At 40.9% G+C, this 144179-nt stretch overlaps 5 protein-coding genes across 15 annotated transcripts; 3 read left to right on the top strand and 2 right to left on the bottom strand.

Moving 5' to 3' along the window:
- Window positions 1-75: 75 nt before the first annotated feature.
- TFAM (transcription factor A, mitochondrial) lies at window positions 76-16713 on the top strand. Its single transcript, XM_032609026.1, has 7 exons — window positions 76-488; window positions 1060-1178; window positions 2454-2524; window positions 2943-3092; window positions 6556-6651; window positions 12276-12332; window positions 13773-16713. The coding sequence occupies exons 1-7, from the start codon at window positions 388-390 to the stop codon at window positions 13899-13901; spliced, it is 723 nt and encodes a 240-aa protein (XP_032464917.1). The 5' UTR covers window positions 76-387; the 3' UTR covers window positions 13902-16713.
- Window positions 16714-33123: 16410 nt separating this feature from the next.
- LOC116741300 (putative zinc finger protein 487) lies at window positions 33124-38988 on the top strand. The gene is given in 4 exon segments (XM_032607588.1): window positions 33124-33256; window positions 38429-38711; window positions 38713-38906; window positions 38960-38988. Coding segments are annotated over 4 exon segments (561 nt in total). The 5' UTR covers window positions 33124-33201.
- Window positions 38989-39030: 42 nt separating this feature from the next.
- Window positions 39031-95082, top strand: ZNF485 (zinc finger protein 485). The gene is given in 12 exon segments (XM_032607587.1): window positions 39031-39661; window positions 39663-40129; window positions 48484-48618; window positions 62638-63185; window positions 77277-77363; window positions 88411-88451; window positions 88927-89017; window positions 93748-94077; window positions 94079-94160; window positions 94163-94416; window positions 94418-94502; window positions 94505-95082. Coding segments are annotated over 12 exon segments (3075 nt in total). The 5' UTR covers window positions 39031-39044; the 3' UTR covers window positions 94843-95082.
- On the bottom strand, window positions 46692-63161 carry ZNF239 (zinc finger protein 239). Of its 6 annotated transcripts, XM_032607643.1 has the most exons (5): window positions 63089-63156; window positions 62158-62198; window positions 56359-56484; window positions 51852-51985; window positions 46692-49618 (listed from the first exon to the last, which is right to left on the bottom strand). In XM_032607643.1, exon 5 carries the CDS (start codon window positions 49359-49361, stop codon window positions 48144-48146), a length of 1218 nt encoding a protein of 405 aa, XP_032463534.1. In that variant the 5' UTR covers window positions 49362-49618; window positions 51852-51985; window positions 56359-56484; window positions 62158-62198; window positions 63089-63156; the 3' UTR covers window positions 46692-48143. The 6 variants fall into 6 exon arrangements, with proteins under 6 accessions (XP_032463534.1, XP_032463537.1, XP_032463538.1 ...); XM_032607646.1 differs by lacking the exon at window positions 51852-51985 and having other exon boundaries at window positions 63089-63161; XM_032607647.1 differs by lacking the exon at window positions 51852-51985 and having other exon boundaries at window positions 62315-63097.
- A 25762-nt stretch (window positions 95083-120844) lies between the features above and the next one.
- On the bottom strand, window positions 120845-125594 carry ZNF32 (zinc finger protein 32). 6 transcript variants are annotated; one of them, XM_032607655.1, is made up of 4 exons: window positions 125526-125552; window positions 124529-124730; window positions 123032-123171; window positions 120845-121787 (listed from the first exon to the last, which is right to left on the bottom strand). In XM_032607655.1, the coding sequence occupies exons 3-4, from the start codon at window positions 123099-123101 to the stop codon at window positions 121036-121038; spliced, it is 822 nt and encodes a 273-aa protein (XP_032463546.1). In that variant the 5' UTR covers window positions 123102-123171; window positions 124529-124730; window positions 125526-125552; the 3' UTR covers window positions 120845-121035. The 6 variants fall into 6 exon arrangements, with proteins under 6 accessions (XP_032463546.1, XP_032463541.1, XP_032463544.1 ...); XM_032607650.1 differs by lacking the exon at window positions 124529-124730 and having other exon boundaries at window positions 120845-121829; window positions 125526-125594; XM_032607653.1 differs by lacking the exon at window positions 124529-124730 and having other exon boundaries at window positions 125526-125594.
- Between the last annotated feature and the right edge of the window lie 18585 nt (window positions 125595-144179).

Here is a 144179-nt window from a genome sequence, read left to right as displayed (position 1 = left end):
CTGCCGTGCCTCCTTCAGCCTCCTGGGCCAGCGGCTGAACTGGCTGCGGAGGGCGGGCTGCGGATGGGGGCAGAGGCGACTCAGCAGCGTCCCCTCGAGGAACTGCTGAGCCGTGCGGCGGTTTCCCTTCTCCGCCCCCGAGTTCCGCCTACTTCTTCGTAGTCCCGCCCACCAAGGAACCCACTACGGCGCCCGCGCCTTCTTCCTTGCCCCGCCCGCATCTAAACCGGATGTTAACCGACGTCCCATAGTGCCTTGCGAGTGGCGGGCCTGATAGCAAGTTTGGGGGTTAGCTCGCGGGTTCAAGTCGTCCTTGTTGGAGTTGTTTTATTGTGCCCGGGCGCTGTACGAGACTGGCGCCTGGTCAGTGCTTCGTCTGCGGATGCAATGGCGCTTCTCCGGGGCGTGTGGGGCGTGCTGATTGCTCTGGGAAAGTCAGGAGCGGACCTCTGTGCGGGATGTGGCAGTCGACTGCGCTCTCCTCTCAGGTAGGACTGCTCGCCTGCGCCTCCGGAGGCGGCAGGGCTCAGGACCCCCTGGGGTTGGAATGTAGACGCTTTTCTCCGTTTTCTGCCCCTTCTAAAAAGTCAGGGCCGAGTTGGCCCTGTGATTCAGACCTCGACCTTACCACGGGGATGGTGGCTTTGAGACCAGGCCTTACTGCATCAGTACCCCGTGCCTTGCTTCCGGCTACCTTTCCCCTCCTCCCCGCCCCTTTTTATTGTCTAACCTTGGAGCACCCGGTTCGGCGTCCCCTCTGAAGTCGCTCCAAGAGTCTCCTGCCTTCATCTAGGCATTAAGGAGGCGGGGCCCAGGAGCTGGGGTGTACACGCTTTCCTCCACTGTCTTACCTTCCTAGGAGGTAAGGGCTTTGAGATTTAAGTTTTGCAAGCTTTTGCCTCTGGATAGGACAGGATTTTAAATGTCATTATATTTCTTGTCGAAGGTGTCAGATATATAGCATCTTGATGACATCTTGTTTGGCATCTGTGTTCAGATCCTTACGAATATGGGCACTTAAATGCTTAACAATGGTATTTTCTTTTTATTTGTATGTAGTTTTGCGAATGTACCAAGATGGTTTTCATCTAACTTCATTGGTTATCCAAAGAAACCTATGACTTCATACGTTCGCTTTTCTAAAGAACAGCTACCCATATTTAAAGCTCAGAACCCAGGTGAGGAGTTTGGGCTATATACTCTTCTTTGATGTAATAAAGAGGCCACTAAGCAGTTAAATTGGAAACTTGATTTTCTCTACCAAAGCATCCAGTGAATGCAGAAACATAACCATTCTGTTTGATGTTCTGTAAAATAGGTATAACATATTTTTTACCAAATAAAAATGCTTTAAATGTAATTGAGAACTAGTGAAAGTTATTTTTAAAATAGCATGCAGAGTGGAAAACACCCAGGAAAGAGGATGAAAAAGCTGAATTTTGGGCCTTTTTGCCATTGGCCCAGAGGACCATTGATGAATCATTTTACCTTTTGCTTAGCTCCTGCTTCTGCCACTGGGAATTATTTATAAAGTTGCAATGAAATAACTTATGTGGACATGTTATGTAAACTTTAAAGCTCTACACAAATTACTGTTAATTTCAGGAGCTTTTTCACTGAAAGTCAGTTCTTGAGTTCCTGAAAGATTTCCAGTTAGGAGGTTTGTTGACTCCCTAGAAAGGGTGTGGGTCTTTATTTAGGTTACAGTGTAAAGATAATGACTAAATTAGTAATTGCTGACCTTTGCTTATGACTTCTAAAGCCTTTTCACATGCAGTACATCACAGGGCACTTGTGAAAATCAAATGAGCTGTTAATAGTCTTACCTTATAAAGAACTGGTTTAAGAGACATGCTTCAGTACTCACATCTTTTAAAATGTAGGAGTTGAAACTAACAAGTGGTTTGTTAAATCATTTTTACCCTGTCATTCCAGTTAAGATGAGGAAGGCAATGGGGAATAATGAATTGGTTTTAGTATAATTTAGTTTGTTTGCAAATGGTATTTCTGTAATTGATATACAAGGTGGTGTTACATGAATCAAGACTATATTTTGTTGTTTAGTCAGGTTTAATGAACTTAATAATTCCTGAAAGACTTGGAAAAAATGAAAAATGTTTTGATTGAAATGTGAAGTAAAAAGCTTGTAGACACTGATTATGCAATGACTTAAACTAGTAATCAATTTCTGAAGACCATTTTGGTGGTAAGTGATAATCCCTAATTATTAGATAACAGACTTTAACAATGTTAGAAAATACTAAATTATTTATCGTATTTAAATTAGTTGGTTAGAAAAAAGCTAAATCATTGTATTAAGTTGTGTGGTATAGAGGTATCTGTAAAAATACTTAATTTTAGAGCTAATGGATTATGCTTTCCTGGAAGTCTTTAGAAATTGATCCTGAGACATAAAATTGTGACATCAATTTTTACTTTATTTCATTTCATAGATGCGAAAAATTCAGAGCTAATTAAAAAAATCGCTGAGCTATGGAGGGAACTTCCTGATGCAGAGAAAAAGGTAAGCATATAAGTTTTCAACATTGCTGACCAGTTATTCTGTAGTTAAGAACAACTGTCATGTCCTTTAAGTTACCAGATGACCCAGAGTTTTTTTTTTTAACATCCATTATCTACAAAGGAACTTCATACGTTCTGATCCACATAAATGATGAGAATATGGATGTATGGGAGTGGCGATGAAGGGTTGGCAGCAACTTGAGGTTGAAGGCTAATTACTGGACTCTCACCTCAGTAATCATGTATATGAAAAATATGTGACTTATAAATGTGATCCAAGAGCACATTTTTCACTTGGTGGTTAAGGCTGTCTTTAACCACCAACTGAAGTCATGCAGTTGTCTTTCTCTGACAGGTGTGCTATGTTTAATTAGTCAACAACAGTTTATTGACTTCTTATATGAGTTTTCTATTTATAGACGTATGAAGATGCTTACAGGACAGACTGGCAGGCATACAAAGAAGAGATAAACAGAATTAAAGAACAACTAACTCCAAGTCAGCTGGTGTCTTTGGAAAAAGAAATCATGCAGAAACGTTTAAAAAAGAAAGCGTTAATAAAAAAGAGAGTGAGTATCATTGAAATATTCTTTTCCTTTGGCAAATAACAAATATATATATCTATGAGTATAGGTGTTTTTGTCTTATTTTGATGACATGGCAGAATGTCATCAAGTGTACTCTAGTTAGGAAAAAATAGGATAGTTCCCTTCTGCCACTAGGACCACTTGCCTTTGAGTCTGTTTTGGAAACCCTTTATGCTACTTCTGGGTGCATCTGAATTTAAGATATATAGTTAGGACTGGCATGAAAGCTGTAGGAACAGAGTTGTGAAACAGCCAAATCAGGAATAGCAAGAATCTTGCTTCTGGGTCTTGTCTAGAATAACCTACTGATTTGAATTGTTCTATAGGTAATGGTGAATTTTATTCTGAATATTGCTGAATAGACTGAATTAACTCAACAATTTTTAAAAGTGCCTATTGTATCTAATCAAATAAGTACCTTTAGGATGAAATCCTGTTTTTCCTCATTAAAAAAAACCCCACATGTTTCAAAATTAGTGGTTTCCAGCTTAAGGTATTAATCCATTATAAATTCCACTGTTCGATAGTTAGACTACATCTTTCTGTAGTATTAGGTGTGAGGTGGAGAACTTGCTGGTCCAGTACGTATACAATAGAAAAGGGTCATCAGAGTTAAAACTATTTCTCTGGAAAAGTAGATTCTAGCCTTTAATGTGAGGTGCTAGGATCTTTCTCCCTAACCCTAATGTCTTAAGCCCTCCTAGCACTCGGGTTGAGGACTCACCCAATTTCATGTCAATGATAGTAATCTGAGACTGCTGATCCAATTAGTAAAAGGAAGCCAGAAAAGATACTAAGAGTGAGAAATAACAGTCTCCGCATAGGGATGGTATTTGGAGGATTGAGAACTAGGGTTTACTCTCCCTTTTTTGCTCTCCCTTTCTCCTTAGTGCACCCAAACCAGTATTTAGAGTGGGGAGGACCAGAAATGAGGATTGGGCAGATATAAGGGGTTTCCTAGTCAAATATTTCTTCTGTTCCTTTCTCTGTTCTCCTCATATTCCCATTACATGTGTGTTATACCTATTGTAGTTGTCCCATGGTTGTTGGATATTCTGTTATGTTTTCTTTTCAGTCTTTGTTCTCTTTGCTTTTGGGTTTTCGAGGATCCTTTTTTTTTTTTGGCTGCGCCATGCAGCTTGCACCCTGACCAGGGATCAAACCCGTGCCCCCTGAAGTGGAAGCTCAGAGTCCTAACCACTGGACTGCCAGGGAATTCCCTCTGTTAGTGTTTTTTTTTATCTCTGGCACTTCTTTTTTTTTTAAAAAAATGATTGTGCACTTATTTAATTTATTTATTTAGTTTTGGTTGGGTTGGGTCTTCGTTGCTGTGCACAGGCTTTCTCTAGTTGTGGCGAGTGGGGGGCTACTCTTCGTTGTGGTGCGCGGGCTTCTCGCTGTGGTGGCTTCTCTTGTTGCAGAGCACAGGCTCTAGGTGCGTGGGCTTCAGTAGTTGTGGCACGCGGCTCTAGAGTGCAGGCTCAGTAGTTGTGGCTCACGGGCTTAGTTGCTCCGCAGCATTTGGGATCTTCCTGGACCAGGGATCGAACCCGTGTCTCCTGCATTGGCAGGTGGATTCTTAACCACTGCGCCACCAGGGAAGTCCCTCTAGCACTTCTTTTTGGTTCTTATGATTTCCATCTCTGCTTACAATGCCCATCTGTTCTTGCAAGCTGAAGAGAATCCTTAGCATATTAATCACAGTTGTTTTAAAATTCTGGTCTGATAATTACAGCATCCCTGCCATGTCTAGTTCTGAGGATTGCTTTGTCTCTTCAAATTAGGTTTTTTGCCTTTTAGTATGCCTTGAAATTTTTTCTTGATAGCTCGACATGATGTGCTGGGTAAAAAGAAATGCTGTATGTAGGCCTTAGTAATGTGGTGAGGCATGGGGACAAGGGAAGCATTCTACAGTCCTGTGATTAGGTCTTGGTCTTTTAATGAGCCTATGGCTTGGCACTGTGAAGTTCACAAGTGTTTCTCAGTTTTTTCTCCCCTTTGTAGGTGGTGCAGGATGGCTAGAATAAGCTGTAGTCAGGTATTTCCTTTCATTGAAGTCAGTTAGGCTCTGATAGTATACCAGCAGGTTAGGTTCTGATTAACTAGTTTCCCCTGAGGGCAGGCCTTGTTAAGAATAATAAAATGCTCAGGCATTTCAAAATGTTTCCTTTTCCTCTCATCCTGCTGAAAGCAAGAGGGGATTTTTCTTGATATTTACTGTTGGAATCTGGTCAAGTTCCTGGGGATAAACCTCACAATGTGAGGTCCTTCCTATGACTGGGTAACTCTCAGAGTTGTCCGCATGGAGCCTCCAGCAGTTTGTTAACTGCAGTTCAGTTTCCTCCCCGGCACTGGTTTCCATTCCTGAGTCTCTGCAGTCGAAGACCCAGTCGAGGCAGTAAGCCTGGACTCCCTGTGTTCACCCCTCTGTCTGTCTCTTCAATCTTGGGGGCAGCAGTTTGCCATGTGTCTTCTCTTCTGTGCATCCAAGAGGAGTTGTTGATTTTCCAGTCTGTTCAGCTTTATACTTGCTAGGATGGAGTGGTGACTTCCAAACTCCTTATGTGTGGAACCGGAAACCTGAAGTCTGAGTGTTTTCTTTCTCTCTGTTGGAATTTTTCTTTCCATTAGATTCCCAGTTCCAACTAGTTAGAGAGTAGGTGAGACGTGTGGGAATCAGGAAGTTGCAGGTGAAGCACCTAGGAGAGAAATCCCTACCAGTAGCTCTAGAAACAAAAGGGGAAATGCATAGTTAAGTTGTAAAATGCCTAGTTTTCTGACTGAGAGGTTCAGGGCCAAGAAAGTGATCTCTACATGTAAATCAGAGAAGCCCTACTTTTACTTATGAATGAAAGTTGGGTTTGTTATTGACTGTAACCAAATTGCCATTAAAAGCTCCATCATTTTACAAATTACTATCAAATTCAGCAACTAAATAAGTTAAGATGATGCAATATCTTTCATTAGATAATGCATCCCCCTGACCCCTTTTGATACCTAGTAAAAAGAATTGAAATTAACATATCTGTTGAGGGTTAAAGGTTGAGAGACATGCAGGGAAGGAAATGAAATGAGAGATTATTAAACATACTCTAATGTTCTTGAGTTGTGGTGGAGACATGTAGTGCTTTGGCCAAGGAGATGGTGGTGTACAAAAAGATTTTGTACATATGTGCTCAGTTATTCAGTTCACAGAGACCATGAAAATAATATGTAAAGGAAATGTTTTTGTATGAAACATAACTCACAAAATCTATTAGAATTTTCAAAACATTACTATAAAAATTCTGACCCCAAGAGGGAACAATCACATACTTTATATAAGAATCATAATGTTCACTTTATAGAACATTCTTTAATGCATAGTAGTGAATAAAGTTTTTCTGTAGGTGAAATTAAGTCTCAGGTTAAAACTTTATCTCACTCTTCCATTTTTATTACTTAGGAGTTAACGATGCTTGGAAAACCGAAAAGACCTCGCTCAGCTTATAATATTTTTATAGCCGAACGTTTTCAGGAAGCTAAGGATGGTACATCACAGGTAAAACAGAACTGTTTATTTTTAAAATTTTTGTTTATTCTAATTTTTAAAATACCTAGACAGGAAATTTTAGGGGTGCCACATGTCAAATGGTGAAGAAAAGTGGTAAATTACTATAAACAAATACTATATACAAATAAGGCCCTCTTTCTTGTATCTCTTTTAAAGAAGAATCCTTTTTCTTACCACATACAAGTAATTTGAATATGTAGTTGCCTATATATATATATAGAGAGAGAGAGAGTCAACTTTTAAAATTCAAAAAACATAAAATTTTCAGCTTTATAGGGTTGTTAAAGTTCTGGAGACTTCTTATCCAGCAGTTCTTTTTTTTTTTTTTTTTTTTTTTTGCTGTACGCGGGCCTCTCACTGTTGTGGCCTCTCCCGTTGCGGAGCACAGGCTCCAGACGCGCAGGCTCAGCGGCCATGGCTCACGGGCCCAGCCGCTCCGAGGCATGTGGGATCTTCCCAGACCGGGGCACGAACCCGTGTCCCCTGCATCAGCAGGCGGACTCTCAACCACTGCGCCACCAGGGAAGCCCTATCCAGCAATTCTTAACTGTGTTACAGTCACTGGGAAAGTAGGGTTGAGGTGTAATATTTTGTACTGGGATTTGAGTGTAACCTATGGCTTCATGTTACATCCTTTAATAAAATTTTAATTTTGCCCACAGGAATGTATTACACATGTGAATGTCATATGAATGTGCAGGAAAAAAAAAAGCTTGTTGTTCCTGCTGTGGCTTAGTGTTGCATTTATTTCCTTCTTAGAGGCTCCAAATTGACAATTGTATTTTTCCTTTTATAATAAGCCATGGTAAGAGAAATCGGTTCAGATTCCTAATTCTTGTCAATCTGAGATGAAGGTTTTTTGCCACTCTGCCTCTTTGGGTTACTTAGATCATCTTACAAATCCTGTTGAACATATGATTAAATAATGTATATGTGTGATGTACTTTTTCCTGGCTATATACTTTTACTGATTTATTCCCGTTGGGATTTTAAATTTAGTTTCCATGGCCCTGCATTACTAAAAAAGCAAGCCTATTTATTTTTTTAGTTGGAATTTGCTCAGTCACTAACTTACCTTGGATTTATTGATAGTCTTCTTATTAGTATAAGAAGGTTATATGCTTGAGAATCCTGAATCAGTGGTTCTCAACTCTGACTGCATCTTGGAATCACTTCAGAAGCTTCATGGCTGGGCCTTATCCCTGGAAATTAAAATTAACTCAATTATATCATTTTTATTCATGTAAAAAATACATCCATATAGTTTAAAGAATCAAAATAAGACTTCTTATGAAAGATACTAGTTTAACCTGCTGTCGTATTCCTTACTCTACTCTGTCTATTCCTTACTCCTTACGACTAATACATTCTCTTTTAGTCGATTCTTGTGGTATTTACCTCCATATCTCTAAATAATGTTCTGTATTGTTACTTCCTGATTTTTTAAAAAAATTCTAAGCATTACATATATTTTAGGCATTACCTCTCACTATTTGATGAACATTTAATTCTTTCTTATTCCGCTGTTCACATTTCCATCATCCTACCCCCCAATATAGTTATCATAATTTTGTTTAGATCAATATAGAGTACTTAACATTATTATGATAATGTAAACCATATTCATAGCTGAGGTGTTCCATTTGCTATGATTATTTTTCCTTTCTTGCAAAACTTTCCCTGAAATTGATTGTCTTTTTTTTGGCGGTACGCGGGCCTCTCACTGTTGTGGGCTCTCCCGTTGCGGAGCACAGGCTCTGGACGCGCAGGCTCAGCAGCCATGGCTCACGGGCCCAGCTGCTCCGCGGCATGTGGGATCTTCCCAGATCGGGGCACGAATCCGTGTCCCCTGCATTGGCAGGTGGACTCTCAACCACTGTGCCACCAAGGAAGCCCCATGTCTTGTTTTTGTATTTGCTTAGTTTTTTATGTACTATCCATAATTCCACCCAAATTCTTCAATATTCACTAGCTTTGAGTACATTTAGATGCATTAAATATTCTGTCAGTTTCAATCCGGAACCTCTGATTTGTTCCAGTTTGGTTGTTGCCTTCTGTGCTTAGTGCATAGCTGACATCCTGGATCTTCATCATCATCCTTGTGGTGCTTTTGCTTCTTCTGTTGTCTTTCTTGGTTTACTGATTCTATTACAGCATCTCCCCCAGTAAGAGTACATGGGAGATTAATTTTTTGAGTTCTTACATGTCTAAAAATGTCTACATTTGTTTGATAGTTTGACTTGACATAGAATTCTAGGAAATCATGTTCTTTGAAAAATTAAAAAATATTGCTCCTTTCTCTGGTAGCTTTTTAAATTGTTTTCGAGAAGTATAAAGCTGTTTTGATTGTTGGTCTTTTGACTGTGATCTGTTTTCTTTTTTCTCCCCTTCTCTTTTTTCTTTGTTCTGACTCTCTGGAACTCTTATTATTTGTTTATGCATCTTCTGAACTGGTCCTCTAGTTTTCTTAGCTTTTCTGTATTGTTTTCTCTTGGCCTTTTTTGCATTTCTTTCTGGGATATACATTTTCACTTAATCTCCCTGTTTCCAGCATGTTACCGTTGCCCCAACTGTACTGGGCATCCACAGAGTAACTATTTTACCCTTTTAAGAGGATGAGTATCATAGAATCTGCCCATGGTGGGGATTTAACCTCTTTTTTAAACAGACTTTCAGTCGATCTCATGTTTTAGCCTGACCTTCACCTCTATTTTATACCTGTCTGGTGCTGCCAAATTCCTGAGCTACTTGAGAATTCTGCATTGTAAAGCAATTTGCCTTTTACTTTTTTGGGTTTAGGTATCATTTCTCCACCTGCTTTTCAGCTTCCAAAATGCTGTGTTGGTACTGCCCTCTCCTGTTGTCTTTGTCCATGTGGTTTTTATGCCTTAAGAAATTTTAGTTTAATTTTAAAAACTATATAAACCACAGAACTTTATTGCTTACAGTTCTGGAGGTTAGGAAATCCAAGATCAAGGCACCATCATGGTGAGGGCCCTTTTCTGGTTCATAGCTGGCACCTCTCACTGTGTCCTCACATGGTGGAAGGGCTCATTTAATGGGGTTTTAGGAAGCAACAAAAGTACATGTCTTTCCATCCCTTTAATTTTTTTCATGATTTATTTTTTTTGGTGAAAGATTATTCATGCAACTTCATAAATTATTGTTTAATGCATTGAGTGTGAAACTTTATGGATTAAATATATTTTTTGAATTTATTTATTTTATTATTTATTTTTGACTATGTTGGGTCTTCGTTGCTGCACACGGACTTTCTCTAGATGTGGCGAGTGGGGGTTACTCTTTGTTGCAGTGTGCTGGCTTCTCATTGCAGTGACTTCTCTTGTGAGCACAGGCTCTAGGCGCACGGGCTTCAGTAGTGGAGCATGGGCTTAGTTGCTCTGCGGCATTTGGGATCTTCCCGGAGCAGGGATCAAACCTGTGTCTCCTGCATTGGCAGGCGGATTCTTAACCACTGTGTCACCAGGGAAGTCCCTATGGATTAAATATAAGGAAAAAGATATGTTATGAAAGAATTGAGAACATTAAAGCAATTCTTTCCGAAGCTAAGAGAACAGTTATTTAGTAACCGTCCCTGAATATACTAAATGTGTTTATAAAGGTAAGTTTAAAATATTCAAAACATAGGCTCGGTTACTATCTGGTACCTCATTTTTTCTTAATAGGAAAATAAAATTCAGTCAAAGTTCTGGTCAGAATAGTAAAGTTCATTGTTTTAACTCTACTTCTCCTTAAAATCACTAATGATATTCTCCTAGCTTTAAACAGGTACTTTTCAAACCATATCCCTCTTTCTCTCACATTCTCCTTCTCCTATCCCTCTGTCTCTTCTCTGCCCCTTATTCTCCACCCACCCATTTTTCCCTTCAGTCTTTGCTCTCTGGTAGCAACAGCACAAGCTGTGTGAAGCATACTCACTCTCCTCTCTGCCTCTCCTCCCGCTATGGGATCCCTGCATCCCTTTAATTTTATAGATGAAGAACCAAGCCTAAGGGAGGTAATATGACTTTGTCCAAGTCACATAGTTAAGTTCAGCTAAGTAGAATAAGAACTGGTGTTGTATTTTTCCTATGACTACACCTAAACATGTTGGCACAAATTTTAGAAGAAAACTTTAAGCTACAGAGAGGAAATAGAACACTTAGTCTTTGAAGTTAGTCTATGACAGAATGTAGTTTATACTTGAATATTAATGTTTCTGAATCCAAAAAGATAAATATCTGCACAGGAAAAGCAACCATCAACAAAATGAAAAGTCATTCTACCAAATGGGAGAAGATATTTGCAAATGATTTAAAGAATTCATACAATTCAGCAAAAAAAAAAAAAAAAAACTGATTAAAAAATGGGCAAAGGGGCTTCCCTGGTAGCGCAGTGGTTGAGAGTCCGCCTGCCGTTGCAGGGGACACAGGTTCGTGCCCTGGTCTGGGAGGATCCCACATGCTGCGGAGCGGCTGGGCCTGTGAGCCATGGCCGCTGAGCCTGCGTGTCCAGAGCCTGTGCTCCTCAACGGGAGAGGCCACAGCAGTGAGAGGCCCGTGTACCACAAAAAAAAAAAGGGCAAAGGATCTGAATAGACATTTTTCCAAAGAAAGACATAGAGATGGCTAGCAAGTACCTGAAAAGGTGCTCAACATCACTAACAGGGAAATGTAAATCAGAACTACAATGAGATATCAGCTCATAGCTGTTAGAATGGCTATTATCAAAAAAACCCAGGAAATAACGTGTTGATAAGGACGCGGTAAAACGGGAACCCTTGTGCTAAAACACTAACTCAAAAAGATATATACACCCCCATGTTCACTGAAGTATTATTTACAGTAGCCAAGACATGGGAGCAATCTAAGTGTCCATTGATGGATGAATGGATAAAGAAAATGTGTATATGCAGTAGAATATTATTCAGCCATCATAAATAAGGGAGTCTTGCCATCTGTGACAACATGAATGGTCCTTGAGAGTATTATGCTAAGTGAAAAAAAATCAGAGAAAGACAACGTATAATCTCATTTATATGTGGAATCTTATAAAAAGAGCTCATAGACACAGATAAGAGATTGGTGTTTGCTAGAGTTGGCAGGTGGGGATGGGGGTCAAAATGGGTGAAGGAGATCAAAAGGTACAAACTTCCAGTTGTAAATAAATAAGTCCTGGCAATGTAAGGTACAGTATGGTGACTGTAGTAGATACTGTACTACACATTTAAAAGTTGCTAAGAGAGTAGATCCTAAAAGTTCTCATCACACACAAAAATTTGTAACCATGTAAGGTGATGGATGTTAACTAGACTTACTCTGATCATTCTGCAATATACACAAAAACCTAATCGTTATGTTGTACACCTGAAACTAATGTTATATGTCAATTATATCTCAGATTTTAAAAAGATACCTTTTTAAATACCTTCATATCATTAATATTTGTACATTTTAACAGTTTAATAATTTTTACTTAGAAAAAATGTTAAGAATTGATGAATCTTTGTGATTCTTGATATCTGAGTGTTTGTTATTGGAATGAATAATAAATATTTTTCTTTAATCATTGAAATCCCTATATCTGGTACTTAAAAATATGTTGTTTTACAGGTAAAGCTGAAAACTATAAATGAAAGCTGGAAAAATCTCTCTAGTTCTCAAAAGCAAGTAAGTAGTGTGGTTTTAGTCTCAAGTGTCTAGTTAGAATATCTATGAGAATATGTTAGAGCAAGGCTTGATTCATGTGAAAACAATGTTATATTACACAAAGTATTTTAAAATTATTTTCATGTTCTTGGAACCAATTTGGCTTTTCTCTTTTGGTAGTTTTTTTTTTAATTGGCTTCATTTTATTTTATTTTTAAAAATATTTATTTGTTATTTTTGGCTGCGTTGTGGCACACAGGATCTTTCGTTGCAGCATGGGCTCTTCATTGCAGTGCACAGGCTTCTCTCTACTTGTGGCGCGCTGGCTTCTCTCTAGTTGTGGCACGTAGGCTTAGTTGCCCCATGGCAGGCATGTGGGATCTTAGTTCCCTGACCACGGATTGAACCCATGTCCCCTGCATTGGAAGGCAGATTCTTTTATTTATTTATATAGAAATAATAAATACATACATACATACATACATAAATTGAGGCTGCATTGGGTCTTCGTTGCTGCTCATGGGCTTTCTCTAGTTGTGGTGAGCAGGGGCTACTCTCTGTTGCAGTGCGCAGGTGTCTTATTGCGGTGGCTTCTCGTTGCAGAGCACGGGCTCTAGGCACGTGGGCTTCAGTAGTTGTGGTGCACAGGCTCAGTAGTTACGGCTCATGGGCTCTAGAGCACAGACTCAGTAGTTGTGGCGCATGGGCTTAGTTGCTCCGTGGCATGTGGGATCTTCCTGGCCCACGGCTCAAACCTGTGTCCCCTGCATTGGCAGGCGGGTTCTTAACCACTGCGCCACCAGGGAAGTCCCTGGTAGGTTTTTTTTTTTTTTTTAATTTGTTTATTTTTGGCTGTGTTGGGTCTTCGTTGCTGTGCAGGCTTTCTCTAGTTGCGGCGAGTAGGGGCTACTCTCTGTTGCAGTGCGCGGGTGTCTCATTGCGGTGGCCTCTCGTTGCAGAGCAGGGGCTCTAGGGCATGGGCTTCAGTAGTTGTGGCGCATGGGCTCAGTAGTTGTGGCACACAGGCTTAGTTGCTCCGCAGCATGTGGGATCTTCCCGGACTAGGGATCGAACCCTTGTCCCCTGCATTGGCAGGTGGATTCTTAACCATTGTGCCACCAGGGAAGCCCCCTGGTAGTTTTTTACTGCAAATAAAATTGGTATTTAAAACAGTGTCACTCATAACTTAGTGTCACTGTATCCAGTGGTGGTCACACCTGGCCCCAGTTCCTTTTCCATACTCCAAGCCCTGAAATTGTAACAACTTCATTAATATTTAAAATCTTTATCTCTTACCTTTTTTCATCTAATTTTTATCTCACAAAAACATTCGTTTCCAATCCTCCCTTATACATGTAGAATAGTAAGGTAATTTCTAGAGTATGTATAGGAAGGCATTCCAGAAATTAATTGCAAAGATTCCTCTAAAGAAATCATTTTAATGATTATACTTTTTCTCAGGTATATATTCAACTTGCTAAAGATGATAAAGTTCGTTATTATAACGAAATGAAATCTTGGGAAGAACAAATGGTTGAAGTTGGACGAGATGATCTTGTACGACGGTCAGTGAAATACACAGCAAAATAGTGACCCTGAGAAGTATTAAAATAGAAGATTGAATTATGTTCATAATGGATAGACACAAGAAACCAATTAGGTCTCAATACCCAAAGCTGTTGTAAAATTAAAATGGATAAAAGTTGGTAAACATTTATATTTAATTTCTTTTCTTTAGCCCGTTGACTTCTGCCAGCCAATTCAATACATTTTATATTGGTGTCTTGCTTTGGAAAACCCAAACAGATAAGAGTTCATGCGGAATGTATTTTGTGTTTAGGAACCACTGAGCATCAAAATAATCCATGAAATGTAACCGTGAATTATTTTACCTTTGATAAAGGTAAATCAGACTGTGAAGTTTTTTTATACTCTATGACTATGGAAAGAATATTCTTGTTTCCTTATATTATGGAGGCAGGAGCTTCCTTTTCAAAAGTGTCTCAATGCTTGTAGAACCCATAATGTTCTGTGATATAATTGTTCGTTTTTAATAGAGCGTCCAGAACTCATGTTGGCAAATTTCAAATCCTAGGTATAATTCATATTGTAGTCAGAGTTGACGGTTGTACATGCAAGAGATTTCTGGTGTCAGTTGCAACTTTTATAAAAGGGATAGAGAAATTTATAAACCTTTTCCTCATTATCTTTTTTCCTAAATTAAAAACTAAAAAATTATGTACCATATCTATGCATATTGTTTTATATTGCATAGAGTAAAAATTTAAGTGTTTCCTAATTATATGTTTTAAGGTGAGACATTCATTTTACAGCTTTCTGGGGTTTTTGTTTTTTTGTTTTTTTAAAGTAGGAATTTGTATTCTGAATTATTTTTTCTCTTATATGATTATATTTATCCAGAAAGTAGAGAACTTATTTGGTATAAGTTTTAAAATGAGAGATCTAAAAAACATAAGTCTCCTGTCTCTAGATTTGGAGCCTGTAATTTTTAAACATTTTGCATAACATACAAAAACCTATGTACGGGACCCAGCTCTGGCCTGTTGGTGAAATCCAGCCCACTGCCTGCTTTTCATGGCCTTGTGAGGTAAGAATTGTGTTTACAATTTTAAATGGTTAAAAAAAAAGAATATTTCAAGGCACATGAAAATTAATATGAAGTTCAGTGTCCATAAATAATGTTTTATTGGAACACAGCCATACTCATTGTTTATGGCTGCTTTTGTGCAACAGTGACAGAGTTGACTAGTTGTTACAGAGATGGATAGCCTGCAAAGACTGACCCGTACAGTGTGGAATGAGATGCTCTTAAATTATTTGCTATGGCTCAGTAAAATAATCCTTAAGAATTTTCCAGTTAGCATATAAACCTTACCATCCTTTAGCCTTTGTTTATCCTCTTAAGAGAGTCAAGCAAAGGTTTTCAAAATCCTCACCAGCTTTTTGAGCAAAATATTCTGTCATCATCAGTCCACAAGAATAAGAATTCAAAATTTATATTATACAAAATATTATGCCAAAAAATTGTGTGTTCTAGATCTCCAGAAACAAAGGGAGATTTTTGTAGTTTGTGGATAGAAAATAAGTTAAAAGTCATGAAAAAATGACTTTTTACATACCGAATTTGGCAAAGGTAGGGACTGTAGAGAAAAATATAGCTTAAGAGAAGCCTAAGATTTAAATATATGAAGCTGAGTGTATTCAGACAACTTTCCCCTGTGGATAGGAATACAGGACAAAGTCTGCCATTAGGTAGATAGGCACCTTGGGTCTGAGGCTAGAGTATTTTGGGGAGTAAGGGTTAGGGAAGAAAAGGACGTGTGCTAGTGTCTATCACAGGCTTTTCTCAATTAGGTTTCCAGGAGAGAATTAAGCCCTAATTCCCTATGGCATCTAGAATGGTACTGATTTTGTATCATCCTCAGGAGAATGGAGAAAATAATCACTCAAATAATTTACTGTGTTCTGTGCGTCAGATGAGCCTAGGGAGCAGATAGGAGTCAGTGTTTGTAATGAATATTATAGAATGGGTGAGGTAGAGAAATTAGTTATGTAAACACCTGCAGGACAAGTGTAGTATAAAACACATCTTTGTAATTACTTTCTGAGCTCTTTTAGCATTTACCTGTAACATTTTATACCAAACACATTCAAATCTTATCTTCCCGAATATACTGGGAAGTTCAGTGTCTGGTAAGTTCTTAAATATTTACATCTTAATATAGGGAAAAAAAGTATGAAACAGTGAAAGGAGCTAGAGCAAAACCATTTTATGATATCATTTTATTTGTTTTTGTTTCTAAAAGAATGTCATCATTAATACTTTAAATATTAGGATAATCTGATTTCACACCTTTCTTAATAAACTTCAGTACCTGTTGAAGACTGGCATGCCATATATCAAATGCCATCCAGTTTAACAATATACACAAATATTCTATTGTTATAAAGAATAAGAGCTTATATCAGTAACCAGTGACCAGTCATATAACACCTTACTTTTTAGACTTCTCTTAAATTGACCCAACAAAGTAATTGCTGTAAGAGCTAAAGAATAGTGCCAGGGAAAAGATGCTGAGGAAATGAAAGCAGTGTTTATGCTTTTCTGAGCAGTTGGTCATAAAGAGATGTTTATACTTTTGTTCATTAGAGTACCAGTATTAAATTTTTTGAAATAAATTGATGATGGGTATGTGTGTAATTATTTTACTTTCTGATGTTTAAGGGATATTATGATACAGATTCAGCCTACTGTAATCATATAATTTTGCTGTTGCTTTTGGCTAACTCCTTTTTTGGAAATCCCACTTTCTTTTTTTAAATAGTTGGCTATGAATGTGTATATTTAAATTTCTGAATTAAAATGATATTACTACAAGTAGAGTTAAAGTAACTAGAAAACTTTATTGATTTTTCTGACATTTACTATACCTAAAATTAATCACCACCAGGTTGTGCTAAAGCAGCAAGAAGTTCTTATATAGTTAAGTAATAAGTGTCCATTATTTCTCGTAATTTTATCAATCTTTTTACTATAAGAATTCTCTCAAGAATACTCTCGTAACTTTCCTCTCCTCACAGCCCCTCTCCCTTCTTCTTTTCAAAGCTCCAACCTCTTACAGACAAATTTGAAAATGTTATAAGCACAGACTGTATGTTTTGAAATTTTAAAGCAGTAATACTTTTGTTTTTTAAATACTTTTTTTAAAAATTGAACCTTTGGGAAGAATAAGAAATGAACATATTTATTACTTTGAATTTGTAAAACTTTCCAAACAGTAAGTAAAACTATACAAAGCTAGTATCAGTCTCTCACATTGTTCACAAATAAAGTACTTTTGGTAATTGATTAAATCATTGATTATATTTAATGGAAAATACATGAAACAAACTATTTTCTAGCACATTAAAAAATACTTAAAAAAATTTTTTTTTTACTGGCTAAGAAGCTACATACTTAAAATTGACCCTAAACAAGAATTTTTAATAAGCTAAACATTTAAAAATCACCCTAGGGCTTCCCTGGTGGCACAGTGGTTGAGAGTCCGCCTGCCGACGCAGGGGACACGGGTTCGTGCCCCGGTCCGGTAAGATCCCACATGCTGCGGAGTGGTTGGGCCCACGAGCCATGGCTGCTGAGCCTGCGCGTCCAGAGCATGTGCTCCGCAACGGGAGAGGCCACAACAGTGAGAGGCCTGCGTACTGCCAAAAGAACCCCAAAACACCCTAATTTCATTTAAATCATCATTACATAATGGTGTCTGATTTACATGTGATGTGCAAGAAAATAATTGAATTTACTTTTTTGCCCGTATTAATTTTAGATTTATCCAATTTCATTTCTCCACCCCCACAAGTCATGTATAAGAGGAGAATAAGGAAGGCAGTATAGTTGACCTTTGAACAGTGCAGGAGTTAGGGATGTGGTCAAAAATCCATGTATAACTTATAGTTGGCCCTCTGTATACACGGTTCCTCTACATACGCAGTTCTGCATCTGTGGATTCAACCAACCGTTGATTATGTAGTACTGTAGTATTTACTGTTGAAAAAAATCTGCATATAAGTTAGACTCACAGAGTTCAAACCCATTATGTTCAGGGTCAATTATACAGTTCTGACACAGTGACTTTTTACTATAGAGACTACCAACCATCAGCCTTCACATTAAAAAGTTGATTGGTTATACCCAACTCTAAGATTCTATTTAAATTATCTGTTTGATCTGGAGACAGGGTGGGATCAAGATGGAGTAGGAAGACCTTGAACTCACCTAGCCCAATGAACACATCAAAAATACAACTATGTATAGAGCAATTCTTCGTGAAGGAGACCTGAAGACTAGCAGAACAGCTCTTGTACAACCAAGGCTGTTGTACACAGAGTCTGGTAGGGAGGAGAAGCATCCTAGCCAGGATCCGCATCCATAGCTGGTGATCCAGAAGATTGGGATGTCACAGGCTTGGGATCGTTTCTAAGGAGCAAGGAATTCACACCCCATATGAAGCATCCCAGTCCTGGGGTCTGGCACTAGGAAGACAGCCCTCTTAGTTGGTTTGAAAACCACTGGGGCTTACTGGAGGGCTGTAAGAAACTGAGACTCCACTCTTGAAGAGCACACACAGATTGGCTCCCAGTCGCAGCACAGGCCGGCAGATTGAAAACTGTCTGGTGCTCTGGCCAGCCTGCCAGGACACCCCAGGGTACACTCCAGTCTGCACCAGGATCCCACTCCAGTCCCGCCTGAACTGGCACCATTCCCCATTAAGGTGGAGACTGCCATTGCCAACACACATGTATGCACTGGGAAAAAAGGATAGCCAGCTCAGAAGTGAAACTCCACCTTGGCCGCAACCTCACCTCTGACCAAAGCAAAGACTGCCACCACAATTGCACGTGTGCGAATGTACTAGGGAAAGAGCAAGCCAGCCTAGAGGTGGGGTTCCAACCCCTTGGGCCCTGACCCCACCTCTGACCAAGGTGGAGTCTGCCATTGCCATCACGCATGTGTGCGTGCACTGGAGAAAAAGCAAAGCCAGCTCAGAAGTGCTGTTCCAACCCCTCAGCCCCAACACCACCCCTAACCAAGGCAGAGACTGCCATCATACCAGGAAGAAACTTAACTTCCTTAGGGCTCCTGCTCAAGCCCCTTGGACTTGGTCCCACTTCCCAATAGGGTGACAACCACCACTAAGCCTGGGACAAGTCCCAGCTCACATCTGACTCCTGCTCTATTCCCTTGGACACTAGCCATACCTCCCATCAAAGCAGCTGCCATCAGCACACCCCAGGAGAAGACTGCTCCCACCAAAGCCACTGGGCTAACACAGACTGCATAAGGAGGCTCCCACAGAAGGACATGCCTACAAGACCATAATAGGTAACAGTTTCACCTAATTTCGTAGAGACAAATAGAGAAAGTCAAAATGAGAAGACAGAGTTATATATTTCAAATGAACGGGGGGGGGGGGGGGGAAAACCCCGGGGCAGGGGAATGAAACATAATTTACCTGATAAAGAGTTCAAAGCAATAGTAAAACAAAAAACAACAACAAAACACACACACACACGAAACAGAAAACACACACACACACAAAAAACTTGGGAAAAGAATAGAGGAACACAGTGAGAAATTCAAAGAACTATGAAACATGAAAAAGAACCAGTCAGAACTGAAGAATAACTGAAACAAAAATACATTAGAAGGAATTAACAGGAGATTAAGTGATAAAGAATAATGCATAAGCAATCTGGAAGATAGAATACAGGAAATCAAATCAGAACAGCAAAAAGAAAAACTTTTTAAAATGATTTTTCAAGAGACCTCTGGGACAACATCAAGAATACAAACATTCACATTATAGGGGTTGCAGAAGGAGAAGAGAAAGAGGTTGAAAATATATTTGATGAAATTATGGCTGAAAACTTCCCAAACCTGAAGAAGGAAAAAATGTCCAGGTACAGGAATTACAGAGTCCCAAACAAGTTGAATCCAAAGAGATCCACACCAAGACATCATAATTGAAATGTTGAAAGTTAGAGAATCCTAAAGACAGCGAGAGTAAAACAAAGATGCTTTTTTTTATTTTTGCTGCATTGGGTCTTTATTGCTGCGTGCAGGCTTTCTCTAGTTGTGGCGAGCGGGGTCTACTCTTCATTGTGGTGCACGGGCTTCTCATTGTGGTGGCTTCTCTTGTTGCAGAGCATGGGCTCTAGGTGCATGGCCTTCAGTAGTTGTGGCATGTTTGCTCAGTAGTTGCAGCACATGGGCTCAGTAGTTGTGGTGCACAGGCTCTAGGGTGCGCAGGCTTCAGTAGTTGTGGCTCATGGGCTTAGTTGCTCCGCGGCATGTGGATCTTCCCAAACCAGGGCTCGTGTCCCTTGCATTGGCAGGCAGATTCTTAACCACTGTGCCACCAGGGAAGTCCATGGACTTGAATATTAGATGCTTTTTATGGTTAAATTTTATAGATGTGATAATGGTATTGTGATTACGTAGGAGAATGTCCTTACTCTTAGAAGATACATGATGACACACTCAGGGCTGAAGTTTCATCACAAGTAAAGACATCTAGATAAAGCAAATATGGCAAAATCAGCTATTGACTCTAGATATGTCTGCTCACTGAATCTTTCAAATTTTCTATTTGTTTGAAATTTTTGATAAGGAAGAACTGGGAAATATATTGACCAAGAAAATGTTTATATCGTTTACTGAAATATTGCTTGAATATCCCATTTGTGTAAAACGTCAAATAGTTGTGTATGTTATCTAAGGTAGATGAGGCTGTGTGTGATAACCAGTTTTTTTCAGTTTGTATTTTTACTCATCTAACAATTTTGTGTATTGCAAGTGTCAACTGAAAAAGAATGCACAACCTAAAAGTTGAGAGTTATGTTTTATGAGGCTGACATTCTTAGGACTTCAAGCCGGAGAGGCAAGCATCTCAAGTAACCCTGAGAAAACTGCTCTGAGGAGGCGAGGGGCAAGCCAGGATATATAGGAGTTTTGCAACAAAGGGCAGGTAGTCGGAACAAAAGATTATCGTTAATAATAATAATAATTTTAAAAACTAGGTATCTCAAGTTAAGGAATTTAGCGCTTTTCTACGTATGGGAAGATGCAAGAGTCTGGGCTCACTGAAACCATTCCTTTGATACGCACCTCAGCGATCTGGGGCCAGTATCCTGTGTTTTCGAGTTTCCTCAGGTCTCACTGTGGGGAGTGGCTGCAGCCGATGGCTGCTACATGGCAGGTATTGTTTCCTTTCTAAGTTCCCTCAGGGCTCACCGGCTCACCCTCGGAGGTGGCTGCAATCGTTGATGACTATGACCGTTGATGACTATGACCTCCTTTGTTTACTGACATGGCAGGCAATATTCCATTTCTCACAAGTAATTTTGAGAAGCTGGCATCATCACACTTTATCATGATTACTACTACCGCCAATGCCACCAGCACTGGGCTGCTGTGCCTTCCTGGGAGAAGCCCTGCTACCACCAGGTTTGTTTTCAAAGTTTGCACTGCGGGTCTCTTCTCTGGTCTTCCCTTCCATCCGCGTCACCGTCTGGACTAGCGCAGCAACCGCCTCACACCGGCTCCCAGGCTGCGATCAAGGTGGCTCAGGTCCCACCCCCAGCTCCGGGGCGGGGCTCCAGCCGCAAGGCCGGTCGGGGGTAACACCTTCAGGGTCGACAGGCCCTCTGGCGCATGCGCCGCCCTGTGCGCAGCCTCAGTCGGGGTGCGGCGGGCACTGGAGCGCGGTTGGCGCTGGGCCGGTGCGACAGGCGGCAGAGCTTGAGGGAGGGGCGGGGTTCAGGCCCCTATCCCGGCCAGCGGCAGCTGCTGCTGTAGTGGCTTGTTCGAGTCCGGTCCTTGTACGCTTACCCGCGCCTGCGGGTCCCCAGAGAGGGCGCCGTAGTGTTGGCGGCCACTGTTCTGAGGCCGCAGCGCACTCGGTGAGGATGGCAGGGACTCCTCGCCCTCCCACTGTATTAGGCACGGAAACTGACTCAGTGGCTAGCGAGTGCCTCAAGACCTCAGAGCCGGCGGAGGAGGCACATTCACATCTGCTTCCTCCCTAAAAAAACAATTCTGCCTAAACGTTGTGCCCGTCCCTGCACTGAGCCGAAGGACATCTCTGTCAAGTATAATGTGGACTCTTTTCTCATGGGGCACTTGTATTTCTGGGATTCTTGGTGTCTCTTCGGGGGTCTGGGATCATAGTTCATAATGGTTAGTTCTGGGGCTGGTATGAACTGTCCAGCCTGTGTGTTTTCAATGGTTCTGATTTGAGTTTACTGAAGGACCCACCCAAGATTTGGGGGCACAGGGTGTTCCAAGATTTGGGGCGCTCATATAGGTTCCAACTAAAATGATTTTGTCCCTTAGGTTCAGGTCCTGATTCCTAGGAACAAAGCCGATCTTGTGAGGTAAAGAGGCATCCCACCTGGAAGATGGCTCATATGAGTGGAGACCTTCCACCAGGGCTGCAGAACAGAGGAGGATCAAGGCCAAGAAAGAGCAGACCCTAGATTTGCACAGCCGCTTGCACCATGCACCATGTGATCCTTGTGCTCTGCAAGCCACCCGTCAGACTGTGAGAACCTGAGGTGTGAGCCAGGTTTCAGGAGAGGGAGCTGGGCTAAGGCAAGGGGCAAGTCTGCCCAGGAAATTATATAGTCTGGGGGAGAGAAATACCACCTACCACTAAGAAAACTTATCTCAGACCTTCCTAACAGCCTTTGACTTCTTTCAGATTCTCTATTCTTTCCAGTGCCTGAGGGGGCCTCACCCTATGCCCTTTATCACCTGTGACATTGAGAGACATGGATGCTTCCTCCATCCTGACTTCACAGACACAGGAAGTAGTGAAGGAAAGAGCTTCCTGGACTACTTGTTTCTGCCTAGGATGAAAGATGAAAACCACTGAGCCCAAGAGGATGAATGACCAGGTCATCCCATTCGTAGCAACCTAGCCAATAGTCAGATTTTCCAACATAGTTAAGTCAAACCCAGTTTCTATTAAAAGACTGAGAAACTACTGCCAAGGTAGTTCAGGACCAAAAGATGTTCTACAGGAGGACATTTTATCCTGCTAGTGTGTGGAGCTTATAGGTAGGAGGATCCAGGAGATGCAAGGCAGATCAGATCTCTTGTGATCTAGTCTTTCTTCCTCCAGCCCAACTTTGTAGTTTACTATGTGTTTCCTCGATCCACAGAAAATGAACAGATCTCAGGTGGTTTGTTTATTTTTTCCCTCCTTTGTTTACAGTGTCTTACATGAGACTTTTTAGGGTTAGTAGGTTAGAATGGAAATATAGAAATAGATGAAAGTCAACTTCAGGGATAATAGGAACACATCAGTATCAGGATGAAGTACTATGCAGTTATATGCAGGTTATATGCTATTACTAGCTATTCTGTGCTATCATTGACCGAATTTGTCTGATTTTTCTGATAGTCATAGAAAAAATACAGATGTTCTTTGTTACATGATTTGCATTGGCCCTTAAAGAAATCATCATGTGAATTCCTCATGAGGCATTAAGAATTCTAAAGAAAATGTTCCTTTCCTAATCTTACTGTAGGTATCATAGTAAATAATCTTTCAGTGACTATGGGAAATGGGTGCAGCCAGCTGCTTGTAATTGCTCCTCAGGGGAAGCAGGACACTTTGTGCCAAAGGAAAACTCAGTCAATTGAGGTTTCCAGGGGCTTCTCACCGTGGTTTTGTAGACCTCTTCCTCATGGTCCTGCTTGATCCGGGCATAGAACCAGGGATATGTACAAGAAAGAATGGATTATGTCACCTTCAGATAATCTTCTCTAATATTATGTATAGATTGTGCAGCAGATAGATTAAAGTTGTATTTTCTGGCACATGCTTCCCCAGTGCCCTTTTACGTTACAAACTGCATCACTTGTTGGGTCTGTCTGGTAAGGAACACCGGTGACCTTATTATGACAAATGTCATTGATCTTATAGTATTTGCCTTAATTGAGCATTCTATCCAGTTGACACTCATGTTCAGTCCCTTCTAGAAAGTGTTGATTGGTTTCTGGTCTCTTCCTCTGTGGTGATTTCTTTTCTCAATGGAGTCTTCTTCCTCTTCTTGCCTCTTATTACTGCTTCTCCCAAGGTGTCCATTATTGGTCCCCTATTGTCCTCACTCTCCTGGTCTTGCTGAGTGATCTGTTTTCCTGTCTGAGGATGCATCATTTGCTGGGATGCTTTTCTGGCTCTCCAGCCCAGACCTCTCCCCTACCTTAGACCCAAATGGCCAACTCTCTGCTGGACATCTCTGTATAGCTCTTCTAAAGGCCCGTCATACTCTACAATCCAAAAGGAAAGTTGTTATTAACAGCTCCCCCCACTTTCTCCTTTATTTCCCATCGAATGTTATCACCAGCCAGTCCATCATCCCGGTGAAAAACCCAGTATCTATTTCTAAGTGCTGTCCTTTACCTGCTACCCGCATATCCAGTCAGTGATCAAATCTTGTTACATTCAAGTTGTTAATATTTCTTTCTTTTTTTGAAATTGAAATAAAGTGCACACAAATCCTCGGCGTACAACTTGATGAATTTTTCATACGTGCTACAGCTGGATAGCTATCACCCAGCTCAAGATAAAGGCCATTTTCTGTACCGCAGAAGTCTTCTTTTCTTTCCAAGACTGTACTTGCCCACTCATTCAAAGGTAATTATTATTTTGATTTCTGTTATCATATATTAGTTTTGTCTCATTTTAAACTTCATACAAATAGAGTCATGTAATATATAATCTGTTACGTCTGACTTTTACTCAACATTATGTTTGAGGTCATCCATGTGTAGCAGTAGTTTGGTTTTTTTCCCATGGTATGAATATACCAGTTCTGAAAGGATATTTGGGTTGTTTACAATTCTGGCTTTTGTACACATGTGCACTTGAATCTGAGGGATAGAAACCTAGGAGTGGAATTGATGGGTCATAGCATGCATACATATGTTTAACCTTGATAGATTCAGCCAAACAGATTTTACAAAGTAGTTGTACTGCTTGATACTCCCACCAGCGGTATGTGAGAGGTTCTCTTGTGCCATCGCCTTGTTAGCATTTGGTATTGTTTGTGAGGTTTTCTTTTTCTTTTTTCTTTTTTAGTATTTGGTGGGTGAGTGTAATGGTATCTCATTGTGGTTTTAATTTGCATTTCTCAGATTGCTGATCATGCTGAGGATCTTTTCATGTTTTCTAACCATTTTCATATCTTTTTCTTTAAAGCGTGTATTTGTTTGTTAAAAAAATTGATAGTTTTTCTGTGCTGTATTAACTTGGATGTTTATATTTCTAGATATGAGTCCTTTGTCAGATATGTGTACTACAGATATCTTCTTTAAGTTTGAGACTTGTTCTGAATTTTAATTAAGTCCAGTTTATCAATATTTTCTTTAATGGTTAGTGCTCTTTGTGTCCTGTTTAAAAAAATTTTTGCCCATCCCGAAGTCATAAAGGAATTCTCTTATATTCTCATCTAAAAATTAGAATTGTTTTAGCTTTCACATTTAAGTCTATCATCTATTTTGAATTATTAGATACATATACATATCTTTTTTTGAGCTGTGGCTAGTCAGTTCCCACAGTACCATTTATTGAAAAGACCTTCCTTTCCCCACAGAATTGCAGTGGTGTCTGTTAGAAATCAGGTGACCATATGTGTGTATCTCTTTTTTGATTCTTATTTCTGTTGCAGTTGCCTCTTTGTCTACCCTCTGCCAGTACTGCCCTGCCTTATTATTTTAGCGTTATAAAAAGTATTCATATCTGTGGATATAAGTTGTCCACTTTTGTTCTTCAAGATTTACCGTAACTACTTTAAGTCCTTTGTATTTTTTTTTCTTTAATTAATTACTTTGGTTGCACTGGGTCTTAGTTGTGGCAGGCGGGCTCCTTAGTTGCGGCTCGCCACCTCCTTAATTGTGGCACATGGGCTTCTTAGTTGTGGCATGCGAACTCTTAGTTGCAGCATGCATGTGGGATCTAGTTCCCTGACCAGGGAATGAACCCAAGCCCCTGGCATTGGGAGCACAGAGTCTTATCCACTGCGCCCCCAGGGAAGTCCCAGTTCCTTGTATTTCTGTATAAACTTTAAAATCATCTTGTCAATGCCCTGCCCCCCTTCCCACCCTTCCCTGGGAATCTGCTGGAATTTGGTATTGCATTGGATCTATAGATTGATTTGGGAGTTAGGTTATATTAATATTGACTTGAATTTTCAACTCATGAACATGGCATTTCTCTTCATTTACTTAGGTCTCCTTTAACTTTTCTCAGGAATGTTTGATAATTTCCATGTGTACATGTTTTACTTCTTTTGTTAGATTTATTCTTAGGTAGTTGAAAAATTTTCTCCCTATTTTGGCGTTGCTAGTATATATAGTCAATTTTTGTATATTGATCTTGTTTTCAGTGACCTTACCATTTATTAACTCTAATATTTTATCTGTAGATTATTTTGGAGTTTCCTTCCACACAATTATGTTATATGGATATTTCTTACTTTTTGTCCCATTTAAAAACTTTAATTTCTTTTTCTTTATTGCTGTGGCTAGGAGCTACCATGGAATAGAATAGTACATACTTGTTTTCATCCCAGTCTCAAGGGAAGCGTTTCGATATTTTATCATTTAGGATGATACTTGCTGTAACATTTTTGGTAGATGTTCTTGGGGAAGTTTCATTCTACTCGTGGTTTGCTGAAAGTTTTTATCATCCAATGGTGTTGAATTTAATTATTGAGTTGATTGTATGGTTTTCTCCTTTATTCTTTTAATGGATTGATATTAACATACTGATTGATGTAATTCTATTAATGTTTTGATTTTCAAGTGTTAAACCAGCCTATTTTTCCAGGAAAAATTCCCACTTGGTCTTGATATTCTGTCATCTTTGAATATATTTCATGATAAGTTGTTTAGGATTTTTGTCTTTCTTCATGAGAGAGACTTTTATTTACCTTTTTAATAATGTTTTTGTCATGTTTTGTATCAATTGTATATGGCCTCAAAGAAACATGTTAAGTATTTCCTCATTGTCTATTCCCTGGAAGTGTTTGTTGAAGATTGGTATTATTTATTACTTAGTTGTTTGTAAAAATTCACCAGTGAATTTATATAGGGCCTGGATTTTCTTTATAGAAAGTTTTTAAATTATAGATTTAATTTCTTTATATTAGGGAAATTATTTTTTAGAACATGATGTAAGTTGTAGTTGCTTCTTCCCAGTTTGTCATTTGTTATCCCCAGCTGGGAGCAGGTGCTTTTTGTCCCAGGGCAAAGCACAATTACACCAAGGGTTTCTCACATTTTGCTTTACTCTACACAAACTTCCACCTTAAAATTGCTACACTAACCCCCAGTGTTCCCATCCCCCTTACCTTAATACACTATGTATTGTGTATTAAGGCACTGCTCCAACACACTCTTCCAAAACACTTCTCATCCAACACTACAGTTTCATTATTACTATGCTGTTTATTGTCTGTTTTTACCTTCCTGAACGAATATAACTCTCCTGAAGACTGGAGGGGGACATCATTGTTTTTCACTGTTGTAGTCTAAGTGCATAATAAGTATTGAAAAGTCGCTAAGTGAATGAATGAATGAACTTTCATGTGCCGTTTTGTTTTAGGTGTTTCCTTTGTAAGCACCATGTAGCTCAATCTTTTTAATCCAATCTAAGATTTTCTACCTTTTTGTAACAGACTTAATATGTTATTACTTGGGTGCTTCCTTGTCTTTTGTTTTGTGTTTTATACTTATTCATTCAAATATATATTTTTATACAGTGTGAGGTGTAATTTTTTTTTTTTACAAGTAGGCATTGTACTTATATTTGACTCAATTCTGGGACTTTTTCTTGTCACTGATGTATTTTTCTTTTGATTGGAGGAGCTTTGTAATAAAAAGTAATATCCCTCTATAGTTTTTATTTTGAACGTACCTTTTTCCCCTTTTGAATTAAAAACATTATATCTGGGGCTTCCCTGGTGGCACAGTGGTTGAGAATCTGCCTGCTAATGCAGGGGACATGGGTTCGAGCCCAGGTCTGGGAAGATCCCACATGCCGCAGAGCAACTGGGCCCGTGAGCCACAATTACTGAGCCTGCGCATCTGGAGCCTGTGCTCCGCAACAAGAGAGGCCATGATAGTGAGAGGCCCGCACACCGCGATGAAGAATGGCCCCCGCTTGCCACAACTAGAGAAAGCCCTCGCACAGAAACGAAGACCCAACACAGCAAAAATAAATTAATGAATAAACTCCTACTCCCAACATCTTCTAAAAAACAAACAAACAAACAAAAAAACCCCCCAAAACATTATATCCGGTATATTTCCTCCCCCTCTTGTAAAAATTTTTAGGCACAACAACCAAAAAATTGTTTGCTAAATTAAATTGTCTTAAAGTTTTATGTTAGTTTTCTTTCCCCCCAACCCCAGTTTTGCCCATTTTATGTATGAGACATACTGAAAAAAAATGCTTTTGGTTTAATTTAGTCTTCCTCATTTATTTTGGCTTTATTTTAATTTTATTCACTTAAGATTTTATCCTTATGTTTTCATACTTTTTTGATTTGTTTTTTATTTTTCATATTTCTTTTAGCTAAACATAAAGTTCATAATTATTTTCAGTCTTTATTTAAAAAATAAGTTAAAGACAATTTTTCTCTGTGACAGCTTTAGTTTTAGGTCTTAAGTTTTCATGTAATGAATTTCCCCCTTTGTTTCTTTCTAGGACAGTAGTAATTTGGATGTTGGTTACTTTTCTTTGATCTAAAGTTTTTAATTTGGAGAATGTCTTATTTTATGAGTTAATGACTTTTTAGTGAGTTTTTAAAATTTTGGTTTTATAGGTCATAATCAGACAAAGTAGCTTGTAAAACCTCTGATTTGTAGGGTTTAGCAATATTGTCTCTGAAAGCACAGCATAACATAACGATTATAAGTGGTGCTTTATTTTCAGATGACCTAGTTCAAATTTAGGGTGACCTTGGGAAGTTAGGGAACCTCTTTCTGCCTCAATTTTCTTATCTGTTAAATGGGAAAAATAGTATCTATGTTATAGGTTTGTCCTGAGTATGAGATAGTATGTATTTAAAATATTGTATGAAAGACATTTTTCTAAGTAACTGAATTTTAACTATCATTAGTAATTACCTGAACACGTGAGTTCAACAAACTCCATTTGATAGTCCTTTCTTGTTGATAGAGATATACTGCCTCTTACCGTGATCGTGGTTTGTTTTCTTTAACCAAATTATCTTGTAACTGTAGCAGTTTTTCTTTTATCTATTTGGACATATACAGATTTGACTTAAACCTTGATTAATTTTTACCATTTATCATTACATGGTATCTGCCTTTGCCCCGTTGAAGTTTAAGGCTGCAAATTCTGCTTAATCTGATATAAATAAGACCATGCTTGCTTCCTTTTATTTGCGTTTTCTTGTAGTATTTTGTCCATTCCTTCTTTTTCAACCATTCTTTATCACTTTGTTTTAGATTTATTTTTTGTAAACAACAAATGGCAACATTTGGGTTTTTTTTAAGACTAATATGGCATGTTAGTCTTGCATAAGAAATATATTCATTCCCATTTTCTGTGATAATTCGTATATTTGGTTTTATATATCTGTCTTAGTTTACTACATATTATTTTTGAGTATAACATAATGCAATATATATCATAATTTATACTATTAATTATACTTCTTTAGAATCTTTACTTTTTCTGGTATATTCAAATTTGTCATTGCTTCATTTTTCTTCTCTGTTAATTTGGTAGCTTTCTGATTTTTAGTTCTCATAGCTACCAACCCACACCTAAATATTATAACTGAGCCATATCTACTAACATATCAGATTATTTTGTTGCTCTTCTGCTGCTCCATGGTGTAGTGATTGCTACTCCTCTTCCTCCAGCCCCTCTTAGATGACCTTCGAAAGTTTTAATCCACCCATTACTCCTCCCCACACCCAGGCTCCATTTTAATAATTTTTTTTTTTTTTTAACGGTACACGGGCCTCTCACTGTTGTGGCCTCTCCCGTTGCGGAGCACACGCTCTGGACGCGCAGGCTCAGGGGCCATGGCTCATGGGCCTAGCCGCTCCGCGGCATGTGGCATCTTCCCGGACCGGGGCATGAACCCGTGTCCCCTGCATCGGCAGGCGGACTCTCAACCACTGTGCCACCAGGGAAGCCCCATTTTAATAATTTATCAGTATATTACAGGCTCTGTTCTTACGGAGAGTCTCTTCTGTTTCAGGAGGTCTTCTTTAATATTATGTTATACATTTCAAATCATGTTAATATTATCCATCTAGTTGTAACCATGTTTCAATAACAAGGTCTATTGTTTCTCACTCCTTCCCCTTGCTTGAGACTTGCTTGGCAGCTTGTTAGTACCTCCTTAGTGTTTTCTCTGCAGAGATTACAGGGGTGATTTATTCCTCGAGGCCCTGCTCATTTGAACACATCTGGTTTTGGGCCTGTCATATGAAAGACAATTTATTTATGTATAATATTCCTGGATTGAAATTCTTTTCTCATAATCTCATTGTCTTTTTGCTTTCACCCCTGCAGAGGAGAAGTCCGAAGCTAGGATGCTTTTCTTTACTTTGTGAGTCAGCTGTTCTTTCATCTAGAAGCTCTTAAGAGTTTATCCTTGTCATTCAGAATTATATAAATGTATGCCTCAGTGTGTCTTTTCATTAATTCTGGGTTGGTGGTTTTCTTCCTTCAACTTTAGATATTTCACTCCATTCTCTCCTTGCTTGCATTGGATTCTGGCTTGGATTCTGAGAAGTCGGTTGTAATTCTTATCGTTGTTCCTTTGTAGGTAAGGTTCACATTCCACCAAGCCCTGGGGCCCAATACCACCCCCACCCCTTCTTTGCTTTTTTCAAGATCTTTTGTATTTGTTTTTCTGCAGTTTGAGTAAGACAGGTTGAGATGTGGTTTTGGGGACATTTATCTTGCTTGATATTCTCTGAGTTTCCTGGATTTGTCATTAATTTTTGAATGTTTGGTTATTACTACTCAGGTATTTCTTCTGCTCTGTTCCTTCTTCTTCTGGTATTCTAATTATGCATATATTATGCCTTTTAATGTTGTGCCACAGTTCTTGGATGTTCTGTTTTTTCATTCGTTTTCTTTTCACATTTCAGTCTGTGAAGTTTTTCTTGACCTATTTTCAAGTTCACTGGTTCTTTCCTTGGCCTGTTGTGTGATGAGTCCATCAGAGGCATTCCTTGTTTCTATTACTGTGGTTTTGACTTGGAGCATTTACTTTAGATTTTTTTCTAGAATTTCCATTTCTCTGTTTATATGACTCATTTATACTTGAATGTTGTCTAATTTTTTTCATTCAACTCTTTAACATGTTAATTATCATTATTTTACACTCCCTGTCTGATAATTCCAACATTTGTGTTGTATCTGAGTCTGGTTCTGATTATTACTTTGTCTCTTCTTCGTGTGTTTTTTATTACTTTTTGGTATGTATTGCAATTGTTTTTTGAGAGCTGGACATTTATCTGGTGATAGAACTGAGGTAAATAAATTTTTAGTGTGAGGATTTGTGTTAGTCTGGCTAGGAGTTGGGCTGTGTTTAATGTTTGTTGTAGCTGTAGGTGCCAGAGCCTTCAAATTCCTTTAGTGTCCTTGTTTTTGACTTCCCTAGATCACTGGTTTTTCAGCTTTGGTGTCTCATACCTAGAGGGCTTATTAAAACACTGTTCACTAAGTCCCGTGCCCAGAGTATCTGTTTCTTTAGATGCCTTAATCTAATGCTGCATAAGAAAGCACCGCAATATTTCGCAGCTTAAAGGCAACAAGAAACACTTATTGTCTCACGTAGGGGTCTCATGAGGCTGCAGCCATCTGAAGGCTTGACTGGGGCTGGAGGATTTGCTTCTGTGATGGCTCACTCACATGGCTAGCAAATTAGTATTGATGTTTGACAGGAGGCCTCATTTTTTCCCCATGTAGACTTCTCCATAGGGCTGCTTGAGTGTCCTCATGATATGGCCGCTGGCTTTACCCAGAGAAAGTGATCCATGAAGGAACAAAGTGGAAGCAGCAGTGTTCTTCTGTGACTTGGCCTCATTGGTCATACTCTGTTATTTCTGCAACATTCTATTGGTTACAAAGGTCAGCCCTATTTAATGTGCGAGAGGATTGTACAAGGGCATTGGGGGAGGAGGTGATGACCATCTTGGACATTGGCTATCATAGTAGGTCTGGAATGGGGCTTGAGAATTTTGCATTTCTAACAAGCTCCCAGCTGATGCTGATGTTGTTGACTTATGGCCCACACTTTGAGAACACTGCCCCAGGGAGTACCCAAGAAAAGCTATTGGAATGTGGGAAGGAATTATTAGCATACTGGTGTTCAGATATTTGTGTTTTAAAAATAAGAATGAGATTTCATGTACATATAAAGATATAAATAGCCATGCTGGATGAGTGCTCAAACTTTAATTAAGGGGTAAATGATCAAATGTTTTGAAACCCTTAGGCTGGAGGACATATCCACAGTAACTTGTAATCTTGCTTATAATCTTGCTCTTAATTATGTCTGTGAGGCTTTATCTTAATACATCTCAAACCCTTTTCTCCTACTGTATAGTTCCATTAACTTATCAAGTATTCTTTTTTTTTTTGAGCCATGTGTTTTCAAATTTATCAAGTATTTTTTAATGCTTCCATGCCTTTTTTTGTGTCGTTGGCCCATATTTATAAAGAATATGTTATTCATGTGTCAAGACTTAATACTCTACTCCTCAATAAAACTCAACCTGATAATACAAAATAAAACTTAACATTTCTTCCCCCTTTGCAACTACCCATTTACCTTTCAGAGACTTTTTATCATTGCTTCTATAAAATTTGTTGCAGGTATTTATGTTTAAATATGTTTTCTGACCTGATTATACACTCCTTGAGAGCAGGATTAACCTTTTATTTTTCTTTGTATTCCCAGAAATTGGGACAGTTCCTGGAACACTGGCAGGAACTCCTATGCTCTTTGTATGAATTAAGAAATTAATACACTGGCAAGACCTTATACCATGATTCCTCATTTTCCCACAACATATAGTACTGAGAGAAGGGATCCTACATTGCATTTTCTCTTCAACTATTAATTGTGAACATGACCAGGTGTTAGATCCCCAACATATTGCATGCTATCCAGTTCTGGTCACTGTAGATTGAACACAGATGTGCTGTTTCAGGGGCCAGTGTCATTTGAGGATGTGACTGTGGGCTTCACTCAGGAGGAGTGGCAGCACCTGGACCCTGCTCAGAGGACCCTGGACAGGGACATGATGCTGGAGAACTATAGCCACCTCATCTCAGTGGGTAGGGATTGTATAATTTGTAACTCCAAACAATATTTGTTTCCTTTTTAGCTGCTGATATAGGTGGTTTCTTTGTAGAGATTAATAATTTATAGATTTGAAATTCAGGAGTCAAAGGTGATCCCTTTCGGGCACTACAAAGAACACTTGTGTTCTCTTCCCCAGTGAAATGTTCCAGTGGATTTATTTTCGTGCAGGCTAACTTTGTCCTCCTTTAAAGGTCCTGAACCTCAGGCCACCTGGTCCAAGTCCTGTGTCATTTTCCATTCACAAGGTATTGTGTTACCAAACCAGAGGTGATTTTCAAATTGGATCAAGGAGAAGAGCCGTGGATGTTAGAGGAAGAGTCCCAAAGTCAGAGCCACCCAGGTGAGTTAGCATAGACGTTACTGTAACCTGGGAGAAACTGGATCCCAGGGAGTTAGTTCAGATGTTGGCATGTTTGAGATTTTTTAGGAAATTTTTTTTAGAGTTAATAGAACTTTGGAAATGACCAAGAATAATTGGCCTTCGTGCCTCAGATGCATATATCACCCTGGCGGATAAGAGCTAAATGGTTTCTTTTTGGGTTTTCTTCCAAAAATCCAATCCTTGCCTCTCTCATTTTAAATATTTGTTGTTCTTTCTACATCAATTTCATTTGTCGTCTTTTAATCATATATTATGTATTAATTCACTAAGTATTAATTTGACATCTACCATATGCCAGGTTTGTCTGTGTGCTGGGGTTGCAACTGCTAACAATATAATGACTGCATTTTAGTGGCAAAAGAGAATGAAATGTGGTGCTCTTTATGAAAGTGATCAGGAAAGAGCCTCTTTAAGATCAATATTATAATTAACAGAGATCTGAATGGAGGGGGCCAGTGGATTTTGAATATTCCAGCCAGATGGTATACCCTGTGCCATGAACTTGAGGCCGGAGTGTTTAGTGTCTGCAGAACAGGATAGCATTTGCCAGGATGAATAGAGATCAGAGAGTTAGAGATGATATCAGAGAGGTAGTTGGTGCCAGTATTTGGCTTTACTGGGTATCGAAAGCTCCTTAATTCTTTTTTTTTAAAGATTTATTTATTATTTATTTAATTATTATTATTTTGCTGCATCAGATCTTATTTGTGGCACGCAGGATCTTCATTGAGGCATGTGGGATCTTTCATTGTGGTGTGTGGGCTCTTTCATTGTGGTGTGTGGGCTCTTTGTTGTTGTGCACAGGCCTCTCTCTAGTTGTGGCGGTGGGTTTTCTCTTCTCTAGTTGTGGCTTGCACGCTCCAGGACGCATGGCCTCTGTAGTTGTGGTGCGCAGGTTCCAGAGTGCATGGGCTCTGTAGTTTGCAGCACGCAGGCTCTAGTTGAGGTGCATGAGCTCAGTAGTTGTGGTACGCGGGCACACTGTGGCATGTTGCCCCACGGCATGTGGGATCTTAGTTCCCTGACCAGGGATTGAACCGGCATCCCCTGCATTGGAAGGTGGATTCTTTACCACTGGACCACCAGGGAAGTCCCGAAAGCTCCTTAATTCTAATTGAGATGGAGTCATTGGAAGGTTTTGAGCAAAGGAGCACATGTGCTGATTTGCTTCATGTATACCCCTGGCTGCTCTACAGTGGAAATGTTGACAGAGGGGGTGGGGAGGAGGGATGAGTAAAGTCAAGGAGAGCAGTTAGCAGTTCTCCATGTGAGGGATTGTGGTGCCTGAATACCGGCTTGGAAATAGAAAGTAAAGTGACATGATTGGATTCTTGATGTATTTTGAAGTTGTAGCCAAAACAGGATATGTTGTTAGATTGGATTATGGGTATGAGAAAAAGAATAATCAAGAGAAAAACTGAAAGGTTTTTTTTCCTGAGGCACTAGATGTCTGGTAGTACCTTTAACTCAGACAGGGGAACTTGAAGAGAAGCAGTTCTGGGAGGAAACAAGTAAAGATATGAGTATGTTTATACAAATATTATCTGTATAAATTACAGATGATCCCCAAATTACAGTGATTCAACTCATGATTTTTTGACTTCATTGGTTCAAAAGCAATACCCATTCACTGGAAATTGTACTTTGAATTTTGATCTTTTCCCTGGGCCAGCGATATGTGGTGGTAAGATACTCTCTTGTGATGCTGGGTAGCAGCAGTGAGCCGTAGCTTCCAGTCAGCCACATGACCACGAGGATAAACAACCTTACAACCATCCTGTACCCATACAACTGTTAGTACAGTATTCAGTGAACTGCATGAGATATTCAACGCTATTATAAAATAGGCTTTGCATTAGATGATTTTGCCCAACTCTAGGCTAATGTAAATGTTCTGGGCACGTTTAACGTAGGCTAGTCTAAGCTATGATGTTCAGTAGATTATGCATTTTTGACTTTTGATATTGCCAAGTTACAATAGGTTTATGGGGACATAACCTCATTGTAAGGCAAGGAAGATCTGTAGTAGCAATGTTCTGTTGAGTATAAAAACAACAAAAATAAAATATTGAAAAACAGTAGCATGTAAATTATCAGTTGACCAGACTGGTGTTCTAAAATCCTTTTATTTTTTAGAAGTGTTGTTGAGTTAAATATGAATGGTAAAATTTAATGAGTAAATGCTAGCAGAAAGTAATGTATAACTTCTAAACTTTTGAAGGTAAGAAAATAGAAAAGAAAAAAAATATATATATTAGATCAGACCAAAAAAGAACAATGAGAGGGGAAAAGCAAATAAAAATTAGAATAAGTGGAAACTGTAAGTGAAATGAAGGAAACCAACCTAGATATTTTAGTAATTACAATACATTCAAAAGGACTAAACCCTCTTGTTAAAAGATAGATATTGTCAATCTGGATTTTTTACAAATATAGGTATATGGTGTTTGAAAAGTACATATGAAATATAAAAAGAAATAATGGACTGTATTCCATTATTGGAATGTAGAAAGGAATAGTGATATACTTCAAATATTAAACAAAATAGAATACTAACCCTTGGTATACCATCAGGGATCCAGTGTACCCAATTTTTGTTTTTGAATTTCTTTTTGAAGCAGTTCTAATTATTTGCAAGGGTTGTTGTTTTATGACTTTCATAATTTCTTATAAATTAAAATAAAATTTTAACTTGAGTGAACAAAGAGAAAATTTACTTATATTTTTAAATGGAATAAAACTCATTTTATCTTGCAGTTTCCACATGGGTGACTTGGTCCCATTTATAAATCTAAGAAATAAGGGATTCTTGTGATCTTATTTTAAAGTATTTTGAAATGTTTTGCTACTTCATCCCCCTGGCAATTATTCCAGCATTACTCATCAGTTATGTTCAATAGTGCTAAAATACACTAAAATATAAGAAAATGAATGATGGAATTTCTTGGAAGGATAATGCAATAGTGAAGTAAATCCTCACCATTATATCATCCTTCAGTTTTCTTATTCAGTTCTATGAAGTATTGCTTCAGCTGTAATGAAGGGATGAAAGCAATCTGGAGACCTTACTTCTTGTTTCTTTTTAAATTTTTATTTATTTATTTTTTGGCTGCGTTGGGTCTTTGTTGCTACATGTGGGCTTTCTCTAGTCGCAGCTAGCAGGTGCACGGGCTTCTCTTGTTGCAGAGCACGGGCTCTAGGCATGCAGACTTCAGTAGTTGTGGCTTGTGGGCTCAGTAGTTGTGGCGCATGGGCTCAGTTGCTCCATGGCACGTGGGATCTTCCCAGACCAGGGATCGAACCCATGTCCCCTGCATTGACAGATGGATTCTTAACTGCAGCACCGCCAGGGGAGTCCCCCTTATTTGTTCTTTCTTTCTTTCTTTAGATTTCATTGAATATAGTTGAGAATTTAGAATTTTTATTTTCTGCCTTTAGTTGCAAAGGGCAGAAAATTGACATAAGAATACTTTCCACAATTATTAGCCAAATCAGAAGATCAGTGTAAAGAGATAGGGAAAAGTACTCTAGACTCTAATAACAGTGGATAATTGATTGTATAAGTGAAATTCAGACTGTAAGGTTTTTTTAAAATAAATTTTATTTATTTATTTAATTTATTTTTGGCTGCATTGGGTCTTCGTTGCTGCACGCGGGCTTTCTCTAGGTGTGGAGAGTGGGGGCTACTCTTCGTTGTGGTACACGGCCTTCTCATTGCGGTGGCTTCTTTTGTTGTGGAGCACAGGCTCTAGGCACATGGGCTTCAGTAGTTGCGGCACACAGGCTTCAGTAGTTGTGGCTTGCAGGCTCTAGAGCGTAGGCTCAGTAGTTGTGGTGCACAGGCTTAGTTGCTCCGCAGCATGTGGGATCTTCCTGGACCAGGGCTCAAACCTGTGTCCCCTGCATTGGCAGGCAGATTCTTAGCCACTGCACCACCAGGGAAGTCCCCAGACTGTAAGTTTTAGATGATATGCTAGATGAATAAAGATGTGCCTCTGATCCTGTTGTAAGAATAGCCTGAATGTATACTTCATTTAGGCACTACTATTCATTGTGAATCCCCATGAGAATGCAAATATAGCCTAGGCAATAGTTTTCCTTTTAACTCTAATGAAAATGAGTACTTTCTGAAATTTTAATTTGGTGGTGTTATGTGGAATAGAAAAGAGGAGGATGAGGTTATAATCATGTACATTAGTGAGGCTCTTGCTTTGATAATGACTAGGCCCTGATTTAATTGTTCCGAGTCTAATTGTTCCTTGATATCTCCCCTTACCATCATTGTCTATTAATTTTCCTTGTGATTCTACTTAATATTTGTTGAGTTGTTGGGCTGATTCTATTACCTGTGAAGTTCCCTACCCCAAGATTAAGCAGTCATTCAAACATTTTAAATTTATTGCTTGTGTTTATTTCAAATTCTCTATTTTTGAATGTCACAGTTAAAACAAATTGAGGTATAATTGGCATACAACATTTTAGTGTCAAGTGTACAATGTAATGATTTGATATTTGTATATATTGCAAAATGATCACCACAATAAACGTTTTTGAAGTGTCAAATTATTGCATTTTGTTGCCAGATTCCCCATTTTTCACTACTGCAAGTTATTTATTTATTTTTCAAACCTAGAGGAGCAAGGCAGTATGCTCTTGAGATTACTTTCATCGCAAATGACTGGGCTAGAATAAGACATATGAATATGTCTTCTCTTCATAAGAAATATATTAACATGTATAAACTATGGCAAATTATTTTCATTTCTATACTTCTGCATAGTTGACCTGATGGAGAAGAGCCAGGAAAAGGAAGACCAGCATTGGTGGAAAGTTGATTTTGTCAACAACAGAACACTGACTAAAGAGAGAAATAGTGTATTAGGAAAAGCATTTTCTCTGTGTACAAACTCTATTTTATCAAGAAAAATACCTGGTAAATATGACTCATAGGGAATGAATTTGGATTCTCTTTCAGAATTAATCATTAGTAATAGACATTCCTTTGTAAGGCAGCCTTATGAGTTTAATACACATGGGAAATTACTCCTCTGTACAAAGCACAGGTCATTCTAGAGAGAAATCTTTAGAATATGATAGAACTGGAAAAGCCATTAGTCAAAATAAGGACAAATTTCAGCATCAAGATACTCAAACTCTGAAGCTTTCTTCTGAATATAGTGAATGTGGGAAAGCCTTCAATGAGGGGGCAACTTTCATTACCTATAAGGGAGCAAGCTCATGGGAGAAGCCCTATGGAGGTAATGAACATGTCAAAGCCTTTTCTGATAGACCAACATTCACTGTTCATCAGGGAACTCATACAAGGGAGAATCACTATGAATTGAATGATTGTGGGAGGTGGTCTGTTGGTGAGAAGTCAACTTTAAATAAGCACTATGGAGTTATCATGGGGAAGAGATACTGTGAGTGTATTGAAAGTGAATAGTTTCAGAAAGAAGTCACTCCTTCAGCGAATTTATAAAGGAGAGAAAACCTTTAACTGTTATGAAGATTGGGAAGTATTCTGCAAGAACCCAAATTTCTTGCAGCATCAAGAAACACATATAGGGAAAGAAGTCTATAAAATTAATCAGTGTGCTACTGCATTTTACAAGAAGCCAAAGCTTCCTACATATCAGAAAACAGATGTAAGAGAAAAACTCTATGAATGTAGTGAATGTGGGAAAACCTTCAGCCATAAGTCATCTCTCATCCTACATCAGAGGATACACAGAGGGGAGAAATGCTATGAATGCACCAAATGTGGGAAAACCTTTGGGTATAGGTCAGGCCTCGCAGTACATCAGAGAACACACACAGGGGAGAAACCCTATGAATGTAATGAATGTGGAAAAAATTTCTGTGAGAAGTCAAATCTCCATGTACATCAGCGAACACACAGAGGGGAGAAACCCTATGAGTGTAATGAATGTCAGAAAGCCTTCAGTGATAGGTCAGCTCTCACAGTACCTAAGGGAATACATACCGGGGAGAAACTCTATGAATGTAAGGAATTTCTCCCAGAAGCCAAACTTCATTAATCATCAGAGGACTCACACAGGAGAGAAACCCTATGGATGTCACAAATGTGGAAAATTCTTCTCTGTGAAGTCGAAACTGAGGGAACATCAGAGAACACACACAGGAGAGAAGCCTTATAAATGTAATGAGTGTGGGAAAACTTTCTACCATAAGTCATCCCTCACAGTACATCAGAGAACCCACACAGGGCAGAAACCCTATGAATGTAACCAATGTGGGAAAACCTTCTACCAGAGTCATTCCTCACAACACATCAGAGAACACACTACAGAGAAACAGTACAGGTGTAATGGAACATTTCACCAGCATCTCGATTTCAGTAAACAGCAGAGAGCACTAAGAAGAAACCCCTGTCAACATCCTGAAACCTTCACCCTCTTGTTGGACTCATTGCATAGCAGAAACAACCTGGGACTGAGGTGGGGGACCCAGTATATATGAGAAATCTTTTGCCTAGAAGTGACATTTCATTGAGTAACAAATAATATTTGATAACTTTATTAATATTTTGAAGATGTTACAGTGTCAAAAGAAGTTTAAAAAGGAGGCCTTTTGCAGAATATAAGTATGCTATGTAGAGAAACTTTTCATGATAGGTTTGCTTATTGGAATGCAGCATTGTAGTAGGAAGTATATGTATATTTGCTTAATAACTCATAAAGTTTTTATTTCATAATTTTAATATGAATATGAAGTGTATAAGTTGTCCCATACTTAATACCTATGTAATTTTTGGTTTTAATTGAAATTTTTATTGAGATAATTATAGATTGTAAGATGCAGTTGTAAGAAGTAATACAGAGAGACCTCATGTACCCTCTACCCAGTTTCCCCCAATGGTAACATCTTGTAAAAATATAGTACAAATATCAGCCAGGATAATTACATTATTGATAAAATCCACCAATTAGTTCAGAATTTCTCAATTTTATTTGTACTCATTTATGTGTAGGTATATTTAGTTCTGTGCAGTTTTATCACGTGTAGGTTTATGTATCCACCATTGGCTGTGGCATCTGTTGACTGTGTTATCTATGACCACAGATATTTCATGATATTCAGGGGTTATTAGTTTCTCCGGTATTATAATTATGTTTTTCAAAAGAGTCTCTCTATATTTTAGAGATAGAAAAATAACATATGCTGCAGCATTCAGATAATTGAAATACAGGCAACAATACCATGAGCTTGGAGATATATATGTATTTAATTGGATCATCTGTTCTTTCATTTCCAGGATTTGTTTATATAACTTGTATATTTATTTGTTGACTACATTAGGTTACAAATACTTTCTCCTAGACTGTGGCTTATCTTTTAATTTTATTTATGCTATATTATACTGTATAGAAGTTTTAAGTTTTGATGCAAATATAACAATCTTTTCTTAGGTCTTTTTGCTCTTTGTTTAAGAAATTCTTTTCTAGACTGAGGTTGCAAAGATATTCTTCCAAAAGACTGAAGTTTTGCTTTTCATGTTTATATTTTTAAATCTGTCTGGATTTTTTTTTTTTTTTTTTGGCGGTACGCGGGCCTCTCACTGTTGTGGCCTCTCCCGTTGCAGAGCACAGGCTCCGGACGCGCAGATTCATCGGCCATGGCTCACGGGCCCAGCCGCTCCGCGGCATGTGGGATCTTCCTGAATCGGGGCACGAACCCATGTCCCCTGCATCGGCAGGTGGACTCTCAACCACTGCGTCACCAGGGAAACCCTGGAATTTTTTTTTTAATGGTATAAATTAGTGATCTACTTTCATTTTTTTTTTGCAAATGGAAAAGTCAGTTGTCTCAGGGCCACTTTTGAAGGTCTGTATATTCGTTTTCCAGGGCTGCAGTAACAAAGTACCACGAACTGGGTGGGTTAAAATAATAGGAATTATTCTTCCAGTTCTGGTGATTAGAAGTCCGAAATCAAGATGTCAGCAGGGCCATGCAGTCTCTGAAGGCTCACGGGGAGAATCTCTTCCATGCCTTTCTCTCAGCTTCTGGTGGTGGCTCTCCATCCTTGGTGTTCCTTGGCTTACAGCTGCATAACTCCAATCTCTGTCTCCACTGACTCATGCATTCTCCCTTCCTGTGTCTAGGTCTCTGTGCTCCTTTTGGAGCCAGCAAGGCCATGGCCCTGTCTGCTTGCCCAGAACCTCAGGCACAGCCTAGTTGCCTCAAACCTAGCTCCTGCCGGTGCGCAGCACGCACTGGTGGAACTGAGCAGAACCCTGCACCCACCCCTATCCCCCTGCCAAGGACAAAGGCCCCTCCATATCCCCTGCCTCTTATTTACAAAAAGGTACTAGATCTATGGCTAGCACAATTTCAAGAACTTGGCCTTAAGAGAACGGGATTAACACTGTTGCTCATAATAATCTGTATCTTTGTGGGCATCAAAATAATTGTAGCTTGTTCTGCCCGTATATGTAAATGGTCAACTACAATTGTCAGTAAAGACATACTACAGACCCATGTCGACATCTTCCACTCTAAGAATATGGTGCCCTATGTCAGCATGAAGTTACAGAAGACAGACCTTCAACCATAATCCAATAAAAATGGAATGATGTTCTGACAAGTGGGGGTTTGTAAGCAGCTTTTGGCAGGAAAAAGCTCTTTGCCAGAAAGAGCTCTCTGCCGGAGGCCGCTTTTGTCTTGTCACTAACCTTAAACCAGGTGCCCCCATGCTCTACTCATCTCTGGCCCTATTGATCACATAATACCTTGCCTAATCTGTTGGTTCTTTCCATAGATCAAAGAAGTAGAAATGAATAAGTAATTAACACATGACCTGATCTCTTCCCTAGCTTCCCCTTCAGTAATCTTGCGAACGAACTGTGTGAACAAGACAGTATTGAAAGAAAGATCATAAGAAGTCAACAAGCCTGCATGACAAGCCTGCATGCAGTGGGGGATGGCGATGCCTCTGACCTCCTATCTCAAGGATTAACTGAGATTACTTACCTTTTCCCTTTAAGAACTTCTCATGGCTGAGCAGAATCTTGGGAGGTGGTTTTTGGGGAGTCCACCATCTCCCCAGCATTCTGATTAAAAGCAACTTTCCTTTCTACCAACATTTGTCTCTCTTGAGTATTGATTTCTGAGCAGCAAACATCCAGACCTGATTTGGTAACACTGGGACGGCAGCACAAGGTGTGCAGAGGGTGGGGGTCTTTTCTTTTTATTGCCTTGTTGCACAGGCTAAACATCTGGGACAACGTTGACTACAAGTGGTGAGTAGACATCTTTGTCTTGTTCCCAGTCTTAGGAGGAAACTGCTCTTTATTTCACCATAAAATATGATGTCAGATATATGTTCTTCCATAAATGCCCTTTATTAGATTGAGGGTGATTCCTTTAATTCCTAATTAATTGACAGTTTTAAATCATGAATGTGTTGAATTTTTTCAAATGCTTTTTCTACATTATAAAGATACGGTTTTTCTTTTTTAGTATGTTAATATAATGAAATACATTGATTTTGAATGCTAAGGCAACCTTGCATTTCTAGGATAAATCCTATTTGGGCACGATGCATTACCATCTTTTATAGCTTAGAAGTTTCAATTTGCTATTTTTTAAAAGAATTTTTGCATCTATGTTCATGAGAGTAATTGATCTATGATTTTCTTTTCTTGTGATGTCTTTGTCTGGCTTTGGTATGTGGGTAATGTTGACTCGTAAAATAAGTTGGAAAATGTTTATTCCTAGAAGAGTTGGTGTACAGTTGTTACTAGGTCTTCCGTAAATGTTTGGTAGAATTCACTTGTGCCATCTGGCCTGTACTTGTTTTTGTGGGAAAGTGGTCAGCTACAAATCGTTTAAATAGGGCTATTCAGGTTTTCTCTTTCTTCTTGAGTGAACTTGGGTAGTTGTACCTTTCAAGGACTTTTTCTATTTCAACTAAGTTGCTGAATTTATTGACATAATTATTAATAAAATTCCATGCTGCTTTAGCTGCATCCCACAAAGTTTTATATATTCATTCAGTTCAAAATATTTTCAGATTTTCACTGTTACCTCCTCTTTACCCCATGGCACATTTAGGAGCCATTAATTTCCAAATGTTTGGTGACTCTCCAGGTATCTTTCTGTTAGCAATTTCTAATTTAATTCTGTTCTGGTGCTAGAATATACCTTGTATGATTTCCATTCTTTTAAATCGTTTGAAACTTGTTTTATAGCCCGTATTATGTGCACTTGAAAAGAATGTGTATTATTGGAGTATTGTTGGAGTATTCTATAAATGTTGAGTTAGTTGATAGTCATTTTCTGTCCATTTGTGCTATCAATTACCTGAGAGTGTTGAAATATCTATAATTGATAAACTGCCTACACCTATTTCATGTTTTTATTTCATGAATTTTGAAGCCCTGTTATAAATGTATTGGAGCTAGAAGATAACTGCTTTGCTGTTGGATTCACAAAAGTCAAAATACAGGTCTCTAGGGGCCATTCAACAGGGCCATTTCTACAGAGAAGAAATTTCCCATCTCTTGCTGGAGGGTAAGTCCCTGGTTGACAATGCACAGGGGTTGCGGAGGAGGGCAAGTGTGTATGGAATGAGGGGAATGTCCCGTATACGACTGGCCACTAATTTCACTGCTTTCCCTTCATGTCTCACTGCTGTCCTCCACAGTATTAAGCATTTCTGAGTCTGGAGCCAAGCTGGTTCCTTCTTGTCCTTAATGCAGGTAGTATAAATGGTCTCTGCTTCTGCTCTGATACAGTAGCTGTCCTCCTTCCATATTTCAAATTTTTATTGAGACCTCCTATTTACTGGTGGTTTTTCATTTGTTCTCTTTATTGCTGTGGTATTATAAATGTAAAAACTTTCTAGGATTTTAATGCTCTCCAGAGAGATGTTTAACAAAAGCACACTTTCTAGTCCTTTCCCCTTAAGCATTTTGCTTAGCTGACTAAACCCTGAATGATTTTCGTAGCCCCTGCCGATCAGTTGCCACACACTCCCTGTCTTAGCTTTTCCCAGCTCTACCTCTTGAATCTACTTGTTGGTATCACCTGCTCTCAGGTACCAACTCAATGTCAGTTTTACTCTCGCAACTACTTCGGGCATGTTGCTTTGGACTTTTCCTGGTCCTCATTACCTATGGTTCAGCCTTGCCCTCCATGCTGTTATGTGCCTTTCTTTTCAATGAAAGTACAGTGAGAAAGGTCATGGAGCTGCAAAAGTGAACGTCCATATTTTATCCCCTAACTCTGGCTATCATGGTGGGGGATGAGACAGGAAGAATTTAAAAGGTTATAATTTAGAAGTGTGACTACAAGTAGTGATCACATATTCACCAGTATTTTGACCTTAAGATCTTAAATGATCCACACAGAAAGTAAATAGCACCTACCGAATAGGTAAGAATTTTTATTTTTTCATGTTTTTTTGCGGTACGCGGGCCTCTCACTGTTGTGGCCTCTCCCGTTGCATAGCACAGGCTCTGGACGCGCAGGCTCAGCGGCCATGGCTCACACGGGCCCAGCCGCTCCACGGCACGTGGGATCCTCCCGGACTGGGGCACGAACCCATGTCCCCTGCATTGGCCCGCGGACTCTCAACCACTGCGCCACCAGGGAAGCCCGGTAAGAATTTTAAGAATTGTAAAATCTTGTCTCAAGTACTCAACAAGTAATCTGTAACCTAGATTCTTTGCTAAGTTAGTGTTAGAATTATCAATTGAATACAATTACTGAATTTCCAAAGCTCTTTGTTCAAGTCAAGTACTGGTAAAGGATCAATCCTAGGGCAACCCTTGAATTCTGAAAAGGAACCATTTTGCAACATATCCTTTTTTATTCATGTTCACATCTCTGAAACTGGGGTGTGTGTGTCTTAAAAATTAACAAACTGTTTTCTCTTCGTCAATCCATTGGCATCTTTAAGATCTGATGAAATGTGACACATCCCCTGTTGTTCTTCCTGCATTTTCATGCAAAAGTCTCTTTTTCTAACTAATTTTTTCCCCCAGACTGCCTTACTACAATCAGTGAAATGCTTCCCAAGGACTCTGATCACACTTCAGTTGTATTAAGGAAGGTAATGCTTAAAAGAGAACAGTAAAAGCTAACCATAATTGAAAACATTGATAACTTAAGGTACGTATAAAAGGAGACTTGGAAAAACAGGCTAATTTATACGCGTTTGAAACTTGGACTTCAAATCTACCCTCTGGTCTCAGTGCACATGGATTCTTGTGATCTTATTTGACTCCAAGTCCCAGATAGATTATATACATCAGCCAATTAGAAGACATATATGATAAACGAGTCAAATCCAGAACAGATGCTCAGATATAATCTTATGAAGGCAGGAGAAACTGGGAGGCATTCATCATTCTAGAGGTCACTGAAGCAGAATCACATCACTTGTGATGCCATCTTACGGTATCCAAACAAGTGAGTGTATTATACAATGCTGAAGGGCAGATGCTGGGTCACCACCCTAACCATTCCATGTGGGCTGCTCTGAGTTGGAGTCAAATATTCTGGGACTATCTCTTGAAGGAAGGCAAGTCTCAATCTGTGGCCCTCCTCCATTCCTTCTTTGAGATTAACTACATTTCCCCTAACATGTCACTTCCCTGTTATCTATGTCCAGTTAACTGCTTCAGGTTACCTTTGATGAGGATAAACCAGTTACAACCCCACCTTCTCAAGGTAATAAATATTGCATCCATATCCCCCCCACCATTCTTCATGTATGGATATTAGTCATTGGTGGATAACTGAAATATAGGTGACTGGGCAGCCTCCTGAGCACTGCTTGGGGAATCATCAGTCATTGTTTAGAAAATCAGGGCTGCAATTAGGAGTCCATTGTATAGTAACTTCCACTCTAGTTATGTATTTCCAATCACGTTTCTCTCAACTGTTGCACAAGCTTCTTGTTTTAACTTCTTGTTTTAGCTTAACCCTTTGCGGTGTCCTAGCTCCACACCCCAAGTGAATTATTTGTGCATATTTTAAGCCTGGTCATCCCAAACATACTCTCCAAGCCTTCCCAGAGTTCCAAAGAGTAAATTTAATCAGAGAAGTGAGAAAATGCAGAAAGAAAGGAAAACAGTCAAGCAAGACAAAATAACAATAGTTTAGCCATTAAATAAAGTCAAGGACCTATAGTTCCTCCTGCAGGGCTATAGATAATATTCTGAGCAATGTCCTTTGAGCTGTTTTGCAGACACTGAATCTGCCACCAGGTGGAAGAAGTTAACTGTATGCTTCCCACAAACAATTAGACCCCAGACAGGATGGAAACAGAAGGTTGACAATGTTGACTCTCGATTAACTCACCACCAACCAATCAGAAGAACGTCCACGAGCTGATCATGCACCCCAGTCCCCCCTTCCTCACCCTTTTAAAATCTTTCCCTGAAAGCCATCAGGGAGTTTAGGCCTTTTGAGCACTAGCTGCTTGGACCCCTTGTTTGGTGCCCTGCAATAAATGGTGCACTTCCTTCACAACCCAGTGTAAGTAGATTGGCTTTATTGTGCATGGGCAAGCAGACCAAAGTCTGGTTCAATAACAATGCTGCAAAAACAAATGACTTTTTGGGGGTATATCAAATATTAAAACAAGTTGAGTCTGAAGAGAAAAATATCAGAACTCTCTCTCCTGACTCCTTTGTTTGGTTCAGAACATGGATGGTGAAGAAATTTAAGGAAATAAGAGAGGTTCAGTGTTGAGAGACAAATTAAATACATTTAAATATATTTCAACTTCATTTAACATGTTTCAACATGGTGTAGGTACCCTACTTGGCTTTAATTTGGTGGGGGTGTCATCTGAGATGGCAAGACCTGGAAGCACCCCAACAGACTAACTGCACCCAGGAAAAAGAACTACTTACATTCTTGAGCAGTTGCCTTGTGGGGAGGAGGGGGAGGGCTCCCACATCCTGTAGTGTGTGGGGTGTACTGCACGAGTAGCTCTTCTCCACGTTCTTGTGAGGCCACAGGCTGTAGTACGTGTGTGCAATAACAGATTTCCATGCCCATTATACCTCCAACCACCCCCTCAACCTAAAACTAACATATTGTATAACCAGAATTTAGAGAGGGCTACTCAGGGCTGGAAGGAAATAGGAAAACACAAGGCACGTGATTTGAAGAGAAGCCAAAGTTCCAGTTTCTCAGAGAATGTGAACAAAGGAAACATGTTCTGCTTGGAGAAATATAAGGTTCTTGCACTTAAAAATGCTGGGTAGGGTATGTAGTTTTAGTAACACTGACTGAACAGCACAGTATAGACATTTTCACTCTACCCATCTGAGGAACAAGGGCAATCAATTCACTGTGTAGCATAACAAAGTGCTTGGTAGTTAAATACTTTAAATGATTTTCCAGTGAGGGAAGTTATCGGAATAACTCTTACTATATCCTGAGAATATAAAACTAAGAGTGATGTTAAAAATATTTAAGTCTTTAGAGTACAAGCATGCGATTGAAGACCTCATTTAATGGGGATCTTTCCTGTGGACCCGCTGGTGGATGTGGAGGTTGGAGCTCTGGCTGAAGCCCTTCCCACACTTGCTGCACTCGTAGGGCTTCTCTCCAGTGTGGACTCTCTGGTGGATGAGGAGTTTGGAGCTCTGGCTGAATCCCTTCCCACACTTGCCGCAGTGATAGGGCTTCTCCCCAGTGTGGACTCTGAGGTGGATGCGGAGGTCTGAGCTCTGGCTGAAGCCCTTCCCACACTCATAGCACTGGTAAGGCTTCTCCCCCGTGTGTGAGCATCGGTGGATGTGAAGGTTTGAACTCTGACTGAAGCCCTTCCCACACTCTCCACACTTGTAGGGCCTCTCCCCCGTATGGATGCGCTGGTGGATGTGCAGGTTGGAGCGCTGACTGAAGCTCATACCACACTCCCCGCACTCATAGGGCTTCTCTCCAGTGTGCACTCGCTGGTGGATGTGCAGTTTGGAGCTCTGAGTAAAGCCCTTCCCGCACTTGTCACATTTGTAAGGCTTCTCGCCTGTGTGGACTGAGTGATGAATGAGCAGACTTGAACTCCTCGTGAAGCCCTTCCCACACTTGTCGCACTTATAAGGCTTCTCTTCTGCATGGACTTCGCGGTGGATAAGGAGACTTGAGCTTCTCGTGAAGCCCTTCCCGCACTGATCACATCTGTAGGGCTTTTCTTCTGTGTGGTCCCTCTGATGAAGGACTAGCTCTGAGCGCTCACTGAAGTCCCTACCACACTGACTACATCTGTATAGTTTCTCAGCAGTGTGGATTTTCTCACCTGGGTGACCACCTGGGCTGGTGGTACGTATTTTCCCACAGTCATAATGGGTGCAGGGCTTCTCCTCTGTATGAGCTCTCTGATGACTACGACTGATCACCCATGACTTCCAACCACAAATGTCCTTGTGTTTACAGTCAAAGGGATCCAAGGATTCTTTCGACTGGCCAATCTGGCATATTGTCTCACCTCTGAATGAGGGCGAGACCACTTCTTTTACATCAGACACAAGTTTATTTTGAAGGTTCTCTGAACAATGGTCGATGGGAGGACTTTTGCTCTCTGAGATTTTCCTCTCAGTGCTTTCTTCAGTTACAAACAGACTTTTGCTTTCCTGAGGATCTTGGGGCTCACTCTTACAGAACGTCACTGAGTCCTGTGTGGCCATTTGGCTTGGGACTTTCAAAGACAAATATTCTTCACTTTCCATGTTTTTTAAATCATCACTCTGAAGATTCACCAAACTGCTTTTGTTTTTGGAAATATGAGAAGATGCTTCTCCCCACTTTTGACAAGGGGGAACATCTAGTTCAGTGTTCCTGTACACTGAAGATTCACAATTTAATCCTGACTCCCAGTTATTGTACTGGACATCTCTTCCAATATTTGCCAGGAGGAAAGCTATTCAGGCAAGAGATAACCTAAGTCCTTTCTGTTGATTCTCCACAGAATTTTCATTCAAGTCTCCTAGGGAACAAAGAGAATTCAATGATAACAGACAAAGGGTAGATTTCAAGATTTCAGAACTGCAGTGCCTAAGGTAGCTAGCAAAAAGTTCAGTCTTGTCCGTATAGTCATGTCCTTTGGGTTAATGTCAGGAAGGGAGAGGGCGTGGGTACACAAGACAGAAATCTTGTCTCTGCTTTTAAGTAAAGCCAATAAAAGTATTCATACCCCAGCCCTGCAGATGGCTATGGATCCCACATCCTTGCCACATTTCATTTCACTTTACTTCATTTTATTTTAATTAAATTTGCATTTAATTGGTAATCTAATAGGTGCTGGGGATACAAAGAAGAAAATAGAAATCCTTTTGCTTGACACACTAGAGTCTACTGGGAAGAAGAACAAATAGGTCAACAATAATACCATGTAAGTGCTACCGTAGATGCATGCGCAGCAAGTCACAGGAGCACAGAGTAGGGGCATTCAGCTCAAACCTTGGGGAAGATTTCTGGGAGCAAATGTAAGGAAAAAAATAAAGTGAAATGCGGAGAGAAAATATGACATGTTCAAAGGGCTTGGTGTGTACTCAGAGACTCCTCCGAGATGTAAAGCTATTAAAGGATTACAACTGGGAATGAAACGACTGACTTTGATTATAAACACCATCAAAAATGAGCAAGACTTTAAGGCAGAGAGAGAGAGAGAGAGCGCTGCTGTAGTGAATCAGAAGAAAAGTGATAAGGAGGATAGTTACGGAGAGAAAGGGAGAGATTCATTCTAAGAGAGAAAGGGAGAGATTCATTCTAAATCACATGATGACTGATTAAACTCAAAAGGGAAAGGAGGCACCAAGCATGATCCTCAAGTTCCTTGAGTGACTTAGGTATGGGGGTACTATACCATAACATAGGGAATCAATCTCCAAGGCTGGAGTGGGGAAGGGTGACAGATAACAAACTCAGAATCTGACTTGTTTAATTTGTGGTGTTGGTGGAACATTCTTGCACTGTTCAGTAAGCAGTGAGATACATGGGTCTGGAACTCCTGGGAGAGAACTGTGCTAGGAATACAGATTTTAGACTTACTGTAGATGGTCCCTGACTTATGATGGCTTGACTTAGGATTTTTCGACTTTATGGTGGTGTGAAAGCGATGTGCATTTAGTAGAAACAGTACTTTGAATTTTGATCTTTTCCTGGGCTAGCAATATGCTGGACAATACTCTCTCATGATGCTGGGCAATGGCAGCAGCCACAGCTCCAAGCAATATGCCTATAACCATTCCGTTTTTCATTTTCAGTATAGTATGCAATAAACTTCAGGAGATATTCAACACTATTATAAAATAGGCTTTGTGTTAGATGATTTTGCCCAACTGTAGGCTAATTTAAGTGTTCTGAGCATGATTAAGGTAGGTTGGGCTAAGCTAGTAGATTAGGTGTATTAAATGCATTTTTGACTTAACACTATTTGCAATTTACAATGGGATTATGGGAATGTAACCCCATTGTAAGTCAAGGAAGATCTGTGGTATGTATGTTACTCAAAACAATTAGCATGAAGATCCTCATATTACACTGAAATGACAAAAAAACAAAAACAAAACCACAATAGTCCTGGGAAAAAAAGAAAGGTTGTCATCACTAGAATGCTGGGGAACTCCTAGTGATAGAGTGTAGATGGATGAGGTCTAATGGAGAAAGTAGGAAAAAAACAAATGCACAGCTCAAATTATGTACAGAAAAAGCCTCCTAAAGAAGTAGGAGAAATTCTCAAGAAATCCTAGAAATTCCAAGCTCAGAATCGACAATTATGAAGTAAGAGAGGTTTATTCTGGAAAGAGGTTTATCAAATCATGTTAAGCATTTCTAATGGCTCAACTAGTTGCTGCAGCACCACTCTCCCAATGACCCTCTTCCCCACAAAAAATGAAATATTGGGAGGCTAAGGGTAGCGGCCTCGTATAAAGCTTCAAAAACAAAATAATTGTCCGCCAAACAAGGACTCCTAATAGTATTATTTGGGCTGAAGAGGGAAGCAGAAGTAATGCCAAACCTGTACAATGACAGGATTGAGGTACAAAAAGAAACAACTGACTCCACATGTACCCAGGATAAAGCCTCAAGAAAACCTGTGAAGTGAAATTTCTGACAAGGAGGACACCCCAGAGCTGGAGACTGAAGCAGGGCATGTCCCAGATAACTTACTGGCCTGAACAGGTAACATCAAAAAAAAAAGGGTCTACATCACTCACCATCTGGATTCTTATTAGATCCATCCCAAGCCCAGTCAGAAGAGGTGTCCCCTGTAAGTAGAACACGCATGCACCAAAAAGGGTTGAGCATCAGCTGAGGATGTACACTCCAGTATCATACTGCGAACATAAGACTTTTGGGGAGGGGGGGAAAAAAAGACAATTGAGAAAACATAAGGAGACAAAAAAAAATGCAGAAAACTAACATCAATAAAGAGAGACACAAACTCAACAAACAGAGGAAATAGAATTTAAAAGGTTCATAATTAAAATCCCAGAGAAATCTGAGGGGATATCACATCTTAAAAAAATGGGACAATCGGGCTTCCCTGGTGGCGCAGTGGGGATGCAGGGGACACAGGTTCGTGCCCCGGTCTGGGAATGCTGCAGAGCGGCTGGGCCCGTAGGCCATGGCTGCTGAGCCTGCGTGTCTGGAGCCTGTGCTCCACAACGGGAGAGGCCACAACAGTGAGAGGCCCGCGTACCGCAAAAAAACATGAAAAAAAAAACCGGGACAATTAATAATAAAATATAAACACATTGCTATGAAGGATAATCAGAATTCTTCTAAATTAATGAAAGGATTGAAAAAGATGATAATCATAATATTTAAGATCTACTACGCTCATTTGAAGCACTCAGATACTGGTTGCATGATCTTATGTGAGAGGAACTATTAGGACACCCATTCTACACCAGAAGAAACCAAGGTTGAAATGATCAAGTAACTTGTGTCATAGCTACCAGGTGTCAGGCAGTCTGATTCTAAGGCCTGCCATCTAGATGGGCTGAAGAGCAAAATGAACATCTGGCTAAGGTGGAAGATTGAGGGGTACTCCTGGAATGAAGAGTAACGGGTAGACAGATGCAAAGATAAAAGTTAAAAGCCCATCTTGTAAGAGTTCGATGAATATAGTGGAGGTAGAATGAAGGGAAAGAAATGATCAAAGAACTAACAGGAAAAAAATGTTTTCTAGAATTCAAGATTCAGAGGTCACTAAATGTGAAACCTCAGGACGTCAAGGAAAAAAACCCTAAACAAACCCAGAAAATGCTAAAAGCATCCAGACAGAAAAGCCAGGTTATGTGCAAATATAAATGAGAATTATATTGACAATGAACTACTAAACAGCAATATTGTATACCTCAAGTCAACTGAGCAATATCTTCTAATTTTGGAGGTAAAGTGATTGTGAAATTAGCATTCCATTCTATACCCAGCCAATCAAACATTTCAGTGGGAGGAACAGACACTTTGTCAGATAAGAAAGGATTTAAACAATTACTGAAACAATTATTCAGCAATGTACTGTTGCAAAAAATTTTTAAATTACTTTAACAATAAGATGATATACAATAAATAGCAGTGAGCAAAGAAGTCAAGAAAACAGACAAGATGAATCAATCGTTGATATATAAAAGAAAACAATACTTAACCAAATCAACCAAAACTCTGTAAAGAATGGAAAGGAAAAAACCCCAAATAAAATATATTTTCAAAAGCAAGTATTAGTTTTAGGAAAGGGAAAAAACAAACAAAAAAAAAGGAACTGTAATCATATTATACTATTTGACTCTGCAGGAACAAGAATTATGAAGACAAAGCAACTAAGCATTAATCACTGATGCGACTGACAAATTGTTGGAAAGATGGGCATGTTGGGAGAAATAATGTAAAAGAGCTAAATCTTCATCTATGACATAAAGAAGTCAATACAAAATATCAAATATTGATAAACTGAAAAAAATTGCAGTACACCATAATATAATAAATTCAAATTAAAACTATAATGAGGTGCCATTTTCTACCTGTTAACACTGGAAAAAACCCAAAGCGTGGTGACACAGCTTGTAAGTGTAAATTGGTATCACCCTCCCCCCCAGAAGGACATTTTAACAATTATGTATCAAAGTCACAAATGCATGCACTCAGCAGTCCAGCTTGGGGGTTTTATTCTTCAGATTTCCTGGCACAGCTGTGAAGTGATACTTGCTCAAGATTTAGGTCACTGCAGACAGTTTGTGACAGCAAATGACCAGAACCTGGGTAGAGTGGAGTCAGGGACATGAAAGAGTTTTCACTGTGCACCTTTTAATTTGTTTTTATAGTATAACTTTAATCATTTAAAAACATTTAGTACATTTGCAAATCTTTTCTTTGCTACTCATCTATAATTTGTTTTCTGCCCTTCTCCAGCTTGTCCAAAATCCTCAGTGTACATTTTTTCCCGGCTTTTTTAGGCATAACTGCAAGTAACATTGTGCATATTTTAATGCTTCTTTTCTTAACCATGTGAGTGCATTTATTCTTTAAAAAAAGGAAAATAAGTAGCTGCATGAGCATATTTGTAAATATGAAGGCAAACACCATAAAGAACAAGTGAAAGGATTCAAACTGAGTGCTTTGAGAAGCCACTCTGTGGCATGAAGAGCAGCAGAGCAGGGAAACTCGTTTGTATTATAAGCCTTTCAATAGGATTTGTTTTACCTAGGTGAATGTATTACTTTTTGTGCACAGTTTGCAAAGTTTAAAAGTAGTGGCAAAAAGAAAAAGGAAAAAAATAACACTGAGAAAAGCTGTGCAGTTTGGAGCAGTTAAATCAGGGAGTGGGCTGAAGTTATTAAATGGCCAAAGGACACTGCTTCAACATCCCTGCTGTACAATACTTGGGAACAGCTGCAGAAATGACAGGTCTATGAAAATCAGTGGAGGAGGAACTGTATTAATGGTAGGTTTTATAAGCAGTAGTGAAATCTTGTGATAACTGTTTTAAAATATTTAAATATTATCAAGAATGAGTATGTAATAGTAGAAGACAATGCTGATGTAATGAGAAAAGGGGTCCTTTCACAGGGAGTTAATATGATGTAACAAAGATCTCTAAGACATATGATGTAAAACACCCAGTTGAAAAATACATACAGTATAACCTCATAAAATTTTAACACGTATTTGTAAAATGCATACATGGATAACACAGAAAAAGTGGATACACAAGCTATTGTTAGTGATTTTACTTCATAATCTTCATCTGTGTTCTTTGAATTTTGTGATTTTTATATCTTACTTGCATAAAAAAATGTTGGAAAACTATGTTCAATTTTATATCAAAGAAAAAGGAAAACCTAGAGCAGAGCTTGAAACTGTAAGCATAGATCCTACTTCACTTTTGCCTCTCTGCAAACCAGTCTATAAAGCAGTCCCAGTGATCCTGGGTAAATCAGTTCATACCATTTCATTGTTCTAATGGCTTCTCACTGAACTCAACACAAATTCACATTTTTTATCCATGCCTTTAATGCCATGAATGAGCCAGGCCACACTATTCTTCCCAGATGCTCGCCGTATTCTAGCCACACTCCTTCTTTTAGGTCTTCGGGTCTTCCCTCACACTATTCTCTTGCCTGGAATATTCTTCCCCTACCCAGTCACCTGTCTAATGCCCATTAATCCTTTGGAACTCAGTTTAAATATCACTTCAGAAGCTTGCCTTGAAACTCTCAACAATACGTACTTCACCCTTGTCCCATCCCATGCCTTCATTCTCTCAGAGCATAATTCTCTGTGCTTCATAGGACTTATTGAATTTATTTACAGTAACGTACTGTGTTTACCATAATGTCTCTTTTACAAGACTGTAAGACATATTTCTTTGCTGCTAAACTCTACAGCAGTCAATTTTTAAATCTTGACTATGTACATATAGCAGCAGAAGTATTAGATACGTTGCTTTCCCTCCAGAAACCTGGCTGGAAACAAGAAAATAAATCAGACTTGCAGATCCAATGGTTAAAATAAAAGCATATAAAATAATCAGGTCTGAGGCTGTGTGAGATATAAATTGAAAGTTCTGAGAAAAGAAGGAGGTCGAAAGGGAGGGGTAGTCAAAGATTTCACACAGGTAATGGAGTTCAAATAAAATCTTAACGGACAAAAGTAACCAGAAACCAGAGCATGGTAATCAAAGGTCCCAGGACAAGGAAGCATAGAGGACCTCAGGGAAACAGGCTTAGCTGGAAAGGAGGGTGACATTGGGGCAGCAGAGAATAATGCTCTATAGGTAAAAGTAGGGCATGAAGGGCCTTGAAAGCCAGGTCGGGAGTTTAGAGGCTTTACACCAGGAACTAAAGGTAATGGGCATGGAGAATTCTCCATTATATAATGATCTTCAACTTGCTCCAACTGAGAGAGCACATCTGAGAAACACACAGGGATTGGGTGACTGTGTGGGGGAAAAAAAAAAAAAAAAAATTCAGTCCCAAACTCTGGCTTATAAGTGATGGACCAGGTATGGTTTCTTGGACAATTCAGTAAGGTTACCATTCTCCAATTCTTACCAAGTAAAGTTCTTTAGCTGCTTAGAATAATCAGAAACATCCTTTTCTGCCAAAAAGAAATTAGGAAACTGATTCCTGAATTACAGCTCCCGGGGCCCAAGCCCAAATGATATTTAAAATTGAAGAAACAGAGACTGCAGTGCACTGGTGTCCAGGTTCATGTTCTTACCCACTGAGACCAAGTGACTGTAGTTTTCCAGCATCACAGCTGTGTGCAGCTTCCTCTGAGCAGGGTCCAGCAACCCCACTCCTCCTCGGTGAAATCCACAGAGACATCCTTGAAGGTTACTGGTTCCTAAAAGATTAAGCACATTCCTCCTCAACTGACAACCATCTGCACAAATGCCCCAGAAGGAAGGTGAGGTTGGGAGCACTGGAAGAGGGGAGAAGGGTACAGAGGAAGTGTGCAGTTCAAGGATCGGGGTGATCCAAGTTTGGATGGAAAACCTTTCCTTTCTCATCTTCTTTGTTACTTCCTTCCCAATACTTCCCCTCCTGCCCACAACTCACCCAAGCTCAAGCTATCCAACTACTGAATCTCTCCTTATCAGTGTCATATCATGGTCACTGCTGAGTTGGCCTTTCTGCCCCATTCCTACTGTTATCCTGACAACCTCAACACTCATGAGAACAAATTACCCAACACGCTAACCTCACATTTCTTAATCTCTCTCTCTCTCTCTTTTTTTTTTTTGGCTGCATTGGGTCTTCGTTGCTGCAGGCAGGCATTCTCTAGTTGCAACGAGCGGGGGCTTCTCTTCATTGCAGTGTGCGGGCTACCCATTGCGGTGGCTTCTCTTGTTGCAGAGCATGGGCTCTAGGCACGCAGGCTTCAGTAGTTGTGGCTCACAGGCTCTAGAGCGCAGGCTCAGTGGCCATGGCTCACGGGCCCAGCTGCTCCGTGGCATGTGGGATCTTCCCGGACCAGGGCTCGAAACCATGTGCCCTGCATCAGCAGGCGGATTCTTAACCACGGTGCCACCAGGGAAGTCCCTCTTAATCTCTTTAATGCCAATGATCTCTGCCTCAACAACCATAATTAGGGCCATTTCACTATTTGGACCACTGTTCTTTTGAAATATTAATATCTCAAAATTCACACCTTAAAAACATCTTCCTATTTTTTCTCCTCTTCCTCCTCCATGACATCTGCTTTATCAAGATCACCATCCTTTGATCCTTCCTCTTTTTTCCTCTCAGCCAAAGTACACTTCTGATCTCAATTTTTTCCCTAGTCATATAAATCATATGTCCTTTCTTCTTCTAAACTAAGTAGTTGACCATTCCTGGAAGAAATAAAAATAGCACATTTACACACAACCAAAAAATATTCTCCTTAGGTATTCCCATGTACCTCTAGCCCTAACCTTTCTCCTCAACTCCAGGCTCCAATTTCCCACCTACATCTACACTTGGATGGCTAAAAGGCACTTAAGACTCATCAAGCCCCAAATAGAATTCTTGCTCCCAACAATCTCCATCAGTATCTGGTCTTCCCTTGTTGTCCCCATTTTAGTAAAGAGCCACACGACACACCCAATTGCTCAAGCCAAAATCCTGGAAGTCATTTTGATTCTCTTCTCACTTCCTCATATTTTATCCATCACCAAGTCCTCTCAACTCTGCCTCTGAAACATATCTGAAGCTACCCATTTCTTTTCACCTTGCACTGTTATCATTACAAGTCCCAGCCTTCATTAACTCTCCACCTGCACTAACCTCCTAAATTTGTATCTCTTGCTCCCCCACGTGACGGATTTTCCACACAGCAGCCTGGGTGATCTTTCAAAACACATACCACTCAAGGCATGAAACTCCCCAAAGGCGTTTCCATGGACACCGAGTAAAATCCAGGCTCTTCATCTTGGCCTGCAAGGCCTTGCAGACTGGGGTCCTGTCAATTCTCCAATCTCAGCCTGAGTCCCTCCTCCCTCACAAGTCACCTGGCCCCTGTGACCACATCAAACTCATCCCACTTATGGCCTTTGCACTGGCTATCCCCTCTGCCCAGAATGTTCTTTCTCTACATCATTCAGATCTCAGTCGAACCGCTGCCACCTCAGAGAAGCATTTCCTTGACTGACTAATCCATGGGCGCATCCAGTAACCATCACTTCTCCCTGTTTTATTATCTTTGTACTTATGCCTTATCTCATTTTCTAATCTATACATTTTTCTTGTTTACAGTCTGTCTCTCCCTACTAAGTTCCCCAAGAACAGAGGCTGCCTGATTTGTTCATGGCTGCATCCCCAAGGCCTCAAGCAGGGCCTGGCATGTAAAAAGAGTCCAAGTACTTATTTAGTTAACCTCACAGTGAGTCTGGTTCCCTCCAAGGTTCTATTGATGGAGCAACACTTCTTGAACTACCTCTGGTGAAGGACCAGTTTCTTTTAAGATTTTTCTAACATGTCACATATTTTTTAAAATACATTTTCTAAAAAGTTACTAGAAAATAATGCAGACATATAAAATACCAATGCCAATTTTTAAAATTAGATTCAACAGATATAAAATTTAAAAAAACTCTCAATTTCTGTCCTTATATCTTTTTTTTTTTTGCAGTATGTGGACCTCTCACTGTTGTGGCCTCTCGCGTTGCGGAGCACAGGCTCCGGACGCGCAAGCTCAGCGGCCATGGCTCACGGGCCCAGCCGCTCCGCAGCATGTGGGATCTTCCCGGACCGGGGCACAAACCCATGTCCCCTGCATCGGCAGGCGGACTCTCAACCACTGCGCTACCAGGGAAGCCCTGTCCTTATATCTTTATAGACTGGTAACAAGCAGTTTGTTGCCTGGCACCAGTCTGCAGGCCACACTCTGAAAAGCAGAGGATGGAATATACACAAAACAACTGACAGCCAGTGAAGCCTAAAGCAGCGGTTCAACTTGGGGCCAGGGGAGTACCCAGTAACCTTCAGAAGTGCTGACACCATAAGCCTCAGCCTGAAGGGGCACCACCCACACCCTCCTCAGGAAACTGAGGACAACCAGGTCCCCCCGCAGGAGCGACTCTACCCCACTAGTCAACAAAGGAGAAGCAGCTGTTTCCTCCCAGGCTCTCCTCTAAAGGTCACAGTCTCCACTGTGTCTGAGGAAGAGGGATGAGGTTGGACTAGAGAAGGCTGCAAGGCCCTGTGCAAAGGTGGGACAAAGAAGAAGCAGAAGCAGAGGCTGTGGCCTTAGAGGCGTAAACACACCTGTTAGGAAAACACGGCTGGGGAGTATCAGCAGATTAGCTACTCCTCTTTTGGACTTTTTCTTTTCAGAGACAACAGGTTTCTTTCTGTCCATGGCTAACCTCTCCTTACACATTCTGGATGGAATCCTTCCTTCCCTTTTGAGATTCAAGTCCATCAATGATCTTTCTTCTATTTTTTAATCCATCTTCCACCTTGTCATCTGAGATGTCTAAGACTCCCTTCCTACCTTGACCATAATCAAACCACTTCTTGTCAATTCTATCTCCTAAATCTCCCTCCAGCATGTTACTTCTTCTTATCTCTGCTCCTACTATTTTAGGAAAGGCCCTCATTTCTTAGCTAGGCCACAATAACTCTTTACCAAATCTTCAAAATACAAGTTTTGTCATGTTTCAATCCAAGGATCGGACAGTCAAAAGTTATTAATTTTTTAAGATCCCACAGATAAAGTGGTAGGGAGAATTCCATGTTGAAAACAGAAAGGATATGTTGATGGACTACCAACTTTGTAGTAGGCTGAAAATTCCAAGATGAGAAATGGTATGACAGTGGACCAAATTAGAGGACTCAGTGTGTCAGGGTAAAGGAAAAAGAGGAAACAGTGGTCTTGCTAAAGCAAGACAAAGTTGGAAATGAAAGAATCTGAATAATGAATATCTCCTCAGGTACCAGTGGAGCTATTCAGTCACTCCAAGGTGGAACTTGTGCTTCCTGTGGGAGAATGGACTCAGTATCCTGAAGGCCAACCAAAGTATAAGGCTACAGGATAGTAGTTTCTGTACTAATGTAAATGTCAAACTCCTCGAAACTACATGTATCACATAGCTTAGCACTTCCTTTCCAGAGCCCACCCCTACTAGATCCAACAATTTACTTAGGGGCAGGAAACAGTGATCCAGAAGGCAGTGATGGGCAGGAGCTGTCATCACCCTGGATTACCTGTAGTCATCCGAATGTCATGCTCTAGTCTAGAAGAGCCCTTTACATGTTGCTCCTGCCCTGACTTATATTTCTCCCATAGTCCCATCCACTTCAGTTTCAGGACAATCAACAACCTCCTTTCTGAAGCATAAGGATATGTTAAATGTCTCCTTCTCAAAGATCTCACAGTATCTTGCATATACCTCTACTATAGCTATTAAATTTGTCTCCCAAATTGGCTATAAGATAGATTCTCAGGGATAGAGGCAACACTCAACTAACCTTTAAATCCTCAGCAACTAGCACAACTGACTCAAAATCTAAATGGTAAATATTTATAAATTCACATTCAATTTAAATAATGAAATAAAACTTGAGATCATCAAACTCAGCACTCTCATTTTAAAGATGAGAAAACTAAGGTTCATAACTGTGAAGTGACTTATCCAAGGTCACAGAGGGAGAGGGGGCGTTAAATGGGAGTCCTGCCTTTCAGCAGACTCAAAGACAACTCCTGGTACACAGAAAACAGTAAGTACTGGTGGAAATGAAGTCCTTTCTTTAAATTCAAAAAATTATTAACATATGCCAGAATCTCAAAATTTCACTATACTAGCAATCCCCAACTTCATCACTGTGAATAATCTTCATTAGGGAAGAGAAAGAAGAGAAGGAACATAAAAAGAGCACAGGGTTTTACTTATGTCAATCTTTGCTGACGTTCTCAATTATTTTCAAGGCACAGAGATGTCACGCTTTCAGTACCTTGAAGCAGCTTACTGTCCTCTAAACAAACCAATTTTTATGAGTTCATGCTGTTTTCCTATGGATGTGAGGATTGTTTTTGCCAAGCATGTAGAGAAGTATTTCACAATAAATGCAATAAATCTTTGGATGTACAAAAGGTCAAAGGGATAAAAAAGTGAAATTCTTCTTTTAGTAGGTCTAGGGGAATGGTGCCTAGGAACCTTTAATTCTTAAAAGAACACAGATAATTCTGATGCACAGCCTGGTTGAGGAGCATTTCTGGGAGTGATATGGTAATTACGGTGTTGTTACATAACAAATTTTCTCATGTCTTTAACTCATTCAGGTTTAATAAATGATTATTGGTAACGTGCATACCTTTTTTCATATACATCACCTGCTCATGAAGAAAAGCACCGTAGTTTTTTTTTTTTTTTTTTTTTTTTTTATCGGTATGCAGGCCTCTCACTGTTGTGGCCTCTCCCGTTGCGGAGCACAGGCTCCGGACGCACAGGCTCCGCGGCATGTGGGATCTTCCTGGACCGGGGCACGAACCCGTGTCCCCTGCATCGGCAGGCGGACTCTCAACCACTGCGCCAGGGAAGCCCAGCACCGTAGTTTATAATTCTGTTTGTTTTCCTGAGACCACTTGGCACTGGACTGAGCATGTAACAGCTTTGAATGACTTTCAATGTGCATGAAATGCCTGGCAGGAAAAGGCATGCTTTGAGAAACAGGACCAGACAAAGATGCTGTGTGGAGTCTTTCAATAAAAGAGCATAGCCCAGTGCTCTGGGGAGTGGGCCAAATTCATGGAAGCAGAGTGGTACACTGAAAACTGAGGTGGAATTTAAAGTCAGCAGATTATCTGTGCAGACTCTAGTGACATCATATGATAGCTATATGCTCTTAGTATCTTAATGTTTCTACACCCATATTTATAAAATAATGTATGTCTCACGCTGAAGTCCGACAATAAATAAAAAAACCACACAACCAAGACAGGACCTGACACCGGATACGCACTCAATTAATGCTGATGTCCTTCCCCAGAAAGAAAGGTTATTTACATTCTCAGAAAAGAGAAACCCCAACTCACCTGGAACTTGGTCATTTCCTCCTCTCAAGAAGGATAGATTCCTGGAAAAGTAGAGTTAGAGAAAGCGAAAAAACCATGAAAATCAAGTCCACCTTGCAGGACACAGACTAAGCAGTCCAGCAAGACTGTAGGAAAAAAGTTAATCAGCTCCTGCTACCTTCACACACCCTCTCCTGGGGTGCCTTTTCTGTCTTTCCAAGCTGCACCTCCCTCGCATCTCTCCACTAGGCTTTGGACCAAACAGGCCAAGCCTCCCCCGCAAACCCATGGGGGTAAGAAAATCCCACTGGCCCCAGCAGCTCTAAGATGTGCCCGTTTCCCCAGGCTTTGCGATTTTTGCCCTAACGCTCTAGTTAGGGCAGTAGGAGCTCTCCGGTAGGATGTGTGTGTCGCCTCTCCGCAGAGATTTCGGCTGCCCGAGACGCCTGAAGGCCTGACTCGTTTCTGGGGTGCGGGGGCTCTGACGCAATCTCTTTTCAGCGAGGACAGGCCTGTGGGGACGGAAACTTCGGTCTCTCACAGGAGCCCCTCTCGGTTCCCTAACGTCCACCGAAATCCTCCTTCAAATAAGGCCAGTCACCGGCGCGGAAAAGGCCGGTGTGGCCAACTGCGAAGCTCCCAGGCCGGCCAAGGCCGGAGCTCAGGCAGGCGAGAGGAGAGCCTCTCGGAGCCGCGGCCGGCTTAGCGCTAGGGACCGCCTGGTCTCAGGTGACCGCGGCCAGAACCGGCGAACGCTGCGGCGGCCGCGGCGAGCGGACACACGTGCGGCCCGTGCTCGCACCTCCGCCAAGATAAGCGCCCTCCCCCGGCCGCCCGCCAGCCTTCCGGGCCCCTTTGGCCCAGCGCCTCCCCCGCGGCACTCCCACAACTCGACAGCCAGACGCTTCTCTGCAGGCCGCGCGGATTGCGCGAGCGGCCATACAGCCCTCACCTCCCACGTGGAATCCGACACCTGGAAGCACAGGATTCGCTATACGGCCCCGCTCCGCCGCCTACAGCCCCGAACTACAAGTCCCAGAAAGCAGAGGGTGGGCCGCGCCAACTTCCGGCGTTGACCCTGAGGCTTCGCGAGGCGCTGAGTCCAAGGGTAGGGTTCCGTCCAAAGCCGAGTGCTTTTCACAGTTTGTGAGGCCTGCGATTGGGTCCGTCAGGTTGTTCTCCTGGTTTTTATTGCAAACGCGTAAGAACTATATTAGAAATGCCCATTAAAATGTTTTTTGTTTAGGTAAAGTGCTCCTGGGGGAAAAGAACGTAAATATCACGCGTAATTTCGCATTACCCTAAAAAATATTCTGGAATGAGTGTCCCCTTCTCACCTCTGAAGTTCATTTGGCAAACATTATTTGAGGTCCTGCTATGTTCCAAGAACTGTTCACGACACTTAAACAAAAAAAATCACTGTGGATGTTAAATTCTAGTGGCATTTCCCACTAGAGCAATACGTAATTATGATAAAAGGTATAGTGTGTTACAAGGTTATGTGTTATGGAAAAAGTGGAGTTGGGTCAGGGCATTGAGGGTGATGGTGCTAGGGTATGTAGGTTGGGATATGCTTTGCAATTTTATTTTTATTTCTTTTTGGCTGTGTTGGGTCTTCGTTGCTGCCCGCGGGCTTTCTGTAGTTGCCGTGAGCAGGGGCTACTCTTTGTTGTGGTGCGTGGGCTTCTCATTGCGGTGGCTTCTCTTGTTGCAGAACACCGGCTCTAGGCACGCGAGCTTCAGTAGTTGTGGCACGCAGGCTCAGTAGTTGTGGCTCACTGGCTCAGTAGTTGTGGCACATGGGCTAGTTGCTCCGCAGCATGTGGGATCTTCCTGGACCAGGGCTGGAACCCGTGTCCCCTGCATTGGCAGGTGGATTCTTAACCACTGCGCCACGAGGGAAGTCGTTGCCTTGCCGTTTTAAACAGGGGATATTGAAACAAAGACTGAGGAGATGAGGGAATCAGTCCTGTGACACTCAGCAGTCAGAACTGTTTCTTAAACATACATAGACATAACTGTTTATACAAACAGATACACTTTTTAAACAAAAACGGGGTCATGCTGTGTGTATACAGGCCTGCAGTTTGCTTTTTAAAATTTGATAGTACTGTGTATCACTGATTTACATAGAAACCTTGCTCACCGAGACCCTTTTAGTTGCTAATGCCTTTAAGGAAGTGGCACCAAAATTCTCCCCACTGGCTTTTGCATTCACCCTTCACTGAGTAACACAGGGCCACTAGGTCTTTCCAGAATACTTTCCCTGCAGATTTATCCTGGGGGTGAAAGAGCTGTTACCTAGACCTCTCCTCTGTATCTTTCCCCTTCTTGGTGTATTAGTTTCCAACTGCTACTGTAATAAATTACCACAAATTTAGTGACATACAACAAACACAAATTTATTCCCTTACAGTTCTGGAGATCAGAAGTCTGAAATCAGTTTCACTGGAGTAAAGTCAAGATGTGGGCACCGCTGGTTCCTTTTTGAGGCTCTAGAGGAGGATTTGTTTCCTTGCCTTTTCCAAGGTACGTTCACAACCTGTATTCCTTGGCTTGTGGCCTCTTCCTCCATCTTGAAAGCCCATGACTCCAATCTCTGCTTCCCTCATCACATTACCTTTTCTGGCACTGACTTTTCCTGTGTCCCTCTATTAAGGACTAATGCAATTACATCAGGCCCACCTGGTTAATCCAAGATAATCTCTCAACATCATGACCTTTATTTTAATCACATTTGCAAAGTTCCTTTTGCCCTATAAGGTAATATTCACAGTTTCTGGGGATTGGGACATGGACATTTTTGGGGGGCCTAAGACATATCTCTGAGGCTCCTCTGCCTTTTGTCTGGGGAACACAAACTGTCTCGCCAGGACCTACTGCTTCTCTATCCATTGATTCTATCACTCTTGCTCTGACTGTCACTCCTTCATGTTCTCGCTTCCCACCTCACCCAGTTTAGAGGTAGTGGCCTATCATTATGATCAGTCTCTTGACCCTAACTTACTTGGTTTTATTCTCCTGATCACACACCAAATCTAGTTGAATCCACCTCCCTGCCTGTTCCACACCTGTACCTGTGTAGCAGATGTGGCCTGAGAAAAACACATGGCTCTGATGATTGGTCTCACTTTCAATTTATGACTGCTAAGGTCAAGTGGGCCCTTAATGCTGCCCAGCTATCCTATTACATTTTCTTAGTCCATCCATTCTCCGAAATGACTATCTCACAGTTTCTCCTGTTTCTTCAAGCCTCCAGCAACTCCTTCCATCTCGCTCACAGCTGATGACTTTTGCTTTCTATGAGAAAAGAGAGCTTTTATACCTTTACACAAGCTCATCTGCCCACCTCTCTCCAATGGAGTCTGTATGCTCTACTTTCTATTCTGAATGAACAGCCCCAGTTTCTATTTAAGAAAACTCTCCATTTGTACCCTGAATCTTATCGCCTTTCCCACACATCAGGGCATTCCTATCTCTCTTCTTTATTATCAATTTTCATTCTATAAAAACCTGGGAGGTCTTCGTTTGGGGCCTACATCTTCTACATGTTAAGGTCTTGGGATCTGGTGGCACACTAGTCAGGGAGCACCTGAGTCTTTAGGTCTTATCTGGGGAGCCCTTGGGAGACACACAGAAAGAAAGATGGAGGCACTTCCATTTCCTCCTGGATGACCTGCTCTGGGCTCATGGCCCAAAGTTCATCCTTGCGGATGAACAGTACTGTGGAGTAGGGTTCTTCCTCACTATTCTTAAAATGAGAGAGAGGCAGTGACTTGCCTAAGATCCTGCTTCTGGTAAATGGCAGAGCCAGGATCCAAACTCAGCACCTTGGGTATTGAACTGGGGTCACTTTCACTATAGCACATCTGTCTCTTCATCTTTTCAAGGTAATCACAATTGGAACAGGTCAGGTTAGAGATGAGGAAAGGAGTTTCTGTTGGCCCCCTTGGGCGCTGCCTCCCAGTCCAGCCTACTAGGGATCACTCTGACACAGAAATGCACCTGACCAAGCTGGTTGGTGGCAGATGCAATTCTGGCCATAGTGGACTTCTAGGAAAGCTGGAGAAACCATAGTTGGAGCTGGAAAAGGGGGTCCAGGGCTCCTATGTAGATTCGAGCCCTTTCCGCAACCAGGCTGGCTTCTGACTGGAGCAGGGGCACACAGCTCCCTCCGTCCAGATCTCTGTGAGTTCTAAGAATGTCTCGAGCTCTATTACCCATACTGTTGCCAAAATGTCCTCAAAAGCCATGGAAATGGAGAGGGTGATAAGCAGGGTCCCATCCAGCTGCCTTCACTTTTCAGACTGAGGATTGAGGCCCAGAGAGGAGAAGAGAATTGTTCAGGTGCACCCAGGCAAGCAGGAGGGGAGGGAGGAGGGAAGTTAATCTTGCCCAGTAATGAAGGGCTCTTGGTGCTGCCCTGCTAGGACTTCAGGAAAGATGGCCTCAGGGCTGTAGAAACTCGTCATTATAGTTCACATGCTGCTAGGAGCAACTCAGCATCATTCCTGCACTTACTCATTCGAAACCACTCAGTGAGTATATTCTTTCTACCTTGTCACGTGAAACGATGTTTCTCTGCAGGGCTCCACTAGCACTGGGGATGAGGAGGGTTTCAGTGGTTTTCAGTGTTATGAATCCTCTCTTCTCTCCCATCCTCTTCTCCCTTATTGTGTGCTGTTGCTGAGCTTCTCACCTTTATTCACACTCCACACGTTGACTTTCTGAAAGATGTTGGGTATAGCCAACTAAGGACTCTAATGAGTAGATAACAACTTAAAGGTTGTCCCCTCAGTCCAAGGTTAAATGTATCGTAGGATATCCCTAAAGATCTAGAAATCTTTAAACCAAAAAACTGTGGCTTTTTAGATGTTGTATTAGGATAATAGAGATGTTTTAAAACAAAGATCTGTATGGAGTGAAGAGGGTTGGGTTGCCAGATTGAGCAAATGAAAATACAGTATGCCCAGCTAAATTTGAATTTCAGATAAACAATGAATAGTTTTTAAGAAAATATGTGTCCCCTGCAATGTTTTCCTGAAATTCAGATGTTACTGGGCATGCTGCATTTTATCTGGCAACCCTAGAGGAGGGGTGTGCTTCCAAGAACTCCTTGAAAGACTCTAAGTGGGTAATTGATCTCTTGTAGGCTAACCCAAAAGATGTGCTAAGCCCTGCCTTCAACTCAGTCACCTGCCTCAGAGAAAGAGGCTCTGCAGCTAGCTGCCCAAAACCTTTCAACAGGGAGAGTCCTAACCAGCCCCTTCTGGCTCATCCTGTCCTCTGTCCTCTGTCTTTCCATCATCTTCAGTGAAAACTCCCACCTTCTCCATTTCAGAAGCCAAAGCAGAGCAGCTAAAGGCAGGGGCTGTGGATGAGACAGTCTGGGTTTAAATACAGGTTCTGCCAACAGAAAACTGCACCCTTGTGAACAAGTGTATCAGTCACTAAGCCCTGAATTCCTCCTCCATAAAATGAGGCTTACGATACTTTCCCCTTTTAGGCTTACGATACTCTCCCCTTTCAGGCTGTGGTGAGGACTGAGTAAAATAATGTGTGAATGGTGCTTATCACCATGCTGGGCAGTATAAGTTAGCTGTACCATTCTCATTATTGATGTTCGGGTGGCAGCGGTCATTAGGGGCATGCCCTTGGAGACCGAGGCACCACGGAGGATGTTTTGCACCTGCTCCAGGTGTGTCTGCCCTCGCGCTTGCTGTCTGCGGCGTCCCTCTCCTTGAATCTCTGACTTTTCATTTCCGTTATCTCAGTTAATTCTCACAACAGCCCTGGGAAGTAAGCAAGCAGAGATTATTAACTGTTTTGCATGTGAGCAAACTGAGGCTACATTTTTTAGCCTCTCTAAACCTTCCTCATCTGCTAAAACAAACAAACAAACAAAAACAACAACAACAAAAAATGGGGAGTAGGGAAAGATCCTTATGGCAGCAGAGTTTTTTAAAATCTTATTTTATTGAAGTATAGTTAATTTACAAAGTTTTGTTAATCTCTGCTGTACAGCAAAGTGATTCAGTTATACATATGTAAACATATATATATATTCTTTTTCATATTCTTTTCTATTATGGTTTATCACAGGATACTGAATATAGTTCCCTGTGCTATACAGTAGGACCTTGTTGTTTTTCCATTCTATATATAATAGTTTGCATCTGCTAACCCCAAACTCCCAATCCATCCCTCCCCCAACCTGCATCCCCCTTGGCAAACACAAATCTGTTCTCTATGTCTGTGAGTCTGTTTTTGCTTTGTAGATATGTTCATGTGTGTTATATTTTAGATTCCACATGTAAGTGATACCGTATGGTATTTGTCTTTCTGACTTACTTCACCTAGTATGATAATCTCTGGGTTCATCCACGTTGCTGGCAGCAGAGTTTTTGAATCTCCTCAAGTCACTCATAAAAATGGGCTGAGTCACCAGTATAGCAGAGAAACATCCCACTGGACAATATCTTTAACAAAGCCAGAGTCAGGGTCTCCCCTCAAATTCCAGAATGGGTCAGGTCAAACCACCACTAGGTTTCAGCAGCTGTGCTGAGATAGTGAGGGTCGTGGAACCCAGAACCTCAAAACTGCCAACAAATAGCCTAGCTTCCCATTCTGAGTGGAATCATCAGCAAGAAGCTGAGAACACTGTTGAAACATGGCTAAGGTTCCACAAGCTCCTCCACAAGCTCCGGTTTGTGGACGAATCCACAAAACTGCAGGAAACTGAAGAAGCCAGGGCTCTCTGGAGAAATGGCTGTTTCATGGCAAAGCATAGCTTTATCCTGAGACAACTTGTCTTCCAGAGAGTGAAAGATGACTACTATCATGTCATAAGGACCCAGGGCCAACCTGAAGTGCTCCCCTATCTGATTCAAACAAACCAGGTAGAAAAATGTGTGAGGCACTTAGGGAGATTTGAATATGGGCTGGATATTAGATATTAAAGAATTTGTGGGGAAAATGACCAACCAAATGAGAATAAACAAAGGCTGTTTATTCAGAGCTTGCTAATGGCAAGGGAGCTAATGGCAAGGGAGTCAGCCACCATGATTTGCATTTTGGCAGAGACTCAAAGGCAGGCAGCTGAGTCGGAAGGCTTTAGAGTGTAAAAGAGGGAAATGGCTTCAGGTACACCCTGTTTGCAGGTTGTTGGCGAAAGGAAACTAGAGGGGGCTGACTACAAGAGGGCATCTTATGTGATTGGTTGGGGAGTATATTTGGTTTTCTTTGGTTGGTCCTAAGTTGGAAGTGGGCACAAAAATTAGGGATACTCACAGTTATTAATCAAGACCAGACATTTTGGGGGTGATGGATAGTTTGGCTTCCTGGACTGATTGTGCTAGAGATGGTGACCTGACTTCTTACAAGTCTGACTTACAGCAGGCTGATTTCGTGGGCTAGTTACTGTAGGTAATGGGTTGGTTTTCTGGGCTGGTTGCTGCAGATTGTTTTTTTTTTTTTTTCTTCCGGTACGCGGGCTTCTAACTGTTGTGGCCTCTCCCGTTGCGGAGCACAGGCTCCGGATGCACAGGCTCAGCGGCAATGGCTCACAGGCCCAGCCGCTCCGCGGCATGTGGGATCCTCCCGGACCGGGGCACGAACCCGCGTCCCTTGCATCGGCAGGTGGACTCTCAACCACTGCGCCACCAGGGAAGCCCTGCAGATTGTTTTTTATGTGGTCTTGCTGTTGTCCATTTGCATATTCAGTCTCTCAAAGTATTTATTTTTTTTACAGTGTGACAATGGTACAATGTAAAAAATAAAATAAAATGCCCTGAGTCAGGTATATACCTCATTATTAAATAAGCCAGAAAACCAGGACTTCACCAGCGGTCCAGTGGTTAAGACTCTGCACTTCCACTGCAGGGGGTGCGGCTTCGATCCCTAGTTGGGGAACTAAGATCCCATGTGCTGCGTGGCATGTCCAAATAAAAAAAAAAAAATCCAGAATACCAAAAGGGAGGGGAGATTGATAGATAAAAGAAAATGGGCACAGGACTTCCCTGGTGGCCCAGTGGTTAAGAATCCGCCTGCCAATGCAGGGGAACGGGTTCAATCCCTGGTCTGGGAAGATCCCACATGCTGCAGAGCAGCTAAGCCCGTGTGCCACAACTACTGAGCCTGCACTCTAGAGCCTGTGAGCCACAACTACTGAGCTTGCGTGCCACAACTACTGAAGCCCATGCGCCTAGAGCCGTGTTCTGCAACAAGAGAAGCCGCCGCAATGAGAAGCCCGCACACCACAACAAAGAGTAGCCCCCTCTAGCTGCAACTAGAGAAAGCCTGTGTGCAGCAACAAAGACCCAAAGCAGCCAAAAATAAAATAAATAAAATTTTAAAAAAAGAAGAAAATTGGCATAATCTTGATATTTGTTGAATCTGGGTTATGGATACCTAGAAGCTTGTTGTATTATTCTATGTTGTGTATATTTTGAAATTTATTTTTATTTAATTTTATTTAATTTTTAAATTAAAAAAAGATTTTAAACTTTTAAAAATTAATTTCTATTGGAGTATGGTTGCTTTACAATGTTGTGTTAGCCTCCACTGCACAACGAAATGAATCAGCCATACACATACAGAAATCCCCTCCCTTTTGGACTTGCCTCCCATTTAGGTCACCACAGTGCATTAGGTAGAGTTCCCTGTGCTATATAGTATGTTTCCATCAGTTGTCTATTTTATACATAGTATCAATAATGTATATGTGTCAATCCCAGTCTCCCAATTCCTCCTGCCCCACCCCTTTCCCCTTGGTATCCATACATTTGTTCTCTATGTCTGTGTCTCTATTTCTGCTTTGCAGATAAGATCATCTATACCATTTTTCTAGAGTCCAGTATATGCGTTATTATACAATATTTGCTTTTCTCTTTCTGACTTCACTCTGTATGATACTCTCTAGGTCCATCCATGTCTTTACAAATGACCCAATTTCATTCCTTTTTATGGCTGAGTAATATTCCATTGTATATATGTACCACATCTTTATCCATTCCTCTGTTGACGGACATTTAGGTTGCTTCCATGTCCTGGCTATTATAAATAGTGTTGCTATGCATATTGGGGTGCATGTGGTTTTTTGAATTATGGTTTTCTCTGGGTATATGCCCAGTAGTGGGATTGTTGGGTTATATGGTAGTTGTATTTTTAGTTTTTTAAGGAACATCCATACTGTTTCCCATAGTGGCTGTATCAATTTACATTCTCACCAACAGTGCAGGAGGGTTCCCTTTGCTCCACACCCTCTCCAGCATTTATTGTTTGTAGATTTAAAAAATATATATAAATTTATTTATTTATTTTTGGCTGCATTGGGTCTTCGTTGCTGTGCGCAGGCTTTCTCTAGTTGCGGCGAGCAGGGGCTACGCTTCATTGCGGTGCGTGGGCTTCTCATTGCAGTGGCTTCTCTTGTTGCGGAGCACAGGCTCTAGCCACACGGGCTTCAGTAGCTGTGGCTCAAAGGCTCTAGAGCACAGGCTCAGTAGTTGTGGCGCATGGGCTTAGTTGCTCCGCGGCATGTGGGATCTTACCGGACCAGGGCTCGAACCCAGGTCTCCTGCATTGGCAGGCGGATTCTTAACCATTGCGCCATCAGGGAAGCCCCTGTTTGTAGATTTTTTGATGATGGCCAGCCATTCTGACCGGTGTGAGGTGATACCTCATTATAGTTTTGATTTGCATTTCTGTAATGATTAGTGATGTTGAACATCTTTTCATGTGTTTGTTGGCCATATGCATGTCTTCTTTGGAGAAATGTCTGTTTAGGTCTTCTGCCCATTTTTTGATTGGGTTGTTTGTTTTTTTGATATTGAGCTGTATGAGCTGCTTGTATATTTTGGAGATTGATCCTTTGTCAGTTGTTTCACTTGCAAATATTTTCTCCCATTCTGAGGGTTGTCTTTTTGTCTTGTTTATGGTTTCCTTTGCTGTGCAAAAGCTTTGAAGTTTCATTAGGTCCCATTTGTTTATTTCTGTTTTTATTTTCATTACTCTAAGAGGTGGGTCAAAAAGATGTTGCTGTGATTTATGTCAAAGAGTGTTCTGCCTATGGTTTCCTCTAAGAGTTTTATAGTGTCTGGCCTTACATTTAGGTCTTTAATCCATTTTGAGTTTATTTTTGCGTAAGGTGTTAGGGAGTGTTCTAATTTTGTCCTTTTACATGTAGCTGTCCAGTTTTCCCAGAATACCAAAAGGGAGGGGAGATTGATAGATAAAAGAAAATGGGCAGGATCTTGATATTTATTGAATCTAGGTTATGGATACATAGTGGCTCGTATTATTCTATGTTGTGTATAATTTGAAATTTCTATAACAAAAAGTTTTTGCTATTGAGGATAGTAATAGTACCTACCTCATAGGGTTGCTTTGAGGATTAAAAGAGATAATTCAAATAGAAGGTTTATCACAGGACTTCGCATAGGTTGAGTCACATCTTGCAGGAGATCTTTGCTGAGTACTTTTCTGGCATTTCTCATTATTATGTGAGGTAGTATGTGGAATTAAACTATACAGGCTGTCTTGGAAACTGATTTTTTCACTCAACAATATTTTGTCAGCACATTTATGTAACATATGTCTATATCTATGTTGATTTTTTTTTTAGAGTTTTTTTTTTTTTTTTTGCGGTACGCGGGCCTCTCACTGTTGTGGCCTCTCCCACCGCGGAGCACAGGCTCCCGACGCGCAGGCCCAGCGGCCATGGCTCACGGGCCCAGCCACTCTGCGGCACATGGGATCTTCCCGGACCGGGGCATGAACCCGCGTCCCCTGCATCGGCAGGCGGACTCTCAACCACCGCACCACCAGGGAAGCCCTATGTTGATATTTTTAATGGTTGCCTAGTATTTTGTCATATGGATTTACTATAATATATGTAACCACTCCTTATTAATAGTAAGAGTGTTGAACTTTATCTGAGCCCTTTGCTTCTAGAAAACACCACAGGTTAAGAAATCCCCACAACTTTTGTTTAGGAGACTGTATAGTGTGACATAAGGTAATGATGGCATTTCAATTTAGTGGAGGAACAAAAAGACTTTTCAATGAATGGTGCTGAAAAGTTATCTATCCATTTGAGACAAACTTAGATACTATCTCATAAGATGTGAACTGTAAAGAATACATTACAGAGTATTAAAGGCAAAACATTAAGGAACAAAACACAAAGCTAAATTTTATGAGTTGAATTGTGTTCCCACCCGCCTTCATACGTTGACGTTCTAACCCCCAGTACTCCAAAATGTGACCTTATTTGAAATCGGGTTGTTGCAGATGTAATCAAGTTAAGATGAGGTTGTTAGGTTGGGCTCTAATCCAATATAACTAGCTGTCCTTATAAGAGGAAGTACCACATAAAGACAGAGACACACAGGGAGAATGTAAGCCAAGGATTGATGGCAACCGCCAGAACCTAGGAAGAGTCAAGGAAGGCTTCTACCCAAAGTCTGAGGAGGAACCAACCCTGCTGACACGTTGGGCCTCCAAAAGTGTGACAAAATTAATTTCTATTGTTTAAGTTTGTGGCATTTTGTTACAGCAGCCCTAGGAAACTAATATAATTATTATCTAATTTTACAACATTTCATTACTCCCAAAAGAAGCTCCATACCCAGCAATAGTATCTCTCCATTCCTCCTTTCCTCCATCTGCTAGCAACCATTTATCTATTTTTGTCTCTATGGAATTTGACATTTTGGACATTTCAGATAAGTCGAATCATACAGTATGTTATATTTTGTGACTGTCTTCTTTCACTTAGGATTATATTTTCAAAGTTCATTGATTATGTAGCATGTATCGGTACTTCATTAACTTTATTGCCAAATATTATTCCGTTGTTTGGATATACCATATTTTGTTTATCCATTCACCGGTTGTTGTACATTTGTGTTGTTTCCAGTTTTAGCTCTAATGAATAACACTGCTATGTACACTTATATACAAATTTTTGTGTGGATGTATATTTTCATTGTTCTTTGTTAGGTATCTAGGAATGGAATCGCGGAGTGATATGGTAACTCCATATTTATCATTTTGAGGAACTGCCAGGCATTTTCCAAAGTGACTGCACTATTTTATGACCCTACTAACAACCAGTGAGGATTCTGATTTCTCCACATTCTGATGGCTTCTTATTTCAGTTGAAATAAGAGCCAGTGTCTTTATAGCGGACTGAAAGGACCAACATTGTATTAAGCAGAGTTCTCTAGAGAAACAGAACCAATACTGTGTGTATTTAATTTATTAATTGGCTCCTGTGGTTATGGAGACTTAGAAGTCCAATGATCTGATGTCTGCAGGCTGGAGAACTAGGAAAGCCAGTGGTGTGGTTCAGTCTGTATCTGATGGCCTGAGAATTAGGGGAGCCAATGGCATAACTCCCAGTTGGAGGTCGAAGGCCTGAGAAGGGAGGAATGATATGCTGACGTAAGTCCCAGCATCTGAAGGTCTGAGGGCAGGAGAAGATGGATGTCTTAGCTCAAGTGGAGAGACCAAATTTGAAGGTCTGAGGGCAGGAGAAGATAGATGTCTTAGCTCAAGTGGAGAGACCAATCTCCCTTCCTCTGCTTTTTAAATTCTATTCAGACTCTCAGTAGATTGGATGTTGCCCACCCACACTGAGGAGAGCAGTCTGCTTTACTCAGTTCACCATTCATATATTAATCTCTTCTGGAAACACCCTCATAGGTGGGCCCAGAAATAATATATATATATATTTTTTTTTGCGGTATGCGGGCCTCTCACTGTTGGGGCCTCTCCCGTTGCGGGGCACAGGCTCCGGACGCGCAGGCTCAGCGGCCATAGCTCGTGGGCCTAGCGGCTCCGCGGCATGTGGGATCTTCCCGGACCGGGGCACGAACCCATGTCCCCTGCATTGGCAGGCGGGCTCTCAACCACTGCGCCACCAGGGAAGCCCCCAGAAATAATATTTTATAAGCTATCTGAGCATCCCTTAGCTCAGTCAAGGTGACACATGAAATTAGTCATCACAAACATGATCTGGTTTTTTCTTATGTCTTTAGTATTCCAACCTCATTGACCTGTTTCTGTTCCTCAAATAAACCAAGCACGCTCTCTGTAGTGGCTTTGCATCTACTGTTTCCTCTGCCTGGACCAGACTTCCCACAGATACACTCCTTCTTGTTACCTTACTTCCTTCGGACTCTGCTTGTATGATCTCTTATCAAAGAGGGCAGTTCATACAGCTCTGTATTGAATAAGAATCCTCCTCCCATCTCCTTACCTTGCTTTTGTTTAATCTCTCTCTTCCTGCCCCCTATTTGAATGTAAGGTCTTTGAGGGGAGGAACATTATTTTTTCACTGTGTTAAAGAGAAATTATTCTGACACTTGTTGAAACCTGCAAAGAAGACTTTATTCAAGCCTACTGCAGTAGAGAGAGAGCTTGAACTTACCCCCAGTACAACAGGGACAAGTGGGGATTTATAGCCAACTGGCAGGGTGAGGGAGTAAATGGAAAATTACTAAGAAATTGGTTAGGTATCAAGGGGAGGTAGAAAGGAACTTGATTAGATACGAAGGGTGGGAGAATTCTTGATGAACTGGCTTCACAGGATTCTTTACTAAAATTGGATTCAGCAGGCCAAAGACAAGGTCTAGAGGAGAAGAGGATTCGCAGGATCCTGACTAAAGTTTGGTGAAGGAGGGAGTGCTTGACAACTGCTTTATCCTTAGCATCTAGAAAAGTGAGTGGCACATACTGGGGCATTGGTTAATCATTGTTTGGTTGGTGAATAAATGCTCCATTCAGAGGACTTTTCTTTTAAATGAAAAGTCCTAATTGAATGAAAGATATATTTTTCCTTCCTAAGCTGTCAAACTGCTGGATTTTATAAGTAGAATTTTTTTTTTTTTTTGCAGTACGCGGGCCTCTCACTGTTGTGGCCTCTCCCGTTGCGGAGCACAGGCTCCGGACGCGCAGGCTCAGCGGCCATGGCTCACGGGCCCAGCCGCTCTGCGGCATATGGGATCTTCCCGGACCGGGGCACGAACCCGTGTCCCCTGCATCGGCAGGCAGACTCTCAACCACTGCGCCACCAGGGAAGCCCATAAGTAGAATTTTTTAATAATACATTTGTTAAAACTGATTCAATCTTGTTCCATCTTCTGTGTCAGTTAATGGTGAGAAACTAATTTTTAATGTTCTGGGTGCTATACTTTTCTAACATGCTTTTTCTTTGTTTGAAAGTAAAACAGGATTACTTGGAAACAAACAAATGAACAAACCATAAATAGCTCCCCAAAGTAACCTAAAACATGTTTTTCAGATCCAAATCAGTTTCTAGCAGTGGGTGCCAATCTTGGCTGAATATTAAAATCGTTTGGGAGCTCTGGGTGTGGTCCGATGCCGGGACCACACCCAGAGCATTAACGCAAATTCTGTGGAGTTGGGACCAAGGCGCAATTAATTTTTCGGTCTCTCCAGGTGATGCCAACGTGCACATATAGGATGAAGAACCTAAGACGCCGGACTGTATCCAAGACTACATTTCCCAGAGGCCTCCGCGGCCACTTCCGTTTCCGGTCCCCGCCCGCCTCCGTTTGAGTAGAGCGCGGCACCGGCGTGCTCGGCTTGCACCTGTGTCTCTTCAGTGAATACAGTGAGGGTGGTCACGGCTCCTCAGCGTGCGCGGCTTTCTGGCCCAACCCTCCCAGCTAGGTCGTGAACGGCCGCCGCCGGACTGGGGCACAAAGACCTGGTGAGCTCCTCCTTACCCCGAGGGGCAAGTTGAGGAAAGAGCGGGCTAGGAGGGGCGGGCAGATGTGAGCGGGGCCCCAACCGCAGGAGCCGTGCTGTCCCAGAAGGTTTAAAGGCTTGCGCTGAGACCCAGGGATTGAGTCTCCGACGAGACTTTCCGCATGTTTTGGCGAAGGTGCCTGCCTGACTGACTCACAGTCAGAGCTTGGCCTGGAGCTTGCTGCAAGGCCGGACTCCAGGCAGGCGTTCCGTGCCCTTTCTTCCTGAGCTCAACCACCTTCACCTCTCGACCTTTGTGGGGAGTAGGAAGGGTGGCGGACTGTTCTCGTTCAATGTGCAGAGAGCGAGTTCTAGCTAGTACCGAACATGGAGGGACTTCCTCATATTTCCTTTCTTTTTCCCAGGTTGGCGTAGTCAAGATTCTTTGTCCTTGCCTGGGAGAACAGTTCACGGGACAGACGGCCCCAAGACTACCAAGAACCCAGATCCAGGTAAGTTTGATTTTTCCTTTTCCTGAGAAATCTCTGTTGTTTCAGAATGAAGTTGGGTTTATGCCTCTTGTTTGGAAAATGCTCTGACCAGTGTATGTGAAGGGCCCCAACTATATCCACACCCCTATTTCCCTATCAATACCCAAACCTTTCTGGACTTTCCAGCTGGTGAGTAAGATACTGAAATATCCCTTTGGGCAAAAACAGTTCCGAGAAAAAGGGGGCTCAAGAAATAATAGTTCCGAGAAATAGGCTTGAAATACAGGACATGCCCTAACCGCAAACTGATGAACAAACAAGTACAGCTGAGGCAAGAATGCATAAGCCAATAAGCTTAAAGGTCACCCCATTTACCCAATCATTATGAAATATACCCGCCCTATGAGTGAATAAAACCTAAAAAAGTATGTGATTCCGCTTTTAGGGGTTCCCCATCGGCCTCCTGCGTGAGGTTCAGGGAACCCCGGTGCATCGGCTCCTAATAAACCTCTTGCGTGTTGCAACGGCTCTCGACTCTTGGCGGTTCTCGGGCGAGTTGGAATCCCTCGGAGACCGTTTGGGTCTAACATCTGGGGGCTCATCCGGGATCCCCAACTCGCCCCCGGGTCACAAGAACATCGGGAGTCGGAGGTATCAGGTAGGCTTGAGCCTAATTGTCTGTTTGTTTGTCGCCCGTTTTTTGCTAGCCGCCGTTAGGAAGAAGCCGTGTGAATCGGTTTGCTGTGAAATCTGTATTGGACTCCTGGCTAGGCAGATGTGCCGATAGCTGGTGTCCACGGACCCTGGGGGACGCCCTGGTGGTCCATCTGGAAGGAGAAACAAATCTTGTCTCCCCTTCATCTGGTTCTGGCAGGTTATACAAGCTGCCATCTGAATTTGAGTTGGTTTCAGTTTTAAGCTTGCGGCGGCAGTATCAATGTGTGTCTTCTGAAAGTTTATTGTTTTTCTGTACTATTATCTTTCTTTCGACGGACGACAATGGGACAAACTACGACGACTCCTCTTTCTCTCACCCTAAGCCACTGGACCGAAGTTAGGGCTAGGGCCCACAACCTTTCAGTAGAAGTAAGGAGAGGAAAATGGCAAACGCTGTGTACCTCTGAGTGGCCTACATTTCAGACAGAGTGGCCACCCGAGGGATCTTTTTTGTTAGATAAGGTCAGGCTAGTCAAGTCTAGGGTCTTTAACGCAGGACCCCATGGACACCCAGACCAGATACCATATATCCTGGTCTGGGAAGATCTGGTTCTCTCCCCGCCTCCGTGGGTCCGGCCCTTTGTTTCCTCAACAGGCACGTCTGCATGCGCTCCAGCACGGTCGGAAGTACTGGCCCTAAAAAAAGCCCCAGACGCCGAAAAGCCATTTGCAGCCCCGGACCCACCAAAGGCGATATATCCAGACTTGCAGTCCGATCTGCTTCTTTTCGATCCCCCACCACCTTACCCTCCAGCCCTAAACCCCGTACCGCCTCCCAATCCCCCAGCTCCACAACCCTCCGCACCAGTAGGGCCACCTGTTATGGCAGAAAGGGGGGGTCCCTCGGCGGGCACCAGAAGCCGGAGGGCTGTTTCCCCGGACTCTACCGCTTTACCCCTTAGAGAATATGGCCCCCCCGATGACCACGGGAATAGGCCCCTTCAATACTGGCCCTTTTCCTCTGCAGATCTTTATAACTGGAAGATGCATAACCCTACTTTCTCTGAAAATCCACAGGCTCTTACTGCTCTAATAGAGTCTCTTGTCTTCTCCCACCAACCCACCTGGGATGATTGTCAACAGCTCCTCCAGACTCTCCTCACAACTGAGGAGAGGCAACGGGTTCTCCTGGAGGCTAGAAAGAATGTGTTAGGCGCCAATGGACAAGCTACCCAGTTGCCTAACGAGATTGATGCTGGTTTTCCACTCGTCAGGCCGAATTGGGACTTTAATACCCCAGAAGGTAAGGAGCACCTAAAAATGTATCGCCAGGCTCTGGTGGCGGGTCTCCATGGAGCGGCCAGGCGCCCCACAAATTTGGCTAAGGTAGGAGAAGTAATTCAGGGGCCCCAGGAATCGCCAACCGTGTTCCTAGAATGCTTAATGGAGGCTTTTAGACGATTCACTCCTTATGATCCAACTTCTGAGGAACATAAGGCCACCATAGCAATGGCCTTTATTGACCAGGCGGCCCCAGATACTAGAAAAAAATTACAAAGGCTGGATGGCCTGCAAGGTTTTTCCCTCCAAGATTTAGTAAAAGAGGCAGATAAAGTATATAATAAGAGGGAAACGGAAGAAGAAAAGGAAGAAAGAAAGCAGAAGGAACAGGAGGCCCGTGAATTAAGGCGGGACAGGCGGCAAGAGAAAAATTTGAGTAAGATATTGGCCACTGTAGTCAGAGGAGAAAATATTAGAGACAGAAATAGACAGGAAGGATGGGCAATGAATAGAAGGCGACCATTAGGCAAGGATCAATGTGCTTATTGTAAAGAAAAAGGTCATTGGGCAAGAGAATGCCCTAAAAAGAAAAACGGGGGAAAGCCAATCAGAGAAAAAATTTCTACCCTGGAAGAGGAAGATTAGGGAAGTCAGGGCTCGAACCCTCTCCCCGAGCCCAGGGTAACTCTTAAAGTGGAGGGGGAACCCGTCCAGTTCTTGGTGGACACTGGAGCTCAGCACTCAGTCCTCCTCCACTCAAAAGGCCCTTTCAACTAAAAGGTCATGGGTCCAGGCGGCTACAGGAAATAAGCAGTACTCATGGACCACACGAAGGACAGTAGACCTTGGGGTGGGACAAGTAACCCACTCATTCTTGGTCATACCTGAGTGCCCATACCCTCTACTAGGCAGAGACTTACTCTCTAAGGTGGGGGCCCAAATCCACTTTCAACCAGAAGGGCCCACCATAACTGACAACCAAGGGAGAATACTTCAAATTTTGACCATGAAGCTGGAAGATGAACATAGGATATATGAAGCACCCTCGCCTCCACAAGTTGACATGCAGGATTGGATGACCAGGTTTCCACAGGCTTGGGCAGAAACTGCCGGTATGGGAATGGCAAAATATCAGCCCCCCGTGGTGGTAGAACTCAAAGCAACCGCCACCCCGGTGACGGTCCGCCAGTACCCCATGAGTAAAGAAGCCCGAGATGGCATCCGTCCTCAAATACAAAGGTTGCTGGAATTAGGGATCCTGGTAAGGTGCCAATCTGCATGGAATACCCCTCTTTTGCCAGTTAAAAAGCCAGGAACTAATAATTACCGACCGGTACAAGATCTACGGGAGGTAAATAAGCAGGTAATGGACCTCCACCCCACGGTACCCAACCCCTATAATCTTTTAAGTACTCTTCCACCTCAGCACACTTGGTACACTTGGTACACTGTTTTGGATCTTAAAGATGCTTTTTTTTGCCTGAGACTCTCCTCTCTCAGTCAGCCCTACTTTGCTTTCGAGTTGGAAGGATCCAGCCTCGGGGATGTCAGGCCAGCTGACTTGGACTCGCCTGCCACAAGGATTCAATAACTCCCCCACCATTTTTGACGAGGCTCTCCACCAGGATTTGGCATCTTATAGAGAATCCAATCCCCAGGTAACTCTACTTCAATATGTTGATGATATTCTTTTAGCTGCTGAAACCCAAGAGGACTGCATCAAGGGAACTGAGAGGCTGTTAACAGAACTGGGAACATTGGGATATAGGGCTTCAGCAAAGAAAGCACAAATATGTCAACGACAGGTTAGTTACCTGGGGTACTTGTTAAAAGGAGGACAGAGATGGCTTTTGGAAAGCAGGAAAGACACCGTTGCCTGGATACCGGCCCCCAAGAGTCCCAAACAAGTTAGGGAATTTTTGGGGACGGCCGGATTTTGTAGGCTATGGATTCCGGGGTTTGCTGAATTAGCAGCCCCTTTATATCCCCTGACCAAAAATGGCATCCCTTTTGCTTGGGGTGATAAAGAACAACGGGCTTTTGACCGAATTAAACGAGCCCTACTATCAGCCCCGGCTCTGGGGCTACCAGATGTTACTAAGCCTTTTCATCTGTACATGGCCGAGAATAAAGGCATCGCAAAGGGAGTACTAACTCAGAAACTGGGCCCCTGGAATCGCCCGGTTGCGTACCTATCAAAGAAATTGGATCCTGTGGCAGCAGGATGGCCCACCTGTTTAAAAATAATCGCCGCGGTGGCCGCCTTGGTCAAAGATGCTGACAAACTGACTTTGGGGCAGAACTTAACGATAACAGCCCCCCATGCATTAGAAAGTGTGATTCGCCAGCCACCCAACAGATGGCTAACAAATGCCAGGATGACTCATTACCAAGCCCTGCTGTTAAACTCAGATCGTATTAAGTTTACCTCAGCCACAGGACTCAACCCGGCCACCTTGCTACCCGACCCCGACTTGGAAAGCACTACCGTCATCCATGATTGTCAAGAAGTACTGGCTGCAGCACACGGTAGTAGACCAGACTTGATGGATCAGTCCCTCCCCAATGCCGACGTTACCTGGTTTACTGATGGAAGCAGTTTCCTAGAAGAAGGTAAGCGTCGGGTGGGAGCAGCCGTAGTAGACGGGAAAAAAGTCATCTGGGCAGCCACATTACCGCAAGGGACATCGGCCCAGCGGGCTGAACTAGTCGCCATGACCAAGGCATTGGAACTAGCAGAAAACAAAAAGGTAAACATCTATACAGACAGTAGGTACGCATTTGCTACCGCCCACATTCATGGGGCCATCTACCAACAAAGAGGGTTGCTCACCTCGGCGGGCAAAGAAATTAAAAACAAGGAAGAAATAGTGGCCCTGCTAGCTGCCCTCATGCTCCCCACTAAAGTCAGCATCATTCATTGCCCCGGGCACCAGAAGGACAATACCCCGGTGACAAGAGGCAACAACATGGCAGATAGGGTGGCACGAGAAGTGGCTCTACGGGAAATCATACTAGAACTATCAGACAAGAGTCCTGGGAAACCAAATGATAGGGGAGCAATTACCCCAGCCATAACCAAAGGAACATTATCTCCTCAACAAGCAAAATCCATGCTACAACAGATTCACAGATGGACACACTTGGGAACCAAGAAGATGGTATCCCTATTACATAAGACAGGTTATGATACCTCTGGATTAACCAAAATAGCTGAGCAGATTGCACGAGAGTGCATTCCATGCCAACAGGTAAACTCCCATAAAGGAAAACTTGAGGTCGGAAAAAGGCTCAGAGGAGACCGCCCAGGAGCCTATTGGGAGGTCGACTTCACTGAAATACGCCCTGGAAGGTACGGTAACAGGTATCTTCTAGTTTTTATAGATACCTTCTCAGGATGGGTAGAAGCTTTCCCGACGAAGAAGGAGACAGCTACTGTGGTGGCCAAAAAGATCTTAGAAGAAATTTTTCCCCGGTTCGGGGCACCAAAGGTAATAGGATCAGATAATGGTCCCGCCTTTGTCGCCCAGGTAAGTCAGGGTGTGGCCAAATACCTGGGGACTGATTGGAAATTACATTGTGCCTATAGACCCCAGAGTTCAGGACAGGTAGAGAGAATGAATAGAACTCTAAAAGAGACCCTAACTAAATTGTCCATAGAGACTGGCGGTACAGATTGGACGGTGCTCCTTCCCTTAGCCCTGTTCCGGGCTAGAAATACCCCCTCCCGCTATCATCTTACTCCATTCGAAATACTATACGGGGCCCCACCTCCTCTTCTTACGCTAAGGGAGAAAATAAGTCCTGACTGCCAGAATAACACTGACTTATATGCTAGGCTGTTGGGACTCCAGTTGGTCCAAAAGGAGGTGTGGTCCCAGCTGGCAGAGGCTTACCGACCAGGAACACCAGCAGAGTCTCATCCCTTCCAAGTCGGAGATTCCGTGTACATCCGTCGGCACCGAACCCAGACTCTAGAGCCTCGGTGGAAAGGACCATACATCGTCCTGCTCACCACCCCCACGGCTATAAAGGTAGACGGCATCGCTGCGTGGATCCACGCTTCACACGTGAAGGCCGCGCCAGCATCTGCATCATCGGAATGGCGAGCCCAAAAGACCAGCAACCCGCTCAAGCTCAAGCTCCTGCGATCATCAGACTTATAACTTTAACTTTGTTACCCCTACTGACTGTGAGTAATTTTAGTCCTCACCTGCCCCAGCGTTTAACCTGGCAGGTAATTTCCCAAATTGGAGATGTAATATGGTCTGTTAGCCATACCGCTGCCCCTTGGACCTGGTGGCCAGACCTTTTTCCCGATGTTTGTAAATTGGCCCTGGGAGCCCCCTCTAACTGGGATCTAGAAGGATACTATAATCAACACGCTGTCCCGGCCCAACCTTCCCCGCCCGGGCGCCAAGGATTAGACCCTTGGGGGGGTTGTTCCACCAAAGATCGGAGAAGCATGCTCAGGGCCCTCTCCTTTTATGTATGCCCTGGGTTCCATCGTCACCGATCTCTAAATTATCAATGCGGGGGAACGGAACATTTCTATTGCAAAAGCTGGGGATGTGAAACCACAGGAGACACCTACTGGAAACCCACCTCTGGCTGGGACTTTATCAAGGTAATGGCCAACTACACTCATCAGAAAACCAGAAGCCAGGGAAACCCCCAATGGGCCAATGTGCCCGAATGTTCAAAATGGTGCCATCCCCTTAAAATTTCTTTTAGTGAACCAGGAAAAAAAGATAAAAACTGGATAAATGGCCATTCATGGGGTATCAGGTTTTACAAAGAACGGTATGATGATGGATTACTGATGACCATCAAATTAAAAATCGAAACCCCTACTCCAGTTCCTATAGGCCCCAATCCTGAGATAGGGCACTCTCTGCTACCTTTGGCCCCTCCCACAGTGCTACCAGGGATAAGAAACCAGACTTCTGGGCCAAAAGGAATAATAATCAAACCCAAAACCCCCCGGGACCGAATGCTCTCATTGGTCCAGGCGGCTTTTGAGGTTCTAAATGCCACAAATCCGGAGGCTACTAAATCATGTTGGCTCTGCTACGCTGCTCCTCCCCCTTATTATGATGCTATAGGATATAATGCTAATTATAGTAATGTCAACACTCCAGATCAATGTCGATGGAAACAAGAGGGAAATAGTAAATTGACCCTGGCCTCAGTATTAGGAAACGGTACATGTGTAGGAACGCCCTACTTGTCCCATCGACATCTTTGTACCAATTTAAGCCTCCCACAGGGCTCAGGGTATCTCCTCCCTCCTCCGGATGGATGGTGGGCATGTAACACGGGATTAACCCCCTGCATTTCTTTAGAGGTCCTCAAAGCTTCAACCGATTTTTGTGTGTTAGTTCAGCTGGTCCCCAGACTCATTTATCATTCAGATTCATCCTTTCTAGACGAATACGAAGGCAAAAGAAGGTTTAAGAGAGAGCCCATAACCCTCACCCTGGCTGTACTCCTAGGACTAGGAATGGCAGCCGGGGTAGGAACAGGTGCAACAGCCCTCATTCAACAACCTCACTACTATGATGCCTTGAGACAAGCTGTAGATGTCGACCTCCGGGCGTTAGAAAGTTCCATAACTCAGTTAAAAGAATCCCTCACCTCGCTTTCAGAAGTAGTAATGCAAAAGAGGAGGGGACTAGATCTACTATTTCTTAAGGAGGGCGGACTATGTGCTGCACTAAAAGAAGAATGCTGTTTTTATATTGATCATTCTGGGGCTATCACCAAAACTATGAACAAACTCAGGGAACGCCTGGACAAAAGACAACAGGAAAGAGAAAATCAAAAAGGATGGTTCCAATCATGGTTTGATAAATCTCCCTGGCTTACTACTTTGGTTTCCAGCTTGTTAGGACCCCTTATTATTCTGTTGTTGCTCTTAACTTTTGGACCATGCATTTTGAATCGCTTGATAGCCTTTATTAGACAGCATGTCAGTTCGGTACAAGTGTTAATGCTAAGACAATAATACCAAAACTCGCAGAAAGAAACTGAAATTCCATGATTGAAATTAGTTACAAAAAATAAAAGGGGGGAATGAAGGGCCCCAACTATATCCACACCCCTATTTCCCTATCAATACCCAAACCTTTCTGGACTTTCCAGCTGGTGAGTAAGATACTGAAATATCCCTTTGGGCAAAAACAGTTCCGAGAAAAAGGGGGCTCAAGAAATAATAGTTCCGAGAAATAGGCTTGAAATACAGGACATGCCCTAACCGCAAACTGATGAACAAACAAGTACAGCTGAGGCAAGAATGCATAAGCCAATAAGCTTAAAGGTCACCCCATTTACCCAATCATTATGAAATATACCCGCCCTATGAGTGAATAAAACCTATAAAAAGTATGTGATTCCGCTTTTAGGGGTTCCCCATCGGCCTCCTGCATGAGGTTCAGGGAACCCCGGTGCATCGGCTCCTAATAAACCTCTTGCGTGTTGCAACGGCGCTCGACTCTTGGCGGTTCTTGGGCGAGTTGGAATCCCTCGGAGACCGTTTGGGTCTAACATGTGGACCAAGCTGCCTGAGCCAATCCTGGAGTGGTGTAGCTCTACAGAGACGGGGCCCCTCTCCCCACTGTCATCCCTTCATGTCCTTCTCTCTACCCATTACAGAGTCATTCACCAAATAGATTGTTGGTACCCATGCTTTCTAGAGTGCTAGAAAGTGAAACATACTTTGTAATAAGTTACAGCTGTTATCTCAAAGACATTGCTAACTCAGAGATAATGGAAAAACAGACACGTAGCATAAAAAGATGTAACAGGCTTTACGTTAAGCATGAATGATACACATGACACAGCCATGGTAGTGCTCTCTTGACCTTCAGGGGTCAGAGGAGTCTTTAGGGTGGGGTGGTGGTAGTGGTGGTGATCATTACGGTTCTTACTGAAGAATAAATGAAATTTGCATATTTGGAGAGTTTGGGGTGACTAGGGGAAGGCGCTGCAACATGAGTGAAGCTGTTACATCTGAACCATGAATGAGCTAGCCCCAGAGAAAGTTGGAAACGTTCAGTGTCTAGAATGCCAGGTTGGAATTTGCCTTAATCCTGGAGAAAACTGGGTTTTGAAGGACTTTGAGAAGTTGACAGGAGGTAATGAACATTTTGAAGGAAGTAGTAAATAGTTGAGTATTTATTATGCAAACTAAGAGTAACAAAAATTTTTAAAAATTAAAGATTACCCATATTCCTATCACCCTAGTGAATCAAATTATTTCATTTGAAACACCTTTGCATGTGTATTTTTTAGGCTTACCCATTTTTTCCTTTTAATATGCCGTAGCTATTTCTTCTAGTTTGCTCCATAGTTTCATTACCACTTTTTTTTTTTTAAAGAAAGTTTTTCTTTTTTTTTTTTTTTTTAATTTTATTTTTATTTTTGGCTGTGTTGGGTCTTCGTTGCTGTGCAAGGGCTTTCTCCAGTTGCGGCGAGCGGGGGCCACTCTTCATCGCGGTGCGCGGGCTGGCCTCTCACTGTCGCGGCCTCTCTCGCTGCGGAGCACAGGCTCCAGACGCACAGGCTCAGTAGTTGTGGCTCACGGGCCCAGCCGCTCCACAGCATGTGGGATCCTCCCAGACCAGGGCTCGAACCCGTGTCCCCTGCATTGCCAGGCAGATTCTCAGCCACTGCGCCACCAGGGAAGCCCCACCACCTTTTATAGCTCCTTTTTGATATTGTGTACTCAACCAGCTTGTGACCTTGAGCAAGTTCTTTCAACTCTCTGAGCCTTAGTATTCTTAGCTGTAAAATAGATATACTTTATGTAAGGCCAACTGGCCTGAGGCAGGGGAACGCAGTCAGACTCACAGGTTGCATCAGACCGAGACTTCCCGGACCACCCAGTTCCAGGAACTGACCTGGGGATTTTCCGGACCACCCATTTCCAGGAACTGACCTGGGAACTTTCCACCCAGCCCAGTCTTCCCGCCTTTCGAGGGGCGGAACTAACGGTCCCAAGACTGATGCAACCGGCACCAGATATTGCCAGATACCCGAAGAGACCACCAAATAAGGAATAACCTGCGCCCTCCCGGATTCACCACACCCCTTTCCCTTCTTCCCCTATAAATTCTGCCCAAACCCTCCCCCGGGCGCGACTTCTCTGGCCTCTTTCGGACCAGTGAACCTCACCCGGGAGCGGTCCCAAATTAAACTTGCTTAAGCTCTCCTCCATTTCTTGGTGCCGTTCCTTACACTTTATACATTTCTAGTGGAAATACAGAGAGATGTTGTATGTCTTAGGGCTGTGCCTGGTACATATTAGGTTGTTATTGCTATGAATGGCAATTAACAAATACATATTTATCGCTGTAAATTCTAGGATAAAGCCAGTATCATTTTGCATGTCTTTCAGTGTTTCTATTCATTTGTTGAATGACACATCCTTGAACATGCCCATGTGTCAGGCAGTGTTTTAGGCTGGGGAGATAGCAGTGACCCAAGTGGTCCCTGCCCTCCTGGAGCTCTCATTATAGAGTGTACTGACCATAAATCTAAACCTCTCCTGCCTGGCAGTGAGAAACCCTGTGAAAAAAAAAAAAATAAAGTGGGTCATGGGATAGAAAGTAGTAGAAGATGGGAGAAGATTAAAGAACTTTCTGATGAAGTGACATTTAAGCAATTTCACTTCATCCCTACTAAGTGAGGGATGAGCAAACACCAGGCCTGGAGGAACGAGCATGATAGGCATATTGGAAGAACACGAGGAGGGCAGTGTGATTGAAGTATGAGGGGTCACGAATCACTTCACTTTGCAGCCTCTTATCTTTTAATATTTCGTTCCTCTGAAACAAGTCTGCTTTCCAAGGATGTCATATACGTTCCTCGTTGGTCCTTTCGTTAACTGTGTCCCACTTTTCTCCTCATAAACAATCTGAGCTATCGGAAGCTGACTTTGAATGTCCTGTCTTCCTTCTCCAGTGAGGCCTTCCTGGCTCCCTACCTCAGGGGCAAGGGAGTCAACGGTTCCTGGGTAAACGGAATTGGGTTTGATTTTGCAGGGATCACTGACATTTGGGGATGTGGCTGTGGCCTTTACCCAGATTGAAGGGAGACACCCGGATGCTGCTCAGCGGGCCCTGTACAGGGATGTGATACTGGAGAACTATGGGAATCTGGTGTTTGTGGGTAAGGATTTTTTTCTCTTTAACTCAAAATTGGTCTGCTGGGCAACTGTGCATTTTCACAGCGTTAATGATTTGGGGGTATTTAAACTCTTAAAATGGGAGGTTTTTGTTGGTTTGTTTGTTTTTACCATGGGCTTAGAGGCTGGAGTTCATGCTCCTTTCAGTCAGAAAGGTCAGAGCCATACAGAGTTTAAGATGGGCAGCTTTGTGTGCAGTCTAGCCCAGTTCTCTAAATTTTGCATGTCACCATTCATCTGCCACCAACAATAGGAGTTTCCTGTCCTCAGAGAGGCCTGGTTTTCTAATTGACTTCCACTCCTTCATTTCTGTGACTGATTTGGATGTCCTTGATACCACCCTCTAGGCCTTCCTGACATATCCATGCTCTGTGTAGACCCCCAAGTTGAGACTGAGATTTGGGATAACTCCTTGTGCTCATAACCACAGTCATGTTCCTTTTCTTTCTCTGTGAACAGGGCTTCTCTCTTCCAAACCCAAGCTAATAACCCAGTTGGATGGAAGAGCCATGGATGGAAGTATACGGGGTTCCATCAGGTACCTATACAGGTGAGTGAGTCCAGAGCTCAGCACACAGAACAGTGAGGAGGAAGTTCTTGGTCAGAAGGCTCATCTTAGAGAGTCCATGTCCATGCAGAAGGGCTGTGGCAGTTGACACTAGTTGCCTCTTTTTAACGTCATCCTCATGTCAAATGACTTGCCATTTTTCTACTCCTGCTCCTTTCACAAGGGCCTCTGGCTTCTGACTTCACACCCTGAAATCAGTCTCTTTATGTGTTGTTTCCCTCCCCATTTTCAGGCACTTGTCAGGCTACACTTTGTTTCTACCTTCTGTCCATTCTCAGTGTCTTCCAAATTCTCCTATGGTTAGCTAGACGAATGGCTATTTAACCCTTTCTAGTTTTAATATCCATATCCCTGGTCATACAGTGGGGCAGTGGCAGATTCCAGTTATAAGCATATTTTCCTGACAGGTGATTACTATTTTTGGCAAAGAAACTGATAGGGAAGCACTTTCTTCCCTTTCCCTCTGGTCTTCTTTTATTTCTTTTCTCTGTTATCATTTGCTCTTGGTTCTCATTTTTTTCTGTGTATACTTTGCATAAATTTATGTATGTCACTTTCTCCATGTCATTGTTCAGTTCTGAATCTTTAAACATGGATATTTCTCTCACCTAAAATGTGTATCCTTCTTTTAAAACGTGAATTGTCATTTTTCCTATATCATCTTCAGGAAAACTTTTATAATTGTGTTTCATGGAAAATACCAGTGATGCATAATCTTGCTTAAACTGTTTTTTTTTTCCTTTAGACCTCTAAATTATTCTTTTTTAAAATTGAAATATAATAGACATATAACATTATATTAGTTTCAGGTGTACAATGTAATGATTTAATATATTGGGAAAGGATCACCATAATATGTCTAGTTAACATCTGTCACCATACATAGTTACAAAAATTATTTTTCTTGTGATGAGAAGTTGTTAGGTTTACTGTCTTAGCAACTTACAGGTATGCACTACAGTGTTATTAGCTAGAGTTGCCATGCTGTACATTACATTGCCATGACTTATTTTATAACTGGAATTTTGTGTGTGTGTGTGTGTGTGTTTTAATGCTTTTCAGTAATTCCATTTGTTTTTACTATGTTGAACATTTCCCCCCTAAGTGCTTGTGTAGATTCTTTATAGAGTAACAGTAGTAACTCAGTCTTCCTTATTCTTTAATCTTTCTGTTTAAATTTTGGTATTGGGTTGTGATAGATATATGTTATTATACAAGGAAGTATTTAATCCATGTCTTTTATTAAGAAATTTTTGTTCTTTTAAATTCAGCATAGATATTGAATTTTATCAAATGCCTTTTCAACATATATGGAGATGACATCTGTCTTTTCCCTTTTCGTTGTTAATATGGTACATTTTATTCTTAATTCTCTTAATGACTTGGCATTCTTAGTAGAACCCCACTTGGTCATGGCATATTACATTATTCTTTTAACATGTCAGTAGATGATACTCTTTGCTAATGTTTTATTTAAGTTTTTGCATTGATACTTACAAGACATTTTTTATATTTTTCTTTTTCATTGGGCCATTTTCATTGAGTTTTGATTTAAATTTTGTAATAATTTTTGTGAAAATTTTTGATCCTTCCTATTTTCATTCTTTGTTATAATTTAATTCACATGATAACTGGTTCCCTGAAGGTTTGGGTGTTTTTTTTTTTTTTTAACTTGTTTTGTGTGGTAGGGAGCAGGGGAGAGGAATTGGGGGGTAATTCTTTAGCAGTATTCTCTCTTATATGGTAACTTGGCCAACTAGATTTTTGCTCTCTCTTGAAACAGTTTTGGTAATTTACATTTTCCTAAAAAATATCCAGTAATTAAAGTTCTCAAATTTATCTGCATAGTATTGAACAAAGTAGACTTTTATGATTCTACATATATCCTTTACATTTACGGTTACTTTTATCCTATGTGTTCATGGTTACTTTCTTATGATTTACATTATTTATTTGTTTTTTTTTTTCCATTTTCCCTCCTTCATTAGCTTGTTTTACTTTTTATAGACTCTTAGATGTATTTACTAGTGTTACTGTTTTCTGATTTTAATCTTTAACTCCTTTTTCTTTTTTTTCCCTTAGGTTTATTTACTTTTTCTAACCTTTTATAGTTGATTAATTAATTCATTGATTTTTCTTCTTATTTATGTAATATAAATATTTAAAGCTGTAAACTTCTGTTTGTGTAGTGTTTTGGTTGTATTGTAGTTTTTATTGTCATAATTTTTTAGATATTTTGCAATTTGATTTCTCTGATCAAAATATTAAGAGAGTCATAAGCTAACCTTCCTTTTTCTTTCTTAAAACCTTTTTAAAATTTAACACATATATAGAAGAGTAGATTTTATAAAAATATGGTCTAAATTGGTATTTTTGAAATGAATATTCATGTAACCTGCACTCAGCTCAAGAAAGAGAACGCTGGCAGTACTCTACTAAATCATACCTGATCCCTTCCAATCATTAGCCACACTCTCCTCCTCCCCCTGAACTAACACTGTATTTATTTTGGCCTGTTTTTTTAACTTTATATGAATGGAACTATATATTTTTTTGATGTGGCTTTTTATGCATAACATTTTGTGAGATTCATTCATTTTCATGCATTGTCCTTCCTGTGGATCATTCGAATGCATGTTTAAACATAATTGCTAGGCCCCACCCTCAGCACTTTTTATTCATTAGGTCTGAAATGTGGACTGAAAATCTCTACAAGTTCTTAGGTGATGTTGATGCTGTTGTGACTGATCTGGAGACCAGGCTTTTAAAACTACTGCAATAGAGTATTTCATTATCTCATATTTTGGATGGATATTTGGGATGTTTCTAGCTTTTGAGAATTACAAATGGTATGAACGTTTCATATATGTTATTGCTTGGTTCATACGTGGATACATTTCTTTTGGGGTGGGATTTCTAGTTTATAGCATATGCATATATTCAGCTTTAGTACATAATGCCAAATAGTTTTTCAAAGTTTTGTACCTATTTATATTTCCATCATCAGTGTGTGAGAGTACTCATTGTTCCGTATCCTTGTCAACACTTAATATTGTCAGTCCTTTGAAGTTAATTGTTCTTTGGGTGTATCTCATAGTGTCTTTCTTTTTTTTTTAGAATTTTATTTCACTTTTATTTATTTATTTATTTATGGCTGTGTTGGGTCTTTGTTGCTGCGCGCGGGCTTTCTCTAGTTGCAGAGAGCGAGGGCTACTCTTTGTTGCGGTGCATGGGCTTCTCATGGCAGTGGCTTCTCTTGTTGCAGAGCATGGGCTCTAGGCGCACAGGCTTCAGTAGTTGTGGCTCACAGGCTCTAGAGCGCAGGCTTAGTAGTTGTGGTGCACGGGCTTAGTTGCTTCACAGCATGTGAGATCTTCCCAGACCCGGGCTTGAACCCGTGTCCCCTGCATTGACAGGCAGATTCTTAACCACTGTGCTACCAGGGAAGTCCCTCATTTTGTCTTAATATCCATATCCCTGATATCTAATGAGGAGGAGGACATTTCAAATGTGTATTGGCCATTATATGTCATCTTTTATGGAGTGTCTACTAAAAAAAAACTCTTTGTTGATTATATATGTTGTATTGCCCTTCTCTCTGTGGTTTGCTTTTCACTAACAGTGGCCTTTTGATGAATAGGGGTTTTAATTTTAATGAGCTCTATTTTATTAATCTTTTCCTTTATTGTCATTGTGTTTTGTGTACTGTTTAATAAATCTTTCCTTTCCTCAAGTTTATAAAGATACTCTTCTGTGTTAACTTTTAGAAGCTTTATTGAATGTCTTTTACATTTGCCATCCTGTTAGAATTGATTTTTGTGCATGGTATGAGATAGGGTTCATGTTTACTCCTCCCTCCCCCCAATATGCCAGTGTAGTCTCCTTTTCACCGCTGCTCTGCAAAGTTACCTTTGTCACAGAACATGAATCCATAAGGGTGCCTTTCTCTTCATATGACTGATTTGCTTCCACTTACCTTTACAATCAGAATCTTGAAATTTTCTCTAGCTTAATCATTACACATTAAATACATATCCCATCAAAGGCCATTTGAAGCATCTGGGCTGTTTATTACCAGACTTCACCTCCAATTTTGCATTTAAAAACATAAGTCTTAGCTCTAGTATCTGATGAATGGAATTTCTCTTCAAGCTAATAAATATAAATGTATATAAAAATAAAAATATAAATACACGTGTATGTGTGTGTATGTATATATCTTTATCTCTGAGCCATTAAATGTTGGTTCTCTGCTAAATTCTCACAGAGGAATGTTATTCTCAAATTCTTGGAGATGTACAGTATTATATTACAATGTTCTCAAATGTACCACCCTATAGGAGTCTGTCCTAGTAATCCTGGCTTGCTTTGTGATACTTGGTTTTCTCCCCAAAGTTGTGTTTATCCTCAAATTTTTATCTTTTTTTCTTTTTTGGTGTTGCCTGTGTTACCTTCCTAACTTACCAACTTATTAGATGCTCCTTGCATTCTTCAAACACAATATTTATAACTTCTATTTCCTTAGATCCTATTTACTTCTCCCATCTTTAGTCTTGCCATCTTTTCTTAGCAAGAATCACAAGTGGGATGAATTAATTTTACATAACCTTTAGTTGTATAGAATAGAATGTTATTCTTATACATGTGCAGCTCTCATTTTCAGTATTTCAACATAGAGAACATTTGAATTAAAAAAATTTTTTTCAGTTCAGGAGTACATATTTGAAACAAAGATGTCAGCCCTACAGCAAAATACTTCTGAGAGATCTGATTTGGGAGAACAAACAAAAAGTGTCATGATGGAAAGAGGCCTGGATTGGGAAGGCAGAAGTTGCATAGAGAAGGCACACTATAAATGCAAGGAATGTGGGACAGTCTTCAAATATAATTCCTCCTGTATTAGCCACCAGAGAAATCGTACTGCTGAGAAACCCCATAAATGTAAAGAATGTGGGATAGCCTTTATGAGCAGCTCATCCCTTTTAAATCATCATAAAATTTACATAGGCAAGAAATGTTTCAAATGTGTTAAATGTGGGAAATTTCCTCAAGAAGCAGTCAACATTTGTTAATCATCAGAAAATTCATTCTAGAGAGAAACTCCATAAATGCAATGAATGTGGAAAATTTTCAGAAATAATTCTATTCTTTTAAGTCACCAGAGACTTCATACTGGTTAGAAACCCTACAAATATAATGATTGTGGGAAAGCCTTTGCTCAGAATTCAGGCCTTACTCATTATGTGAAAATACATAGTGGAGAGAAGCCATTTAAATGTAATGAATGTGGGAAAACTTTCAGGGATAACTCAGCTGTCTTGTAACATCAGAGAATACATACTGGTGAGAAACAGTATCAGTGTAATGAATGTGGAAAATGCTTTATTTAGGAAGAGCTCAAGTCATGTTAGTCATCAAAGAATGCATACAGGAGAGAAACCTTATCTCTGTAGTAAATGTGGAAAATCAGGTATAGCTCATCCTTTGCTGGACATCAGAAAACTCATAGTGGAAATAAACCCCATCAATAAACCCCATTACATCAATGTAATGACTGTGGGAAAGCCTTTAGCAAGAACTCAGCCCTTACTGAACATCAGAGAATTCTTACTGGAGAAAAGCCCCATTGCTGTAAGAAATGTGGGAAATCCTTCAGGCATAGCTCTGGCCTTGCTGAACATCAGAAAATCCATACAGGAGAAAAACCTTATGAATGTAATGAATGTGGGAAGGCTTTTCCTCAGAATTCAAGCCTCAAACAACATAAGAAAATTCATAACAAAGAAAGAGCCATCAAATGTAGTTAGTTTGCTAAATCATGCAGAGATAGTTTATTCCTTTTTGACCATCAAGGAGGAGACTTTCAATAAATTATGCACTTAATGAATATATTCTGAGATCCTCTATCCTGGAAAACTTCTCATTTGTGAGGATGTTCATTGTAGTATGGTTTGTACTAGCAAAATATTTGAAGAACTTAAATGTAGCAAGAACCTAAATGCTGCTATGTAGCAAGTGAAAAGAATGAGGTAGAGCTCTATATACAACCATAGATATATCTCCATGATACCTTGATAAGGTAAAAAGGCAAATTGCAAAGAATTAATATTGTAAAAATGGCCATACTACCCAAAGCAATCTACAGATTTAATGTGATCTCTATCAGATTACCCATGACATTTTTCACAGAGCTAGAACAGATAATCCTAAAATTTACAGGGAACCACAAAAGACCCAGAATTGTGAAAGCAATCCTGAGAAAAAAGAACAAAGCTAGAGGCCTAACCCTTCCAGACTTCAGACAATACTACAAAGCTACAGTAATCAAAACAGCATTGTATTGGTACAAAAACAGACACATAGCTCAATGGAACAGAATAGAGAGTCCAGAAATAAACCCAAACACCTATGGGCAATTAATCTTCGATAAAGGAGGTGAGAATATACAATGGAGAAAAGACAGTCTCTTCAGCAAGTGGTGTTGGGAAAGCTGGACAGCTGCATGTAATCAGTGAAGTTAGAACATGCCCTCATACCGTACACAAAAATAAATTCAAAATGGCTTAAAGACTTAAATGTAAGACACCATATAACTCCTAGAAGAGAGCATAGGCAAAACACTCTCTGACATAAGTCATAGCAGTGTTTTCTTAGGTCAGTCTCCCGAGGAAAAAGAAATAAAAGCAAAAACAAACAAATGGGACCTAATCAAACTTTGCATAGCGAAGGAAACCATAAACGAAACAAAAAGACAATCTGTGGACCAGGAGAAAATATTTGCAAACAATGTGACTGAGAAGGGCTTAATTTCCATAATATACAAACAGCTCATACAGTTCAATTAAAAAGAATAAAAATGAAATCCCAATCAAAAAATGGGCAGAAAACCTAAATAGACATTTCTCCAGAGAAGACATTCAGATGTCCAATAGGCACATGAAAATATGCTCAGGATTGCTAATTATTAGAGAATTGCAAATCAAAACTGCAATGAGGTATCTCCTCACACCGGTCAGAGTGGCCATGATCAAGAAGTCTACAATAAATGCTAGAGAGGGTGTGGAGAAAAGGGAACCCTCCTACACTGTTGGTGGGAAGGTAAATTGATACAGTCACTATGGAGGCTCCTTAAAAACTAAAAACAGATACCATATGATCCAGCAGTCCCTAATTTAAAAAGATACATGCACCCTAATGTTCATTGCAGCATTATTTACAATAGCCAAGACATGGGAGCCACTTGTGTCCACTGACAGATGAATGGATAAAGAAGAGGTGGTATATAGATACACATATATATGATGGAATATTACCCAGCCATAAAAAAGAATGAAATAATGCCATTTACAGCAACATGGATGGACCTAGAGATTATCATATTTAGTGAAGTAAGAGAAAGACAAATATATGATATCACTTATTTGTGGAATCTAAAAGAATGATACACATGAACTTATTTGCAAAACAGAAACAGACTCACAGGCATAGAAAACAAACCTATGGTTACCAAAGGGGATAGCTGAGGTGGGGATGGGGGGGAAATAAATTGGGAATTTGGGATTAGCAGGTACACACTACTATATATAAAATAGATAAACAACAAGGACCTACTGTACAGCACAGTGAACTATATTCAATATCTTGTAATAACTTATAATGGAAAAGAATCTGAAGAAGAACATGTATTTATATGATGACTGAATCACATTGTTGTACACCTGAAACTAACACAATGTTGTAAATAAACTTTAAAAAAAGCAAGTTGCTTTTATATATTATGGTCTTATTTATATTTTAAAAAATGAAGCTATTTCTTGTTAATATATACATGTGTGCACGTGCGTGCGCTCACGCACGTGCACACACACACACACACACACACATATATATATAGAGAAAGAGATCTGGAAAAATAAAGGCCAAAACAGTTGTTATCTTTGAGAAGACTGTGATATTGATTTGATGAAGTGAAATTTTGACTTTGGCTGTGTTGTTTGAAATATTTAATCAAGCATACATTCATGTATCTTCTATCATTTAACATAGTTGTCTTTCTAAAGTAGAAACTTCAGAAGCCATAAAAAACACATAAATATTAAAGGATTTTGTATGACCAGTGGCTTCACAGTGTTAAAATACAAAGAACCAGACTTGAAGACAATATTACCACCATTGTATGTAACAAATAATACTTAGAATATCTAAAGAGTTCTTAAAAATCCATAAGAAAAATATAAAAACCTCAGGGGAGAAGTTGTGTGGGGTATGATTGTACAGTTGTCAAAAACAATCCCCAAATGGTCAAATTTAAAAAGAGATGACCAGCTTTAGAGAGATGTGAATTAAAATGATCACATTTTTTTTTGCCTATTGGGCAAAAATTAATAAGATATTTGGTGCTTCTTTAAAAAAATTTTTTTTTGGCTGTGTCGGGTCTTTGTTGTAGCATGTGGGATCTTTCATTGTGGTGTGTGGGCTTCTCTCTAGTTGTGGCGTGCAGGTTTTCTCTCTCTGGTTGTGGCCCACAGGCTCCAGAGTGCATGGGCTCTATAATTTGCAGCACGTGGGCTCTCTAGTTGAGGCATGGCCTGAGTAGCCCCATGGCATGTGGACTCAGTTTCCCAGCCAGGGATTGAACCCTCATTGGAAGGCAGGTTCTCCACCAGGGAAGTCCTTTTGGTGCTTTTGAAGGTGCAAGAAAACAGGCACACTTAACATGTTGAAAGAATTCTGAATTAACAGTGTGATGGTGAGAAGCATAAATTTTACTATATCCACCAACTTTTAAAAAGCTTTTACTCTTTGACCTAACATTTCTATTTCTAAAGTTGTATAAATAGTAAAATGGTCTTTAGATAATTATAGTAATGAAAAGTTGAAGTCACTGAAGTATCTTATCACCAGGGCAATGTTTGAAATACAGCACATACATTCTTTGGGCTGTCATGCAGTCGTTTAATTAATCAATTAACATTTAGTGAGTTAAACTATGAACCGACAGGGAAAGACGTCTAAGACATTAAGTGGGGAAAAACCCAAATCGTTCAATAATGGTACCCCTTTTATATAGTTTACACATTGCTTGGATCTTTTACAATAAAAATATATCACTGGTAGTTTAAAATATAAAATAAAGCGATGTTATAGAGGAATAGAAAAGAAAGGAACTAAACATTCAACTCAAGAACCTAGAAAAGGGCCAAAATAAATCAGAAGAAGCACAGTTGGGCATATGTGCATTATTGTTAGTGTGAAAATTGGTTAATCTTTGGATACTAGTTTCACAATATGAATGAAAGTCTACTAAATGTATATTCTCATTGACCCAGAAAAACCACTCTCAAACTATTTAAGGAAATAATTAGATTAGCTTAAAGAGATTGTATTGCTCATCATAGCATTGTTTGTAATAAAATCCTGGAAAGAGATGGAAAAAACAGCCAAGTAGGGAAATGTTTATAGGATTTTCATAGCCTGGTATCCTAGTTACTATTGATGCATAATAAACAACCCCAAACTTAGTTATCATTTTGTTAGGCCCATAGATTTTGTGGATCAAGAACTCAGAAAGGTCGTTTCCCAGCGGTCCAGTGATTAAGACTCTGCCTTCCAATGTACGACTTTATCCCTGGTTGGGGAATTAAGATCCCACATTCTGCATGGTGTGTGTGTGTATGTGTGCAGGGGAAAGAATTCAGAAAGAGTATAGCAGGAACAACTTTATAACTCTATGATTGTGTCTCTGCTGGGAATTGACAGTTGGTGGAATAATCTGAAGCAGCCACAGCACAGTAGCCCGAAGTGGCTATTGAGCAGCTAAAAAGAGGCTAGTCTGAATTGAGAAGTGCTGTAACTGTAAAACATATACCAGATTTCAAAGACTTAGTATGACAAAGAGAAACTAATATCTCAATTTTTAAATGATTGATTACATGTCAAATTTATTTATATAAATGTATATATTTATATATATTTTGGATATGTTGGGTTAAATATATTTACATTACTTAAATTGATTTTAATGTGGCTGCTAGAAAATTTAAAGTTACATCTGTGACCCACATTTGGGGTTCACATAATATTTTTAATTGGTTGATAGTGATATCAAGACGTTTTCACAAATTTGGTGGTAGATGCTATTGGCTGGGATCTCAGCTAAGGCTGTTTGCAGGAATGCCTACACATGGTCTTTTCATGTGGCTGCTTGAGCTTCCTCACAGCATGGTGGCCAGGATTCCAAGAGAGTATTCCAAGGGAATCAGGCAGAGAACCAATATTATCTGTTGTGAACTAACCTTGAAATAACTGTTACTTCTTCTGTAGTCAAATTGATCCAAATTCAAAGGGGGAGGGAACACAAACCACACTTTGTCATGGGAGGAGTGTTAGAATCACATTGCAAGAAGAGCACGTTAGAAGAGAGACATTTGCCCATATTGGAAGATACAGTTAACCACTGGAATATGATACAGCCAGTAAAAAAGATGGAGTAGATATGTTGAGTGAAAAAAGTAGATTACAGAATAGTATATAAAAGCTGTGTGACAGCAATTAGGAACATAAGCTTTGAAGTCAGGGTGCAAAATGTAGCTCACTTCTGTTTACTTTGTAAGACCATTTCAAATTATGTAGCCTATCAAAGTATGTACCTTTTGTAGGTAAAACAAAACACCTTTCTTGGCTTAGCTTAAAGGAGAAACTTTTAAAATGCTTAACTGAATGCCAGGTTCATAGTAAGCCTAAGGTAAATGTTAGCTGGTACCATGTTAGGGATAATTATTGTCCTTTTTTTTTTTGGTGTGTGAGTGTGTGTATATATATTTATATAAATATATATATATATACATACATACATATATTCACACATACATATATGTATGTATAACGTGTGTGCATATGAATATGTAAAATGTATCTGACTGAGTTGGTTAAAAGTCTCAGAAGAGCATGCTCTACCATTACCTACATCATGTACACAGTTCAGTGGAAGCAAGTTGTCAAGCACCATGAACATAGCCTGGGTACTGGCTTATCTTCTTGAGGTAACCTAATTTAGCATATGAAAAATAATAAAATATTACAAAATGGTAATAGTAATTATTGGATTTTTAAAATAATTCTGGATTTTCCAAAGATTTTTCTATTTTAAAAGTGTGGCATTTATCCAAATTAAGACAAGACAGGACAGTAAAATAGAACTGACCAATATTTCTCATGAGCATAGAAGCAAAATATTCTCAAATATTAGCAAATCAAATCCAGAAGAATATAGAAAGAATAATACACTGTGACCAAGTGGGGTTTATCCGAAGAATTTAAGGCTGGTTCCAGATTTGAAAATCAGACAATGTAATCTACATTAAAGAAGATTAAACGTTGAAGAAGAAAAAACACGTGATCGTACCAAATGATGCAGAAAAAGCACTTGACAATATAACATCCAGTCATAACAAAAGTTTTCAGAAAACTCGGAAGAGAAGGGAACTGTCTCAAGGTAATAAAGGGCAACTACAAACCCCCTAGAGTTGGCATCATACTTAATGGTGAAAGAATTAATTCTTTCCTTCTAAGATTGAAACAAGGTAAGGATGTCTGCTCTCATCACAGGTAATCAACATAGTACTGGCAGTTTTAACCAGTCCAACAAAGCAAGAAAAGGAAATTGGAAAGGAAGGAATGTAACTGTCCCTATTTGCAGGTGATATGATTGAATATGTAGAAAATCCTAAGGAATCTACAAAAACAAAAGAAAAAACCAAAACAATTGCTAGAAATTAATAAGTGAGTTTAACAAGGTTATAGGATACAAAGTCAACACACGAAGATCATCTGTTTCTGTATACTAGCAATATGTAGTTGAAAGCTGAACTTAAAATACAATATACAACAGCTTAAAAAAATTCTTAAGTATAGGGAGGGGATATCTGTACCTGTATGGCTGATTCATTTTGTTGTGTAGTTCAGGCTAACCCGACATTGTAAAGCAACCATACTCCAATAAAAAATAATAAAAAATTCTTAAGTATAAATCTAAGAAAGATGTACAGGGTCTGCACACTGAGAACTACAAAATGCTGATGAAAGAAATGAAAGAAGACCTAAATAAATGGTCGTGGATGGGAACAGTCAACATAATCAAGATGTCAGTTCTTCAGAAACTGATCTATAGATTTAACAAAGTACAAAAAAAAAAAAGTTCTAGCAGGCTTGTTTTGTAGATGTAGATAAGTTGATCCTAAAATTTATATGAAAGGGCAAAGTAACTAAGAATAGTTAAAACAGTTTTTTTTTTTTTTCAAAAAAAAAAGAACAAAAAGAAGAAGAAACTTGGAGTACTTACATTATACAACTTAAGAGTTACTCTAAAGATGCAGTAATTAAGACTGTGGTGAAGACACAGAAACAGAGATCAGTGGAACAGAGAACCTACAAATAGATCCACACAAATACAGCCAATTTCTTTCTTTCTTTCTTTTTTGGTGGTACACGGGCCTCTCACTGTTGTGGCCTCTCCCGTTGCGGAGCACCGGCTCCGGACGCCCAGGCTCAGCAGCCATGGCTCATGGGCCCAGACGCTTCGTGGCATGTGGGATCTTCCCGAACCGGAGCACGAACCCGTGTGCCCTGCATCGGCAGGCGGACTCTCAACCACTGCGCCACCAGGGAAGCCCCGATTAATTTCTTTTTTACAAAGGTGCAAAGGCAATTCATTACAGAAAGCATAGCCCTTTCAATAATTGATATTGGAGCCGTTGGACATTTCATTAAAAAAAAAAATCCTTGACCTAAACCTCACATCTTAAACATAAATTAGAAAGGATTATGGATCTGAATGTAAAGCACAAAACTATAAAACTTCTGGAAGTATAGGAGAAAATCGTCATGATTTTGGGTTAGGTAAAGACTTCTTAGACATGACACCAAAAGCACAATCCATGCAAGAAAAAATTTTATGAATTGCACTTCATCCAAGTTAACTTTTGCTCTAGACAAGAAAAATGAAAAGACAACCTATAGATGGGAGAAGATCACATATCTGCTAAAGGTCTTATACGCAGAATATAAAATGAATTTTAAAGCTGAAGAAAACAAGGGAATTCCCTGGGGATCCAGTGGTTAGGACCCTGTGCTTTCACTGCCAAACAGCACAGGTTCAATTCCTAGTCGAGGAACCTTAAGATCCTGCAAGCTGCGTGGCATGGCCAAAAAAAAAAAAAAACCCAAACCAAAAACAAAACAGAAACCCCCCCAAACAAACAAAAAACCCAAACTGAACAAAACAAAATGAAACCCAAGCAACCCAATTTAAAAATGGGTAAAAGATATTCATACAAAGGAGCTTTTACCAAAGAGAATATAAAGATGGTAAGCAGGTACATGAAAAGTTGTTCAATGTTATTAGCCATTAGGGAAATGGAAATTAAAATAACGAAACCGCTACACAATTAGTAGAACAACCAAAATAAAAAATATGCTAATGATACCAGGTGCTGATGAGAATACAGAGAAACCGAAACTCTCTTATGGTGCTGATAGGAATGCAGGATGATATGGTCACTCTGGAAAATGATTTGTCAATTAGTCAGAAAGAGAAAAACAGATATTGTATATTAACACATATATGTGGAATCTGAAAAATTTGGTATAGACAATCTTATTTACAAAGCAGAAATAGAGACACAGACGTAGAGAACGTAGGTATGGATACCAAGGGGGATAAAAGGGGGTGGAATGAATGGGGAGATTGGGATTGACATATATACACTATTGATACTATGTATAAAATAGATAACTAATGAGAACCTACTGTATAGCATAGGGAACTCTAGTCAATGCTCTGTGGTGACCTAAATGAGAAGGAAATCCAAAAAAGAAATATATATATATATGTATACCTGATTGACTTTGCTGTACAGTATAAACTAACACAATATTGTAAGGCAACTATACTCCAATAAAAATGTAACATATAAAAATTTTTCTTATAAAGTTAAGCATGGCAACCCCAGTCCTATGTATCTGCCTTAGAAAAAAGAAATACTTACATAAAAACCTGTGCAACAGTATTAGTAGCAGCTTTATAGTAGTAAAAAAACTGGAAACAATCCAGATGTCCTTCAACAGGTGAATTATAAACTGGTAAATCCATGCAATATGAAAGTACATTAAAAAGGAAGAAACTAGGGGACTTCCCTGCTGGTGTGGTGCTTGAGACTCCCCACTCCCAATGCAGGGGGCCTGGGTTTGATCCCTGGTCAGGGAACTAGATCCCACATGCATGCTGCAACTAAGAGTTTGCATGCCACAACTAAGACCTGGCACAACCAAATAAATAAATATTAGAAAATAAATAAAAAGGAAGGAACTGTTGATCCACACAGCAGCTTGGGAGAATCTCGAAGGCATTATATTGGATGAAAGAAGCCACTGTGGAAAGGTTATATACTGCATGATTCCATTTATATGACATTCTCAAAAAAGCAAACTATAGGAATGAAGAACAGATCAGCAGTTTCTAGGGATTATTGGTGGAGAGATGAGGTGACTGTCATGGGAGTTCAGTGGAAATGTCCTGATTAGAAATATAATCTTGAGATATCTCACTATACAGTTGATACATGTGTATATATATATATATATATATATATTTTTTTTTTTTTTTGCACATGGATTGCCATGGTTGCAGATCCTGATTTACAATTCTTTTTTTCTAATAAGTTTTTTTCTATTTTTTTTTATACAGCAGGTTCTTATTAGTCATCAATTTTATACACATCAGTGTATACATGTCAATCCCAATCGCCCAATTCATCACACCACCACCCACACCCCCCCGCGGCTTTCCCCCCTTGGTGTCTATACATTTGTTCTCTACATCTGGGTCTCAATTTCTGCCCTGCAGACCGGTTCATCTGTACCATTTTTCTAGGTTCCACATATATGCGTTAATATACGATATTTGTTTTGCTCTTTCTGACTTCACTCTCTACGACAGTCTCTAGATTCATCCACGTCTCAACAAATGACCCAATTTTGTTCCTTTTTATAGCTGAGTAATATTCCATTGTATATATGTACCACAGCTTCTTTATCTATTCGTCTGTCTGTCAATGGGCATTTAGGTTGCTTCCATGACCTGGCTATTGTAAATAGTGCTGCAATGAACATTGGGGTACATGTGTCTTTTTGAATTGTAGTTTTCTCTGGGTATATGCCCAGTAATGGGATTGCTGGATCATATGGTAATTCTATTTTTAGTTTTTTAAGGAACCTCCATACTGTTCTCCATAGTGGCTGTATCAGTTTACATTCCCACCAACAGTGCAAGAGGGTTCCCTTTTCTCCACACCCTCTCCATTTGTTGTTTGTAGATTTTCTGATGAAGCCCATTCTAACTGGTGTAAGGTGATACCTCATTGTAGTTTTGATTTGCATTTCTCTAATAATTAGTGATGTTGAGCATCGTTTCAAGTGTTTGTTGGCCATCTGTGTGTCTTCTTTGGAGAAATATCTATTTAGGTCTTCCACCCATTTTTTGATTGTGTTGTTTTTTTGATATTGAGCTGCATGAACTGCTTGTACATATTGGAGATTAATCCTGTGTCCATTGCTTTGTTTGCAAGTATTTTCTCCCATTCTGAGGGTTGTCTTTTTGTCTTGTTTATGGTTTCCTTTGCTGTGCAAAAGATTTTAAGTTTCATTAGGTCCCATTTGTTTATTTTTGTTTTTATTTCCATTACCCTAGGAGGTGGGTCAAAAAAGGTGTTGCTGTGATTTCTGTCAAAGAGCTTTCTTTCTATGTTTTCCTTTAAGAGTTTTATAGTATCTGGTCTTACATTTATGTCTTTAATCCATTTTGAGTTCATTTTTGTGTATGGTGTTAGGGAGTGTTCTAATTTCATTCTTTTATATGTAGTTGTCCAGTTTTCCCAGCACCACTTATTGAAGAGACTGTCTTTTCTTCATTGATCATAGGTGCATGGGTTTATCTCTGGGCTTTCTATCCTGTACCACTGATCTATATTTCTTTTTTTGTATCAGTACCATACTGTCTTGATTGCTGTAGCTTTGTGGTATAGTCCGAAGTTGGGGAGACTGATTCCTCCAGCTCCATTTTTCTTTCTCAAGATTGCTTTGGCTATTCGGGGTCTTTTGTGTTTCCGTACAAATTGTAAAATTTTTTGTTCGAATTTTGTGAAAAATGCCATTGGTAATTTGATAGGGACTGCATTGAATCTGTAGATTGCTTTGGGTAGTATAGTCATTTTCACAGTATTGACTATTCCATTCCAAGAACATGGTACATCTCTAAATCTGTGTCATCTTTGATTTCTTTCATCAGTGTTTTATAGTTTTCTGTGTACAGGTCTTTTGCCTCCTTAGGTAGGTTTATTCATAGGTATTTTCTTCTTTTTGTTGCAGTGGAAAATGGGATTGTTTCCTTAATTCTGTTTCTGATCTATCGTTGTTAGTGTGTAGGAACGGAAGAGATTTCTTTTTTTAAATATTTATTTATTTATTTTTGGCTGTGTCGGGTCTTAGTTGCAGTGTGCACGCTCTTTATTGTGGCACACGGGCTCTTTGTTGCAGTGTGAAGGCTTCTTTCTTGTGGTGCACAGGCTCCAGAGCACATGGGCTCAGTAATTTATAGCACACGGGCTCTCTAATTGAGGCACTCTGGCTCAGTAGTTGCAGCATGCAGGCTTAGGTGCCCTGTGGCATGTGGGATCTTAGTTCCCTAACGAGGGATTGAACGCATGTCCCCTGCGTTGGATGGTGGATTCTTAACCGTTGGACCCCCCAGGGAGGTCCCAATGCAAGAGATTTTTGGGTATTAATTTTGTACCCTGCAACTTTACCAAATTCATTGATTAGCTCTAGTAGTTTTTTGGTGTCATCTTTAGTATTTTCTATGTATAGTGTCACATCATCTGCACACAGTGACAGTTTTACTTCTTTTCCAATTTGTATTCTTTTTATTTCTTTTTCTTCTCTGATTGCCATGGCTAGGACTTCCAAAACTATGTTGAATAATAGTGGCAAGACTGGACATCCTTGTCTTGTTCCTGATCTTAGTGGAAATGCTTTAACTTTTTCACTGAGAATTGAGAATGGTGTTTGCTGTGGGTTTGTCATATATGGCCTTTATTATGTTGAGGTAGGTTCCCTTTATGCCCCCTTTCTGGAGAGTTTTTATCATAAATGGGTGTTGAAGTTTGTCAAAAGCTTTTTCTGCATCTATTGAGATGATCATATGGTTTTTATTTTTTATATATTTTTAAAATGTTTTATTTTATTTTGTATTTGGCTGCTTGGGGTTTTAGTTGGGGCATGTGGGATTTAGTTCTCTGACCAGGGATCAAACCTGGGCCCCCTGCATTGGGAGTGTGGAGTCTTGACCACTGGACCACCAGGGAAGTCCCGGTTTTTAGTTTTTAATTTGTTAATATGGTATATCACATTGATTGATTTGTGTATATTGAAGAATCCTTGCATCCCTGGGATCATTCCCACATGATCATGGTGTATGATGCATGTGTTGGATTCTGTTTGCTAGTATTTTGATGAGGATTTTTGAGTCTATGTTCATAAGTGATAATGGTCAGAAATTTTCTTTTTTTGGTGATATCTTTGTCTGGTTTTGGTATCAGGGTGATGGTGGCCTCATAGAACGAGTTTGGGAGTGTTCCACCATCTGAAATTTTTTGGAAGAGTTTGAGAAGGATGGGTGTTAGCTCTTCTTTAGATGTTTGATAGAATTCACCTCTGGGGCTTCCCTGGTGGTGCAATGGTTAAGAGTCTGCCTGCCAATGCAGGGAAAATGGGTTCGAGCCCTGGTCTGGGAAGATCCCACATTCCGCAGATCAGCTAAGCCCATGCGCCACAACTACTAACCCTACGCTCTAGAGCCTGCGAGCTACAACTACTGATCCCACGTGCCACAACTACTGAAACCCGCGTGCCTAGAGCCTGTGCTCCTCAACAAGAGAAGCCACCACAGTGAGAAGCCCGCACGTCACAATGAAGAGTAGCCCCTGCTTGCCTCAACTAGAGAAAGCCTGCACACAGCAACGAAGACCCAATGCAGCCAAAAAAAATGAATGAATAAAATAAATTAAAAAAAAAAGAATTCACCTCTGAAGCCATCTGGTCCTGGACTTTTGTTTGTTGGAAGAATTTTAATTTCAGTTTCAATTTCATTACTTGTGAGTGGACTGCTTATATTTTCTATTTCTTCCTGGTTCAGTCTTGGACAGTTGTACCTTTGCAAGAATTTGTCCATTTCTTCCAGGTTGTGCATTTTATTGGCATATAGTTGCTTGTAGTAGTCTCTTATGATGCTTTGTATTTCTGTGGTGTCAGTTGTAATTTCTCCTTTTTCATTTCTAATTTTACCGATTTCAGTCCTCTCCCTTTTTTTTCTTGATGAGTCTGGCTAAAGGTTTATCAATTTTGTTTATCTTCTCAAAGAACCAACTTTTAGTTTTATTGATCTTTGCTGTTGTTTTCTTCATTTGTAGTTCATTTATTTCTGCTCTGATCTTTATGATTTCTTTCCTTCTACTAACTTTGGGGTTTCTTTGTTCTTCTTTGTCTAGTTGCTTTAGGTGTAAGGTTAGATTTTTTATTTGAGATTTTTCTTGTTTCTTGAGGTGAGATTGAAGTGCTCTAAACTTCCCTCTTATAACTGCTTTTGCTGTGTCCCATAGGTTTTGGGTCATCGTGTTTTCATTATCATTTGTTTCTACATATTTTTTATTCCCTCTGATTTCTTCAGTGATCTCTTGGTTATTTAGCACAGCACTGTTTAGCCTCCATGTGTTTGTGTTTTTACAGGTTTTTTTTCCTGTAATTGATTTCTAATCTCATAGCATTGTGGTTGGAAAAGATGGTTGATATGATTTCACTTTTCTTAAATTTTCCAGTGCTTGATTTGTGACCCAAAATATGATCGATCTTGGAGATAGTTCTGTGTGCACTTGAGAAGAAAGTGTATTCTGCCACTTTCAGGTGGAATGTCCTATTAATATCAATTAAGTCTATGTGGCCTATTGTCTCATTTAAAGCTTGTATGTCCTTATTTATTTTCTGTCTTGATGATCTGTCCATTGGTGTAAGTGGGGTGTTAATCCCTCCCCCACTATTATTGTGTTACTGTTGATTTCCTCTTTTATGCCTGCTAGTATTTGCCTTATATATTGAGGTACTCCTATGTTGGGTGCCTAAGTATTTATAATTGTTATATCTTCTTTTTGGATTGATCCCTTGATCATTATGTAGTGTCCTTGTCCCCTGTAACATTCTTTATTTTAAAGTCTATTTTATCTGATATGAGTATTTACTACTCCAGCTTTCTTTTGATTTCCATTTGTATGGAATATCTTTTTCCATCTCCTCACTTTCAGTCTGTATGTGTCCCTAAGTCTGAAGTGGGTCTCTTGTAGACAGCATATATATGGGTCTTGTTTTTGTATCCATTCAGCCAGTCTGTGTCTTTTGCCTGGAGCATTTAATCTATTTACGTTCAAGGTGATTATCGATATGTATGTTCCTGTTACCATTTTCATAATTGTTTTAGGTTGGTTTTTTTGGGTCTTTTTCTTCTCTGTGTTTCCTGCCTAGAGAAGTTCCTTTAGCATTTGTTGTAAGGCTGAGTTGGTGGTGCTGAATTCTCTTAGCTTTTGCTTGTCTGTATTTCTTCGTCAAATCTGAATGAGATCCTTACTGGATAGAGTAATCTTGGTTGTAGGTTTTTCCCTTTCATCACTTTAAATATATCCTGCACTCACTCCCTCCTGTCCTGCAGAGTTTCTGCTTAAAGATCAGCTGTTAAACTAATGGGGATTCCCTTGTATCTTATTTGTCACTTTTTCCTTGCTGCTTTTAATATTTTTCCTTTGAATTTAAATTTGTTAGTTTGATTAATATGTGTCTTGGTGTGTTTCTCCTAGGGTTTATCCTGCATGGGACTCTGCGATTCCTGGACTTGGGTGGCTGTTTCCTTTCCCATGATAGGGAAGTTTTTGACTATAATCTCTTCAAATATTTTTTCAGGTCCTTTCTCTTACTTTTCTTTTGTGACCCCTATAATTTGAACGTTTGTAAATTTAATGTTGTCCCAGAGGTCTCTGGGACTGTCCTCGATTCTCTTCATTCTTTTTTCTTAATTCTGCTCCTCGGCAGTTATTTCCACCATTCTGTCTTCCAGCTTACTTATTTGTTCTTCTGCCTCAGTTAGTCTGGTATTGACTACTTCTAGAGTATTTTTCATTCAGTTTTTGTGTTGTTCATTAGTGTTTGTTTGTTCTTTAGTTCTTCTAGGTCTTTCTCAAACATTTCTTGTATTTTCTCCCTCCATGCCTCCATTTTATTTCTGAGATTTTGGATCATCTTTACTATCATTACTTTGAATTCGTTTTCAGGTAGGTTGCCTATTTCTTCTTCATTTCTTTGGCTTTGTAGGTTTTTTACCTTGTGCCTTCATCTGTAACATTTTTTTGTCATCTTAGTTTTTTTTTTTATGGATGGGTCTGTGTTCCTGTCTTAGAGGTTGTTTGGCCTGAGGCATCCAGCACTGGAGTTTGCAGGCAGTTAGGTAAACCTGGGTCTTGGTGCTGAGATGAAGACCCCTGGGAGACCTCACTCCGATTAATATTCCCTGGGGTCTGAGATTCTCTGTTAGTCCAGCGGTTTGGACTCAACACTCCCACCACGGGGGCTCTGACTTGACCCCTGGCCTGGGAGCCAAGATCCTGCAAGCCACATGGTGTGGAAAAAAACGGAGGGAACAAACAAAAAGGAGCAGAATAATAACAAAGAATAAAAAGTAAAGTTAGAAATATAAAATATTTATTAGAAAAAATAAAAATATAAATGAAATAACAAGGTAAAACTGAACCACAACAGCAAAAAAAAATGAAAGGCAGAAGAGGCCTTGGCTGTGGGGGGCGGGGCTTAGGCGGGGTGGGCAGGGCCTAGGCTTGGTGCTGCCAGAAGGTGCTGGGAAATGCTGGCCCGTTCTGGATTCTCCTATCCCCCGAGGGTCTCTCTTCATTCCTGCTGATCTTCTCACCATGGGTGGGCCCCTCCCTAGCATGGGAATGCCTCCTCTCCCCCAGCCCCCCCTCAAGGGCACCCATCCTGTCTGGCCTCCATTTCCCCTTCCCCCTTCCTCCCCCCACATCCTAGTTGATCACTTGGGGGTTCCTCCTGTCCCCTTATGTGTCTAAGGGCCCCCACCAGCGCCTGGTAGGTGCCCTAGTTGTGTAGAAACATTTTGATTGATCATTACGGTAAGTTTAAGTATCATCTGTAGGTATACAAGTTTATACAATATTATTGACTATATTCCTTATGCTGTACATTACATTCCCATGGCTTATTTATTTTATAACTGGAAGTTTGTACCCCTCAATCCCCTTCATCTATTTTGCTCACTCCCCAATTTTCTCCCCTCTGGCAGCCACAAGTTTTTTTTTGTTTTGTTTGTTCATTTATTTTGTGTTTTAGATGCCATATATAAGTGAAATCATTTCGTAATTTTTTTTTCTATCTGACTTGTTTTATTTAGCACAATACTCTTTAGGTTCATCCATGTTGTCACAAATGTCAAGTTGTGTTACTTTTTTATGGCTGAATAATACTCCATTGTGTATACGTGTGTGTGTGTGTGTGTGTATCACATCTTTTTTATCCATCCATCTCTTAATGGACACTTAAGTTGTTTCCATATTTTGGCTATTTTAAATACTGCTGCAATGAACATAGGAAGGCATATATCTTTTCAAGTAAGTGTTTTTGTTTTTCTTGGATAAATATCCAGAAGTGGAGTTCCTTGGTTGTACGGTAATTCTATTTCTATTTTCTTCACACTTTGGCATCTTTTAATACCCAGTCCTTACTCATGTTTACCTGATTTTCTCGAGAAAAAATATATTTATTTCTTTTAGGTGATATTTGTTTATAACACTGTATGTTTCATGTATACAACATTACATTTCCACTTTTGTATACATTGCAGCATGCTCACCACCAAAAATTTAGTTTCCATCTGTCATCATCAAGTTGCCCCTCTCTTACCTATTTAGCCCTCTCCTCCCATTCCTTCCCCTCTGATAACCACTACTTTGTTCTTGGCATCTGTATGTTTGTTTTTGTTTGGTTTGCTTTGTTCGTTTTGTTTGTTTGTTCATTTTCTATATTCTATAATATGAGTGAAATTATACAGTATTTGTCTTACTCCATCTGGCTTATTTCACCTAGCATAATACTCTCAAAAGGGCCAACCATGTTGCAAATTGCAAGATTTCATCTTTTTTTAAATGACTGAATAGTATTCCATTGTTTATATATACCACATCTTCATCCATTCATCTGTTGATGGAACTTAGGTTTTTACCATATCTTGGCTATTGTAATATAATGCTGTGATGAACATAGGGGTGTATATATCTTTTTGAATTAGTGTTTTCATATTCTTTGGATGAATAAACAAATGTGGAATAGCTGGATCATATGGTAGTTCCATTCTTATTTTTTTGAGGAATCTCCATACTGTTTTCCATAGTGGTTGCACCAATTTACATTCCCACCAAACAATGTATGAGGGTTCCCTTTTCTCCACATGCTTTCCAACACTTGTTATTTCCTGCCTTTTTGATAATAGTCATTCTAAGAGGCATGAAGTGATATCTCATTGTGGTTTTGATTTACATTTCCCTGATGATTAGTGATGTTGAACAACTTTTCATATTCCAGTTGGCCATCTGTATGTCTTCTGGAAAAATGTCTATTCAGATCCTTGGCCCATTTTTATTGTTTGTTTGTTTGTTTTTTTTTTTTTTTTGCGGTGCGCGGACCTCTCACTGTTGTGGCCTCTCCCATTGCAGAGCACAGGCTCCGGACATGCAGGCTCAGCAGCCATGGCTCACAGGCCTAGCTGCTCCGCGGCATGTGGGATCTTCCCAGACCGGGGCATGAACCCGTGTCCCCTGCATCGGCAGGCGGACTCTAAACCACTGTGCCACCAGGGAAGCCCCCTTTGCCCATTTTTAAGTTGGATTTTTTTTTTTTTTTTTTTTTTTTTGCTGTTGAGTTGTAAGAGTTCTTTATATATTTTGGATGTTAACCCCTTATCAGATAAATAGTTTGAAAATATTTTTTCCTGTTCAGTAGGTTGACTTTTCACTTTGTTGATGGTTTCCTTTGCTATGCAGAAACTTTTTATTTTGATGTAGTCCCACTTGTTTGTTTTTGCTTTTGTTGCCTTTGTTTTTGGTGTCAGATCCAGAAAAATCATCCCCAGGACCAATGTCAGGAGCTTACCACCTATGTTTTCTTCTAGGAATTTTATAATTTCAGGTCTGAAGTTCAATTCTTACATCTATTTTGAATTAAATTTTTGTGAGTGGTATAATCTAGTGGTCCAGTTTTATTGTTTTGCATGTGGTTGTCCAGTTTGCCAGCAGCATTTATTGAATAGACTTTCTTATCCCCATTGTATGTTATTCCTGGCTCCTTTGTCATAAATTAGTTGACCACATGTGTGGATTTATTTCTGGATTCTCTATTCTGTTCCATTGATTGATGTGTCTATTTTTATTGTATAGTATTTTCATCTATATCATTAATTACTATAGCTTTAAAATATAGTTTGAAATCAGAGAATGTGGTGCCTCTAGCTTTGGTGTTCTTCTCAAGATTGCTTTGGCCAGTTGGGATCTTTTGTGGTTCAATATAGATTTTATTATTGTTTGTACTATTTTTGTGAAAAATGCCATTGGAATTTTGATAGGGATTGCATTGAATCTGTACATTGCTTGGAGTAACATGGCTCTTTTAACAATATTAATTCTTCCAATCTATGAGCATGATGTATTTTTTCATTTATCTGTGTTATATTCAGTTTCATTCATCAAAGTGTTATAGTTTTCATGGTATAGTTTTTTCACCTCCTTGGTCAAATTTATTCCTGGGTATTTTGTTTTATGCAATTGTAAATGGGTTATTTTCTTAATTTCTCTGATAGTTTACTATTAGCGTACAGAAGTGCAACAGATTTTTTGTATATTGATTTTGTATCCTTCAACTTTACTGAATTTTTAAAGTAATTCTAACTTTTTTTTGGTGGAGTATTTAGGGTTTTCTACATATAATATTATGTCATCTGTAAGTAGTTAACAGTTTTCTTCCTTCCTTTCACATTTAGATGCCTGTTATTTATTTTTCTTGCCTAATTTCTCTGGCTAGGACTTCCAATATGTTAAATAAAGGTGGTGAGAGTGAGCACCCTTGTCTTGTTCTTGATTTTAGAGGAAAAGCTTTCAGTTCTTCACCATTGAGTATGATATTAACTGTGGACTTTCATATATGGTCTTTATTATGCTGAACTCTGTTCCCTCTATACCCACTTTGTAGAGTTTTTATCATAAAAGGATGTTGAATTTTGTCAAATGCTTTTTCTGCATCTATTGAGATGATCCTATAATTTTTATGTTTTGTTATATGATTAATGATGTTCATTTCACTCGGTAGATGTTGTTTAATCAAGACATATTTGTGAATTTTCCAGTTTTATTTTTGTAACTGATTTTTTTGTTTGTTTTTGTTTCATACCATTGTGATTGGAAAAGATGCTTGACATTTCTGTCTTTTACAATTTATTAGGACTTGTTCTGTGGTCTAACATGTGATCTGTCCTGAAGAGTGTTTCATGTGCGTTTGAGAAGAATGTGTATTTCACTGCTGTTGGATGGCATGTTCTATATATGTCTGTTAAGTTCATTTGGTCTAATGTGTCATTAAAGGCTGATGCTTCCTTATTGATTTTCTGTCTGGATGACCTATCCATTGATGATGGTGGGATATTAAAGCCTCCTACTGTTATTGTACTGCTGTTTCTTTCTCCTTTTAGATCAGTTAATATTTGCTACATATTTTAGGTGCTCCTATGTTGGGTACATAAATATTTACAGATGTTACATTGTCTTGTGAATTGATCCCTTTACCACTATGTAATGCCCTTCTTTGTCTCTTATTACAGTCAAGTCTGTTTTGTGTTATATAATATAGCTACCCTGGCTTTCTTTTGGTTTCCATTTGCATGGAATATCTTTTTCTGTCCTTTGATCTTCAGTGTGAGGTGAGTCTCTTGTTGGCAGTATATCATAGGTCTTTTTTAAAAAAATCCATTTAGTCACTCTATGTCTTTTCATTGGCAAATTTAGTCCATTTACATTTAAAGTAATTAATGATAAGTATGTACTTACTGCCATTTTGTTAATTATTTTCTGGCTGTTTTGTAACGTTTTTTCTTCTTCTCTTGCTCTCTTCCTTTGTGATTTGATTATTTTCTTTAGTGGTATGTTTAGATTCCTTTCATTTATCTTTTGTGTACTACTATAGGTTTTTGTTTTGTGGTTACCATGAGGCTTATATATAACAACTTTTATTTATAACAGTCTATTCTAAGTTGATAACAATTTGTGTTTGAATGCATTCTAAAGCTCTGCATTTTTACTCTCCCCAGTCCCATTTTGTTTTTGATGTCATATTTAAATTTTTTAATCTTGTATATTTCTTAACTAATTGTTGTAGTTATAGTTATTTTTGCTACTTTTGTCTTTTAACCTTTATACTAGCTTTCTAAGTGATTAATGGACAGCATTTGATTATTCTACATTTTACTATATATTCACCTTTATCATTGAGATTTATACTTTCATATGTTTTCCTGTACTAATTAGCACCCTTTCTTTTTAGCTTAAAGAAGTCCCTTTAACATTTCTTGTAAGGCCAGTTTAGTGGTTATGCACTCCTTTAGCTTTTGCTTGTCTGGAAAACTCTCTCTCTCCTCAGTTCTGAAAGACAACATTGCAAATTAGGGTATCCTCAGTTGGCAGTTTCTTTTCCAGACTTTAAATATATTATGCCATTCCCTTCTGCCTTCAAAGTCTCTGCTGAAAAATCTGCTCATAGTATTATGGGGGGTCCTTTGTATGTACCAAGTCATTTTGTTCTTGCTGCTTTTAAGATTCTCTCCTTGTCTTTAACTTTTTTTTTTTTTTTTTTTTGTGGTACACGGGCCTCTCACTGTTGTGGCCTCTCCCGTTGCAGAGCACAGGCTCCGGATGTGCAGGCTCAGCAGCCATGGCTCATGGGCCCAGCCGCTCTGCAGCATGTGGGATCTTCCCAGACTGGGGCATGAACCTGTGTCCCCTGCATCGGCAGGTGGACTCAACCACTGCGCCACCAGGGAAGCCCCTGTCTTTAACTTTTGACATTTAAATTTTAATGTATCTTTGTGTGTGTCTCTTTTGGTGCATCTTATTTGGAACTCTCTGGACTTCCTGAATATGGATATCTGTTCCTTCCTTAGGTTAGGAATGTGTTCAGCCATTGTATCTTCAAATAAGTTTACTGCTCCTTTCTTTCTTCTCCTTCTAGGACTCCTACAGTATGAATGTTGGTTCACTTGATGTTGTCTCATAAGTCCCTTAAGCTATCTTCCCTTTTATTCATTCTGTTTTCTTTTCCTGCTCTGATTGGGTGAGTTGCATTGTCCTGTCTTCAAGTTCACTGATCCTTTCTTCTGCTTCATTTAGTCTGCTGTTGAACCCCTCTAGTGTATTTTTTAGTTCAATTACTGTATTCTTTAGCTCTGTAACTTCTATTTGATACTTTCTTATGTTTTTTTTTTTACCTCTCTGTTAAAATTCTTACTGTGTTTATCTGTTCTTCTTTCAAGTTCATTGAACATCTTTATATCCTTATGACCATTATTTTGAGCTCTTAATTAGGTAAATCCCTTGTCTCCATTTCATTAAGGACTTTTTCTGAAGTTTTATCTTTTTTTTTCATTTGGAACATATTCCTCTCTTTCTTCATTTTCCTTGAGTGTCTGTGTTACTTTCTATGTATTAGATAAAACAGCTATCTCTCCCAGTTTTGAAGGTCTTGTGTAATAGGTGCATTTTATTGTTCAACCTTGCCTTAGCTATTGGTTTTTTCTCCAACTTTTGTGATTCTCTAAGCAGACTTTACTTTTAGTGGCTCTCAGTAGTAGAGGATGTGACATTACCTGTCAGTATTCCAAAGGAGAGGATCTCAGTTAGCTCCTACATGCAAGCTGATTAGAAGTTAGACTCTCAGACAGCAGCTTTTAAAGTATACAACTCTATACAGTCTTTTGGGACTGCCTGCCCATTATAGCCAGGCAATTTAGAGTTGTCCCCTTTGCAACAGTCTCAAAAGTTGGAGTGCTAGATGAATGTACGAGTTCCTTTCTGGGAGATACAGCAACCTATAGCAGGGCAGAGGTAGAACACAAATATGGCATCCTTTGGCCTCCATCCTTGGATGTGTGCCAAACAGAAACCTGCACCTCAGGCTGAAGCTCAAGCATGTCAGCCTCTTTCACAGAAAGACTGGGGTGTGTTTTTTAGTCTGCTTTCTGTGCAGTGTTTTGGGGATGGTAGCTGGCCAATAATTGTATCTCCATTTGTTACAGTCACCTGGGACCCATGAACAAAGCCCTGCTGGCCACCAGAGCAAGGTGATCAAGGAATGTCCCCTGGGTAGCACCCACATAAATTTGGGGTATCAGACACATGTACAAGCTCCTCTCCAGTAGACACTGGCACTGTTATGGCGGAGGAAGAGCATAAAAATAGCACCTGACCTCTGAGGTCTCTGGAGAGGATTAAAGTTTGCCCTTACATGTGTGTTTAGATAGAAGTTTGCTACTCAGGCCATAGCTATGAAGATAAGCTAAGATGCCTCTTTCACAGAAAGACTGGGTACCTTGGTCTGTTGCCTTTTGTGCTCTGGGGGTGGTAGCTGCTTAAGAACTCTTTCTCCTTTGGTTGGAGACCTGTGGGACCCTGAAGTGCAAGTCCCATTTGTCACCAGAACCAGGCAAACTAGATTTGTCCCATGGGCCTCAGCTGGAAGAATTAGTGTTCCAGAGGAGGGTATACGTTCCTTTTCAGGAGTTACTGGTGAGCTGGAGCATGGCAGAGGGAGAGCACGAAGATGGCACCTGCCAGCTTCCATCCCTGAGAGCACCCCAGTAGGCTCCTATATGTGTATTAAGTTAGATGCCTGCTCCTTAGGCTGACACTTTAACATAAGCAAATATGCCTCTTTCACATAAAATCTGGGCACCTCTCAGTTGGCTGCTTCTGTGCTGGACCCTGATGTGAATCTATCTGAGCATGTGAGCCATTTAAGAGCCATTTCTCATTTCTTTTTTTTTTTTTTAATTTTAAAAAAATTTTAATTTTTTTAATTTTTAATGAGACCCCTCGTGGGTCTCATGAATGCAAGCCCTGTTGGTTTCAAAGCTAGATGTTTTAGGGGGTATGTCTCTCAGGTGCAGGTCTTAAATGTTGGGGTGCCTGATGTGGGGTTCAAGCCCTTCACTCCTCAGGGAGAAGCTCCGGGTTTTGAGTTCACTCCCAATTGCGGGTTGCCTTGCTGTCAGTGGGTTTATGGTGAGATTGTGTCTCAGCCTCTTCTACCTGCTTCAGTGTGGTTTTTTTTTGTTTTTGTTTTTTTTCATTTGCCCAGTGTGTAGGAGTTGCTCAGCTAGTTTTTAGGTCGCCCCCCACCCCCCGAGGAAATTGTTCTGTATGTAGATGTAGATTCTGTGTGTCCATGGGAGGAAGTGAGTTCAGGATCTTCCTACTTTGCCATCTGGAACCAGAACTCTCTTTTGTTATTATATTAATATAAGCAGCCAACAATCTTTAAAGAAATTTAATAATATACATATAGAAAATAGGAATTATATTTTTAAAGATACTTTATATTTTCTGATCTATTTGCTCTTTATTTACAGATTCTTTTCTGCAGAACCAGGATTCTAAGATACACACACACATACACACACACACACACACACACACACATTTCTCATAGTCCAGGACTGATGGAGACCCACATCTACTTTATTTTGTAACTTGGATTTGCATCTGGCTTAACTAATCTATACCTTGCCTCCTATTTTGTCAAAGGGAATGTTTATTTTTATACCTTAAGCTTTCTTGTGAACCATAAATCCTAATTTCCTGTTTTTATTTATTCAGAGTTTATATCAAGTTGCTCCCCAGATTTTTCATTTTTTTGAAAATAGCTTATCCTTAAAATGTATATATATTTTAACTAATACTGTTGTATAGCAAGCAGCCTGAAAATTTAGTAGTATAAAGTCATAACCTTTAACTTTTCTCATGATTTTGTGTGTTAGGAATTTGGGAAGGCAGTTCTAACTTGTGGGTTTCTCATAGTTTTCATCAGATGTCATCTGGGGCTATAGTTATCTGAAGGTTCTACTGGGCTATGCATCTACAATGGTTCACTCATATGGCTGAGAGTTGATGCTGTCTGTTGGGAGCTCAGGTGAACCTGTCAACTGGAGCACTTACATGCTGTTTGTCCAGCAGAGTGGCCTTGAGATAGTTGGATTTTTTACTTGGCAGCTGGTTTTCTCCAGGGCAAGTGTTCTGAGAATCATGCAGAAACTTTTCAGACTTTTAAAGTGTTTTTTAGACCTATTCTTGGAAGTCATGTAGCATCACTTCTACCATGTTTCATTGTTTGAAGCAGACACAAGCCTACCCAGATTCAAGGGGAGGTGACATAGAACACATGATGAGTGTCGGAAGAACTTGTGGGCAATATTTTAAAACTACCTCATTGTTATTTAAACTTTGCATATACTATACTTTATATATAAAATATACTTTACATATAACAAGCATAGATTTTAAGTGTTGAGTTCAATCAGTTTTGACAGTTGTATAGACCCATGCATCTACCACCTGAAGAAAGGAAGAGAACATTTTTCTCTGTAAAGTTTCCGTGTGCTTCTTTCAAGTCAGTCCCCTCCCCTCTCTTCCATAGAGGCAACCACTGTTTGACGTCATTTACCGCAGATTAGTTTTTCCTGTTCTGTGAAGTTATATAAATGGAATTATGTACTATATTTGTGTGTGTGTGTGTGTGTGTGTGTGTGTGTGTGTGTGTGTGTTTGGGTTCTTTCACTCAACACAAATCTTTGAAATTCATCCAGGTTTTTTTTTGCGGTACGCGCGCCTCTCACTGTTGTGGCCTCTCCCGTTACGGAGCTCAGGCTCTGGACGCGCAGGCTCAGCGGCCATGGCTCACGGGCCCAGCCACTCTGCGGCGTGTGGGATCTTCCCGGACTGGGGCACGAACCTGTGTCCCCTGCATCGGCAGGCGGACTCTCAACCACTGCGCCACCAGGGAAGCCCCATCCAGGTTATTGTATGTATCAGTTGTTATTTTTTATTGCTGAGTTGAATTTTATTATATGACTCTACCACAGTTTATTACCTTGCCTGTTATTGGACATTTGGGCTATTTCCAGTTTATGACTATTATAAATGAGGATGATATGAACATTCTGGTATGCATATTCAAATATTATCAGGGTAGGGCTTCCCTGGTGGTGCAGTGGTTAAGAATCCACCTGCTAATGCAGGGGACATGGGTTCAATCCCTGGTCCGGGAAGATCCCACATGCTGCGGAGCAACTAAGCCCATGTGCCACAACTACTGAGCCTGTGCTCTAGAGCCCACAAACCACAACTACTGAGCTCACGTGCCTAGAGCCCATGCTCTGCAACAAGAGAAGCTACCACAATGAGAAGCCCACATATCGCAATGAGTACCCCCGCTTGCTGCAACTAGAGGAAGCCCGCGTGCAGCATCGAAGACCCAACTCAGCCAAAAATAAAGAACAAACTAATAAATAAATTTATAAAAAAATTATCAGGGTATCTTTAGGAGTATTACTGTATTATTATTCAAACTCATAGTGTTTCTATGCCTAAAGATCTTCGATAAAATTTACCTCTCTCAAGATTTTCTGTTAAGCTTCTTGGATTAAGGAGCCTATAGGATCTACTAGAGGGAGGCTATAGTCTATAGGAACCTACAGCTTATAGGGTAAAGAATGGAATGGTATCTTATCAAGAAAACCACTCTATCTACATCATTCATCATTTTAATTACATAAAAGCTCAGAATGAAAATTTAGAGATGGCTAAAGTTAAAAAAGTTGGATATTCCCCCTCAAAACCAACTTCTCTCCACTATTCCTCAAATCTAATCCACTAGAGGTAAAAAACTATTACTTTCCAAATTTCTTCTGTGTGTGCATGCATGTATCTGTGTAGGAGGAAGAGGATTATGTTGTTGGAGGACTGGAACTTTATTATGGACTACAAATTTGAGCTCAGTAATGAGGACACTTATGCCCTTACTAGGTGACTCTAACTCTGAGATATTGCTACTGTTGCCAAAAGGGAGTGAGAGTCATTGTGTCAACTATTGTAGATAGTTGTCTGCTCTTTGGCTATAGGCAAGTTATCTCTATCCCAGTTAGGAGTGGAAGACTGAAGTAAACCACAGTGCAGGCTTGGAAGGGATCCTATTTTTGTAAGGAAAGGCTAGGGCCTCTGCTATGAACATGGGTGATTTGTTAGAATATGCTGTTGAGACTACCATTCAGATAATATTCAATATGAGGGTTATTAGATTTGCCTCATGAATTCTGCCCAGTGGTCTTGAATGCAAAACAAGATTAATTTGAATATGTAGAGAAGAAAATAATCTTGGGATTGCTAAGAGGCTGACTTTTTTAAACAGGCTGATGGTGTCAATTGCAAATTTAAAATCTGTATCTGCTACATAAATCTCCAATTGTGTACTAGATTAATGGTGGTACCTTGGGTCAAATTTTGACCTTAGGTCAAAATAAGTGGACAAATTATGAATCATACATGATAACGATAATAAACAAGACATTTATTTTTGATATTCATTTGGGGGAAGGGAGAAAAGTCAGTTTGCTCTACCCAATGATGATTTTTCTGAAGGAGTCTCCATTCATTCTGTAAAATTGAATAGGTTGTTTAATCTCAGGGGATTTTATGCTGTTAATTCATAAAGAGAACTTCCTTTGATGAGAGTGGTTATAGGGTGAGCCTTTGTGAGCAGCTTCGCTGGTGCACAGCCAGACTCCCTCTCTGAGTGAAGCTTTTCCCACACTGGCCACACAGATAGGGTGTCTCTCCTGTGTGGATTTTGCCATGCAGGATACAATTCCCTCTGGTGTGGAAACTCTTCCTGCATTGTGCGCAGGCATAGGGTTTCAGGCCAGTGTGGACTCTGATATGAACAATTAAGCTTCCTTTCTGACTGAAGGCTTTTCCACATTGATCACATCTATAGGGCTTCTCACCACTATGAACTCTTCTGTGAACAGCGAGGTTACTTTGATTCCTGAAGCTTCTCTGACAAATAGCACACTCATAGGGTTTCTGTCCAGTGTGGAGTCTTTCGTGAACAGCCAGACTACCTCGTTGACTAAAGCTTTTCCCACACTCCTTGCACTGATAGGGCTTCTCTCCTGTGTGTATTCGTTGATGTGTAACAAGATTGCCTTTGGCCCTAAAGCTTTTTCCACAGTGGGTACACTCAAAGGGCTTCTGACCAGTGTGGATTCTCTCATGTAACGTTAGACTACCCTTTTGCCTGAAGGATTTTCCACATTCCTGGCACTCATAGACCCTCTGTCTCACTCCAGGTGAATCTTCCTGTAGTGTCTTAGAATCTGGGGATTTTTGTTCCAGCTTCTCTCTTCTGAAAGAATTCTGGAAATCCCAGCTTGAGGATCCTGTGGCCTCAGAGTGATCATATTTGTGGTGGGCTTCTGTCATCACATCTGGTAAAATGAGAGGGAAGTCATGTAAGAGGCACCAATATGCTGAGTGAGAAGAACAGGGAAAAAAGAAACAATGCTTTGAGTGCTTATAATGTGCCAGATATTATACTATAAACTTTGCATAGATAATTTAATCCTGAAAACATTCTATTGCTACAGTTAAGGAAGTGAAAGTATAGGGAGGTTGTCAAAGATTGTGCAGCTAGGTAAGCATAGACTTGGGATTCAGGCATGCTCCATAGCAGTGTACTGCCTCTACATTTAGTTTAATTTAGCCTCCCAAATAGTATTGTGTATAGACATGGTTATTTCCATTTTACAGATAAGAAAACAGGCTCAGAAAAATTAAGAAAACTATATACGATCAAATTAGTGCCTACCCAAGTTCTGACACCAAAACAGGTGTGGATCCAGGTTGTGTAGGGCCTAAAGCTTTAAAATTTTGGATGGATTTCATTAAGAAACAGTATAAAAGTAGGGACAAGGCCTTGAAGAGACCAGTGTAAGGGAAAGATCCTGAACCTTGTTTCATTAGTTTCATGAGAAATCCACTTCTGCTCTAGTCTGCTCTCCTAACAGTGGAGTAGGCTCCATGATATCAGAATATATGTAGCAGAATCCTTGGTACTTTACATCTATTAATTCTAATCCCTGCACCCTGCAAGATAGAGCTTATTGTCCCATTTTACAGATGAAGAGGCTGGAGCACAAGAAAGTTAAATAACTTGTCTGATACCACAGATCAAGTCAGGGCTATCACAGAATCTGATCCAAGGAATTTTTCCCTTTAAAATCCATGCTATTTCAATCTGCTAAGCTATGGTGGAACTGAAGTCTATTTTGGTTTGGAAGTTATTCTCAACACTTCCTATGCAGATATTGACAGTACTCTCCAGTACTGCCCTGCATATGAGCCTTCTACTGCACTTTAAATATGGGTCCATTCATCACTAATAATAGTTTTCTTGGAGTCATCCTAGGGAGATTTCAACTTGTTATTCAATGATTGTGCTGAGATTTAAAACTGCTCATTCATTCTCTCAGAGACTACCTCCATATCAAGACTGTTGTGCTCTGTTTCTACTATTTCTAACTCCAGTTTGTAGGCTTTCCCTGTAATCCCTAGAAACGGTGAGCTCCACCAAAGGAACATCTTCTCTGCATCCTCAGCCTGTTGACTAGTGCTGAGAACAGGGACACTGATTATTATGAGTTGAGGGCATCCCAGCAATCAACTGACTCACTGAAAAATGCTACATTCTGGGCATATCTTCCATGACAGTCCAGCAGAGTAGCTGTTGGAAATCCAAACATGTCCACTCCTGCTGTATGACCTTAATCACCACCTCTTCATATGATTCTTCCATGGGCTGTTCTTGAGTACCTGGGGAGGGAAAAACAAACAAACAAAAACAAAACAGAACAACAAAAACAAACAGGAAAGGACAGGAGAATTGATAAATGAGGAGAATAAAGTCAACAGGAGCTCCAGTTTGGGGTATGAGTGAATGGAGGAAATCTTGATTGCCTGAGGTAATGTCAGTCACCTACAATGTAACTGCAAAATGAGCCAAAAGGTACCATGACCACTTATAAATGAGTCCAGGAGGAAGCAGGAGGTGGGAAAGCAGAGAAGACATAAAGCAAACAAGTATCTTTTCTTGCCAGTGCCAAGATAATGGTCCGTCCTATTTGTACCTTAGCTTAGCCTTAGCATGTGATTGGAATCGTCCACTTCCTTCCCCTGCCTAACAGCCTGCTATTCTATCCTCCAAGCCTCCAAAGGAATTCAGAATATAAAAAAAATTGCTGCCATCATGATTGATTCTATGATTGAAATGGCTCCAGCTCTCCTCTCCAGTCCCCTCTAGGTTATTAGGACAGAACAAGAGATTTCATATTTCCTTTTGGCACTTCTTAGGAGGCTCCAGATGCTTCAAGGTATGAGAATACCAGTTCTGAGGAACTATAAATACTTGCCAATTCTTGGAGAAAGAAAGACCTACTTCAGACTCCAAAACCAAGCCCAAGGCACACCGATTAGGGTAAGTAACTTGCCCCTATTCGCAGAGCCAGTAAGGAGTCAAGGTGAGGCAAAGGCTCAAATCCAAGACTTTTTGGATCCAAAGCCTATGTCCAGACAATTCTCTACTTTCTCGTCACTAAAAAGCTGGTGAGAATTCTTATAAAATGAAATAGAATGGAACAGAGCTTGACCAGACCTTACTATTCTTCCAGATCCTAGAAATCCTCGTGTTCCATATTATCCTTTTGTATTTTGTTGGGGGGGGGATATTCTTATTTCAGGACCCTAATTACTTACACTTTATTTATGCAGTGGTCCAGTGTATAATCTTTGTTTCCCTCTACTATGTCCCATGAAAATGCTGGCCTCCTGATTTAATGAAATAGCAGTGTGATACTACAATTCTTTGTTAACCCAAACACCTGGTCTTCTTGACAACTGCCCTTTCTGCTACATGTTTTGATGACTGGAGAGGCATTTAAACTCTTTATTTGGAGGACTCAGCTCCAATTTGCAGTACAAGACACAAAGCGATGCCCTATCAGAGTGTCAGGACACTACAACACCGTTCATTTGGAAGTGGAAGGTGTTACTGCTCAACCACACATCCATCAAGAGTCAGTGGAAAGTATATAGGTACCTGCTACCTGAGGTTGGACTCTGTCTCTGGTTAGTCCAGCAAATAGTTTGGTCAGAACGTGTGGGCAGCACTTACAGCTGTGCCTCTCCACATGTTGTGAGATATTCAACAAGAAACAGCTCAGCTGTGTCTCAGGAACCTCCTTGATTAATAGAGAAGTTGTTGTATTTTTCTCCCTAGATTCCACAAATCTGAGGAATCAATTTCCTGAAGATTTTGGATAAAGTCACTTTATAGTAGAAAATACTGCTTTTCCTATCAGAAAGGCCATTATATCCTGTGGAAAGAGCTCAGAATTAGGCCATGAGAGACTTGGATTACCCTTCTCTCCCCTTAAATGACACTGGGCAAGTAACCAAACAGCCCTGACCCTATTTCCTCACTTACTAAATAGTCTGATAACACTGTATTATCAAGTAGCTCTTGGGAGAATAAAAGAACCAAATGTGAAGGGCCTCTGACATGACCTACAGATTTAAGGCCTAAAGTTGAGAGTCCACAGCAGAGGACTAGGATAGTTGCTTTCTTGAGGGATAGTTTAAGGATTAGGAGATTCTGGGGAGGGGTGATTATTTTCTCTGCACACTTGAATCCACTTTGTCCTTTCCTATTCTCCACCCAACGAAGTTTGTCCTTTCTCCCTTTCACCCACCTCAGAGAGACTGCACTTTCTCCTGTGCGTCTTCTGAAACCCTCCCCGCGGGCCCCGGGGCACACCTGCCTGTGGTCTCCCCCTCCCGCGTCTCGGGGTGCAGGGCCTTGCTCCACACCCGGCCGTGCTGTGCGGCGGAGGGACCCCTGCTCCTACCGACAGACTCTCCATTCCCGCCTCAGGTCTGCCCCCACCCGCAAACCCCCGGGCCGGCCCTGCGCGCTGGGCCTCAGCACCCCTTTCTCTGGTCCAGCTGGACCTTTTCCTGCGGGCCGCAGACCTCTCCCCTCGCAGCTGGCTGCCCTGGGGAGTCCAAGCTGGCCAGGCCTACTCAAGGCCGCAGGGGGCTCAGGGACCGCGGCCTGCAGGCGGGGCCCCGCCTCGCTCGGGCGTACGGACCCGGCCGGCGGCCTCACTCACCGCAGCTGCGCGCGCCCACAGACAGACAAAGGCCGACAACGAGCCCTCAGGAGCGCCGGCGCGAGCGGCCAGGACTACAACTCCCAGGAGGCTCCGCGCGAGCCTGAGCGGGGGTGGGGGGGCGGGGGGTGGGCCGCACCTCGGCGGCCCCGGCTTCCCCGAGTACTGTGGGAAACGTAGTTCGGCGATGCGACCGGCCGCTAGGGCTCTGCGGGTCTCGGTGTGCGCTGGGCGCTCAGGTCCCTCCTGTTTGGCCCCGAGCCAGAGATGCCGACTTGTTCGCTGATGTAGAGCGGGAGCCGAGAGCACCAAACGGCCACTCAGATTAGCCAGGCGTGGGATGGCAGGTTGGTGAAGCCGTCCGCTGAGCCAGGAAAGGGGGAATCCAGGGTTCTGAAGCAAAGTGTTGGGAAGAAATGAGTTGATAAAGCCTCAGGTGTTTAGGGGTTTTGCGTTGAGCCGCTGCATGAGCAGAGACTAAATGTGTAATTAGAATTCTGAGACAAGGAGCAAATATTTCAAGTGAAGTCTGTGGGAAGAGAGGACTTGGAACACCACAGGAAAATTTCGAGAGCCTGGAGAGGAGAGCTATGCCCTACCGATCCCATCAGTAAGAATTTGCACCCTAAATAATGGGTAAGAGATCAGGTTTGGAATTGTCCTGAATTTGCTTGTTGGCTCCATCACAACAGCCTGGAGCCAACAAGCAAATTGACTAGCTACAGGATTCTGGACAGGCTTCTTACCTGGTGGAGAGCCCAGGATAGGCTCAGGTGACAGCTACAGGGGCCAGGTGAAGACTTCTTGAAAGGGCCAGGGTCCAGGCCAGGCCACCCCGCTATTCTATTGCTTCAGAGCAAAGGCAGGTATGTGAGTGAACCCAGAAAAAAATCGTTCTGTATGTACTCCATGAATTATGGAGAGAAAACAGTATTTTCTAGGGTAATAAATTAGATTTTTTTCTTAACTGACCGTGTGTCTGAAGCACTGAGAAATTGTAAGCCCTGAAGATCGCTCAGTTCAGGGGGCAAGAGCTGTTTTTCATGGGGCTTCTCTGAAGAGCCACAAGTCAAATCCTTGGCCCTGTTGTATGATACTGGGAGGGGACAAAGGTTGATTTTGAACATCCATGAGTTAAAGGCTCTCTAAATGCCTCTAGCCACCTTCAAATGCATTTTTATAGGATCCTGGCCTCTGAGAGGGAATTTGGTCAGGCATTAAAGTTCCTGGGGGCTTAGGCTTCTTGGGCTTCCTTTCTCCCCCTTGGAATCACCTTTGTTTTCCTTCATCCTGGAGCTCTCCTCAGTGTACTTCTCTCCAGGCTCCCTGCTCCAGAGCTCCCACTCAGGGACTAGTCTATCCTATTGAATGAGGAGTTTCACAAGGAATGTTTCTGCTTGCTATGTCCTTGTCCTCTACACCAAAGCCACCTGTTAAACAAAACAAAACAAAACAAAACATTTAATTTCACACAGTGTACAAAGTGTAAGTTATAAGTTGATTCCTAAGTGTCTGTTATTACTATTACTAACAACACATCGGTACTTAAGTTTGTTGAACCTTTATGTCCTGAGCCCATTTTAAATGTCAGGTACTGTGCTGGGTTTTGGGGACACAAATGTCAACAAGATACACTGTCTTCTCCTAGAAAGGGAGCTGACAGTCTAGTTGAGAAGGCAAAATGAACGCTCTTCCTCAAAACCAGGGCCAACAGCTGTCTCACAGAGAAGTCCCTGAGTGTGCAGGGGAAACTGCCCTGAAGGCCCCACTTCATAAAGGCCCCTCAGCACAAATGCAGGGCTCCCTGTGGTGCCTCCTTCGTTATTTGTTCCAGAGTCAGAAAGAGAAAGGGGTAGGGCATTAAGGGACGGGCACAGGCACTGCTCTTTCTTTCCTTTTACAGCAGCCACAGACAATTTTCATAGCTCAGGTGGCACCAAGCAAGGGCCAGTCCTTGCACCTGATTGGGTGGTGCTGTACGAGTATCTCTGCTCCCTTCTCTCCCAAGCCTGTGTCAGTAAGGCTGAGTGTGTCACCCCAGGGCCCGAAGTCATTTCCCCTGCTGATAAACAACACCATGCGCCTAGAAGTCCTATCAGTTCTGTTGGGGTCAGGATCAGCTGTGGTTGTTAGGATGTTTCCGCTCCCATAGTGAAAGTAGAAGACAAAGCTTTGGTGGGAGAAGGTGACTGTAAAGGGGGAATGTTGTCACCTTTCTCAACAAATTTTAAGGTGTCTCAGGAAAGTGGACACATTGAATAGAAAATGGAGGAGAAAGCGGTTAGTAATGGAGTTGATGAGACCCAGATGAGACCCACGCACCCCTCCCTTGACAGACACTTAGCAGTCTTTACCCAGATCCTACGTGGGGCCCAGTCCTCAACCACTGCCTGCATCTTAACACACACTCAGCAGGAAGGAGGGGAGCTGGGCGAGGGTGTCAGGAATGTCAATTTGAAAAATTGCCAAAGAACTAATACTTTACTTCACATGCATTTCAGAACATCACAGAAGGATAGATAATTCAATAACTTGTTATGACAAAAGGCGAACCATTTGGCGAAAAAATAAAGGTAAATGTTTATCTAACTCCTATGCCAAGATAGCCTCCAGGTGGATTACATGTGAAAGGTAAAACCCAGATCCATAAAAGACCCAGAAGAACGTATGGTTTAATAATTTTATAATTTTGGCCTAGGAAAGGTTTTCCTAACCATGGTAATAACAAAGGCAGAAACAATAAAGAATAAGATTGCTGGATTTGATTGCATTAAAATCCAATACTTCTGTGTCAAAAACACCTTTAACTGAAGTTAACACATGACAAGCTAGGAAAATATTAATAATTGTCATATTTAAAGAGACCATACAAATCAATAAGAGAAAGAAAATATTCAATGGAAATTTGGCAAAGGATAGCAACTCACACACACAAAAAATAGAATTAAGGAAAAGTACTTAGACTTACTAATGTTTTAAAAGTGCTAATTGAAACAAAGAAAATTTTTCCCTAGCTAGTGAATGGCAAAATATTGCAATGGGGACTAGGGAAACGGACGTTTTCATCCATGTGTAAATTGAGACAGTCATTCTGATTAGACATTTGCTAATATGTTTCAAAAAGTCCTAAAAATATACATTTGACTTCCACAGTTTTTTTCCTCAGGAAAAGAAAAAATGAGGTAACTGAATCCTAAATGTGGAATGAAAGCTGCAGAATTCTGCAGTAAATTCTAAAGTGAATTACTGACTTGGAAAGGACTCTTGGTTCCTTTGAAGGGAGGGGCTGCCCCAGAAGCTTGCATGAGATGGCATGATGCTCAAGGGCTTCATTTTCTGCCATAATCTCAACAGAGTCTTTGGATCTAGAGTGGTAGAATGAGGATCTGCCCTCCTGGAAGAGTTTATCAGAATAATTTCCATTATGCCTCAAGTCTGTGTTTACTCCCCCCCATCAGAAATGCAAGCCCCTTTAGTCATCTCTTAAGAACTGTGTTTTATGCACCCCCATCCCATCCCACTACTCTGTACATTCACTGACCTACCCAGTCTTCTGGTCCCTCAAAACCATTGTACTATGTCCAGCATGGAGACCAGTGCTTGGGAGAAAGCTGGCTTTCTTTCAGGCCACTCCTGCTCAGTGGCCATGCTCGAGTAGCTGGACCTACCAGAAAGGAAGGAGTCTGTGGTTTAGTGCAATCCTCTGGAAAGGTTGTTGATCCCTCGGCTAGAGCCTACAAGTGTCTCTTGAATTGCCAGCTATTTCTCAGGGCTGGAAGTCATCTTGGCCTCTCCTTGGACAAGCCAGTCCTGTTCTCTGCAGCTATTTCTGTCTCTTTGCACAATTATGTCTTGTGTTTGATCTCACTATTCTTACCTGATTTATAAATTCAGGATACTAGTAATTTGGGCTTAATAATGCCTAGTGTATGCGTCTTAGCTTTTGTAACCTCAAAATTCCCTCAACTATTCAAATATAAATTAATTATCCTTAAGGGATCTATTCATGCAGGCTTCAGCTGTTTTTAAATTCTTGCCATTTATTTCTACCATGTAGCTAGCTGTGCCTTTCTTCATTTAGCATCTTGAGGGAGTTGCTTATAAACCAGAAGATGGGAAGGAAAGTTTGGGGGGTGGGGACAGATGCCCTGCACTTGGTATATATTTTCTTCTATTTCCAGGGCTATGGGCCCGGCCATCATTTCCTGCTGAGCTTCTCATGCCCAGAGCTGATTATTCTGTTTGATATCATTTAATGGGGCTGCCTTAAGGTCCCTTTAGGATATAGGTAGGGGCTACTTGGCCCAGAAAGAGGAGGTGCCTTTTGTTGTGTGGGTGAGTGTTGTCCTTTCATGATGACCTTCTGAGGAAATGTCATAGGGGAGCACAGCCCATTTTGTAGCAAGGCCTCGCATTTTGTAAGAAGTCCCAAGCATGAATGTGACTGCAGGTGGGAGCTAGAAGTTGTTCCTGCTCAGGTTATTTGTTGGATGTTACTTACTACCACACCCAAGTCCTGAGCTGTGGTCTTTCGAGCCAGGGTTCTTCATCTGGGGCCAATGGATGGGCTCCATGTGGGTCTGTGAACATGCAAAATGGCAAAAGTGGACTTGGAGGCTTTTTAGGGCAGATAGTACATTCTTTTCGTTAAAGAGTTGGTCAACCTCCAAAAAGATTTAAATGATTGTTTTAGAGAATCCTTGAATAAGCAGAGATAGATCATTTTAAACCTTTTTCTTCTAACTTTTTATTTTGAAATAATTTTAGACTTACAGAAAAGCTGCAAAAACTAGACAGAGTTTTCACATTCATCTTTCACTAAGCTTTCCCAATACTAACAGCTCACAGAATTATAATATGATAGTCAAAACCAGGAAATTAACACTGATATAATATGCAGTGGTACAACTTAACAGTGACTGACCTTATTTAAATTTCATCAGTTTTCCCCCTACTGTTCATTTTCTGTTCCTGAATCCAGTCCAGGATCCCACATTACACATATATGTTGTGTCTCCTTTAATTCCTCCTATTTGTGGCATTTCCTTATTTTAGAGAAAAAAATAAAATCTGTTGGTAATGATAATATTAAAATGCAAGATAAATGTAGGGACATACAAGCTATCTGCCTCACTGTCTTTTTTCCTTCTTATTCATTTTCCTTTCCAAGCAAAACTTAAAAATTAGCTTTATTTTTATTTGGTATAACTGAAGTAAAAAAAAAAGGAGTAATGATTTTTATTTTAAAGTATGTAAAAAATACAGTTGATGGTTGTAAAAGGCTTTAAAAGCTTCAAAAGTGTTTTGGATTAGTCAGACACATTTTTTGAAATATAAAATACATAATTGTAGTAATCATACAACTGATTTTACTGTGTAGTAAATAATTTACCCTTGCCTAAAAGAGGTCTGACATTTGTCTTTGGTTTCTGGGAGGTGATCTCTCGGCCCTTGGAATATCATGCTTGATAGGAGTATCTTCATCTGGGCCTTTGGGTCATACTGGATAGTCTAAAAATGTGATTTAGGGTGCAGGCTGCCACATTAGGTAGTCTTACGTTGGGATGTGGACACTCCAGGTAGTAGCAGTGTGATGTAGGGTGGGAGCTTTGGGTCATGTGGTATCTACTAGTCGACCTCCAGAGGTGATGGAGACTGGAGACTAAGTCCAGCTACATGCGTGATTAATCATGTCTATGTGATGGAGCCCAGTAAACACTCTGGACACCAAGGCTCTAAGGGAGCTTCCCTGGCTGGCAGTACTCTGTGCATATGATCACACATTAATATTTGGCAAGCATTGCTGACCTGACTCCATGGTGAGAAGACAGCCAGAAGCTCCATGTTTGGTGCTTTCCCCCAACTCTGCCCTGTGAACTTCTTCCTGTGGCTGATTTTAGTCTCTATCCTTTCCCTGTAAAAAAACCATAACCCTGAGCACAACAGCTTTCAGTGAGTTCTGTGAGTCTTTCTAGCAAGTTATCAAAGCTGAAGGTGGTTTGGGGAGACCCCCAAACTTGAAATTGATGTCAGAAGTGAGGGTGGTTTTGTTGACTATTCCCCCAGCTTTGCAATTGGCCTAATTTGCAATGACTTTAAAAGTTGAATCTGAACCCCACGAGTCTTGGCACTTGAAGATAAAAATCATTCTTCTCAGGGCTTCCCTGGTGGTGCAGTGGTTAAGAATCCTCCTGCCAATGCAGGGGATGCGGGTCCGAGCCCTGGTCCGGGAGGATCCCACATGCTGCAGAGCAACTGGGCTGGTGCGCCACAACTGCTAAGCCTGTGCTCCGGGGCCCGTGAGCCACAACTACTGAGGCCTGTGCGCCTAGAGCCCGTGCTCTGCAATGAGAAGCCCGCACACCGCAATGAGAAGTGGCCCCCACTCGCCGCAACTAGAGAAAGCCCGCGTGCAGCAATGAAGACCCAACGCAGCCAAAAATTAAAAAAAAAAAAATTCTTCTCCCAAGACAAGAGATTATTACCAGTAAAGTGTCATTTTATATTTAGCAGATACATTTCAACTAAAGTTTCCTTCCTTATATTTCAGTGTGTTTCATTTATGAGAATACAACAGAATAGAACTGGTCAGTTTCAGACCTGAAGTTATCTCACTTTTAATGAGGGTTTATAACAAGTATTAGAGTTCTTCTAAATACAGTGGAGATTAAACCCAGCATAGAACCACTATCTTGAAAGACTTTGATCATGACCTGTGGCAGCCTTTTATTGGAGGCCACACATGTATCTGTCTAGACTATGGAACTTTAAAAAATGTCTTGTGTGTTTTACCACTATCTAAGTTCCTCAGGACTGAAGAACAGCTTTGTAGACTTGTTTTCTTTTAGAAATTTCCATCTTAGTGCTATGTACATTTATATAATTCCAGTGGAGGGGATGGTGGCACATAGTTTGGCAACAAGAGTATCTTTCCAAATATTCAAATCTAATAGAATTGAGTTGAGCGCGTCTTTTCATTATGGGAACCAGGTACCTCAAAGTGCAGAGTATTTTTCAGGCACTCAAGTTTACCTTGGTGTTTCTGAAGACAGAAGTCCCAGTGTTTACTTAAAAAGAGAAAAGATAAATTATAGGGTGAATGCTGAACTGATGCTTCACATTTTCAAAGACTGCTGTTTTCAGAGCACTATGAAAATGGACTTTAACTGAGGAGATGGTTTATGTTACGGCATTTTGGAACATATTTGTCATTTTAAAAGTTTAAATATATGCAAATATGTCAGTGGGAACATACTAACACATCACTTTTTGTGCTTTTGCCCTTTTTATTTCTGAAATCCTTCCAACTGTTTAAAAGTTCAAAGCTTTAAAAAATACTGTAGTCTTAGCATTTCAAATGTTGGTAAACTTTTATTTATGAGTTTGCCAGTATTTGAGTTTGAACCTGCCAGTTTATTAACTAGAATGCTTTAAAAATAAAATGTGTTGCACTAGGAATTGAAATGAGTTGTTTTTAACCCATAAAAGAAGCTGCTGGGCACTATTTTTCTGTGTTTTTCTGAATAACATTTTTAGAACTGTCCTCAGTGATAAAACTTTAAAATATTTAATTGGAAAATATTTTCCATTTAAAAGTGCTTGCTGATAAATTAGTGACACAATATTTTTCTGTAATCTTTCTACAACTAAAGGAGAAGTTGCTATAATTTTGGGACCTCGTTCGTATTCACATGTGGTTCTCATGGCAGAGGCTCCAAGGATGCCTGTGAAGCAGCACTGTGATGCAGTCACTCTCAAATACATTCACTTGGCAGAGCCCCTGACGCTCTTTGTGGGACTTTATAAAATAAACGTATTTAGCAGATGCTATTGGTACCCCTCTCATCTCTCCTGAGTTCACCTTAAGCTTCAGTGGACAATGTTTCCATGTGTGGAGGGCTCTCACCTCAAAAACTTGAGTTCCTTGCCTGAGGACTTTCTTTGGCCACAGGAATTTGCCTGGCCTTCTGAGTGTGGCAGGCCTCAAGGGGATTAATGCTTTCGGGAGCCACCTCAACCAGTGACGACTAGGAATTCATGGAGAGATAGCTCATCTTGCCCGCTTCTCAGCAGGACAGTTCTGAAGTGTGTTCCATGTTCTCTCAGAGGGCCCCAGTGGGCTTGCGCCCCACTTGCCCACAGTGGTAACCCACCCTTTCATGCACGCTGGATTGATTTTTTCCTTCTGTCTCTGGTGCATTTTCCTACTGCCTGATTGTGCTTCCCAAATGACTTGCCCTCAAGTCTTTGTCTCAGGGTGTACTTTCTGGGGAACCCAACAGAAAACAGCAAAGCAATCTGTCTTACTGGGAGGTAAAAAACTCTTCAAAACTACTTGAAGGAATGTGGGATTAAAAGAAATCAGTAACCCCCAATAGGAGAGAGGATATATTACTAACAAATCTGATGGACCAAGAGAAATGGATGCAACACCACAAACACACACACACACACACACACACACACACACACACACACACACGGAGAGAAGACAGTATCATTTTAAACTAGAATTTATGATCACAGACTGAATAGTAAAAGAATAGGAAGGGATGGGAAAGTGGGCTGAGAGAAGCCCCAAATCATTAAAGTCTTAGCACTTCCATAAAGAGCAAATAAAGTTTGGTGTGTTTATTGCTAGTTTTAGATGTGTTTAAAATGAGGCCAATACTGTTTTAGGATGACAACCATAGCATCAAAACTGGGTTGTCTTCCTGCTTAGCCGTAGTAAAAGATGGGAATACATTCACTCATCTAAAGACAAACAGACAAGGAAGAATAAAAACTTGGGCTTGGATTGCCAGAGTCTACAGTATGTGTCCTCTGAGGGCGAAGAATTCCCTCTCCCCTCCCATGTTCTGTCAAACACTTGCCCTCCTAGTTTTACTCCTAACTATTTACTGGCTCTAACTCCTCCACTCTTCCCTCTCCATCATTCCACAATATGTGAGCTTTTTTTCTTCTTCTGGATTTCCAGGATAGGTTCCTAAATGTTGATTTGTCTAAAAAATACAATTCGTTGTGCATTTTAGGTACCTGGTAAATACTAAGTCATAGTGAATACACAGAAGTGCCCAAGAATGGACTTGGGAACAGTTCCAAGTCTGATGCTCTTAGGAATAGATGTGTTTGTGCAGACATTTATGTTTATTACATAAAATTTAATCCTAACAGCAATCTGATGTAGTAGGCATTGCCATTCCCTCCACCTTAGAGAGGTGTCTATCTTGTGCCCAGTGTCTCACAACTATTAAGTGGGCAGTCTGGGATTCTGCCCAGGTCTGACTCCAAGCACCCTTATTTCTTCCAACACACTGGGCTGTCTTCATGGGATGTGCATTCACTGCACCTGGAACAAAGTAACCTGGAAAGGCTTTATCAAATATGAACAGAGGCACTGACATTAATACTAATATTAAAAAGCATATTTTTGGTCAGCAACAAGTGACTATATATATATATATATGCAGCATTTAACAAAAATTATGATCAATATTAAATACACTCTTTTAAAAACTTTATGAATTTTGTTATAGTTGACATAGCATTTAGAGTTAAGGAATATTTGACAAACTATGCTCTTTAGAAACTTGAATTTACCATTATCAGTTTATATTAAGTCAAAAGGTAGGTATAGATTACAAAACAATAAAATAGAATTAATTGATAGAGCCTAGAGCCTTTCCAGAATTTGCAATCTTTACAAAGTATTATAATTCATTATGGTATGAAGGGAATCAATACATTATAACAAATGAAGGCTTACAGGCAATAACCCCTTTCCCAATTTGGCAAAACTACTAACAATGAATGTTTCTATAGTTATCACAAAATTGTGCCACTTAAAACTTGCTCAGTTCTTTCTTAAATAATAATTGGCTAAAGTGGGAAACTAAAGAATATAGCAACATACTATTTATTAACTGACAACACTACATATAAAATTCTGTAATATTTATCAAAGCAATACTCAAAAGAAAATTCACAGAAAGTGTTTTATCATCATAAAGAAAAAAGAAAACATTCAATTTATATTTCTTAGAAAGGGTGACTCAGAGACATATAAGACAAAAATACTATTAATAAAAGGAGAAATAAATTAGAAAACACAAAAGCTGAAAATTATAAACCTCAAGAAACACAACTCACTAAAAAATCTGATCAAGAAAAACAGATCAATATGTACAAGCTATAATACTATAGCAAATACTATAATTTGGCAAATAAATAAATATGTACAAGCAATACTATAATTTGGCAAATAAATAAATTAACAAAATAAAGAGTGTGGCAAAGATATACTTTATTTTGTAAAATTATAAGCAAATATTATGGTGAATTGTAACTCAAGTACTTTTGGAAAATTTAATAGATATTTTGGTGTCTTTGGTTTCACTTATGACCACCAGAGGGCACAGTAACTTTAAAATTTCTTTTTCCTTCCCTTTTCTTTCCTGGGAAGTCCTGGATGAGTTCTGGGCTGTTTATTTTAGCAGCAGTCCTGGAGTGGGGGGGGTGGGCTGGAGGAGGAGCCAGCCTGCTTGAAGCTTAAGTGTTAGTTTCAGAAGGGATCAAAGAGATTCGGGTTTGCCCACCTTGTTTTGGAGGGAACATCAAAATGAAGATCCTAGGGCCCTGGTGGGAAAAGAAAAAGACATGGAATTTATAGCATGAATTGGTAAATTCATATAGTTTCCAGGAAAAAAATAATGGATTTCTGAGCAGGCAGAAAATGCTAGCTCAGGTTGCTGTTAAAGTCCACTCCAGGAGCCCTGGAGAGTGAGGGACTTTGCCTCTCTTCTTCGTGTTGAAAGTGCTTTGGAAACTCAGAAGGGCAGAATTAACTGGCCCCTAACTTGTCCATGCCCCAAGAGGGCAAGTAATCCTTCCAGAATAGCAGCGCTAAATTAGAGAAGACATTTGTCAAAGTTCCTTTCCAGCCCAAAGATGTTATTAAATAACTTCCAAGGGCCATCTTTGGCCCCATGGTGGAAGGTGTACAAATATAAAAATCACACACCTGGCACAAACCCATCCTTCTGCGACTTTGGGGAGATCACTTTAAATGACTCAAATAATGACAACGATCTTGCCTATGCCACGGAGCTGCAAAGGTTAATTCTGGTAGTAATGTTTCACTTTTTGAAAACATAAGACTGTGTGTGTAAGGGTTTCAGGTTACCCAGTGGTCCTAGAACTAGTCTCTCTCCCTTAGACCTCCCACAGCGCTGTCAGTATGCAGTTTATGATCCTCGCACCCTTCTATGCTGCGTTAGCAATAGTTATATACACGTCTCCTCTTGACTACGAGAGCAAGATCTTGACCCAGTGCATCTGTGAACCCTCCTCGTTACTGAGCAGTGTCATACATGTAGCAGATTCTCAAAGAATATTTAGTAAGGGAATACATGAATATTTGTTCAGTAATCCCAATGCCTCCCATCTTCATTCTAACCCCCAGAATAGCCAAAGCATACAGATTGGAAAAAAAGTGGTGAAACTGTCATTAGTCACTGTCATGGTTGTGTATGTAGAAAATCCTATGGAATATAAAAATAAAACCACTAGAAAACTACTTGAATTTTGTATGGTCACAGGACACAGTCAATAAATAATTAATTGTATTCATACATAATGGCAATGAAGAATTAGAAAATGAAATAAAAGTACTTTCCGTAATAGTGTCAAAAACATCAAATATCTAGGAAGAAATTTAACAAAATACCAACAAGATCTCTATGCTAAAAGCTGCAAAATATTGCTGAGAAAAATTAAGGCAGACCTAAATAAGTGGAGAGGTATATGATGTTTATGGATTATAAGATTTATTTAAGGTGGCATTTCTCCTGAAATGGATTTATAGACTCATTGGAAGTCCCAGCAAGACATTTTTAGACATAGACAGCTGATTCTAAAATTTATAGAGAATGGCAAAGAATCTAGAATAGCTAAAACAATCTTTAAAAAGAGGAACAAAGTTAGAGAACTTACCTAACCTGATTTCAAGAATTATTATAAACTAAGTAATAGAGACAGTGCTTATTGGCACAAGAATAGGCAAACCAGTAGGACAGAATAGAGAGTCAAGAAATAGACTCACACAAACAGTCAACTGGTTTTCTACAAAGGTACCAAACCAACCCAATTGGAAAAGAAGGTCTAACAAGTAGCATTCAAACACTGACTAATCATACTGAAAAAAAAAAAGAAACTCAACCCCTATCTTACTACATACACAAAAATTAAGATGAATCATAGCCCTAAAATAAAAACTAGGACCATAAAGCCTCTAGAAGATTACATAGGAGATTATTTTTGTGATTTTGGAGTAGGCAGAGTTTTCTTAGGTAGGACACAAAAACCACTAATCATTAAAAACTAATAAATTAGCCTTCATAAAATATTTCTATTAAAATGGGCAAAGGACTTGAATAGACATTTCTCCGAAGATGCTATACAGATGGCCAATAAGCACGTAAAAGATATGCACATCACTAATCATTAGGGAAATTAAAATCAAAACCACATTGAGATATTAATTCACATCCAATAGGATGGCCGTTATATTTATCTCAAGTGTTTTGGTGAGGATGTGGAGAAACTGGAACCCTTGTGCACTGTTGGTGGGAATGTAAAATGGCACTGCCACTGTGGAAACAGTATGGCAGCTCCTCAAAAAAATTAAATATAGTAGTTCCACCTCTGGGTATATACCCAAAAGAATCAAAGCATGGACTTGAACAGACATTTGAATATCAATGTTTATAGCAGCATTATTCACGATTGCCAAAAGGAGAAACAACCCAAATGTCCATCCACGGATGAATGGATAAACAAAATGTTTATATACCTTCAATGGAATATTATTCAGCCTTTAACAGGAAGGAGTTCTAATACATGCTGCAACATAGATAAAAACCTTGAAGACTATGCTAAGTGAAATAGCCGGTCACAGAAGGATAAATATTGTATGATTCCACTTACGTGAGGTACCTGGAGTAGTCAAATTCATAGAGACAGAAATGTGAATGGTGGTTGCCAGTAGCTGCAGGGAGGGGAGAGTGGGAAGTTATTGTTCAATGGATACAGAGTTTCGGTTTGGGATGATGAAAGTATTCTGGAGACGGATAGTGCTGATAACCACAACAATGTGAATGTATTTCATGCCACTGAGCTGTATATTTAAAAATGGTTAAAATGGTAAATTTTATGTTATGTGTATTTTACTGCAATAACAAAAAAGAGTAAAAAAATTTTTTTTTGTTACCACTGTGTACAGATTTGCCGTCACAGAAGTTGTGAAGGCAAAGGCAAGCCACAACTTCTGTGATGCACCTGAAGGACATGGCAGAGGCTAATGCTTTTCTTTTCTTTTTTAAAAAATAAATAAATTTATTTATTTATTTTTTGGCTGCGTTGGGTCTTTGTTGCTGCACGTGGGCTTTTTCTAGTTGCAGCAAGCAGGGGCTACTCTTTGTTGTGGTGCATGGGCTTCTCATTGCAGTGGCTTCTTTTGTTGTAGAGCACGGGCTCTAGGCGTGAGGTCTTCAGTAGTTGTGGCATGCGAGCTCAGTAGTTGTGGCTTGCAGGCTCTAGAGCGCAGGCTCAGTAGTTGTGGCACATAGGCTTAGTTGCTCCGCGGCATGTGGGATCTTCCTGGCAGGTGGATTCTTAACCACTGCGCCACCAGGGAAGCCCCTGCTTTTCTTAAATGGCACACCCCCAGCTTGTTCCAAAGTTCCTCAGAGGTGCCTGCAAATGAACACAGTCATCTAACACTTTCTCGGTGCTTGCTCTGTGTGTGTACCCTCTTCCAAGTGCTATATGAGTGTCGATTTGTGTACCCTCTCCACAGCTTTAGGAGGGAGGTAACTGTTATTACCCTCCTGAGAGAGGGGGTTAGTCAGGGGAGCCATGGTGATGACCTTATCTATGGCCCCAAAGGCAGGAAGTGGAGCCACCAGCCCCCATGGTCCAGGCCCAGGTTCATACCTCTGACCACTGTCCCCTGTACATCCCCTTTCAGGCTCTGCCACTTCTCAGGCTCTCATTTCAGGTATTTGCTGTCCTCTTCTCACGCACAGCACTTTCCACAGCAGACAGAATTCGGTCCTGTTTTGAGGAAGTGATCACATTAGGTCTGAGCCCCTAGCACTTCTGTGCCACTGCTGCCAAAGCAGCCCTCATGGGGCCACCTGACACTTCTTGTGGAAGCAGATAGACAGTCAAGCACTCTAGCCTGCTTGTCTCCTTGGGAAACTTGTTCTTTGATATATCATCTCTTGTTTCCAAATGTTCTTTCTTTTTTAAAGAAAAGATGTTTTGGGATAAGAACAATACAACTTGTAATATAAGAATACAGAAAAATAAAAAGAGGAAGAATTTGTTACTAATTCTATCAGAAAATCACCATGAACATTTCTGGGGTTTTTTGGATGCATTTTAAAGGCACAAAGTTGTCATAATAGTAAATAAAAATTGTCCCCGCAGTGAAATGGATATTATTAATTGTAACATAACCATTCCCACACTGTTGGGCATATAGGCTGTTTCAAATTTGAAATTTAATGTTGTGTGGTGTTCTAAAGTTTTTTTTTTTCCTGATTAGGATAATTTTACACTATTTTCTTTTATTGGGCTGCTTCAGCTGCTGCCCCTCCCCTCTGGAGGTCCTTCAGAGGTACTCCTGACCATTTAGAGATTTTGGATCCCCTCGGTAAGCTGGTCGCAAAGACTTCCTGGGGCTCAGAAGTCACATCGGACCCCCTCCTCTGCCATGGAAGGCTCTTCTGCTCAGATGCCAGTGGATGGCAGAAGGGACAGCCACAGGAGACCCCAGCAGTAGACCACGTGTCGCCACATAGGGACACACGTCACCTCCTTGAGCAGCCTCTTGGCTCAGATTTGGGGCCCACAGTTTGCGGGTTGGTCTGCCCTCTGGGCATCTCATGGTCTGCAGACCCTGTGGAGGTCCTAGGGGAGCTCGCTGCGCCCAAGTCAGCGTCTGTCACGCAGTGATTTACAAGAATTAAGAACGATGTGACTTGCAAGGTCGCCTAGCGAGTGTTTTATGAAGACAGATATGTTAGCAGTGGAAGCGCGGACGCCAGGCAGGCTCTGAGCGCTCGCTGACCGCTGCAGGAGGGCCCGCGTCGGACCGAGGCGCGTCGCTGCTGGAAGCTTCCAGCAGGGGGCAGTGCGGGCACGCTCTTTCCTGACTGCACCAGGCTTTACACTGCAAAATCGTTGAAAAGTTTGGAAGGCTTGCTCTTTGTTTATAATCTGAAGTTTACTAACTTCCACTCCAAACGGGATCATTCCATCCTGAAGGAATCCTTTTAAAATGCAACAGCATATGTTACAATCAAGTGGAACCGATGGAGCTTGCTTTCTCACCGTGCTTTGGACAACCCGACCGCAGGTGGGGTCGGGCGGTGGGGAGCGGCAGGGGGGGTGGATTCCACCTGATGCAGACCCTAGGTGCAGACTGAGGGTGTTGGTTAAACAGACTCGCAGATTGAGGGAAATGCCTTTGTAGTGGTTCAGAGCTCCCAGTTAGACTTGGGTAGGAAAGAAATGTAACAATATTTTCCATAATTCCAGTCTAATTTCTTTCCATTTTATGCCTGGTAGAGATAAGTCAACCACTTCTTGGTTAATTCTGCTGAGTTAGTGATGGCTCAGCCATTTTAGGTTTAAAACTGGCTGGCTCTCCCTTACCTCACCCTTGGGTTGATTCTAGGTAGGGAGAACAGGGCTGGATACCACTGCATACCTGGTAGCATGGGGCGGCTGGCCCCTTCTAAGGCCTTATTCTTTCCTGGGCCTCTGCTGACCTCTGCCTGTTCCCAGTGTATGTTTCATGTCCTCTGGGGCCATCTGCAGAAGGACCAGGGAGGGCTCCAGGAGTGGCATCTGTGATCCCTGGTCTCCCTGGGACAGAGATCTGCTGAGATAGTAGCAGAATCTCTAGGCAGGGCCTCACTGGAGACTGTCCAAGTGGTTTCCTTTGATGCAGTTTCCCACATTCCAGTTTCAAGACTGAGTAGATCCACCTGGGTTATTTAACTTCCAGGTCCCACTTGGGCTGTTGGGAACTTAGGGATGCCCTCCCATGCCTTTCAGGTGGGGGACAGGTGGGGGTGTTATGGGTCCTCTATTGCTTAGGTACACCCAGACCCACTACTCCCTGAGACACAGGCCTTTCTAAGAGGCTCGCTGCTGTGTGTTCCAGGCTGTTGCCTGGTCTCAATTCTAGATCAGACTCTCAGACTTCAAGGTAGAGTCCACTGTTTGTCCATCCCCCAACCCTCATGTACTCAGCCTGAGGTGGGAGGGGGAGGGAGCATGGCCTTGGTGCTGAGCCTAAGCCCCATGCTTCCTCTCCCAACAGTTCCTTCCTCTACCCAGCTTGGAGGGTGCACACACACTCACACACACAGACAGACACACAGAGACACACATACAGAGACACACTGACACATGCATTAGATGATATATGTTAGCTTCTCACTTCACATATGTTGGTATGTTGTGAATGAGGATGGTAGTGGTGGTGGATGACAAACCTCTGTATTTTTCTATTTCATCACCTTTCAAGTCTTTGGTCTCACACCTGGATGGTACTTTTTGAAATGAGAAAGTAAAGATGTATCTTCTTTATTTTTTGATTCCACAGTGACTCCCTTTCCCCAAAGCATCGGGTGAGTCTGTGTCTACCTGTCTGGGGAAGAGAAAGGGCCTCGGGCCAGAAGGAACACTGCAGAGAAGAGAGGTGGCAGGCCAGCATCATCATCCATATCTGTATTCCATCCTCTGTGCCTCATGGGGTGTTGTCAGGTCAAGACCCCAAGACCTGACCACTTCCTGAGTGGAGGGGCTTTCTCTTAAAGGGAATGGGTCTTTGTTGTCAATCATTCTGAGAAATAGTGGATCCTAGGGTGGGACATGGGACTTGGGATGTGTTGGGGGTCTCTGAGCAGATTCAGTGACTAAACATCCAAATATCTGAGTTCTGAACAAATTGAGAAATATTCCATAAAAGTGTCAGATGGAGGCCTTACTAATGCTGGTAGGTGGTCACCTCTGGCCATGCCATGCTTGTCTCCAGTGAGGCAAGCAGTTAGTCAGTCAGGGGCTTCCTGGACAGATCTGGGGCCTGTTCCTAAATTATCCTCTGTTACATTTCCCTTATCTCACCCCCAGGTCTTCAGGAAATCCCCACTAAAAGCTACAGTCTGAGCTCCGATTGTGGTGGGGCGTGGGGTGGAGAGGATTCTGTGCCTGTGGCTTCGGTAAGCAGCACCAGGCACAGCGCCCACTCCCTGAGGAGCGCCGTGCCTGCACGGAGGACAGGGGCAGCTGTGCCTTGTGTACCCGCTCGTGGGACTCCTGTGGGAGGGATGGGAGCGTGGCGAAGGGAAGGGGAGGAGGGCCTGAGAGTCCCGCTCTGGAGCCTTCTGAGCTAGTTGTAGAAAGTGCTGGTGGGTGAGCTGGGGGGGCTCCTGCCTTCCTAATTTGGGTCAGAATGGATTCAAACATTGGCCTGTGTTTTCTGTGCCAGAGGTGTTATGCCAGGTGCCCTTCTGTGCTTGAAGAAGGCAGTCTCCACAGCATGCTTTCCCAGAGATACCTCTTGTTCCTGGCTAGAAGTTTAGTCATGAGATGAGGAGATGGAAACTGGTTTTTAAAGCTGATCGAGGGCCTTGTCAGTTCATGGGGGACACAGGGTTGGGTTAGCCATAGTACTCAGCCCTTCCCATGCAACATTCCCCTCCGGGGCTCCTAGAGTGTGCTGAGGAGCCCCCCCGACCCCTACACTGCACTCTCCACGCCCACCTTGCGCCCACAAAGGACCCATTGTCTCTACACAAGCGTTCTGGTGCCGAACTGCCCCTGTGCAGCTGTCATAACACTGGAATCCGCTGGCTCTTCCTTGGACAGTTTCGTAACCAGATCTGGGTCTGATGTTTGCACTTCATGCTCGACCCCCACTCCTAGCCTGACAAGGGACTCTTTGCATCCTAGGTCCCCTGAGTTCCAGCTGACGTGCACCTTAGGCTTCCCAAGCCTTTGCTGTGCCCACACCTGTTTTGCTGTGGGAACTCGTGAACTTGATTCTCAACCTGGCTGGGAGTGCTGGAAATGTCGGGAGACTTGGGGGCAGGGAGAAACAGATCACCCCCTGTTTCTTTTTTCCCTGCTTCCCTAGAGTAAATAGCAAAGGTTTTGGTTTTAAATTGGAGATGGTGGACCTTACAGTCTTTGCAAATATCCCATGATCTCATTCTCTGACCCTTTTCGTTTTTCATTTTGACACCTGGGGATTTGTTGCTAAGTCCTGAAAGCCTGGAGCCGTGTTATCGACTATCTTCTAGTGTTTCATGGTTTTCCTATTATACTTTACATGAGTAGAACCAGCCCTTTTTCTTTCACCTCCTGTTCTCACTGCAGCCTTTTGGTCAGGGGATTGCACATTCTAATTGTAATGCTGTGCAAAAGGTGTTCATTTCACTGTCAACACAACCTCTATGGCGTAGCAACATCTTGTAGTGTTCTCATGAAAGGAACAGAGAAACCGAGGCAGGAGGAGACCAGTTGTTGGCCCAAGGTCATAGTGGAAAAGCTGAGCCTCACGCAAGTTCTGGCTCGCAG

This window comes from Phocoena sinus, chromosome 16 (assembly GCF_008692025.1).
Source record: "Phocoena sinus isolate mPhoSin1 chromosome 16, mPhoSin1.pri, whole genome shotgun sequence".
NCBI classification, from domain to species: Eukaryota; Metazoa; Chordata; class Mammalia; order Artiodactyla; family Phocoenidae; genus Phocoena; species Phocoena sinus.
This window is presented reverse-complemented; position numbering and strand designations above follow the sequence as displayed.

Coding starts and splice junctions, on each gene's coding strand:
- TFAM (XM_032609026.1), top strand. CDS start 388: ATGGCGCTTCTCCGGGGCGTGTGGGGCGTGCTGATTGCTCTGGGAAAG. Junction 3,093..6,555: donor AAGCGTTAATAAAAAAGAGA/GTGAGTATCATT, acceptor TTTATTACTTAG/GAGTTAACGATGCTTGGAAA. Junction 6,652..12,275: donor CTAAGGATGGTACATCACAG/GTAAAACAGAAC, acceptor GTTGTTTTACAG/GTAAAGCTGAAAACTATAAA.
- ZNF239 (XM_032607646.1), bottom strand. CDS start 49,361: ATGGAAAGTGAAGAATATTTGTCTTTGAAAGTCCCAAGCCAAATGGCC.
- ZNF32 (XM_032607650.1), bottom strand. CDS start 123,101: ATGTTTGGATTTCCAACAGCTACTCTGCTGGACTGTCATGGAAGATAT. Junction 121,830..123,031: donor CCAGAATGTAGCATTTTTCA/GTGAGTCAGTTG, acceptor CTTCTCACTCAG/CATATTGGTGCCTCTTACAT.